General features: G+C 42.2%; 2 protein-coding genes across 2 annotated transcripts; both read left to right on the top strand.

Moving 5' to 3' along the window:
• The first annotated feature begins 5,513 nt into the window (after nucleotides 1–5,513).
• On the top strand, nucleotides 5,514–41,356 carry LOC113893410 (antigen WC1.1-like). The gene is made up of 14 exons (XM_027543412.1): nucleotides 5,514–5,586; nucleotides 9,338–9,658; nucleotides 19,132–19,344; nucleotides 19,531–19,722; nucleotides 26,133–26,225; nucleotides 26,302–26,614; nucleotides 27,736–28,052; nucleotides 34,624–34,665; nucleotides 34,754–35,072; nucleotides 35,326–35,348; nucleotides 35,896–36,033; nucleotides 36,421–36,510; nucleotides 37,378–37,515; nucleotides 41,080–41,356. The coding sequence occupies exons 1-14, from the start codon at nucleotides 5,514–5,516 to the stop codon at nucleotides 41,223–41,225; spliced, it is 2,418 nt and encodes an 805-aa protein (XP_027399213.1). The 3' UTR covers nucleotides 41,226–41,356.
• Nucleotides 41,357–75,176: 33,820 nt separating this feature from the next.
• LOC113892401 (antigen WC1.1-like) lies at nucleotides 75,177–132,700 on the top strand. Its single transcript, XM_027541221.1, has 21 exons — nucleotides 75,177–75,317; nucleotides 75,407–75,525; nucleotides 85,316–85,645; nucleotides 97,587–97,895; nucleotides 97,987–98,304; nucleotides 106,214–106,306; nucleotides 106,403–106,717; nucleotides 107,778–108,092; nucleotides 115,425–115,739; nucleotides 119,097–119,405; nucleotides 119,496–119,813; nucleotides 124,207–124,299; nucleotides 124,377–124,691; nucleotides 125,911–126,225; nucleotides 126,567–126,608; nucleotides 126,696–127,010; nucleotides 127,262–127,294; nucleotides 127,840–127,977; nucleotides 128,365–128,454; nucleotides 129,323–129,460; nucleotides 132,413–132,700. Exons 2-21 carry the CDS (start codon nucleotides 75,453–75,455, stop codon nucleotides 132,556–132,558), a joined length of 4,320 nt encoding a protein of 1,439 aa, XP_027397022.1. The 5' UTR covers nucleotides 75,177–75,317; nucleotides 75,407–75,452; the 3' UTR covers nucleotides 132,559–132,700.
• Nucleotides 132,701–144,179: the final 11,479 nt, after the last annotated feature.

Here is a 144,179-nt window from a genome sequence, read left to right as displayed (position 1 = left end):
TCAGATTCGTGTCTCCCCTGCCCCCACCACCCTCCCCACCCAGTATCACTAAGTGCAGGGTGATTTTCAGCATTTGTTTATGCATTCATTTCTTTATCCGCTATTTGTTCAGCTCTCTCTATGTGTCTTTACTTGACTTCAAAGAGATATTGAAGAGTAAGACACAATACTTCCTCTCAAGAAGCCCCCACTTTAGAGACAGTGAGCAAGGTTTTACAGATTAAATAAACACAGCAGTAATTTTGAGCTGAAGGAATTAGAAAGAGTTCACAGACGTGACAACTTTGTGCTTTTAAAAACAAGAGAAGATTTATGAATTTTCTTTCTGTAATGGGCTTAAAAGTGTGTCCTCTAGAATTGAAATATACATAAATGTAATATTCTCTATTTTTATCACCGATTTCATCTTGTGCACTAGCAAGGGATGTTTGTGTGGACTGAAATTTCCATGAAGTTCACACAGACTCTCCCATTTAAAATTTATCCCTCAACTTAGCTGGGTTCATGGTAATAACTGTCTTGTCATTTCTAGTTCAAGCTCCCTGCTGAGACTGGTTTTCCTCTCTTTCAGGAGGCATCTTCTTGTCTCTCCTCCCACAGGTGGTGCCTGGGGTGGGAGGGCTTCTTTCCAACAGCAGCAGGGAATACCCTTGGTCTGCATGCTCTCCACTTAGAATCTGCTTGTCTTTGATTTCAGCTTTGATCTGCTCTTGTCTCTGGGTATCTGATGTTGCACTATGGAGGAGTGAATGAGGCCAATTCAGTGCCACACTCTTTGTTTGATGGGTACAGACTGTAAAGGGCTGAATAGAGGTGATGGGCTGGACCTCAGCCAGCTCATGACCTTGCTCTCTCCTTCATGCTCTTGTGATGAACTGGTCTTTGGTAAAGGAGTCTTTACTAACCTTGGTCCTGTCCATGCAAGGAACGCAGATGGTGAAGGGGGTCTCCAATGCTTTGGTGTAACAACTCAGTTAATCATTTTCCTTTAGAGTTGTATACCTCTTTTTTAATTAAAAAATATTTTGTATTTTAGTCTGTCTTATTGGTCCTGAGGAAATTTTCCTCAAGCAAGCAGGTTTAATTATTAATTTGCCTAGCAAAGAGATTACTGAACCTCTGACCACCATTTTCTCATGGTGATTTGGGAATAATAATGCTACATATTGTATTGCTTTAGAATCCATAAGGACAAATAGTTAGCCTAAGTAAAAGAACAAGATTCTTTCTGCTCTTTTCTTCTGTACTTCTAATTCAACATGGAAGATGTTTAAATCTTTTTATAACCACATTTCTTCCTGTTACAGTTGTGTGTGGTTTGAATTGAAAATATGCCAAATGATAAATACATAAACATCCTGACCACTTGGCCATATCTGATTAAGACCAGAACAGGAAGCTTCATGGTCTTCACCTGTCAGTGTTCTGTGGTTTGTCTTCTTTATCTTCAGATATACGAAGAAATTTGCAGCATTTTTACGTGTTTAGAACTGGCTGTCTCAGCACTGCTCTTGTACTGGGGCTAGGTTGTTTCTAGTTATTGAAATTTACTGCATTCATTGCAGAAAGGTGTTGAAGTGAACCATATATAGCTCATACCATTTAACAGTATTGAAATATCATTAAAACAAATGATACAGCTTGCATTGTGCTGTTACATCCTCACAAGTTAAATTATTTCTCAAAGGATTTCTTTTTGATTGAAATGATTTGTGTAAAATACCAGGTTGACATTCATTCATTCAGGTATACAAGAGACATCATTACGATTTTTAGTTAGCCAAGCACTGGGGATATGGAGGTGAATTAGACACAAAATGTTTTACCAAGTATATTTGAGTTTATAAAGTAAAATGATTAAGTAAACAACTTAATTCACAAAAGCTCACCAATGGTAAGGTCGAGGTTCTTGAGCAGTTACATGGGGCACAGAGAGAAGGAGTGATGTGTGGAAGACTCACAACTCTGATTGGTACCAATGACAATCACAGCATGTGGTTCCTGGGAGAGTTCTGACAGCCTCAGTCAAGGCTCCAGGTCACAGAATTGAATTCCTGCTCTAGAGTCCTGGGATTCCTTGGATGAGATGGTGGGAGATGCCCTAACACTGCTTCTCTACTACTACTACGTGTGTAAGTATGTGTGCGTGTTAGTCGCTCAGCTGTGACCAACTCATTGTGACTCCGTGGACTGTAGCCCCTCCAGGCTCCTCTGTCCATTGGATTTCCCAGGAAAGAATACCAAAGTGGGTTGTCATTTCCTTCTCCAGAGAATCTTCCTGACCCAGGGATCAAACTCAGATCTCCTGCATTGAAGGCAGACTCTTTATCATCTGAGCCATCAGGAAAGCAAGTTAACAGTAGTACATAATACTACTACTATGCACTACTGCTGTTGCCTGGAAAGTTCCATGGACAGAGGAACCTGGCATGGGTTCGCAAGGTGCTGGCCACGACTGAGCACATCAGCATCAGCACACGTACTACTGTTAACTGGTGTTGTAATATCACACGCTAATGCCAACTCACCTAATCCTCACCAAAATCAGTCATCTTGGTGGGATCATAACCCTCCTTTTACTAATCAGAGAGTGTAAGAACCCTGTTCAAGGCCCACACTTGACGTGTGGCTAAACTGTGAGTCAAGACCAGGCAGTCTGGCTCTCGAGCCTGTTTTCCTGACCCTGTACTGCACTCTCTCATGTTCATTGTGGACACAGGTGGGTTAGTGTCCTCCCTAAAACTTTCCTCCTTCAAATCTTTGATGAGATTGGATACTGAGATTTCTTTATGTGTCAGAAAGATGTAGCTTCATCCAAGGGTGAGTTGGTCCATGTTGATCCTGCACCCCCAGCTCTGGGGTAGAGGGTGCTGTGGGGACAGGCTGCCAGCCCTGAGTTTGCCGCTCCTTATAGCCCATCCCTTTCTATAAAGGGTCTGGAGCTGCTAACAGCATCTTACCTGTGAGATCTCCATCCCAAGTTGAGACCATGTGTACCTGGTTCACTAAACGCATCCCTGTGTCACCCTGTGGGAGGGATGACTGGACCTCAGGAAGCACGTCCTGTGTTCTCGGTGTCTGGCTGGTGGTTTCTGGTGATGGTGTGGACTCCACAACTGGGTGAGGAATGATGACTCTGGGCCCAGAGGGAGTAGAGCATCAATTCTAAGTGACTGAGCAGATCCTGGTCTTACTTCAGCAACTGAGTGTAAATTTTGGTTTTGATATTTATAATAAGTTTTTATCATTAACATGTTAAAGGTCCAGATATAGAAGGAGATGGGGTCAGGTACAGTCATGGGGCTTGAGAGTGACAGGACCAGATGACAAGGAAGTGATTCTTCTATAAATAATGGATATATATTAGCATATTTAGAGGAAGAAAAGCATGTGTTCAACTGTCTTTTCTCCCGTCTCAAGTAGGAAGAACAGGCATGGCGGGACAGAGAAGTTGTGTCTGCTGACTGGGATGAGGGGTCCCTCTGGTGTGGGATGTGGCAGGGCTGTGGACTAACCTGCAGCTGCCCTCAGTGTTGGCCCTACTGAGCCCTTAAGGTGGGCCGTGGGTGGCTCTTGAAGCTGTCTCTGAGCTCCAGTGGGGACCCTGGGGCCTGTGTGTCACAGATGCTTCCTTCCACGTCTGTGCTGAAAAGATGGAGTCAGGGTGAGGGGGCATCAGGGTGGGCTTGTGTGGACCGCAGGGCTTCATCATGGGAATCTTGAGCCCGAGGGGGGCATGAGGAAAGGGGGCAGCACTTTAGTGACCTTGAATTTCGATGGGGGAGCTCTATCTTGCATCACTTATGGCCCTTCTCAGTCTCTCTATTCATCCCTGGGGTACCTTCTAGGGGAGATTCTGGGAGCTTCTGTGATGAGTGGAAACAGAACAAGGCAGCAATGACTACATCGGACATCATCCTTTCTGCTTGGATCTGTCCCCTTAACCCACTGGGATTCCATTCTTGCCACCAACTTTCCTCTTAAATGCAGAACAGAGGAAGTGGGTTCATTGGTGGTTTCAGGCAGCATGAACCCCTTTCTCTTATCTGCTTCACTCACCCCTTCTTTGCCCCCTGCCTGCAGCTATCATGTAGCAGACTTTCTATTTCCCCATCTCTCTGGATCTCCTCCCTTAAATTATATTTTGTGTCTTCTTTAGTTATGGTTTTATAATACAAATGTATTCTGAGTCTTATCAAACCATACTTTCAGCATATAAAGGAGGTACATGTGAAGTTTAGAAAACTTTAGTCTTTCTAAAGTATCATTTTCTTCTTGTTTTCATTGTTTAGTCACTTAGTCGTGCCCAACTCATTTCGACAAATGGACTGTAGCTGCCCAGGCCATTCTGTCCACGGAATTCTCCAGGCAAGAATACTGAAGTGGGTTGCCATTTCCTTCTCCAGGGGATCTTCCTGACACAGGGATCGAATCCACATCTCTTGCTTTGTGCGCGGATCCTTTGTACTGAGCCATCAGTGAAGCCCCATGTTTTCTTCTAGAGATCCCTGCTCCTATTTTGGTGGGCTAGAGTTGAATGAGGACTCCTACTTTCTCTTTGTTTCCTTTAATAGCAATCTCTTTCTTTCTATCAGCATCATTTAGTGACTAGCTGAAAGAGATACTTCACATAAAATGAAATGCAGTAAAGGGAAAGTTATTTAACACATCTGAATGTCCCTATAGGGAACCCACTTGCCAATGCAGGAGAAGCAGATTTGATCCTTGAGTCATAAAGATCCCTTTAGAAGGAAATGGCAACCCCCTCCAGTATTCTTGCCTGGGAAATCCATTGGACAGAGGAGGCTGGCGAGCTACAGTCCATGGGTTGCAAAGAGTCAGACACGACTGAGCATGCAGGCACTTGCTTCAGGACCAAGTCTCCAGTTCATTCTGAGAAGGCGGAAAACCCTGTAATCTCATCCTCCCAACTTGATGGGTCTCACTTCATGCTTTCACAGTCACCTGTGAATTCCTGTACTCCTGGTCCTCATTTTATACTGACCTGATAAATACTCTTGTATTTCGAGACTTCTTGTAATTCTCTGCTTTCACCCTGAGCTCAGTGCCGGGGAAGATCAATGCTCGATTCTACAAAAGTTATTCTCCACGGGTCAACAGATCCCACACCCAGACCCTGTGAGATCTCACAGTCTGCAGATATTGACCAGGGTGATCAGGGGAGAGAAAGGCACTCATGATTTTTGATGAACCGTTTCTACCCCAGTCCCAGTGGTGGGACCCAGCTCTCAGGACTACGGAAGCAGGAGCTCAAAGGACCGTGTTGCTCATATAAGGACATTTTGAAGATTCAGAAGCTCATTGGTGTCTGAGCTTCAGAAAGTGGCAGATGCAGCCTCCAATAGTGCCTGAAATGGTGAAATGTGTTGCTATTGGCTCTCAGGAGGAGAGGGTGTAAAGGGTGGTCTATATAGACCCCGGTCGGCACTCTGATGCCTCCTCACAGGCTGATCCTGTATCTGGGACTGTGACCTTGAGGACATAGGGTCAGGATGGCTCTGGGCAGACACCTCTCCCTGCGGGGACTCTGTGTCCTCCTCCTCGGCACCGTGGTGGGTGGTCAAGGTAAGAGCTGCCCCTCTGTCCTGGGTCCAAACCAGGCAGTGCATGCCTTGGTGAAGGGAAAGGTGTCTGGAGTTCTGGAGCAGAGCCTCAGTGTTTTTGACCAAAAAAGAACCATGCTGATGTGAATACTGGTCCATCTCCTATGGGGGGTCCATTGGTCATAGTGGCAGATTTTACAGAGCAGTGAGGTTTGGTCTGGACCAAGCTGGGTCAGCCTGAGTCCCCTCCACGGTCTCCCTTGTTTTCAGGGAGCTTCTAGGAGTCCCAGTGGCTCCCAGTGTATGGAAGTTCCAGTGACTGACCTCAGCTGGGACTCTGGGCTGTTCCCACACGCTCCACGTGCCTGGTGTGTGAGCACTGCCCCTGGGTCCCTGTGTTTCCTGTGTCTTCGCTCCTGCAGGCTCTGTGATTATGTGTGTGTTATGTGTGTGTATGTGTGTAGGTGAGGAGTGTGTAAGGGTGTGTGTATGTGAGGGTATGAAGAGTATGTGTGTGTGAGTGTGTGAGCGTGTGTATGTATGAGGGTGTATGTGGGTATGAAGAGTGTATGTGTTTGTGGAGTGTGTGAGGAGTGTGCAAATGATGTATTAAGTTGTGTGAGGAGTATATGTGGGTGAGTGAGGAGTGTGTGAGGAGTGTGGGAGGGTGTGTGAGGCTGTGTGAGCCTGTGTGTGTGTGTGTGTGTGTGTGTGTGTGAGGGGAGGTGGAACCTGCCTGTGTGAGAGGAACAGAGTTGCTGAGCAGGGAGTGAGTCCGTTGGTCTGTAAAGCACACGGGGTGTCCACAGGGCTGGTTGTCATGGCCGCTGCATGTAACTGGATCAGAGATAATCATACACCCACCGGCCTCTCTCTGGCTCCTCTCCCCCATCTCTCGGGCTCCCCTCTGCTTGTTGCCATGTCTGTCAAGCACTGGGCTCTGTGAGAGGCTCTGCCTGCTGGTCTTACCTGTTCCCACCAGGTGTCCATTAGGGAGCAGAGAAGCCTGCATCCAGGAGAGGGGACCTCTTGTCTGTTCAGTTCAGTTCAGTTCAGTTGCTCACTGATGTCTGACTCTTTGCGATCCCATGGACCGCAGCATGCCAGGCCTTCCTGTCCACCACCAACTCCCAGAGTCTACCCAAACTCATGTCCATTGAGTCAGTGATGCCATCCAACCATCTCATCGTCTGTTGTCCCCTTCTCCTCCCACCTTCTCTCTTTCCCAGCTTCAGAGTCTTTTCAGATGTGTCAGCTCTTCACATCAGGTGGCCAAAGTATTGGAGTTTCAGCTTCCACATCAGTCCTTCCAATGAACTTGTCCATCTGTTTGTAAAGATCAGTTGATGTGCAGCCCCATGTGTATAAGTTCCCAAGTCCCTGCCCCAGTCCCCGTGACTCATTTCCTGATGTGCTGGGGGCCTGGGATGGTCCTTTCCCCTCCCAGGATCTGCTGTGACTCTGTAGGGAGCACTTTCTCTCGTGCCCTCTCTTGTCCCTCCCTGGGGGCTGCTTTCCACTGAGTGAGGGTGGAGTATGTTACCAGTTGTTCTGTTGTGGTCTGCAAGGTTTCTTTGGACAAATCCGCTGATCTCCTTATGGGAGTTCTCTTGGGTGACAGAATTTTTTTCTTCTCTTTAGACTTTTAGAATTCTCTCTTTCTCTTTGCATTTGAACAGTTTACTCTGTGAGTCTTGGAGATGGTTGTTTTGGGTTGAAATTTTGGGGTGACTTATTAGCTTCGTGAACTTAGGTGTCCAGATCTTTCCCCAGGTTTGGAAATTCGCAGCTTGTCTTTCTTTCTAATTATTTATTTTTGGCTGTGCTAGGTCTCCTTGCTGCATGTGGGCTTTCTCTAGCTGTGGTAAGCAGGGGCTACTCCTCGCTGCAGTGCATGGGCTTCTCACTGCAGTGGCTTCTCTTGCTGGAGACCACAGGCTCTAGGTGCACACGTTTCAGCAGCTGTGGCACACTGGCTTAGTTGCTCTGCGGCATGTGGAATCTTCCTGGACCAGGGATTGAACCCATGTCCCCTACATTGACAGGTGGATTCTTAACCACTACACCACCAGGGAAGTCCTCCTAAGTCCTCCTCAGCCCTTAATTCTTTTCTCCTTCACTTCTTCTGTTATGACTCCAGTCCATACATTGTTTCTCTTTATGGTGTCCACTGGCTTTCTATATTCCTTTCATTCTCTTTTGGCTCCTCTATTTGGATGCTTTCAACTAATCTTTCTTCTAACACATTGATTCCTTTTTCTTTTTATTTCCCTTGGTCAAGTCGGTTGTTGAATCTCTGTGTTGAATTCTTCAGTTTACTCGTTGTATTGTGCATATTATGTCGCCTCAGTCATATCTGACTCTTTGTGACCCTATGGACTGTAGCCCACCAGGCTCCTCTGTCCATAGGATTCTCCAGGCAAGAATACTGAAGTGGGTTGCCATGCACTCCTCCAGGGGATCTTCTGGACCCAGGGATCAAACCCAAGTCTCTTACATTTCCTGCACTTGCAGACAGGTTCTTTACCACTAGTGCCACCTGGGAAGCCCATTCATTTATTATTCAGCTTCAAAATATCTGGTTGAAGAATTGAAGAAGTGAAAGTCACTCAGTCATGTTTGACTCTTTGTGACCCCATGGGTACACAGTCCATGGAATTCTCTAGGCCTTACTGGAGTGGGTAGTCTTTCTCTTCTCCAGGGGGTCTTCCCAACCCAAGGATCAAACCCAGGTCTCCAGCATTGCAGACTGATTCTTTACCAGCTGAGCCACAAGAGAAGACTGGGGTGGGTAGCCTATTCCTTCTCCAGCAGATATTCCTGATGCAGGAATTGAACCGGAGTCTCCTTCATTGCAGATGGATTCTTTACCAACTGAGTTATCAGAGAATCACAAAATATCTGGTTAGTTCTTTTTTTTTTTTTTTTCCTAAATAATCTTCTGATGCTGGGAAAGATTGAAGGTGGTAGGAGAAGGGGACGACAGAGGATGAGATGCTTGCATGGCATCACTGACTGAATGGATATGAGTCTGAGTAAACTTTGGGAGTTGGTGATGGACAGGGAGGCCTGGCGTACTATACTCCATGGGGTCTCAAAGAATCAGACATGACTGAGTGACTGAACTGAACTGAACACTGGGAATGTCTCCATCTATGATGTTCCTACTAATGAACTTCTTTTTATGTGCAGAAACCAGATTCATCTTATGACTTAATTGCTAAAGTGACATCTGATCACTTTCATCAAATTCCATTTGTTAGATGCGTGTTACAGGTATATTGGAGTGTGGAATTACACAAAGACATGAACACCAGATGGCAGGAATAACCAGGACATTTTAGAGCCTGTTGCCCCAGTCCTCTGTTCCTGAGCTGGATTAGATACTTCCTATACACAGGGAAGGAGAGGGAGGATTCCTCCCTGGATCCCGGGCCATGAGCTGCAACTGAGATGGAGAAGCTGGGCCCTAGTAGCCTTGGGCACATCTACAGGGAGGGCAGCATCCAGAGTCTCTGAAGACCTGTCCTCGATGGTGTCCCTGGAGCTGGCTCTACAGGCTCCTGAAAAATACCTGGTGTCTCCCTTCCTGCTCTGTATTCAGTGATGGCACATTGGGGGCTTAGAGTTAGCCACGCTGGGAATGCTTATACCACAGAGGTCAGGAAATACTAAATCCCATGCACTGTTTTGCTCCTCAGAGAGCTAATGTTTTAAATATTATACCACTCTAAGTCTCCTAAAATCTTTCCTGTCGCGTGTCTCTTTTGCAGTACTGGAGCTGAGGCTGAAGGATGGAGCCCACCGCTGTGAGGGGAGAGTGGAAGTGAAGCACCAAGGAGAATGGGGCACAGTGGATGATCTGGAATGGACCTTGAAGGATGCATCTGTAGTGTGCAGACAGCTGGGGTGTGGAGCTGCCATTGGTTTTCCTGGAGGGGCTTATTTTGGACCAGGACTTGGCCCCATTTGGCTTTCGTATACTTCATGTGAAGGGGTAGAGTCAACTGTCAGTGACTGTAGGCATTCTAATATTAAAGACTATCGTAATGCTAGCTATTCGCACGACGAGGATGCTGGAGTAGTCTGCTCAGGTAAGTCCTGTCTGGTTTGTGTGGGGATCTCTAGCAGGAAAAGCCTCTGTCTTATTACCATATTTGAGATTATGGATACAGTCTTTAGAAGATACTTGGGTGAAGGGTCTTTGTGATGTGTCACAGGAGGCAGCTAAGTTGCTTCAGTCGTGTCCGACTCTGTGCGACCCCACAGACGGCAGCCCACCAGGCTCCACCACCCCTGGGATTCTCCAGGCAAGAACACTGAAGGGGGTTGCCATTTCCTTCTCCAATGCATGAAAGTGAAAAGTGAAAGTGAAGTCGCTGAGCCGTGTCCAACTCTTCGCGACCTCATGGACTGCAGCCCACCAGGCTCCTCCGTCCATGGGATTTTCGAGGCTAGAGTACTGGAGGGGGTGCCATTTTCTTCTCCAATGCATGAAAATGAAAAGTGAAAGTGAAGTCACTCAGTCGTGTCCGACTCTTCGAGACCTCATGGACTGCAGCCCACCAGGCTCCTCCGTCCGTGGGATTTTCCAGGCCAGAGTACTGGAGTGGGGTGCCATCGCCTTCTCTGACAGGAGGCAGAGGTGATGTCAAAAGTTTCATACAGATTTAGCTTCTGGATTTGACCTCTGTGACACAGTCTCAGCATGGTAATTGTTCTGTATTCTTTGACATAATGGTCAGTAGGGTGTGGCTACATTGATGGGAGGGTGGTGTCATAGGAGAGTTGTAGGCAACAAGGTTTATTATCCTCATTGGTCCTAAAAGTCAGAGTCACCATACTCCATCAGGTTGATATGTGGGTGATGTGCCAATAGAACAGGCTCAACCAAGCAATGGTGACCCCAAAAGGGCATGTGAAGACCCATGGACAAGTCACCATACCCGAAGTCATGGTGCAGTTACACAAGGAAAAGCTGTGAGAGAATTCAGTGGTGCATTTAAATGTCCCTAGGTCACAGTCAGAGGAGGCCAGAAGTGGGACTTGTGGCAGGGAAAATCTCATCACAATGGTGTACCTGATGAATTGAGTGGGGAGCTCACACCACATTTGCAGGGATGTTGAGGGAGCAGGAAAATCAAGTCTTTTAGTTTACTACACAGTAGCTGAAGCGCACCACATATAAGAGGCAGTGAAGCTAAGAGTTCATGGGGTTCTCAAGGCAAGAATACTGAAGTGGTTTGCCTTTCCTTCTCCAGTGGACCACATCTTGTCAGAACTGTCCACTAAGACCCGTCTGTCTTGGGTGGCCCTACATGGCATTGCTCATAGTTTCATTGAGTTAGACAAGGCTGTGGCCCATGCACTGTGAACTTCCAGATGTTCAAGCTGGATTTAGAAAAAACAGGAACCAGAGGTCAAATTGCCAACATCTGTTTGATCACTGAAAATGCAAGACAGTTCAGGAAAAACATCTACTTCTACTTTACTGACTATGACAAAGCCTTTAACTGTGTGGATCACAACAAACTGGAAAATTCTTCAAGAGATGGGAATACCAGACCATCTGACCTGCATCCTGAGAAATCTGTATGTAGGTCAAGAAGCAACAGCTAGAACTGGACATGGAACAAAAGACTGGTTCCAAATTGGGGAAGGAGTACGTCAAGGCTGTATATTGTCACCCTGCTTATTTAACTTATATGCAGAGTACATCATGGGAAATGTTGGACTGGATGAAGCACAAGTTGGAATCAAGATTGTCAGGAGAAATATCAATAACCTTAGATGCAGATTACATCACACTTATGGCCGAAAGCAAAGAACTAAAGACCCTCTTGATGATAGTGAAAGAGGAGAGTGAAAAAGTTGGCTTAAAACTCAACATTCAGAAACTAAGATCATAGCATCTGGTCCCATCACTTCCTGGCAAATGGGGAAACAGTGGAAATGGTGAAAGACTTTTTTTTTTTGGCTCCAAAATTACTGCAGATGGTGACTGCAGCCATGAAATTAAAAGACGCTTGATCCTTGTAAGAAAAGCTATGACCAACCTAGACAGCATATTAAAAAGCAGAGACATTTCTTTGCCAAAAAAGACTGGTCTAGTCAAAGCTATGGTTTTTCCAGTAGTCCTATATAGATGTGAGAGTTGGACTATAAAGAAAGCTGAGCACTGAAGAATTGATGCTTTTGAACTGTGGTGTTGGAGAAGACTCTTGAGAGTCCCTTGGACTGCAAGGAGATCCAACCAGTCCATCCTAAAGGAAACCAGCCCTGGGTGTTCATTGGAAGGACTGATGCTGAAGCTGAACCTCCAGTACTTTGGCCACCTCATGCGAAGAACCGACTCATTGGAAAAGACCCTGATGCTGGGAAAGATTGAAGGTGGGAGGATAAAGGGATGACAGAGGATGAGGTGGTTGGATGGCATCACCGACTGAATGGACATGAAATAGAGTAAACCCCAGGAGTTGGTGGTGGACAGGGAAACCTGGCATGCTGCAGTCCATGGTGTTGCAAAGAGTCAGACATGAATGAGGAACTGAACTGAACTGAATTGAAGCTAAGAGGACCTGATGTGACTCCTAAGAAGTACTCAGTGCTATCTAAGTGTGTTTGACCTATGCCAAGGTGGATGCAGGAAAGAAGTGAAACCAGGGCGTGAATGGGTGCTCACAGTATTTGGCAGAGATGCTTCTAGTTGTTATCACAATTGCAGATTGGATGTCCAGGTTATTAATCACATCAGAACAACTGGACTGGAGGAAGATATTGTCAGTTTTCACAGTGAATTCCCTAAGGTAGAAGGCTGGTCTTAGGATAGTACCACCCCATCTAATGGGATGGTGGGACAGGGGAGCCCTGAAGACATCTGCAGTAGGTCCTTAACAGCCACAGCCAATTAGCTGTTGGGTATTTATGTACAGGAAGATCATTGGAAAAGTGATCTTTTCTAATCTCACCTTCAGCAGATTTTTGATGATTCTAGTTGATGCCCTTAAGGAAACAATTCTTTTCCTTTTTAAAAAGTACTTTATTGAGGTATGTCTGACATACAAAACTGCTTGATAAGTATGCATTTGTGAAACCACTACAGCACTTATGTCATAAATCTATTCATCTCTTCAAAATGTTTTCTTCCATTCTCTTTATCATTCTCATTAAAAATAATTATTTTCAAGGTGAATTTGAATTTTAGTTAGAAACTTTTGTTTTAAACAAACCTGTTTTCTGGCATCTCAAGCAACCTTCCTCATTGTCACAATGTCATAATCATGGTTCCAACTGAAGATAAATTTGTGGAAATACTACAGGTGTCACTAACATATTTTGATAAATCAGCATCTGAGTGAAAATAGAGTGTGTGATGTTCAAACTTAGTGTTAAATTAGAACTCCCAATGTTATCCTAAGAAAACTGATGTCTTGTTATTAATTCCAGTTAAGATATACTTAGAAGTAGAGAATTGGAAGTGCTCTGATATTTAACAAAGGTCTGTCTAGTTAAGGCTATGGTTTTCCAGTGGTTATGTATGGATGCGAGAGTTGGACTGTGAAGAAAGCTGAGCACCAAAGAATTGATGCTTTTGAACTGTGGTGTTAGAGAAGACTCTTGAGAGTCCCTTGGAGATCCAACCAGTCCATTCTGAAGGAGATCAGTCCTGGGTGTTCATTGGAAGGACTGATGCTAAAGCTGAAACTCCAATACTTTGGCCACCTCATGTGAAGAGTTGACTCATTGGAAAAGACTCTGATGCTGGGAGGGATTGGGAGCAGGAGGAGAAGGGGATGACAGAGGATGAGATGGCTGGATGGCATGACCGACTCGATGGACATGAGTTTGAATGAACTCCGGGAGTTGGTGATGGACAGGGAGGCCTGGCGTGCTGCGATTCATGGGTTCACAAGGAGTCGGACACGACTGAGCAACTGAACTGAACTGAACTAATATTTAAACCCTGATTGTGGTTTGTACACCCTGACTACCATTGCTCTAACTTAGACTCTCACATTTTTATGAATGGTTCTGGGTTCCTTCTATTTCTCTTTTTGTCACTAGTTTCCTCCTCCTGGTCTGTTCTTTCTGTATTTTCAGACATATTTTAATGATGTGAAGATAAGTCAAAATGGTGGTGATATAGCAGAAATAAGATTAGAATAGCATGTGTTTTGATTATCTTAATCAAAACTCTTGGAGTTTCTTCTGCTCAACCTTAGCAGTCAGGTATGGAAGAGAAATTCCAGCTTCAGTAGTGGATTGCTGGAAGTGAAGTACCGTGTTTAGGAGAAATCTAGAGTGGAAACAAAGACCAGAGGAGAATGTAGAGAAGCTTGTTTGGAAAAATGAGATTTCATGGAGTTCAGGTGGAAGATCTGGGAGGGAACACACAAATTGTGAAGGACTGTGGTGCAAGCGTTCCAAGTTCCTTCAGTCCTGTCCTACTCTTTGTGACCCGATGGACCATAGGATTCTCCAGGCACAAATACTGGAGTGGGTGGCCATTTCCTTCTCCAGGGGATCTTCCTCACCCAGGGATCAAACCTGGGTTTCCCACATTGGAGGCAGAGTCTTGATTATCTTCTAAGCCACCAGAGACTACAGTACTGAAGTGCAAAATGGTGAGGGGATGAAGATGCAAGGATTGCAGGAGGGGAGGGTTGGAAAGATGCAGGTCAATTCATACATTCACCACAGCCTCTGTGCTACACTTCCTTCCTGCCCTCATTCCTTCCCTCCTTCTCTTCCTTTATCCTGTTGTGGGAGTCATTTCTCAGCTCTGTGGAAGTACTAGCATTTGTAGCTGGCAGTTTTCTTAGTGGAAAATTTTTATAATATGGATTCTGTTTATTTAACAAATAAGTTTACTCATATTTTTCTCTTTTTTTGTATCAGATTTTGGTGAGTTGTGTTTCACAAGTAATGTGTTTTAAAGGACTTGGCCCATTTTACAAAAAATTTTCAAATTAGTGACACTGGTTCATATCTCATATCTTTACACGTTGGGAAGATCTACAATGATATTTCTCCTTTTGCTACTGGTGCTGTTAATGTGTTCCTCTTTTTTCTTAATTGGTTTGCTAGAAGATTATCAGTGTTAATGTTCTTTTTAAGAGAATCACTAATGGACTGTATTGATTTTCTTGATCGTGTATTTGCTTTCTTCTTAATTGATTTCTATGCTCAGTTTTCATTCCTCTTTTTCAGTTATGATTGTGGTTGCTTTTGTAGATTCTTAAGGTGGAGTCTTGGATCATTTTCTTCTGTTTCTATTTTTATTCTAATGTAATCATCAAAGAAGCATCAAGGTTCTAAATTTTCTTCTAAGCATCACTTTATTTTTAACCCACCAGTTTCAATACTATATAATTTCTTTTGTATTTTATTATCATAAAATGTTTCTTTTTCTCTGAATGAATTCTCTGTCTTATAGTCTGACTTTGTATGATATTAATTTAGATATTATATAGAGTTTTCTCTGATTTGTGTTTGCATGGTATGTAATTTTTACCTCTTTAATATGTTTCTATGTTTATATTTAAACACATATAAGTTTGTAGACAGTATATTGTTTTGTCTTATTTTATGTGGTCTGATTATCTTGTTTTTTATTTGGAGTACTTAAGTTATTTATTTAATGTAATTATTGATATAATTGGGTTTAAGTGTACTTGCCTGCTATTTGTCAGAGAAGGCAATGGCAACCCACTCCAGTACTCTTGCCTGGAAAATCCCATGGACGGAGGAGCCTGCTAGGCTGCAGTCCATCGGGTCGCTAAGAGTCGGACACGACTGAGCGACTTCACTTTCACTTTTCACTTTTCACTTTTATACATTGGAGAAGGAAATGGCAACCCACTCCAGTGTTCTTGCCTTGAGAATTCCAGGGACAGGGGAGCCTGGTGGGCTGCCGTCTATGGGGTCTCACAGAGTCGGACATGACTGAAGTGACTTTGCAGCAGTAGCAGCAGCAGCTGCTGCTATATTTTATATCTTTGTTCTTATTTTAATCTTCGAGTATATTTTATCATTTTAATTTAAATACTGTATTGGTTTATTAATTGTATAAGAGTTTTAGGTGATTATAATGTTTAATTTTATTAATTTTTGAAGTAATTTTTATTTTTTGCTGGCTGGGTCTTCATTGCTGCATGGGCTTTTCTCTAGTTGTGGAGATCAGAGGCTACTCTTTAGTTGCAGGCATGAGTTTCTCATTGCAGTGGCCTCTCTTGCTGTAGTGCACAGACTCTATGGTGCACAAGCTTCAGTAGTCGTGGCCCCTGGGCTCTAGAGTACAGGCTCACTAGTTGTGGTGCACAGGCTTAGTGGCTCCGTGGTATGTGGGATTTTCCTAGACCACGGATTGAACCCACATCTCCTGCATTGTCAGGTGGAGTCTTCACCACTGAACCACCGGGAAAGCCCAATGTTGAATTATTAATCTTCAATTACATTTTACCTTGAAATGATATTATGTCACAATTTGCAATGTCAGTCACTATACTTTTCTTCCACTTTCCTGTTCCTGTCTTTGGTGCTGTCATTGTCATACATTCTATTTATAAATTTATTATGAATCTTATAGTTTGTTGCTAATATTTTTGCCTTAAATCTTCTAATAGAGGATCAACATTTACCACAGTCTCTATAGCTTTGAGAGGATCCATGTTTTCATCTGCTGTCATCTCCCTTTAGCTTGAAGAACTTTCTGAGGCAGTTTTGTGTAGTGTGTGTCTGGTGGCCTCCAATTCTATCATCTCTCATTTACTTGAAATCATTTTAATTTTCATTCAGTTTTGAAAAGTATTTTCATAGCTGATTCAATTTTAGTGTAACAAATGCCCAATCCCAATACTTTAAATATGTATTACATTGTCATCTGACTTTCATTGCCTTCAACAAAATGTCAGTAAATAATACTTATCCTTTTGTTCCCTGTATATAATGTGTCAAACTTCCCTGGCTGCTCTTAACATATTTTTGTTTGTTTGTTTACCACTGAATTTCAGTAATTACATTGTCAAGTTTTCTGAGAATGGTTTCATTATCTTATTTGGGGTTTGTTTAGTTTTTTTGATCAATGGGTTTACAGTTTTCAATAACTTTGGGAAAATGTCATTTATCTTTTCTTAATATTTTTCTGCACATCCATTATTCTGAATCTCCAAATACACATATTTTATATATTTTGATATTATCCCACATGCCATTGAGTTTCCATTCTTATTTTTCTGCCTTTTTACTCTCTTTGGTTCAATTTAAATAGTTTCTACTACTGTGTTTTACTTCCCAGTTCTTTTATTCTGCAACGTCTAGTCTCTTGTGTAATTAATCCAGATGATTGTTCATTCCAATACTATATTTTTCAGTTTCAGAAGTCTCATTTGTTTATTTTTCCTAGTTTTCCTCCCTGTTTATTTTTACTGTTCATTAAGCATATTGATATTAGGGGTTTAAGGAGCTCTTCAGCCAATTCAATCATTTCTGTAATTTCTGAACCTGCTTTAAATGATTGTTTTTAAAAAATGTGTTATGGGTTACGTTTCTCTCTTTTGGAAATTCTAATAATTTTTTGGTTGGATGTTGGGCATCACTAAGCAATCCTTTACCAGGAAGATCTTCAGAAGTAAATAATCAGAACACACCCAGAAATCAGGGAATTGTACTTGATGAATTAAATAAAATTTTTTCATTGGGTTATCTTCATTCAGTTCAAAATGTGTTCCTTTGATGACCAAATGATGAACTTTTATTTTGGTTTTCCTCCTTTACTTTCAAAACTTCCTTGATCCCACCTTGCCTGCCATATGCCCCAGCTACATCCTACTTCTTCAGCAGTAGCTATCCTTTCTGATTTTCTTTTCCATCCATCTGTATCTTTTAAAATGGTGTTTGCTTGTCTGAAGTGGGAGAAGTGAGAAAGGATAACAGTTTAGGTGGTAGATGGGAGGAGCAAGGGGTGATGTAGTATGCTAACAACCTATTCAAGGAGTGTTTCCCACAAATATTTGCATATTTATCCATACTGAGGCTTTTTCAACTTGGAACTCTCCAAATTATGGCTTGTTTGCTCATTTCCTCCTCCTTCTCCTTCTTCTTCCTTTTTTATGGCAATATGCCATCTTCTTTTAGAATTGTAAAACATTCATGAAAGAAATTAAAGATAATATCATCAATGGAAAGTCATTCTGTGTTTCTGGCCTGAAAGAATTAGTATTGTTAAAATGCCTGTACTTCTCAAAGTGATCTATAGATTTAATGCAATTCCTATCTAAATAGCATTCTTTATAGAAATAGGAAAACAATGTTAAAATATGAATGTGTGTTTTAATTTTTATATATTCATGAATTCCTGTTTTGTGATCATTATTGAATTTTAGTTCCATTCTATTATGGTCATGTAAGATACTTGGAATTATTTTAATATTTTTGAATGTGTTAAGGCTTATTTGTAACCTAGCCTGGAGACTATTCCATGTGTGCTTGAGAAGAATGCATATATTTCTATGGTTAGAATTTTACAATGATAGTATTAAAATAAATTCTTATCAGCCCTTAGCATTTTCTATGAGTCCTGTTTGAGAAGAAAAACCTTTAATAGGAGACGATGTGGAAACTCAGCTGTCTGGTGAACTCCCACTGAGAGCACACTCTCCCCCAGATTCTTTGACAAATCCTAGGATTTCAAGAGAGATGGCTGAGACTCTCTCTCTATGACTCTCTGAGTTTTCTTAACTCATTTTCCTTCCCACTGAGGTCACTGAAGGAATTCATGGAATTTTTTGGCATCAAAAAGTATCAGAAAGACAAGATGTGATCACATAAATGTGAATTAATGATAGTGTCCATATTTCTTCTCTGGAGCCATCGCCCATCTACAGGTTGGCTATGCCCTCATCAATCCAGCCTCAGGATTTTCCTTAACCTAAGTCACTTGAGGACTAGCTTCTGGGAGAGAAAACTGGTCAGAATATTAGCCCCACAAGTCAGCTTGTCTAGATGCTAGGTCTCTAATCTCATAGCCTATGTCCCTTTGGGTGGCTTCTGGTCTGCATGTCTCTATGTTCAAGTTTAAGTGCCTGAATATTATACAGTGTCCTTGGACCTGTATATAGGTCCTAGGCTGCTAAATGAGAAATTCACTTCTCCAACCAATGCTAAAAGATGTGTTTCCAGTATTCAGCCATTCCAATGATCTGAATTGGGCTCTGTAGTTTCCAGGCTCCTAGACCAAGGAATTCACATTTTTTTATAAAAATTTTATTTTTAAACTTTACAATATTGTATTAGTTTTGCCAAATATTGAAATGAATTCACATTTTTAACCAGTCCCAAAGTGTATGTTCTTGGGATTCAATCATTCCAAACTGACCTTGTAATACTCCTGGATTTCTCTTTAGAAACCTGCTCATGAAAATTCAATTATGACGCTAACTGTCAAAGACTCTCTACATGCTCCACTCCTAAAACGAAAAACTTTCACTCCACTGCCTGTGACGTGTGGTTTCCAGTAGCCAAGTCAGTACCATGAACACTCACTGATCTTGTTGTTGTTTCCTCTTAGGATTTGTGCGTCTGGCTGGAGGGGATGCACCCTGCTCAGGGCGAGTAGAAGTGTATTCTGGAGAAGCCTGGATCCCAGTGTCTGATGGGAATTTCACACTCCCCACTGCCCAGGTCATCTGTGCAGAGCTGGGGTGTGGCAAGGCTGTGTCTGTCCAGGGACATGAGCTCTTCAGAGAGTCCAGTGCCTGGGTCTGGGCTGAAGAGTTCAGGTGTGAGGGGGAGGAGCCTGAGCTCTGGGTCTGCCTCAGAGTGCCCTGTCCAGGGGGCACCTGTCACCACAGTGGATCTGCTCAGGTTGTCTGTTCAGGTGAGATGCAGATCAGGCCTTTCACCTCTGTGAACACCCTGGTCAGGTGAGAAAGTCATGTAATTTTGCTGAAACTTCTTCTTCTACCAGCATACTCAGAAGTCCGGCTCATGACAAATGGCTCCTCTCAGTGTGAGGGGCAGGTGGAGATGAACATTTCTGGACGATGGAGAGTGCTCTGTGCCTCCCACTGGAGTCTGGCCAATGCCAATGTTGTCTGTCATCAGCTCGGCTGTGGAGTTGCCATCTCCACCCCTGGAGGACCACACTTGGTGGAAGGAGGTGATCAGATCCTAACAGCCCGATTTCACTGCTCAGGGGCAGAGTCCTTCCTGTGGAGTTGTCCTGTGACTGCCCTGGGTGGGCCTGACTGTTCCCATGGCAACACAGCCTCTGTGATCTGCTCAGGTAAGAGAGAGGGACAAGGGCTACTGGTATACAGGATGCTCCTGGAGTGAAATGTCTCCAAGAGCAGAGAGTGAGGTTAAACGGGCTTCAAAGTCAGAGATTTTGTGGTGAAATATGGATCTTCTCATTGTTCATTCATTTTTCAAATCAGGGCAGGAAGTGTGAAGGGGAATAATATATTTTTAAGCAGCATCGTTGCTTACATAAAATCATAGAAAACAATATAGGAGCAGTAAATATAGACCTAAGTATGAACCCCAACCCAGAGCAACAAAGAGAATGTCCCCAGCACCACAGTCACTGTCATCCCCAGTATCTGTGTCTTCCCTCCTCGATGGGGAAAAGCGCTTACCTAACTTCTACTAACATAGAGAGTTTTATCAATGTTTGAACTTTATATAAAATGATGCAGTATGTTTCATCGTTTTATCTAAGTTTGTAGACTGAAAATTATGTTTGGGATTCACACATGATGTTGTATATTTTAGCACTTTATTTTTTTTTATTACAGTAGAGTACGCTTTGAATGATCACATGGCCATGTACTGATCCATTCTACTGACAGTATAAATCTGAGTTATTTCCAGTTCTTGACTATTACAAATACAATGGTGCAAATTACCATAATGATGACTTTTGGCAAAAGTATTTATTATGATTTTTGTGTGTTTAATTCTTGGTCTTATATTTTTATTTTCTTAATGGTATGCTGTACTTCAATGAGCCAAGTTACTCATCTTAGGTTTGACTTATCAACTTTTTTTCTGTACATGTAGTGCTCTTGCAGTCAGTCAGTTCAGTTCAATCGCTCAGTCATGTCTGACTCTCTGCAACCCCATGGACTGCAGCATGCCAAGCTTTCCTGTCCTTCACCATCTCCTGGAGCTTGCTCAAGCTCATATGCATTGAGTCGGTGAAACCATCCAGTCATCTGATTCTCTGTCATCCCCTTCTCCTCCTGCCTTCAATCTTTCTCAGCTTCAGGGTCTTTTCCAATGAGTCAGTTCTTCCCATCATGTGACCAAAGTATTGGAGCTTCAGCATCAGTTTTTCCAATAAATATTCAGGACTGATTTCCTTTAGGATTGACTGATTGGACCTCCTTGCCATCCAAGGGACTGTCAAGAGTCTTCTCCAACACCACAGTTCAAAAGTATCAATTATTCAGCATTCAGCTTTCTTTATGGTCCAACTCTCACATCCATACATGATTACTGGAAAAGTCATAGCTTAGACTAGATGGGTCTTTGTCAGTAATGTCTCTGCTTTTTAATATGTTGACTAGGTTGGTCATAGCTTTTCTTCCAAGCAACAAGCATCTTTTAATTTCATGGCTGTAGACATAATCTGCAGTGATTTTGGAGCCCAAGAAAATAAAGTCTGTCCCTGTTTCCCCATCTTTTTGCCATAAAATGATGGGACCAGATGCCATGATATTAGTTTTTTGAATGTTGAGTTTTAAGCCAACATTTTCACTCTCCTCTTTCAATTTCATCAAGAGGCTCTTTAATTTCTCCTCACTTTCTGCCATAAAGGTAGTGTCATTTGCATATCTGAGGTTATTGATATTTCTCCCAGCAATCTTGACTCCAGTTTGTGCTTCATCCAGCCCAGCATTTTGCATGATGTACTCTGCATATAAATTAAATAAGCAGAGTGACAATATATAGCCTTGATGTACTTCTATCTCAGTTTTGAACTAGTCCATTGATCCAGTCCCTAGAACTCCTTATATTCTTCTTAAATGAACTTTGTCTATTCCAAAATTACAAAAATGTTCTCTGAGAGTACCTCACAGAAGTGTAATTACTTTTTTTCCCCCCATATAATTGTACATTGCTTCTAGGATTGACATCTGTGTAGGATAAGGGTCAAGTATCCTGTTTTCATATGGGTATCTATTTGACTCAAAATCTTTTTCTGAAAAGACTATTCCCCACTGCAGTGCCACCTTTGTGATAAGCGAAAGGGCACATATGTCTGAATACATTGTTTATACTCTCTATTCTGTTTCACTGTATCCTTTGTCTCTCCTTGCACCTGTACCACATTTTCTTAATTATTGTAATTTTATAGTAAGTCTTGAACCTTCCCTGGTGTCTCAGAGAGTAAAGAATCTGCCTGCAAGGCTGGAGACCTGGGTTTGATCCCTGGGTTGGGAAGATCCCCTGGAGAAGGGCATGACAACCCACTCCAGTATTCTTGCCTGGAGAATCCCCGTGGACAGAGGAGCCTGGCGGGCTGTAGTCTATTGGGTCACAGAGAGTTCGACATGACTGATTGACTAAGCACACATAGTAAGTCTGGGTAACTTTAATTTAAAGAAGTTATGTTGTTGCTTTTCTTGCCAACTGCTTTGGTCAGTCTTGGTTTTTGTATTTTGTATATATTTTTGAGCTGAAGCTCCAATACTTTGGCCACCTGATGCGAAGAGCTACTCATTAGAAAAGACCCTGATGCTAGGAAAGACTGAAGGCAGGAGGAGAAGGGGATGACACAGGATGAGATGGTTGGATGGCATCACTGACTAAAAGGACATGAGTTTGAGCAAGCTCCAGGAGTTGGTGATGGACAGGGAAGCCTGGTGTGCTGCAGTCCTTGGGGTCACAAAGAGTCAGACACGACTAAGTGACTGAACAACAGCAACAGAAATTTGGAATCAGCTTGTCATGTTTCAGACAAACAAAAGCACAAGGGAATTTGATTGAGGTTAGATTTAATCTGTATATAAATTTGAGAATGACTGACTTTGACAACATTGAGTTTCCCAATTCACTGACAAAATATATCCCTTCATTCAGTTAGGTCTTGAATTTCTCTCAGATGTTTTGCACATCTTTAACTAGGTTTTCTCCTAGGCATTTTATGGGTTTGATGTTATTAGTATTTCCTTTAGTGAAGGTTTTCTAGGAATGAATTCTCTCTGAATTTTACCTGGATTCCCCAAATGTTAGATTAGTATTTTGCTTTAATCCTTGCTCTAGCTTTCCCTTTCTCTCCTTATTTGTTCCCCTCCTGCCCTGTTTTTCCCTGAGTATGTAAAATCCTTCTGGATTAGGTTGCAGACATGATGCTCCTTTATCCTCCATCCCAACAACAACAAAAGTACTTCTGGGAATTTCCTTACACAACCACAGTTCAGTCAAACCTTTAGAGATGTCAGTCCCAGATGACATCTAAATGCAACCACATGAGAAACCCCAAAGATAGAACTGCCAAGTTGAGTCTTTCCCAAATTACTGACCCGGGAAATCATGAACAAAATTAAAAATAAATTCCTTCAACTACTAAGTTTGGCGGAAATTTTGTTATATAGCATTATTAACCAGGCACTTACCATAGGACCAGCATTTCTGAATAGAGGAATATTTATCCTCTGATTTTCCATTTTACTATTTTTACTTTATGTTGATCTAATGTACTGATACACTCATTCTCTAGTTTTTAATTTCAGCTGTTAACTTTTTCAGCTGTAGAATTTTCATTTGTTTTTGTTATCATTTCTCTGCCAAGTTACACATCATGTTAATTAATGGAAAAGGCAATGGCACCCCACTCCAGTACTCTTGCCTGGAAAATCCCATGGACAGAGGAGCCTTGTAGGCTGCAGTCCATGGGGTCGCTAAGAGTCAGACACGACCGAGCGACTTCACTTTGACTTTTCACTTTCATGCATTGGAGGAGGAAATGGCAACCCACTCCAGTGTTCTTGCCTAGAGAATCCCATGGACAGAGGAGCCTGGTGGGCTGCCATCTATGGGGTCGCACAGAGTCGGACACGACTGAAGTGACTTAGCAGCAGCAGCAGCAGCACTTTAATCATGGCTATTTAAATTCTCTGTCAGACTATAAAACTCCTAGAGGAAAACATAGGCAGAACATTCTTTGATATAAGTTGCAACAAGAACTTTTTTGATCAACCTCCTAAAGAAAATAAAAACAAAAATAAAAAAAATAGGACTTAATTAAACTTAAAAGCTTTTCCATATCAAAGGAAACCATAAACAGAACAAAAAGACAACTCCCAGAATGGGAGAAAATATTTGCAAATGAAGTATTTAACAAGGAATTAATCTTCAAAATACACAAACAGCTCAGTATCAACAAACCAAACAATCCAATGAAAATATGGGAAAAAGACCTAAATAGACATTTTTTCCAGACATACAGATGGCTAACAAATACAACATCACTAACTATTAGAGAGATGCAAGTCAAAACTACAGGCAGGTAATACTTCACACCAGTTAGATTGTCTATCATTTAAAAAATCCACAAATAAATCCTGGAGAGGATGTGCAGAAAAGGGAATGCTCCTACATATAAGTATGTAAATTGGTACAACTACTGTGGGTTGCCATGCCCTCCTGCAGGGGACATTCCAACCCAAGGATCAAAGCCAGGTCTCCCGCATGGATTCTTTACTGTCTGAGCCACCAGACTCAGAAGCCCTACACTATTGATACTAAGTACAAAATAGATATTGCCTGGAGAATCTCATAGACATGGAGCCTGATGGGCTACAATCCAGAGTCAGACACTACTGACAGAGTCAGACACTACTGAGGTGTCTTAGCACGCATGCACACATAAATAGATACATAATAACTTTTTATAGCACAGGGAACTCTACTCAGTGTTCTGTGGTGACCTAAATAGGAAGTAAATCCAAGAAAGAGGGGCTATGATAGATAGATAGATAGATAGATAGAGTTGTTGTTGTTTAGTCACTGAGTTGTGTCTGACTCTTTTGTGACCTCATGGACTGCCATGCTCCTTTGTCCATAGGATTTCTCAGGCAAGAATACTGGAGTGGATTGCCATTTTTTTCTCCAAAGGCTCTTCCCAACCCAGGGATGGAACCCCAGTCTCCTGTTTGGCAGGCAGATTCTTTACCACTGAGTCACCTGGTAAGCCCATATGTATATGTATAACTTACTAAATTTGCTGTACTCAGAAGCTACCACAACATTGTAAAGCAATTATACTCAAAAATTAATAAATGAAATAAAATAAATTCTTTGTCAGGTAACTTTAAGAGCCAAATACTCTGGGAAATTTTTTAATGTTTCTTTTTGCTCTGGTTTTCCATGAGATCTCTTTTATATAAGTATTTTTTAAATCACAAACATTGTAGATAAATAATTGTACAACTCCTTCAGAAAGGCTTTTGTTTTGCTTCTTCTATTTAGGGGTAGATTAAGCTCAACATTCATAAAACGAAGATCATGGCATCTGGTCCCATCACTTCATGGGAAATAGATGTGGAAACAGTGGAAACAGTGTCAGAGTTTATTTTTGGGGGCTCAAAAAAATAAATCACCAAGGCAGATGGTGATTACAGCCATGAAATTAAAAGACGCTTACTCCTTGGAAGGAGGGTTATGACCAACCTAGACAGCATATTCAAAAGCAGAGACATTACTTTGCCAAAAAAGGTTCATCTAGTCAAGACTATGGTTTTTCCAGTAGTCATGTATGGGTGTGAGAGTTGGACTGTGAAGCAAACTGAGCGCTAAAGAATTGATGCTTTTGAACTGTGGTGTTGGAGAAGACTCTTGAGAGTCCCTTGGACTGCAAGGAGATCCAACCAGTCCATTCTTAAGGAGATCAGTTCTGGGTGTTCTTTGGAAGGAATGATGCTAAAGCTGAAACTCCAATACTTTGGCCACCTCATGCAAAGAGTTGACTCATTGGAAAAGACTCTGATGCTGGGAGGGATTGGGGGCAGGAGGAAAAGGGGACGACAGAGGATGAGATGGCTGGATGGCATCACTGACTCGATGGACGTGAGTTTGAGTGAACTCCGGGAGTTGGTGATGGACAGGGAGGCCTGGCGTGCTGCAATTCATGGGGTCTCAAAGAGTCGGACATGACTGAGCGACTGAACTGAACTGAACTGAAGGATAGAACAACTTGTTTAACTCATTCTTAAGGCAAAGCTTGGCTTAAAACAGGAATCATGCCATTGTCAGGACCAGGGCTCTTCAGGGAGAAAGGGAACACGAAGATTATGGTAACTTTACCAGTATGTTCCAGCTTTCATCTCAGTTCCATCACTAGGTCATTATTTATTTTTTTTCTTGTGAACTTTTTACTTTGTATTGGGGTATAGCCGACAAACAAAGTTGTTATAATTTCAGGTGAACAGCCAGGGACTGGGCCATACACATACATGTATCCTTTTTCCCCCAAACTTCCCTCCCCTCTTAAAAATTATTTAGTTTAACTGACTTTTCTGTGCTTTAACCCTCCCAACCCTCTAATCATCGCTGTTTCTTCAGGAAACCAGACCCAGGTGCTGCCCCAGTGCGACCACTTTGTGTCTGAACCAGCAGGATCTGCGGCCTCAGAGGACAGCGCCCCCTACTGCTCAGGTAAGGGTCCCACAGGACCGAAGACCCTTCTCATTCCCCAGGTCAACGCTGCATTGTCCCGTTTCTCTCTCCTCAGACAGCAGACAGCTCCGCCTGGTGGACGGGGGCGGTCCCTGCGCCGGGAGAGTGGAGATCCTTGACCAGGGCTCTTGGGGCACCATCTGTGATGACGGCTGGGATCTGGACGATGCCCGCGTGGTGTGCAGACAGCTGGGCTGTGGAGTAGCCCTTAATGCCACGGGGTCTGCTCACTTTGCGGCAGGATCAGGGCCCATCTGGCTGGACGACCTGAACTGCACAGGAAAGGAGTCCCACGTGTGGACGTGCCCTTCCCGGGGCTGGGGGCGGCACGATTGCAGACACAAGGAGGACGCCGGGGTCATCTGCTCAGATCTGCGCTGCACACTGTCCACAGGCTAGGGGAAGGGAGGGCCCAGGAGGACGGGGGGTCTTGAGCCCTGAGGGAGAGATGCTGAAAGGACCAGAGAAGGAGGCTTCCTCCCATGAAGCCAGTGTTTCCAGCAGATGTGAAGAGGAGGTGCTTTCACTGCCTCCTGCAGCAGCTATGATTCTGGTCCTTTCTTCTCATTAGTGTTTCCTGGCAGAGCCTTTTCTCACAGTTTTTCTTGAAATCAGGGCTCACCCTTCTGGTACATATAGTAGAGAAGTCTTAAAGCCACTGTGCTAGTTTTTGTTTGTTCTGTAACAAATTGCTACATTGTTAATGGTTTAAAACAACATATTAATTTCCTTACACTTCTGTAGCTTAGATGTCCAGCAGGATCTCACTGGATTGTGATAAAAGTTTCAGCAGGGCCACATCAATTCTGAGCCTCTGGGAAACAATCTGTTTCCTGTCTTTTCAAGCTTCTAGAAACCGCCTGCCTTCGTTCACTCATAACCCCCTTCTGTTCATCATCAGACCAGCAACGTTCCGCCTCTCTAACCATTATCCATATTCACATCTCCCTCTAACCAGACCAAGGAAAAGGATTCCACTTTAAAGGATAGTGAGTCTAAGAATGTGATTAGACCATGCTCAGGTGGTTAATCCACCATATTTCAGGTTACTCTTACCATCCCAAGGACCATACCTTAATCACACATGTAAAGTCCCTTTTGCCAGATAAGGAAACATAGACACAGGTTCCATGCAGACATCTGTGGGTCCATTATTCCATCTGCCTCCACACTGTCCACATCACATCCCTTTCATACACTCTTTTAGATGTTTTGTCAGGAAGCAGGAGTCAGCTCCCTCTCCCTGCAGGTGTCCAGGTTGGTCTTCCTCTCAGTTCATATCCACTACATCATGGTGGTAGAAATATTTAGAAAGACAGACACAAATGGACAAAGTCAAGTGAAAAGGAGACAAGTTTCACTCTGGTCATCTAATGGATTTGCTTCCTCAGCTGGGTCACAGATAAATGTTCACAATTTTGGGGAGAGAGGAAAACCCAGAGCACTGAGTGGGGTGCTCACTGTGTCCTGTCTCCTCTCTTTCGACCTTAGAGTTCCTGGCCCTCAGGATGGTGAGCGAGGACCAGCCGTGTGCTGGGTGGCTGGAAGTTTTCTACAACGGGACCTGGGGCAGTGTCTGCCGCAGCCCCATGGATGATGTCACCGTGTCCATCATCTGCAGACAGCTTGGCTGTGGGGACAGTGGAAGTCTCAACACCTCTGTTGGTCTCAGGGAAGGTTCTAGACCCCGGTGGGTAGATTTAATTCAGTGTCGGAAAATGGATACCTCTCTCTGGCACTGTCCTTCTGGCCCATGGAAATACAGTTCATGCTCTCCAAAGGAGGAAGCCTACGTCTCATGTGCAGGTGACTTATGTCTGTTTCTGTGTCTTTCCCAACCCTGTAGGATGTTGTTAGTGAGATTTGATATATTAAAATCTAAGTGATGGGTTTAAGTTGAGTTTATAAAATGAAGTTTGGATGGAGCTAATTTAATCTACGTGTTCCAAACTTGCTTTATTAAAATTTTTTAATTGATACAACATTATATTTTTCCTGTGTACAACATAATGCTTATATGTTTGTGTGTATTGATAAATGATCACTACAGTAAGTCTAGTTATATCTGTATATATGGATCCATATATATAGATCCATATATATAGTTAAAAATTTTTCTTAAATGATGAGAATGTTTAAGATGTATTTTCTTGCCATCTTTCAAATAGACAATGCAGTATTCACTATAGCACCATGCTGTATGTTATATCTCTTCACCTATTAATTTTATAATTCAAATTTATACCTTTTGATTACCTTTGCCCACACCAAATCCCCCACCTCTGGCAACCACCAACTACTCAGCATCTCTGAACTTGCTTTTTGTTTTATTACACATATAAATGAGATTATATGGTATTTTTCTTTCTCTGTCTGATTTGTTTCACTTAGCATAATGCCCTCGAGGTCCATCCATGTTGTTGAAACTGGCAAGATTTTCTTCTTTTTTTATGGGTGGATATAAGTCTATATTACATTTTCTTTATCCATTCATCAGTGAAGACTTACATTGTTTGACTCATATATATTGCTATAAAATACTAAAAGGTAATACTGTTAAAGTGTTGCAGTCAATACATCAGCAAATTTGGAAGATTCATCAGTGGCCACAGGACTGGAGAAGGTCAGTTTTCATTTCAATCTCAAAGAAGGGCAATGTCAATGAATGGTCAAACTACCTCGCAATTGTGCTCATTTCACATGCTAGCAAGGTTATGCTCAAAGTCTTTCAAGCTAGGCTTCAGCAGTAAGTGGACTGAGAACTTCTGAGATGTGCAAGCTGGGTTTAGAAAAGGCAGAGAAACCAGAGATCAAATTGCCAACATTTGTTGGATCATAGAGTAAGCCAGAGAATTCCAGAAAAACATCTGCTTCATTGACTACATAAAGCCTTTGACCATGTTGATCACAATGAACTGTGGAAAATTCTTAAAGAGATGAGAATACTAGGGCACCTTACCTGCCTCCTGAGAAACCTGTATGCAGATCAAAAAGCAGCAGTTGAAACTGGACATGAAACAACCGACTGGTTCCAAATTGGGAAAAGAGTTCATGAAGGCTGTATATTGTCACTCTGTTTATTTAACTTATATGCAGAGAACATCATAGGAAATGCCAGGCTGGATGAATCACAAGCTGGAATAAAGATTGCTGTGAGAAATATCAACAACTTCAGATACGCCGATGATACCACTCTAATGCAGGAAGCGAAGAGGAACTAAAGAACCTTTCACTGAGGGTGAAAGAGGAGAGTGAAAACATTGGCTTACAGGTCAACATTCTAAAACCTAAAATCATCAGCACTTCATGGCAAATAAAAGGGGAGAAAGTGGTAACAGTGACAGATTTTCTTTTCTTGGACTCCCAAATCACTGCTGATGGTGACTGCAGCCATGGATTAAAAGAGGCTTGCTCCTCTGTGACAAACCTAGACAGAGTATTAAAAAGCAGAGACATCACTTTGCTGACAAAGGTCCATATGGTCAAAGCTATGTTTTTTTCAGTAGTCAAATCTGGACGTGAGAGCTGGCTTATAGAAGAAGCTAAAAAGAGTCGATTCTTTTGAATTGTGGTGCTTGGATGCCACAGTTGAATTGAAAGTCCTTTGGGCAGCAAGGAGATCAAACCAATCAATCCTAAAGGAAATCAACCCTGAATAGTCATTGGAAGGACTGATGCTGAACCTGAAGCTCCAATACTTTGGCCATGTGATGAGAAAAGCTGACTCACTGGAAAAGACCCTGATGCTGGGAAAGACTGAAGGCAAAAGAAGAAGGGGGCCACAGAGGATGAGATAGTTAGATAGCATCACCAGTTCAGTGGACATGAATTTGAGCAAACTTTGGGAGTTAGTGAAGGACAGAGGAGCTTGGCATGCTGCAGTCCATGGGGTTGCAAAGAGTCAGACACAACCTAGCAACTGAACATATGTTGCTGCAGTAAACACTGGGTTTTCAAGTTAGTGTTTTTGTTTCCTTCAGATAAATACCCCAAAGTGAAATTCCTAAATTATATGGCAGTCCTATTTTTAATTTTTGATGCACCTCAATACTGTTTCCATAGAGGCTGCATCAACTTACATTCCCTCTAACTGTGCAAAAGCTTTCCTGTCTCTTCACATTCTCCTGAACTCCTGTTATTTCTTCTTTTTGATAAAAGCCTTTCTAGAGGATATGAGGTGATATCTCATTGTGGTTTTGATTTGTATTTTCTGATGATTAATAGTGTTGAGCACGTTTTCATGTACCTATTGGCAAGTTGCATGGATTCTTTAAAAAAATGTCTATTCAGGTTCTCTGCCCATTAAAAAAAAATCAGATTGTTTTTTGATACTGAATTGTATGAGTTCCTTGTGTATTTTGGATAATAATCCTTACCAGAAATATAATATGCAAATATTTTCTCCAATTCCACAGGTTGCTTTTTCACTTTGTTGATGGTGTCCTCAATTGGGCAGAAGCTTTTTAGCCTTATGTCATCACAACTGCTTGTTTTTACTCTTGTTCCCTTTGCTTTTGGTGTCAAATCCAAAAAGTCATCACAAAGGCTGGTGTCAAGGATTTTATTTTCTGTTTTTTCCTGTAGAAATTTTATGGCTTCAGGACTTGTGATCAAGTCTTTAATCTATTTTGACTTAATTTTTGTGAATGGTGTAAGACAGTGGTCCAGTTTCATTTTTTGCATGTGGCTGTCCAGTTTTCCCAATGCATTTACTGAAAAAAACTGTCCTTTTCCCACTGTATATTCTTGGCTTCTTTGTCAAAAATTAATTGACCATAGAAATGTGGGCTTATTTATGGACTCTCTATTCTGTTCCATTGATCTCTGCGTTCATTTTTATACCAACGACATACTGTTTTGATTAATTTAGCTTTGTAACATAGTTTGAAATCAGGAAGCATGACACCTCTAGCTTTGTTATTCTTTCTCAAGATTGCTTTGGTATTGAGCATCTTTTGTGGTTCCATGCAAATTTTAGGATTGTTTCTTCTGTATCTGTGAAAATTTCCATTGGAATTTTGATAAGGATTGCAGTGAATCTGTAGATTCTTTGGGTAGTATGGGCATATTAATAATATTAGATCTTCCAGTCCATGAGCACAGAATATCTTTCCACTTATCTGAGTCATCTTCAGTATCTTTCATCAATGTCTTTTAGTTTTCAGTGTACATGTCTTTCACCTCCTTGGTTAAATTTCTTCTTAGACATTTTATTCATTTTCATGCAAATGTAAATAGAATTGTTTTCTCAGTTTCTCTTATAGCAGTTTGTTGTTAGTGTAAAGAAATGCATATGATTTTTGTATACAGATTTTTCTTCTACAACTTCACTGAGTGTATTAGTTCTCATATTTTTGCTGAAGTCTTTAGTGTTTTCTACATATAATATCATGTAAGGGGGTTTCTTTCCTCATGACTCTGATGGTAAAGAATCTGTCTGCAATGCAAGAGACCTGGGTTCAGTCCCTGAGTCAGGAAGATCCCCTGGAGGAGGGAATGGCAGGCCACTCCAGTATTCTTGCCTGGAGAATCCCAATGGACAGAGGAGCCTGGCAGGCTGCAGTCCTTGGGGTTGTAAAGAGTCAGACACAACTGAGTGACTAACACTTTCACTTTTCAATCTGCAAATAGTGACAGTTTTGCCTCTTCCTTTCAGATTTGGATATCTTGAGTTTCTTTTTATTGCCTGATGGATCTGGATAGGACTACCAAAACTAAGTTGAATAAAAGCTTTTGGTTTTTTACAGTCAAGTATGATGTTAGCTGTGTACTTTTCATATGGTCTTAATTATGTTGAGATGCAATCCTTCTATACCTACTTTGTAAAAGAGTTTTTACTGTAAGTGGATGTTGAGTTTGTCAAACACTTTTTCTGCATCCTTTGAGGATATGATTTTTACCTTCATTTTGTTTATTTGGTGTATCACATTGATTAATTTGTGAATGTCAAACTATCCTTGTATCCTTGGAACAAATATCACTTGGTCATGGTGTATGATTCTTTTAGTGTATTGTCAAATTCAGTTTTCTAATATTTTGTTGACGATTTTTGCACCTGTATTTATCAGAGTATTAGCCCGTAATTTTCTTTTCTCATGGTGTCCTTATCTGGCTTTGGTATCAGACTAATGTTGGCTTCATGAAATGAATTTGGAAATGTTCTTTTCTTCTGTTTTTGGAAGAGTTTGAGAAGACTCCACCACTAAATACTGTTACACTGGGAACTGAGATTTCAGCAATAAATTTTGAATGAGATAAATAAATGTTGGTGAAGGCGACAAATAGTCAAACCATAGCACATTATTCCTTCAACATTTCTCTCTCTGTTTCTCTTTCTCCTTCCCTCCCCCTCCACATACACACACACACACACACCCCATTCAGGTGCACCTTGAAGGGTATGCTGGATGTTGCCTGAAACCCATAGCTAAGAGAATGTGGGATCAGATACTTCAAAAGCAGAGGCTCACTCCCTTCCTTGCCTCTCTTTGCTCATCTCTTTGTCTTTTTCATTGGAAGACCAAAGAGGTATTAAACTATGAGACCTTTTATTGATGATATTTTTCCTACAATTAAACCCTGTGAATTGAGAGGTGGTAAAGTCTTTGACCATCAAAATGAGCAATCTGCTCACAGAGGTCCTGCCATCGTTTTCTCAGAGGATCTCTGCATAGAGTGGGTAGGAGTTTTGATAGGATGATCTGGAAAGAATATATAAATATTGATACTTTATGACAGGTACTATTTACCCTTCTGTTTTTTTGAATTTATATTTCTCTCAACTTCAATTCTTTTATATATATTTTCAGTCTTTTGTTTATTATTTCTGCATCTTCTCAATACAAATTTTTCTCAGTAGGCTTTTCTTCCGTCCCCCATCACTTTTCCCCTGTAGTTTTTTTTTTCAAGATGATAATATATTTTTATTTTTTAAGATATAAATTTATTTATTTTAATCGGAGGTTAAGTACTTTACAATATTGTATTGGTTTTGCCATACATCAACATGAATCTGCCACAGGTATATCAGTAGGCTTTTTTTAACCAATGCAAAAATTTCTGGCTTACTTAGTGTGTACATATATGTGTCCATATATCTTCTCAGAATTCTACTAAGTCTTTCCTGTATACGTCCTTTTTAAGAAATTCCTAACCAACACTATGGGCTTTTCTGGTGGCTCAGACAGCAAAGAAACTGCCTGCAGTGCAGGAGACCTGGATTTGATCCCCCACTCCAGTACTCTTGCCTGGAAAATCGCATGGACGGAGGAGCCTGGTAGGCTGCAGTCCGTGGGGCCGCTAAGAGTCGGACATGACTGAACGACTTCACTTTCACTTTTCACTTTCATGCACTGGAGAAGGAAATGGCAACCCACTCCAGTGTTCTTTCCTGGAGAATCCCAGGGATGGGGCAACCTGGTGGGCTGCCGTCTATGGGGTCACACAGAGTCGGACACGACTGAGGTGACTTAGCAGCAGCAGCAGCAGCAGCAGCAGGGAGGATCCAGTGGAGAAGTGAATAGCAATCCACTCCAGTATGTTTGTCTGGAAAATCCTATGGACAGAGGAGCCTGGTGGGCTGCAGTCCTTAGGGTCACAAAGAGTTGGACATGACTGAGCGACTAACACACACACACACATAACCAACACTACATTGTGGAGCAATTATCTTCCAATTAAAAATAAATTTAGAAAAGAGAGTTTCCTTATACAACAGTAGTCTTCACTTGCCCACTGTCACACTGAATAATAGGTAAGAGTAGTTTATAATCTATCTAATAACTTTCCATTAAAATTATGTATATGAGATTTTGAATATAAATTGACTCTGTGCTTCTGGACTGATTATTTTTAATATGAACTATTATCATAGACTGTTACCATTAATTTATATTTGGTTTACTATTTCACTGATTAGTATGAATTAAAAAAAAAGAAATTTTATTTCACTGAATTTGTCTATTCATTCATTTAATATATATTTATCAAGCCCCTATCTAGGTATTTAGAAATGGTTTTCCATAGATATTTGTTGAATGAATGCATACAATGTGCAGGCACTGTCCTAATAGAAGAAACACAGCACATATAAGATATACAAGGTCCTTCTTCTAATGGAACTTTCATTCAGAGGAGTGTGTGTACATTCGTAGATGTCTGTGTTTATATTTGCTGTGGGGTGTGAAGACTGATAAACAAGTAAATATTTAAAGTAATTTCAGCTGGTGATCAGATGCAGTGAATGTTTCAGCCCAGTATATAATGAGCCTGTGTTTTCACATGTCATTTGCACTGAGCCATGGACCTTAGATAATCTTATGTGGGGACAGGAACACCCTCAGCTGTTCCTGATCCACTATTTCCCTGTTGTGTGCAGGAAGAAGACCCAAGAGCTGTCCAACTGCTGCCTCCTGCACAGGTACGTCAGCCCCGCCCCCTCCCCTGTGGCTCCCAGGGGCTCCTTCCTCCCACCAGGGGAGTCACAGGAGGGGCTGCTGCCTTTTCAGACAGAGAGAAGCTTCGGCTCAGGGGAGGAGACAGCGAGTGCTCAGGGCGGGTGGAGGTCTGGCACAGCGGCTCCTGGGGCACCGTGTGTGATGACTCCTGGAGCCTGGCAGAGGCTGAGGTGGTGTGTCAGCAGCTGGGCTGTGGCCAGGCCCTAGAAGCCGTGCAGGCTGCGGGGTTTGGCCCTGGAAATGGGAGCATCTGGCTGGACGAGGTGTGGTGCAGGGGCCGGGAGTCCTCCCTGTGGGACTGTGCTGAGGAGCCCTGGGAGCAGAGCGACTGCAAGCATGAGGAGGATGCTGGTATGAGGTGCTCTGGTGAGTGAGGGGCTCGGGGTCCACCCTGGGTGAGCTGGGGCAGCGCAGGGGCAGTGGGCTGGGCCGTGCGTGGTGGGGAGTGTGTGTTCAGACATCCCGGGTGCTGGGGATCTGATCTAGGATGAGGGAGCTGGGAGGACTGGACACTGATGTTGTGGAGACTGAGGGGTGATTTCAGGCTCAGGAGGGAAAAGGTTTGCCCTGCATTCTGGCCAATTCTTCTTCCCCACACTACTGTTTTTCTCTTTATGTGAAAGGACATTGCCCACGACCACAGCAGGTAGTGTGATCCATCCACAGGCAGGAGAGAATACTCAAATACTGGGGACCTGTTCTGTGGGCTCTCTGACAACTCAGAAGAGGAAAGAGTTGAGGAGCCATGGCTGTTGGGGAGCAGCCAGGGCATTACACTGGGGAAATCCCCTGCCTTGATGTCCAGGGTCAAATGTTCTCATGCCCGGGGTCCAAGGAAGTCTAGTTTCCATGTCGTAGAATCTAAGGAACTCCCACCTGACCTTGAGTGTTTCTCCTCATCAGAGAGGTGCAAGTCCCTGGACTGTTTGATGCTCTTTCTCCTGAAGCCCAAGGAGAAGGGATGAGCTGGGTCCTCAGAGGCTGTCTCGGCAGGGCAGCTCCCTGACAATCCCCATCTCTGCCTCGGGGCAACACTGGCCAGAGTGGAGTTGACTTGTCTCAGGATGAGACCCGGGGGAGCCCTGACACTGTCTGAGGCTGAGCTGCCATTGTCCGGAGCTCCTGAAAATGCTGACACAGGAGATTTCTTTATGCCCAAGACTATCTCCAGCCCTTTTTCCTGTTCTCCTTAGGGACCAGAACAACCTCAAATTCTCTCCCTGGCATCTTCTCCCTGCCTGGGGTCCTCTGCCTCTTCCTGGGGTCCCTTCTCTTCCTGGTCCTCATCATCCTGGTGACTCAGCTACTCAGATGGAGAGCAGAGCACAGAGGTGGGCTGCAGGGGGAACTGGGGACCAGGGAGAGTGTGTGGAGGCAGGAGATGGGGCAGGTGTGAGGAGGGGAACTTGGGCCAGGTACTGTTCTGAGTTGCAGACTCCATGTGCTCCATGCTGAGCTCTAAGGGCTGAGTAGACAGAGGTTCTTAGGACTGGGGTGTGAACTCTCATAAGTCATGGCCTCTTCTGTGAGACCAGACAGAGTTGGCGCTGAGCTGTAATCAGGGTTAGACGAGGGGAGAAGGTGCTGACATGGTGCACGGGGTAGGAGATGATGCTGAGGTCCTGGCAGCCCCCATGTGAGCACCAGGGTGATGAAGGTGGGCTGGCTGGATTGGGGTATCTGGGGAAGTGTCTCTGACCTGCTGGGGGATCTCTCAGCCTTATCCAGCTATGAAGATGCTCTTGCTGAAGCTGTGTATGAGGAGCTTGATTACCTTCTGACACAGAAGGAAGGTCTGGGCAGCCCAGGTGAGTGTCTCTGTCTGCCCTCCTGGGATCTCTGGTTGTCACCACCCACTGGCTGTGCACATCTTCTCAGCATCTGCAGACCCCATGTGTACCCCAGGCTCACAGAGACGGCTCCTCCAAAGAGGCAGGATGGCCTCTCAGAGCCCCATGACCTCCCATCCTCTGTCTACACTGCAGAAGCCAGGCCTGTCCCTTCTCAGCCTTAACACAGGTCCCGTGGGTGTGGGGAGGAAAAATTCTGTGTGTTGTGTGATGTTTGTCTCCACATGAGGCTTCCCGTCAGATTTCTCACTGACTAAACTGCCGTATTACACCAGGGATGGTGAGGACAACAGTGATTACAGATCTGCTCCAGGAAATAGAGGTGGACCTGCCTTGGCTGGGCTCTGGGGAGGAGAGTTTCCCTCATAGAGAGGAGATTTAAGGGGAATGGTTTTCCGTTGATGGACCAGAGGCATCCCTTGTGTCCAGATGGGGCTCGTCCTTCTCTGGCTGTTCTGTGATGTGTCACGTTGGGACTGGTCTCTGTGTCCAGAATCACAACAGGCACACAATGTTTTTTAAAAAAATAACATCTGTAAAGCACAATTTGTCAAAGTACTTTTGCAATGCTCAGTGGTGGAAGAGTTGCTTTGAGATATGTAGTTTCCACCAGAAAATATTGAGATATGTAATATCATGTTTTGGCTATGGACACATCAAAATGAAACATGGTCTTAGAGAAAAAAGTCTTTTGAAACAAGGAGTGACTGCTGCCTCTATTCAGAAACTCAGAAACTCTGGGTCAGAAGGTATCTTAGGTATTCTCCAGACCAACCCACTTACTGTGGTTTCATACACTCCCTTGTCTGCTCTTGGAACCCCCAGATCAGAGGACTGATGTCCCTGCTGAAAATTACGATAATGCTGAAGAAGTACCAGTGCCTGGAACTCCTTCTACCTCTCAGGGGAATGAGGAGGAAGTGCCCCCAGAGAAGGAGGATGGGGTGAGGTCCTCTCAGACAGGTGAGTGGGGTCAGTTGATCTCCTGCAATCTTTCTATCTGAAAAGAGTGAATTTGTGCTCCTCAACGCCCAGCCTCCCTAGAGATTCAAAATATAGGTAATCTCATATGTTTGGTAGCATCATCTTGACCATATGCCATATTTAATGCTATCAGACTCCTTGCAAGGAGTGAGGAATCACTCTGCTTTTGGCATTTATGTCTCCATAATGTGACATAAACTTATCACTTTGTATGTGATATACTTGCATAAAAGTTTATAGATTATGGAATTTCCTGGTGGTCCAGAGGTTTGGATTCCTCACTTTCACTGCTAGGGCCTAGGTTCAACCCTGGTCAAGGAACTAAGATCCCACAAGCATTGTGTCAATGCCGAAAGAGAAACTTATCGATTAATTGAGCATATGTAAAAGAAAGCTAAGCACTGAAGAATTGATGTTTTTGAACTGTAGTGTTGGAGAAGACTCTTTAGAGACCCTTGGATGGCAAGGAGATCAACCCAGTCAATGTAAAGGAAATCACTCTTGAATATTCATTGGTAGGACTGAGCTAAAGTAGAAGCTCCAATACCTTGGCCACCTGATGTGAAGAACTGACTCCTTAGAAAAGACCCTGATGCTGGGAAAGATTGAAGGCAGGAGGAGAAGGAGATGACAGAGGATGAGGTGGTTGGATGGTATCACCAACTCGATGGATATGAGTTTGAGCAAGCTCTGGGAGTTGGTGATAGACAGGGAAGCCTGGTGTGCTGCAGTCCATGGTTCACAGAGAGTCAGGCATGACTGAGTGACTGAACTGAACTAAAGCAAATTCAAAGGTGGAACAAGTGTTTTAATAATATCTTTGCATGGTCACATACATGAAGGCAAACCATTCAATATCACAGTAATCCAGGTCTATGCCAAATCAGTAATGCTGAAGAAGCTGAAGTTGCCGTTCTATGAAGACCTACATGACCTTTGGGAACTATCAGCTAAAAAAGAGGTCCTTTCTATTCAAGTGACTGGAATGCAAAAGTAGGAAGTCAAGAGATACCTGGAGTAACAGCCAAATTTGGCCATGGAGTACAAAATGAGGCAAGGCAAAGGCTAATAGAGTTTTGCCAAGAGAACACACTGGTCATAACAAACACCCTCTTCCAACAACACAAGAGAGGACTCTACACGTGGACATCATCAGATGGTCAGTACTGAAATCAGATTAATTATATTCTTTGCAGCCAAAGATGGAGATGCTCTATACAGTCAGCAAAAACAAGACTGGGAGCTGACTGTAGCTCAGATCATGAACTCCTTATTGTCAAATTCAGACTTAAATTGAAGAAAGTAGAGAAACCCACTAGACCATTCAGGTATGACCTAAATCAAATTCCTTATGATTATACAGTGGAAGTGAGAAATAGATTCAGGGGATTACGTCTGATAGGCAGAGTGCCTGATGAATTATGGTCGGAGGTTTGTGACATTGTACAGGAGGCAGGGATCAAGACCATCCCCAAGAAAAAGAAATGCAAAAAGGCAAAATGGTTGTCTGAGGAGGCCTTACAAATAGCTGAGAAAAGACGAAAAGTGAAAGCAAAGGAGAAAAGGAAAGAGATATCCATTTGAATACAGAGTCCAAAGAATAGCAAGGAGATATAAGAAAGCCTTCCTCACTGATCAATGCAAAGAAACAGAGGAAAACAATGGAATGGGAAAGACTAGAGACCTGGTCAAGAAAATTACAGATACCAAGGGAATATTTGATGCAAAGATGGATACAATAAAGGACAGAAATATTATGGACCTAACAGAGGCAGAAGATATTAAGAAGAGGTGGCAAGAAGACACAGAAGAACTATACAAAAAAAATCTTCATGACCCAGATAATCAGATGGTGTGATCACTCATCTAGAGCCAGATATTTTGGAATGTGAAGTCAAGTGGGCCATAGGAAGCATCACTATGAACAAAGCTAGTGGAGGTGATGGAATACCAGTTGAGTTCTTTCAAATCCTAAAAGATGATGCTGTGAAAGTGCTGCACACAATATGCCAACAAATTTGGAAAACTTAGCAGTTTTAATAATATCTTTCCAGGCCATAAGACTGGAAAAGGTCAGTCAATGCCAAAGAATGTTCAAACTACCGCACAATTGCACTCATCTCACACTCTAGCAAGATCAGATCAGATCAGTTGCTCAGTCGTGTCCGACTCTTTGTGACCCCATGAATCTCAGCACGCCAGGCCTCCCTGTCCATCACCAACTCCCAGAGTTGACTGAGACAAACGTCCATTGAGTCAGTGATGCCATCCAGCCATCTCATCCTCTGTCGTCCCCTTCTCCTCTTGCCCCCAATCCCTCCCAGCATCAGAGTCTTTTCCTATGAGACAACTCTTCACATGAGTTGGCCAAAGTACTGGAGTTTCAGCTTTAGCATCATTCCTTCCAAAGAAATCCCAGGGCTGATCTCCTTCAGAATGGACTGGTTGGATCTCCTTGCAGTCCAAGGGACTCTCAAGAGTCTTCTCCAACACCACAGTTCAAAAGCATCAATTCTTCAGCGCTCAGCCTTCTTGACAATCCAACTCTCACATCCATACATGACCACAGGAAAAACCATAGTCTTGACTAGACGAACCTTTGTTGGCAAAGTAATGTCTCTGCTTTTGAATATGCTATCTAAGTTGGTCATAACTTTCCTTCCAAGGATTAAGCGTCTTTTAATTTCATGGCTGCAGTCACCATCTGCAGTGATTTTGGAGCCCAGAAAAATAAAGCCTGACACTCTAGCAAAGTAATGCTCAAAATTCTCCAGGCCAGGCTTCAACAGGGCATGAACCATGAAATTCTCAATGTTCAAGCTGGACTTATAAAAGGCAAAGAACCAGAGATCAAATTGCCAAAATTCGCTGAATCATCAAAAAAGCAAGAGAGTTCCAGAGAAGCATCTATTTCTGCTTTAATAACTATGCCAAAGCCTTTGACTGTGTGTATCACAATAAACTGATATTTCAGTAGCTGCAAGAAGACCCTCATTCTCTAGAAAAGAGTATTTCTCCATCTGAGGTCCTGTGTAGTTTCTGGGGAGGAGATATCTGTGGCTGCACCTGTGATACTATTTGTGGACATTTGGGGACAGGAGTCAAGTCAACTAAGAGCAGACTTGGGTTGTGAGTGAGGAATTCAGATTTTTCCTGTCTCCAGTCTCCCTCTTTTTGTGAATTTGCATCTATCACCTGTGAAAGGAGAACATTTAAATTCCTTTTTATGATTCTTACCGTTGCTGGGCATCTCCTTGGTATTGTGTTGCCTGGAAGCAGGTCTCCCAGAGCTCCTGAGCACAGGTCTCCTGTGATGCAGGATTTCCCCATGCACTGAGGCCCAGGAGACCACATGCACTGGATCTGAGAGGACAGCTGGGATCCATCCTCACTGGAACTCATGTGAAATAGTCTGAGCCTCCCTCCCCACATCTGGGCCCCAGGGATGCTTTGTTATAACCACGTGCTTGTCTCCCTCCCACCAGAGGCTTCTGTCCCATCCTCGTGTCTCAGTTCTAATCAAACTTCTTTTTTCTACTTCAGGCTCTTGTCTGAACTTCTCCAGAGAGGCAGCTGATCCTGGGGAAGGAGAAGAGAGCTTCTGGCTGCTCCAGGGGAAGAAAGGGGATGCTGGGTATGATGATGTTGAACTCAGTGCCCTGGGAACATCCCCAGTGACTTTCTCGTGATGCTGTATTAACTAGGAGATGAAGCCTCAGATATTCTAATTGCCTGTATTTCAATAGAGTAATGCTGACCTGTAATTTTGTCATATGAAAATTGCTCAAAATGAAATATTCTGAATAAATTAACTTTTTGCTGTGCTATTAATTTACCAAGCTCCATGTCAAATGCTTTTAGGGGATTGGTCCTCAAATAACATCTTCCTCAAAGGAAATGAAAGATGAGTGAGCTGACCTGCTTTCTCACGTCTTAGAGGCTAATGAGGGCATGCTCACAAGTGCTCCAGGTCACTCTTAAGGATATAAACTTGATCTATATTCACACACTCCTTCCTAACAAGATGAACTCATGGAAAAACAAAACAAAACAAAATAGTTCTAAACACCTCTGAGATGTCACATCACCAGTTTGTAACTTGTTCTTGGACACCAGACTGGGTATGAGTTTCAAAGTGGGAGGTTGGCTGGTGGGAGAGAATGGATACAGCTTTCCTTATCCTGCCTCAATATTCACAGGCCAATTAAAACTCTAACTGTACATAACTACCTCTTCCTTTTTCATCTCTCATTTATTCCTTTAGTGGATACAAACACGTCTTTGCTCATCTCCCATGTGTATTTGATTTTCCAATCCTTATAAATCCATTCTTTCTTTTCCATCTCTTCCTACCATTTCTTTAGGATGCTGCTATTTCTTGTCTCTCCAAGGATCTCTCCTTCTAAATGAATTATATCAGTTCATATATATCTTCAAGTTGATGGAAGGCAAATTGGTGCTCACCCACACCCTGTATTCAGATGGGACAAGAGGGCAAGAAAGTGGAGACCTAGGCAGAGGGGATCCAGAAGAATAGATGTAGATATAAAGATCAAGAACATTTGGCTATTTATGTTTCAGAAATATGGATGGAGGCATCTGACATGATTGATCTCTTAGAGGAAGAATTTCAGACCAAGGGGCTTCTCTGAAAACATCTATTTTTCAGATGTTTCAAGATTGTTTAAAGATTGCTTAAATAGTGTCAGACTTTATTTTTTGGGGCTCCAAAATCACTGCAGGTGGTGACTGCAGCCATGAAATTAAAAGACGCTTACTCCTTGGAAGGAAAGTTATAACCAACCTAGACAGCATATTCAAAAGCAGAGACATTACTTTGCCAACAAAGGACCATCTAGTCAAGGCTATGGTTTTGAACTGTGGTGTTGGAGAAGACTCTTGAGAGTCCCTTGGACTGCAAGGAGATCCAACCAGTCCATCGTAAGGAGATCAGTCCTGGGTGTTCATTGGAAGGACTGATGCTGAAGCTGAAACTCCAATATTTTGGCCACCTCATGGGAAGAGTTGACTCACTGGGAAAGATCCTGATGCTGGGATTGATTGGGGGCAGGAGGAGAAGGGGACAACAGAGAATGAGATGGCTGGATGACATCACCGACTTGATGGACATGAGTTTGGGTGAACTCCAGGAATTGATGATGGACAGGGAGGCCTGGCGTGCTGTGATTCATGGGGTCACAAAGAGTGGGACACGACTGAGCAACTGAACTGAACTGAACTGAATTGAAAATGTAATTGTGATCCTGCTGTGACTCCTCAGTGTAGAGAGAGCTGTCATGAAGAAGTGACAAAGTAAAGATTACGTTTACACAGCACTACCCCTGCAACCCTCCCTGCCCCCCACCCCCACCCCTGGCCAATTCCATTGTGGACATGTGGAGAAGCTGCTGAACTAATATAAAACCTGAGAGTGCTGGCCTGGTTGTGAGCTGGACCCACCCAGTTACTTGGTTAATGACTCTGGATGGTTTCTAGGACTCCAATCTACACTCACGCTTGCAGTCTTCATAGTTCTAGGCTGTGCTTGGGGATGGGAAGATGCCCAGGGCTTCTTCCAGGGCAGCTCACATGGCTATTCACTTGGGAAGTGATGAAATAGAAGACATATGATGAAATAAGGCAGACACACAAAGAAGCTCAGTGAACTCCAAAAAACACAGATAAACAATTAAATTCAGGAAGACAATATATGAAGAAAATAAGATTTAAAAAAATTTCTCATCATTATTATTGTTTTTAATTTTCGGTTGCATGAGTCTTTGTTGCTGCACATGGGCTTTCTCCAAATGCAGCAAGCAGGCACTACTCTTTTTTGTGGGCAGCAGGTTTCTCTATGCGTGGGCTTCTCTTATTGTGAACAGGTTCTAGGCACCCAGGCTTCAGGGGTTGCAGCATCACCTCCTATTTGTGATTTGTGGGTCCTAGAGCTCAGGCTCAGTAATTATTGAGCTAGGGCTCAGTAATTGTTGAGCTAGGGTGTTACTTCACATAATAAATTCAGACTTTTTTAAATAGAGATAGAAATCATAAAAAAAGGAAGTAAACAGGGAGTTTGCTGATGGTTTAGTGGTTAGGATTTGATGCATTTGCTGCTGTTGTCTGTCTTCAGTCCCAGTAGGGGAACTGAGGTCCCTCAAGCTTTGCAGTGAGGCAAAGAGAATAACAGAAGGAACAAAACAGAAAAATGAACCAAACAGAGAATCAGTTGCTTAAGATTCAGTTCAGTTCAGTGGTTCAGTCATGTCCGACTCTTTGCGACCCCATGGACCGCAGCATGCCAGGCTTCCCTGTCCATCACCAACTCCTAGAGCTTGCCCAAACTCATGTCCATTGAGTCGGTGATGCTATCATCAAACTGTTTCATCTCCTGTCGTTCCCTTTTCCTCCTGCCCCCAATCTTTCACAACCTTAGGATCTTTCCTAATGAGTCAGTTCTTCGCATCAGGTTGTCAAAATATTGGAGTTTCAGCTTAAGCATCAGTCTTTCCAATGAATATTCAGGACTGTTTTCCTTTAGGATGGACTGGTTAGATCAGTTGCTTAAGACTACAATGAATGAAATGCAACAAAATGAAAAATGCTACCTAGAGCATCAACAACAGCAGAAGACTCTGTAACTTAGAACGCATGACCATTGAGATTACCCAGCCAGGGGACAAAGAAAAAGGAATGAAAAAGAGTGAAAGAACCTGTGTGAACTATGGGGTAACTTTCACAGAAACAACCTGCACATTATTGGAGTCCCAGAAGGAGAAGAGAGGGAGAAAGGGACACAGATTATACTTAAAGAAATAATACCAGATAAGTCCCAAATCTGATGAGATTTAGACATCCAAGTTCATGTAGCTAATAGCTCACTCCTCAGAGTTCATTCAAAATGATTACCCCCAAGACACATTGCTTGTAATCAAGAAAAAGAGAGAATTTTATAAGCAGCAAGAGAAAAGTAAATGCTCACAAAAAAGAAATTCCCTTAAAAATATCAGTGGACTTTTTAGTAGAAACCTGACTGTCCAGGAGAGAAAGGATGATATATTCAAACTTTAGAAAGAAAAAAAAATAGCCTACCAACCACGAATACTTTTCTCAGCAAGGTTGTTTTTCATAAATGAAAACGATATAAAGACTTCCTAAACAAACAACAGTTGAGGGAATTCACCAACATTAGGCTTGTCTTACAAGATTGCTGAGGGGAGTTCCTCAAACTAAATGAAGGATGCTAATTTTTATATGAAAGAAGTGAAAATATGCAACAGACTTGTAAGTGTAAATACTGAATCCAATTCAGCATACTCTGACACTGTCATATGGTAGTGTGCTAATCAGGTAGCTTTAGTCTAAAGAAAGTATTAAAATAGCTATAGAGAGAAATATTTTGTTAGTGGATATACAATATAGAGAGAGGTAAATTGTGACATCCAAAACAAAATGCGTAGAAGGGGATAAAAAGGTAGAGCTTTTGCATGTCATTGGAATTAATTTGTCATCAGTGTAGTATTTACTGTTGTCCCTCTAAGATGTTTTATGTAAGCCACGTGGCAACAAAAATGCAAAAACCTACAGTAGATTCACAAAAAGTAACAAGAAGGGACTCAAAGAGCAACATTATCCAAAATTATCAGTTCACAGTTCTAACTGTTGTGCAGAACAGTTGAGTTGTCCTGGTCTCCACATCATCTTTCAAGATCAGCCGAAGAGGACTCTCCTTCTAAAGTGAAAGACTAATTGAGCTGTCTGTTATTTTAAGCCAAAGATATCTTTTGGCACCTCATCTCCTTCCTTATGTCATATTGATGGTGCAGCTGTACTTTTTTAATCGCAAATTTTCTTCTTGTGATATTGCTGTGTGGTTTTAATGAAAAAAAAACTGCCAATGATAAATCATATGAATATCCTGTCTCCTCAGTTGGGTTTGATTAAGACTTATTAAGAAGCCACATGTAGGTATTTTGTGGTTTGTCTTGAGTATCCTTAGAGATAGAGATTTGCAGTATTCGTTGTGACATATTTGTTGGTGATAGCTGCTTGTTTTTGAAAATCAAATTTTGCCTTGCTAATTGCCAGAAACATTTGCCTTTAAAACAAAAATATTAGCTAAATGATGTTCTCAGAAACATTTCTTTATATTTAAGATAATTTATCTTCAATATTTAGTACAGTGCCATTCAGCCATTCAATAAATGTTAGCTGAGCATCTGTGAGTTACAGAGAGGGGAAATATAGAGCTTTACACAGGCACAGGCCTCACTCCAATCCTGGGCCCTGGCAAGGCCTCAGACAATGCCTGCAGACTGCAGGAGCCTTGGTTAGCATGCCCAGATTGGGAAGCACTCGATGACAAGGAAAAGAGATCTGTTCACAGAGTCTTTGATGTTAAAGGAGGAACACATTTTGCTGTATTTCCAGTGTTCTGAGGCTGGTCTGCGGGCAGGACTCAGCTGCACCAAAGCTCCATGTGCAATAGAGCCTCAGTTCATAGACTTTGAGTCTGAGCAATCACTCAGGCTTTGAACTCTGAGTGCCACCCCAGAGGCACTAACCTTAGGTTGCAGTGGTTTAAGAATCACCACCCACAAGAACTCAATAGCTCTGCAGTTGGTAATTACATCAGCTCTGAGCAGAGGTGGGTTAATCATGAAGTTAATGAAACATGTTTTTCAGAGCCTCTCCTTGCACCAGCCCCTTCCAAGTCCCAAGGGGGTCCCTAGGGTTGTGGTTGAAGCAGAGAGGACTCTATGATTCTTGTCCCCTCACCGTGTCTTCTGCCTGCCTTTTGCCTGTGGAAAACTTTAGTCAAAGAATATGTTTAATTGGAGAAGCGAGAAATGTGGAAACAAAGGAAAACACTCAGAGGAGACTAAATAATAATAATGTAGTCATTAAGCACAGTAAGGACCTTTAGTTCTTTCTCAAGGGTTATAGATGATATTCTGAGCCATGTCCTGTGAGCTGTCTTATAGATACAAAACACCAGGCGAAGCAGTGAACTACATGATGACCACACTGTACCCAGGACTTGAGCATCCACAATTCTGAGTACTGACCACAAAGACAGGGGACAAGTATACCCGAGCACTAAAGATTAACTGTACTTAAAACAACCAATGGATGTTTTGGATGGCATCACCGACTCAATGGACATGAGTTTGAGCAAGCTCCAGGAGTTGGTGATGGACAAGTAAGCCTGGCGTGCTGTAGTCCATGGGGTAGCAAAGAGTTTGACATGACTGAGCGACTGAACTGAATTGAAAGTAACCAAGATGACACTAGTTAGACCACTCATGACCAATTTGAAGATGACTGTACTATTTCTGCATGTAACCCCTCTCCCACTTTGTCTATAAAACTCTCACCACCTGCTTGTCATGGGGGGTGAACGTTGGCCTTTGAACAGATGTCTGCCACTGCCCATGCCAGTTGCCAGCATATGAAATAAAGCAAACTTTCTTTTCCACCAGTCTGCCCTGTATACTGGCTTTTAAGCAGTGAGCAGCCAGGCCCCACACACCTACCTTTCAGTAACATGGTCACAAGGAGATAGGCTTTGAATGTGCCATTTTCTTCAGTTGAGAGGGAAAAAATTCAGCAAAATTATTTCTTACCCAAAGATGAATAAATTAATTAACTACATAGAGCACTCCATCCAGGAATCAGATTTGTTCAGGAAATCAAGAAGAAACTGAAGAGGTTTAGAAAGTACATGCTGTCTTTTCATTAGTACAGGATTGGTGGAAAGTAAAAATATGATGAACTGACTAACTCAGAGCAAAGGAGAGCTGTTTAAGGATGAAGGTCGAGATGCTAAGAGACAAATTTGGGAAACTGAGCCTATCAGCACAGAGTGATGTAAAGGGAGCAGGAGATGCACCAGGGGTGGGTGCTCTTAAACAGGACTTAGATCTAGTTGTTGGTCAATCAGAAATGGTGACTGAGAACCAACCAGGCCCAACAGAGGATGCAAGCTGACCACCTGAGGGAGTAGCTTGGAATGAAGACCCAGAAGGAAGAGGAGATCCAGGAAAGTACCTGATTCATGTGACAGATTCTGTCTTTTTTTCGTCTTCCTTCCCCTTTGGATCTGTCAGAATAGACTCTGTTCTGCTACTGGAACAACTGACCCCCAAATCTCAGAGGCAACACATACATGCATACACAATTCATTACCAACCTACAAATGTACTGTGGTCAGTGAAGCATCTTCAGCTCACATGTGCACCATTTGGAACACACAACTTCTGGGGCAGAAAAGAGAGAGACTAGAGAGTCACATGGGATTTTCATGTCTCCACTTGGAAGAGACACATGTGACACCACCCACATTTCATTGGCCAGAATGAGTCACTGGGAGCTAGAAAAACAGCTATTTGATGAGTATTATTGTCGATGCCACATCCTTGATAGCAATGCTGACAGTTTTTTTCTTGCCTTGGTAAAGTTTCTGAGCTATAGCTTTGTGCAGAAATTAAATGTGATTGGACTCTCCCCAGAGTGAGATTTGAAAAAGGCATTTTCTATCTGGTTCCTTTGTCTGGTGTGTCTCTGACTCCTTACTCCACTTCAGTCTATGCCAAGTGGGATTAGTCAGATTTGTGTCTCCCCTATCCTTTTCTCGCTCAGTATCATTAACTCTGGGTGATTTTCAGCATTTGTTCATGCATTCATTTCTTTATCCACTATTTGTTAAGCTCTCTCTATGTGTCTTTACTTGACTTTAAAGAGATATTGAAGAGTAAGACACAATACTTCCTCTCAAGAAGCCCCCACTTTAAAGACAGTGGGCAAGATTTTATAGATTAAATAGACACAGTGGTAATTTTGAGCTGGAGAAATTAGAAAGAGTTCACAGAGGTGACAACTCTGTGCATTTAAAAATGAGAAGATTTATGAGTTTTCTTTCTGTAGTGGGCTTAAAAATGTGTCCTCTAGAATTCAAATATACATAAATGTAATATACTCTATTTTTATCACTGATTTCATCTTGTGCACTAGCAAGGGATGTTTGTGTGCATTGAAAGTTCCATAATATTAACACAGACTCTCCTATTTAAAATTTGTCCCTCAACTTAGCTTGGGTTCATGGTATAACTGTCTTGTCATTTCTAGTTCAAGCTCCCTGCTGAGACTGGTTTTCCCCTATTTCAGGAGGCATCTTCTTGTGTCTCCTCCCACTGATGGTGTCTGGGGTGGGAGGGCTTCTTTCCAACAGCAGCAGGGAAGACCCTTTTTCTGCATGCTCTCCACTTAGAATCTGCTTGTCTTTGATTTCTTAGCTTTGATCTGCTCTTGTCTCAGGGTATCTGATGTTGCACTATGGAGGAGTGAATGAGGCCAATTCAGGGCCACACTCTTTGTTTGATGTTTCTGGTTATAGACTATAAAGGGCTGAACAGAGGTGATGGGCTGGACATCACCAGCTCATAACCTCGCTTTCCTTCATGCCCTGGTGATGAAGTGGTCTTTGGTAAAGGAGTCTTTATGAACCTTGGTCCCATCCATGCAAAGAACACAGATGGTGAGGCAGGTCTCCAATGCTTTGGTATAACAACTCAGTTAATAATTTTCTGTTAGAGTTGTATGCCTCTTTATATTTTGTATTTTAGTCTCTCTGATTGATCCTGAGGAAATTTTCCTCAAGCAAAAAGGTTTAATTATTAACTTTCCTAGCAAAGAGATTACTGAACCTCTGAAACCACCATATTCTCATGGTGATTTGGGAATAATAATGCTACACATTGTATTTCTTTACAATCCATAAGGACAAATAGTTAGCCTAAGTAAAAGAACAAGATTTTTTCTGCTCTTTGCTTCTGCACTTCTAATTCAACACAGAAGCTGTTCACATTTTTTATAACAAAATTGCTTCCTGTTACAGTTGTGTGTGGTTTGAATTGAAAAAGTGCCAAATAATAAATACGTAAACATCCTGACCACTTGGCCATATCTGATTAAGACCAGAACAGGAGGCCTCATGGTCTTCACCTGTCAGTGCACTGTGGTTTGTCTTCTTTAATCTTCAGATATTCAAAGAAATTTGTAGCATTTACACGTATTTAGAACTGGCTGTCTCAGCACTGCTCTTGTACTGGAGCTAGGTTGTTTCTGCTGCTGTTTCTGCTAAGTCGCTTCAGTCGTATCCGACTCTGTGCGACCCCATAGACAGAAGCCCACCAGATTCCCCCATCCCTAGGATTCTCCAGGCAATAACACTGGAGTGGATTGCCATTTCCTTCTCCAATTCGTGAAAGTGAAAAGTGAAAGGGAAGTTGCTCAGTCGTGTCTGACTCTTCATGACCCCATGGACTGCAGCCTACCAGGTTCCTCTGTCCATGGAATTTTCCAGGCAAGAGTACTGGAGTGGGGTGCCATTGCCTTCTCCAAGGTTGTTTCTAGTTATTGCAATTTACTGCATTCATTGCAGAAAGGTGTTGAAGTGAACCATATATAGCTCATAATATTTAACAGTATTGAAATATCATTAAAACAAATGATGCAGCTTGCATTGTGCTGTTACATCCTCATAACAAGTTAAATTATTTCTCAAAAGATTTCTTTTTGATTGAAATGATTTGTGTAAAATATCAGGCTGACATTCATTCACACAGGTACACAAAAGACATCATTTAGAATTTTTAATTAGCCAGGCATTGGGGATATGAAGGGGAATTAGATGCAAAATGTTTTGCCAAGTACATTTGAGTTTATAAAGTAAAATGATTAAGTAAACAACTTAATTCACAAAAGCTCTCTGATGTAAGATTGAGGTTCTTGAGCAGTTGCATGGGGCACAGAGAGAAGGGGTGATGTGTAGAAGACTCACAACTCTGATTGTCACCAATCACCATCACAGCCTATAGTTCCTGAGAGAGTTCCAAGAGCCACAGTCAAGGTAACAGACTGAACTCCTGTTCCAGAGTCCTGGGATTCCTGCAACGAGATGGTGGGAGATGCCCTAACTCTGCTTCTTTACTACTACTGTGTGTGTGTGTGTGTGTGTGTGTGTGTTAACCACTCAGTAATGACTAACTCTTTGCGACACCATGGAAGGGCTCCTCTGTCCATGGGATTTCCCAGGCAAGAATATTGAAGTGGGTTGCCATTTCCTTCTCCAGAGGATCTTCCTGACCCAGGGATCGAACTCAGATCTTCTGCATTGCAGGCAGATTCTTTACCATCTGAGTCATCAAAAAGGCAAGTTAACAGTAGTACATACATACTACTACTATGTACTACTGTTATTGTCTGGAAAATTCCATGGACAGAGGTACCTGGTGGGCTACAGTCCATGGGGTCACAGAGTCGGCCATGACTGATCACATCAGCATCAGCACATGTCCTACTGTGAACTAGTGTTGTAATATAACATGCTAATGCCAACTCACTTAATCCTCACCAAAACTCAGTAATCTAGGCACGATCACAACCCTCCTTTTACTAATCAGAGAGTGTAAGAACCCTGTTCAAGGCCCACACATGGCATGCAGCTAAACTGTGAGTCAAGACCAGGCAGTCTGGCTCCTGAGTCTGTTCTCCTGACCCCTGCCTTCCACTCTCTCAAGTTCACTGTGGACACAGCTGGGTTAGGGTCCTCTCTAAAACTTTCCTTCTCAAATCTTGAATGAGATTGGACACTGAGATTTTCTTACGTGTCAGAGAAGAAGTAACTTCTTCCGAGGGTGAGTTGGTTCATGTTGACCCTGCACCCCCAGCTCTGGGGTAGAGGGTGCTGCCTGGGGACAGCCTGCCAGCCCTGAGTTAGCCCCTCCTTTCCAGCCCCTCCTTCCCTACAACAAAATCTGGAACCCTCAACAGTGTCTTACCTGTGAGATCTCAATCCCAAGGTGAGTGAGACCGTGTGTACCTTGTTCACTAAATGCATCTGTGTGTCATCCCGTGGGAGGGATACTCGACCCCAGAAAGCACGTCTTGTGTTCTAGGTATCTTTCTGGCGGCTTCTGGTGGTGATGTGGAGTCCATAACTGGGTAAGGAATGGTGACTTTGGGCCCAGAGGGAGTAGAGAATCAATTCTAAGCGACTAAGCAGATCTTGGTCCTTCTCCAGCCCCTAAATTTAAATTTTGGTTTTGATATTTATAATCAGTTTTTATCATTAATGAGTTAAAGGTCCAGATATAGAAGGAGATGGGGCTCAGGTACAGTCATGGAGTTTGAGAGTGAGAGGACCAGATGACAAGGAAGTGAATCTTGTATAAATAATGGGTAAATATTAGCATATTTAGAGGGAGGAAAGCTTGTGTTCAATTGTCTTTTCTCCTGAGTCTCAAGAAGGAAGGATGGGTATGGCAGGACAGAGAAGCTGTGTCTGTGGACCAGGATGAGGGTCCTTCTGGTGTGGGATGTGGCAGGGCTGTTAAATGGCCAGCAGCTGCCCTGGATGTTGGCCAGGCTGAGACATTAAGGTGGGCATGTGTGTGTGGCTCATGAAGCTGTCTCTGAGCTCTGGTGGGGTCCCTGGGGCCTGTTTGCACAGATGCTTCCTTCCACATCTGTGCTGAAAAGACAGAGTCAGGATGAGGGGGCCTCAGTCTGGGGTTGTTTGGACCACAGGGCTGCATCATGGGAATCTTGAGCCTGAGGGGGCATGAGGAAAGGGGGCAGCACATTAGTGACCTTGAATTTTGATGGGGGAGCTCTCTCTTGCATCCCTTATGGTCCTTCTCTGTTCTATACTCATCCCAGGATTACTTTCTGGGAAGCATCTGAGAGCTTCTCTGATCAGTGGAAACCGAACAAGGCATCAATGGCTATACTGGACATCAGTCCCTTCTGCTTGTATTTGTCCCATCAACCCACCTGGGATTCCATTCTTGCCGCCACCTTTTTTCTTAAATGCAAAACTGAGGAGGTGGGGTCAACTGATGGTTCCAGGAAGCATGAACCCCTTCTATTCTCTGCTTCACTCACCCCTTCTTTCCCCATCACATGCAGCTATCATGTATAAGAAGACTTTCTATTTCCCCTTCTGTCTGGAGCTGTTGCCTTAAATTACATTTTGCATTGTCTTTAGTTATGGTTTATAATACAAAAGTATTCTGAATCTTATCAACCCATACTCTCAGCTTATGAGGGGGATAAATGTGAAGTTTAGAAAACTTTAGTCTTTCTAAACTGTAATTTTCTTGTTGTTGTTTAGTTCCTTAGTTGTGTCTGACTTTCTTCAATGCGATGGACTGCATTGGACATGAAAGGACCACCAGGCCCTTCTGTCCACAGAATTCTCCAGGCAAGAACACTGGAGTGGGTTGCCATTTCCTTATCCAGGGGATCTTCCTGACCCAGGGATCAAACCCACATCTCCTGCTTTGCGGGCGGATTCTTTACTGCTGAGCCATCAGGGAAGCTCCGTGCTTTCTTCTAGAGATCCCTGCTACAATTTTGGAAGACTAGAGTTGAATGATGATTCCTCCTCTCTTTGTTTCCTTTAATAGCAATCTCTTTCTCTCTGTCAGCATCATTTAGTGACTAGCTGAAAGAGATACTTCACATAAAATGAAATGCAATAAAGGGAAAGGGATTTAACATGTCTGAACGTCCCTATAGGGAACCCGCCTGCCAATGCAGGAGACATAGGTAACACGATTTTGATCCTTGAATCAGAAAGATCCCTTTAGAAGGAAATAACCACCGACTCCAGTATTCTTGCCTGGGAAATCCATTGGACAGAGGAGGCTGGCGAGCTACAGTGCAGGGGTTGCAAAGAGTCAGACACGACTGAACATGCAGGCACGTGCTCCAGGACTCAATCTCCAGATCATTCTGAGAAGGGTGAAAAGACCTGCAATCTCATCCCCCCAACTTGATGGGTCTCACTTCATGCCTCCACAGTCACCTGTGAATTCATGTACTCCTGGCCCTCATTTTCTGCTGACCTGATAAATATTATCGTATTTCAAGACTTCTTGTAGGTCTCTGCTTCCACCCTGAGCTCAGTGCTGGGGAAAATCATTACTTGATTGTACAAAGGTATTCTCCACAGGTCAACAGATCCCACACCCAGACCATGTGAGATCTCATAGTCTGCAGATGTCAACCAGGGTGATTAGGAGAGAGAGGCACTCATGGTTTTTGATGCATGAGTCCCAGTCCTGGTCATGGGACCCGGCTCTCAGGACCACAGAAGCAGGAGGTCAAAGGACCGTATTGCTCATATAAGGAGATGTGGAAAATTCAGAAGCTCATTGGTGTTCAGCAAGGGGCAGATGCAGCCTCTGATAGTGCCTGAAATGGTGAAAGGTGTTGCTATTGGCTCTCAGGAGGGAGGGTGTAAGGGGTGGTCTATATAGGCCCAGTCAGCAGCCTGACGCTCCTCACAGGCTGATCCTGCAGCTGGGACTGTGACTTTGAGGACGTGGGGTCAGGATGACTCTGGGTACACACCTTTCCCTGAGGGGACTCTGTCCTCCTCCTTGGCACCGTGGTGGGTGGTTAAGGTAAGGGCTGCCCCTTTGTTCTGGGTCCGCAGCAGGGAGTGGACACTGTGGTGAAAGGAAAGGTGTCTGGATCTGTGGAGCCACGGTCTCAGTATTTTTGACCAAAAAGGAGCTACGCTGACTGTGAATACTGGTCCGTCTCCTGTGGGGGGTCCACTGGTCATAGCGGCAGATTTTACAGAGCAGTGAGGTTTGGTCTAGACTGAGCTGGGTCAGCCTGAGTCCCTCCACTGTCTCCCTTGTTCTCAGGGAGCTTCTAGGAGTCCCAGTGGCTCCCAGTGTGTGGAAGGTCCAGCAACTGACCTCAGCTGGGACTCTGGGCTGTTCCCACACACTCCATGTGCCTGGTGTGTGAGCACTCCTGCTGGGTCCCCATGTTTCCTATGTCCGTGCTCCTGTAGGCTCTGTATGTATGTGTGTGTGAAGGTAAGGAGTATGTGAGGGTGTGTGTTTGTAAGGGCATGAGGAATATGTCTGTGAGTATGTGAGGAATGTGTGAGGGTGTGTGTATGTGAAGGTGTGTGTGTATGTGAAGGTGTGTGTGTATGTGAATAGAATGTGTGAGTGAGGGTGTGAAGACTGTGTGTGTTTGTGGACTGTGTGAGGAGTGTGTGAGGGTGTGTGATGTTGTGTGTGTGTGTGAGGGTGTGTGTGTGTGCGTTTGTGTGTGTGCACATGTGTGTAAGGGGCGGTATAGCCTGTCTGTATGACAGGAATGGGGCTGCTGAGAGAGGCTGAGTCCGTTGGACTGTGAAGCACACAGGGTGTCCACAGGGCTGGGTGTCATGCCGCTGCATGTGACCAGAACAGAGATAATGGCACACCTGCCTGCCTCTCTCTGGCTCCTCTCCCCCATCCCCCGGGCTCCCCTCTGCTTGTTGCCCTGTCTGCCCAGCACTGGGCTCTAAAGTGAGAGGCTCTGCTTGCTAGCCTCACCTGTTCCCACCAGGTGTTCATTGTGGAGCAGAGGAGCCTGCAGTCAGGAGAGGGAACCTTTCGTCTGTAGAGATCAGTTGAAGCACAGCCTCAGGCATATAAGTTCCCAAGTCCCTGCCCTGGCCCCTTTGATGTTTCCTGATGTGCTGGGGGCCTGGGACGGTCCTTTCCCCTCCCAGGATCTGCTGTGACTCTGTAGGGAGCACTTTCTCTCGTGCCCTCTCCTGTCCCTCTCTGGAGCTGCTTTCCACTGAGTGAGGGTGGAGTATGTTATCAATCTTTCTTCATGGTCTGCAAGGTTTCCTTGGACAAATCCGCTGATCTCCTTATGGGAGTCCTCTTGGGTCACAGAATTTTTTCTTCTCTTTAGACCTTTAGAATTCTTTGTCTTTGCATTTGAACAGTTAACTCTGAGTCTTAGAAAAGGTTTCTTTGGATTGAAATTTTGGGGTGACTTATTAGCTTCTTGAACTTAGATGTCCAGATCTTTCGCTAGGTTTGGGAAATTCTCAGCCTGTGTTTTCTCCTTTCTTTTTTATTTTTTAACTTTACAATATTGTATTGGTTTTGCCATACATCAAAATGAATCAGCCACAGGTATACATGTGTTCTCCATCCTGAACCCTCCTCCCTCCTCCCTCCCCATACTATCCCCCCGGGTCGTCCCAGTGCACCAGCCCCAAGCATCCAGTATCGTGCATCAAACCTGGACTGGTGACTCGTTTCATATATGATATGATACATGTTTCAATGACATTCTCCCAAATCATCCCACCCTCTCCCTCTCCCACAGAGTCCAAAAGACTGTTCTATACATCAATGTCTCTTTTGATGTCTGGTATACAGGGTTTATTTGTTTTTAGCTGCACTAGGTCTCCTTCCTTGCATACAGGATTTCTCTAGTTGTGGTAAGCAGGGGCTACTCTTCGCTGCAGTGCACAGACTTCTCACTGCAGTGGCTTCTCTTGCTGTAGACCACAGGCTCTAGGTGCACAGGTTTCAGTAGTTGTGGCACACTGGCTTAGTTGCCCCGCGGCATGTGGAATCTTCCTGGACCAGGGATTGAACTGATGTCCCCTGCACTGGCAGGTGGACTCTTATCCACTGCACCACCAGGAGGTCCTCAGCCCTTAATTCTTTTCTCCCTCACTTCTCCTGCCCTGACTCCATTGCATACATTGTTCCTCTTTATGGTGTCCATAGTTCCCACTGGCTTTCTATATTCCTTTCATTCTCTTTTTGCTTCTTTACGTGGATACTTTCAACTGATCTTTCTTCTAACTCATTGTTCTTTTTTCTTTTTCTTTCCCTTAGTCAAGTCTGTTGTTGAATCTCTGTATTGAATTTTTCAGATTATTCATTATATTGTGTGGATGCTAAGTCGCCTCAGTCATGTCTGACTCTTTGTGACCCTATGGATTGTAGACTCTTCTGTCCATGGGATTCTTCAGGCAAGAACACTGGAGTGGGTTGCCATACCCTCCTCCAGGGGATCTTCTGGACCCAGGAATTGAACCCGAGTCTCTTATATCTCCTGCATTTGCAGGTGGCTTCTTTACCACTAGTTCCAACTGGGAAGTCCATTCATTTATTATTCAGTTTCAAAATATCTGGTTAGTTCTTTTTTTAAAAAAATATTTTATATACCTTTATTATTCTTATTTTATTTGCATTGTTTTATTGGTATCATTAAATATTTGAGTTATCTTGTAACACTCTGATCATCTTTTGAAGTATTATTTTGAATTCTTTGTTGGGCAATTCCTGGATCTGCATTACTTTGAGCCAGTTACAGGAGGGTTTTTTTTTTTTTTAATAGTTCTATTATTTTTTTCTTTTTATTTTATTTCATTTTTTAACTTTACAATATTGTATTGGTTTTGCCATATCAACATGAATCCACCACAGGTATACACGTGTTCCCCATCCTGAACCCTCCTCCCTCCTCCCTCCCCATACCATCCCTCTGAGTTGTCCCAGTGCACCAGCCTCAAGCATCCAGTATCATTCATCGAACCTGGACTGGTGACTCATTTCATATATGATATTATTCATGTTTCAATGCCATTCTCCCAAATCATCCCACCCTCTCCCTCTCCCACAGAGTCCACAAGACTGTTCTATACATCAATGTCTCTTTTGCTGTCTCGTATACAGGGTTATTGTTACCATCTTGCTAAATTCCATATATATGTGTTAGTATACTGTATTGGTGTTTTTCTTTCTGGCTTACTTCACTCTGTAATAGGCTCCAGTTTCATCTACCTCATTAGAACTGATTCAAATGTATTCTTTTTAATGGCTGAGTAATATTGCATTGTGTATATGTACCACAGCTTTCTTATCCATTCATCTGCTGATGGACATCTAGGTTGCTTCCATGTCCTGGCTATTATAAACAGTGCTGCGATGAACATTGGGGTACACATGTCTCTTTTAATTCTGGTTTCCTCAGTGTGTATGCCCAGCAATGGGATTGCTGGATCATAAGGCAGTTCTATTTCCAGTTTTTTAAGGAATCTCCACACTGTTCTCCATAGTGGCTGTACTAGTTTGCATTCCCACCAACAGTGTAAGAGGGTTCCCTTTTCTCCACAACCTCTCCAGCATTTATTGCTTGTAGACTTTTGGATTGCAGCCATTCTGACTGGCATGAAATGGTACCTCACAGTGGTTTTCATTTGCATCTCTCTGATAATGAATGATGTTGAGCATCTTTTCATGTGTTTGTTAGCCATCTGTATGTCTTCTTTGGAGAAATGTCTATTTAGTTCTTTGGCCCATTTTTTGATTGGGTCATTTATTTATCTGGAATTGAGCTGCAGGAGTTGCTTGTATATTTTTCAGATTAGTTGTTTGTCAGTTGCTTCATTTGCTATTATTTTCTCCCATTCTGAAGGCTGTCTTTTCACCTTGCTTATAGTTTCCTTTGTTGTGCAGAAGCTTTTAAGTTTAATTAGGTCCCATTTGTTTATTTTTGCTTTTATTTCCAATATTCTGGGAGGTGGGTCATAGAGAATCCTGCTGTGATGTATGTCAGAGAGTGTTTTGCCTATGTTCTCCTCTAGGAGTTTTATAGTTTCTGGTCTAACGTTTAGATCTTTAATCCATTTTGAGTTTATTTTTGTGTATGGTGTTAGAAAGTGTTCTAGTTTCATTCTTTTACAAGTGGTTGACCAGTTTTCCCAGCACCACTTGTTAAAGAGATTGTCTTTAATCCATTGTATATTCTTGCCTCCTTTGTCAAAGATAAGGTGTCCATAGGTGCGTGGATTTATCTCTGGGCTTTCTATTTTCTTCCATTGATCTATATTTCTGTCTTTGTATCAGTACCATACTGTCTTGATGACTGTGGCTTTGTTGTAGAGCCTAAAGTCAGGCAGGTTGATTCCTCCAGTTCCATTCTTCTTTCTCAAGATTGCTTTGGCTATTCGAGGTTTTTTGTATTTCCATACAAATTGTGAAATTATTTGTTCTAGTTCTGTGGAGAATACTGTTGGTAGCTTGATAGGGATTGCATTGAATCTATAAATTGCTTTGGGTAGTATACTCATTTTCACTATATTGATTCTTCCAATCCATGAACATGGTATATTTCTCCATCTATTAGTGTCCTCTTTGATTTCTTTCACCAGTGTTTTATAGTTTTCTATATATAAGTATTTAGTTTCTTTAGGTAGATATATTCCTAAGTATTTTATTCTTTTTGTTGCAATGGTGAATGGAATTGTTTCCTTAATTTCTCTTTCTACTTTCTTATTATTAGTGTATAGGAATGCAAGGGATTTCTGTGTGTTGATTTTATATCCTGCAACTTTACTATATTCATTGATGAGCTCTAGTAATTTTCTGGTGGAGTCTTTAGGGTTTTCTATGTAGAGGATCATGTCATCTGCAAACAGTGAGAGTTTTACTTCTTCTTTTCCAATTTGGATTCCTTTTATTTCTTTTTCTGCTCTGACTGCTGTGGCCCAAACTTCCAAAACTATGTTGAATAGTAGTGGTGAGGGTGGGCACCCTTGTCTTGTTCCTGATTTTAGGGGAAATGCTTTCAATTTTCACCATTGAGGATAATGTTCGCTGTGGGTTTATCATATATAGCTTTTATTATGTTGAGGTATGTTCCTTCTATTCCTGCTTTCTGGAGAGTTTTTATCAGAAACGGATGTTGAATTTTGTCAAAGGCTTTCTCTGCATCTATTGAGATAATCATATGGTTTTTATTTTTCAATTTGTTAATGTGGTGTATTACATTGATTGATTTGCAGATATTGAAGAATCCTTGCATCCCTGGGATAAAGCCCACTTGGTCATGGTGTATGATCTTTTTAATGTGTTGTTGAATTCTGATTGCTAGAATTTTGTTAAGGATTTTTGCATCTATGTTCATCAGTGATATTGGTCTGTAGTTTTCTTTTTTTGTGGGATCTTTGTCAGGTTTTGGGGTTAGGGTGATGGTGGCCTCATAGAATGAGTTTGGAAGTTTATCTTCCTCTGCAATTTTCTGGAAGAGTTTGAGTAGGATAGGTGTTCACTCTTTTCTAAATTTTTGGTAGAATTCAGCTGTGAAGCCGTCTAGACCTGGGCTTTTGTTTGCTGGACGATTTCTGATTACAGTTTCAATTTCCGTGCTTGTGATGGGTCTGTTAAGATTTTCTATTTCTTCCTGGTCCAGTTTTGGAAAGTTGTACTTTTCTAAAAATTTGTCTATTTCTTCCACGTTGTCCATTTTATTGGCATATAATTGCTGATAGTAGTCTCTTATTGGAGAAGGAAATGGCAACCCACTCCAGTATTCTTGCCTGGAGAATCCCACGGACGGGGGAGCCTGATGGGCTGCCATCTCAGGGGTCACACAGAGTCGGACACGGCTGAAGCAACTTAGCAGTAGCAGCAGCAGTCTCTTATGATCCTTTGCATTTCTGTGTTGTCTGTTGTGATCTCTCCATTTTCATTTCTAATTTTATTGATTTGGTTTTTCTCCCTTTTTTTCTTGATGAGTCTGGCTAATGGTTTGTCAATTTTATTTATCCTTTCAAAGAACCAGCTTTTGGCTTTGTTGATTTTTGCTATGGTCTCTTTTGTTTCTTTTGCATTTATTTCTGCCCTAATTTTTAAGATTTCTTTCCTCTACTAATCCTGGGGTTCTTAATTTCTTCCTTTTCTAGTTGCTTTAGGTGTAGAGTTAGGTTATTTATTTGACTTTTTTCTTGTTTCTTGAGGTATGCCTGTATTGCTATGAACTTTCCCCTTAGGACTGCTTTTACAGTGTCCCACAGGTTTTGGATTGTTGTGTTTTCATTTTCATTCATTTCTATGCAAATTTTGATTTCTTTTTTGATTTTTTCTGTAATATGTTGGTTATTCAGCAGCGTGTTGTTCAGCCTCCATATGTTGGAATTTTTAATAGTTTTTCTCCTGTAATTGAGATCTAATCTTACTGTATTGTGGTCAGAAAAGATGCTTGGAATGATTTCAATTTTTTTGAATTTACCAAGGCTAGCTTTATGGCCCAGGATGTGATCTATCCTGGAGAAGGTTCCGTGTGCGCTTGAGAAAAAGGTGAAATTCATTGTTTTGGGGTGAAATGTCCTATAGATATCAATTAGGTCTAACTGGTCTATTGTATCATTTAAAATTTGTGTTTCCTTGTTAATTTTCTGTTTAGTTGATCTATCCATAGGTGTGAGTGGGGTATTAAAGTCTCCCACTATTATTGTGTTATTGTTAATTTCCTGTTTCATACTTGTTAGTATTTGTCTTACATATTGTGATGCTCCTATGTTGGGTGCATGTATATTTATAATTGTTATATCTTCTTCTTGGATTGATCCTTTGATCATTATGTAATGACCTTCTTTGTCTCTTTTCACAGCCTTTGTTTTATTTTTTTTTTCTAATTTTATTTTTAAACTTTACATAATTGTATTAGTTTTGCCAAATATCAAAATGAATCCGCCACAGGTATACATGTGTTCCCCATCCTGAACCCTCCTCCCTCCTCCCTCCCCATACCATCCTCTGGGTCGTCCCAGTGCACTAGCCCCAAGCATCCAGTATCGTACAGCCTTTGTTTTAAAGTCTATTTTATCTGATATGAGTATTGCTACTCCTGCTTTCTTTTGGTCTCTATTTGCATGGAAAATCTTTTTCCAGTCCTTCACTTTCAGTCTGTATGTGTCCCCTGTTTTGAGGTGGGTCTCTTGTAGACAACAAATATAGGGGTCTTGCTTTTGTATCCATTAGCCAGTCTTTGTCTTTGGGTTGGGGCATTCAACCCATTTACGTTTAAGGTAATTATCGATAAGTATGATCCTGTTGCCATTTACTTTATTGTTTTGGGTTCGAGTTTATCCACCCTTTTTGTGTTTCCTGTCTAGAGAATATCCTTTAGTATTTGCTGGAGAGCTGGCTTGGTGGTGCTGAATTCTCTCAGCTTTTACTTGTCTGTGAAGCTTTTGATTTCTCCTTCATATTTGAATGAGATCCTTGCTGGGTACAGTAATCTGGGCTGTAGGTTATTTTCTTTCATCACTTTAAGTATGTCTTGCCATTTCCTCCTGGCTTGAAGAGTTTCTATTGAAAGATCAGCTGTTATCCTTATGGGGATTCCCTTGTGTGTTATTTGTTGTTTTTCCCTTGCTGCTTTTAATATTTGTTCTTTGTGTTTGATCTTTGTTAATTTGATTAATATGTGTCTTGGGGTGTTTTGCCTTGGGTTTATCCTGTTTTGGGACTCTCTGGGTTTCTTGGACATGGGTGATTATTTCCTTCCCCATTTCAGGGAAGTTTTCAACTATTAGCTCTTCAAGTATTTTCTCATGGTCTTTCTTTTTGTCTTCTTCTTCTGGGACTCCTATGATTCGAATGTTGTAGCATTTAATATTGTCCTGGAGGTCTCTGAGATTGTCCTCATTTCTTTTAATTCATTTTTCTTTTTTCCTCTCTGATTAATTTATTTCTACCATTCTATCTTCTAATTCACTAATCCTATCTTTTGCCTCTGTTATTCTAATGTTTGTTGCCTCCAGAGTGTTTTTGATCTCATTTATTGCATTATTCATTATATATTGACTCTTTTTTATTTCTTCTAGGTCCTTGTTAAACCTTTCTTGCATCTTCTCAATCATTGTCTCCAGGCTATTTATCTGTGATTCCATTTTGCTTTCAAGATTTTGGATCATTTTCACTATCATTATTCGGAATTCTTAGTCAGGTAGATTCCCTATCTCTTCCTCTTTTGTTTGGTTTGGTGGGCATTTATCCTGTTCCTTTACCTGTGGGGTATTCCTCTGTCTCTTCATCTTGTTTATATTGCTGAGTTTGGGGTGTCCTTTCTGTATTCTGGCAGTTTGTGGAGTTCTCTTCATTGTGGCGTTTCCTCGCTGTGTGTGGGTTTGTACAGGTGGCTTGTCAAGGTTTCTTGGTTAGGGAAGCTTGTGTCGGTGTTCTGGTGGGTGGAGCTGGATTTCTTCTCTCTGTAGTGCAATGAAGTGTCCAGTAATGAGTTATGAGATGTCTATGGTTTTGTAGTAACTTTGCGCAGCCTGTATATTGGAGCTCAGGGCTGTGCTCCTGTGTTGCTGGAGCATTTGCGTGGTATGTCTTGCTCTGGAACTTGTTGGCCCTTGTGTGGTGCTTGGTTTCAGTGTTGGTATGGAGGAGTTTGATGAGCTCCTGTCAATTAATGTTCCCTGGAGTCAGGAGTTCCTTGGAGTCAGGGTTTGGACTTAAGCTTCCTGCTTCCGATTTTCAGTCTTATTTTTCCAGTAGTCTCAAAACTTCTCGTTCTATACAACATCATTGATAAAACATCTACCTTAAAGATGCAAAGTTTTTCCACAGTGAGGGACACCCAGAGAGGTTCACAGAGTTACATGGAGAAGAGAAGAGAAGAGGAAGGAGGGAGTTAGAGGTGACCCAAATGAGATGAGGTGGAATCAATAGAGGAGAGAGCAGGCTAACCAATAAACACTTCTTTATGTGCACTCCAGAACTGGACTGCTCAGAGATGTTCATGGAGTTATACAGAGAAGAGAAGAGAAGAGAAGAGAAGAGAAGAGAAGAGAAGTGAAGAGAAGAGAAGAGGGAGGAAGGAGACAGAGGTGGCCAGGCAGATAAAAGGGGGGAATGAAAAGGAGAGAGACAGATCCAGCCAGTAATCAGTTCCCTAAGTGTTCTCCACCATCTGGAACACACAGAAATTCACAGAGTTGGATACAGCAGAGAAGGGTTAGGGAAGAGACACAGGCGACCTGGTGGAGAAAAAGGAGAGTCCAAAGGGGGAGAGAGCAGTCAAGCCAGTAATCTCACTCCCAAGTAAAAATGGGTACTGAAGATTGGGTTCTTAAAGGTACAAAATTGATAACAAATACCAAAAAGCAAAAATTAAAAATCTCCTTTCGAAGACAATGGGCTACTTTTCTGGGTGCCTGATGTCCTCTGCCAGCATTCAGAAGTTGTTTTGTGGAATTACTCGGTGTTTAAATGTTCTTTTGATGGATTTGTGGGGGAGAAAGTGGTCTCCCCGTCCTATTCCTCTGCATCCCAGAACAAGTTTCCCAGGAGGTTTACTGTTTTCCTTTGGTGGGATTTTGCTTCCCTGATTCTTCTTGATGTCTTATTCTCTTGTAGATGCCTGCACATTTAAAATAGCAGTCATCTGTACCAGAATCTATATTATGATTTCAGTAGGGAAAGCCTTTCACCTCTGGGTAGGGGAACACTGGAATGTTCACCAGGGTGCCAAAAGCAGAGGCATAAGGTGGCATTGGGTCTGGTAGGACATGAGATCCATTTGGCTCAGGCTGCTGATGTCCACAGCATTGAAAACTGCGTGGTGTTTTGCAAGTGTTGCAGGGGGCTTGCTGTCACTGGAATGGTTGTTGGTATCCTCAACAGTGCCTCTGGTTCCAAAGCCTAGAAATCATGACCAGCAGTGGTGGTGGCCAGAGCCAATGGTGTGCACACATTAGGCTTTAGGGGCCTGTCGCGGGTGCCTCTGTGGGGGGAGATTATGGTTGCAGGTGCTCAGGTTGTGGGAAGGCCTAGGAATGCAGCAAAGACTGAGACCAACAATGGTTCATTGCTCAAACTCATGTCCATTTAGTTGGTGATGCTATCTAACCATCTGATCCTGTGCTGCTCTTCTCCTTGTCCTTCAGTCTTTCCCAGCATCAGGGTCTTTTCCAACGAGTCAGCTCTTTGTACCAGGTGGCCAAAGTATTGGACCTTCAGCCTCAGCATCCATCCTTTCAATCAATATTCAGGGTTGATTCCCTTTATGATTGACTGGGTTGATCTCCTTGCTGTCCAAAGAACTCTCAAGAGTCTTCTCTAGCACCACAGTTCGAAAGCATCCATTCTTCGGTGCTCAGCCTTATTTATGGTCCAACTCTCACATCCATACATGACTGACTACTGGAAACAATCATCTGTGCTGTTATTAATTCTTTCAGGGGTAAAATCTGCTGCATCTGTCTGCAGAGAAGGTCATTGTGAAGTGTGATTTCTCCTGCCATGTGGTTGCTATTGGTCCTTTGCTCTTCTTTCTTATGCCTAGCCATCTCTATAAGACTGGCTCAGCTTTGCAGGTCTGCATGAACTGAACCTGAAGCAGGACTTTCATATGGTGCCCCCAAAGGCTAGGGACACTGCTTACTCAGCCTGCTCTTACTCTCCTGGTGAGAGAAACTCTGAGTAATGCTGGTTTGAAGGATGGAATGATGCCACCAAAATGACAGTGTCTTGGCATGGTCAAACATCTTAGAGTATTCCAGATCTTTCTGGAGCTGTTTTTATTACTGATCACTGTCTACCCTTTGGTCTTATTTTTAAGAGGATGGAGGCTGTTGTCTCCTACCTCAGCATTTTGGTAATGGCACGTTTGAGGTCTTTATTCCTTGAGAGACTGGTTTTGAGTGTAGAATTTTAGACTGGTAACTATTTTTTTCCTTTTGATAAATTAAAAGTTTCAATCTACTCTACCCTGGCATCTCTTTTTGTTCTTGGGGATTTAGATGTTAGTATAGGTGTTTCTCAATTTTATATACCTAATCTTTATCTCAGTGTTTTTCTTTTTGTCAATGTTCTTCAGTTATTGTCCATTTTAGTAAAAGTAAGCTAGGTTCAGGTCAGTTCAATTCAGTCACTCAGTCATGTCCAACTCTTTGTGACCCCATGAATTGCAGCACGCCAGGCCTCCCTGTCCATCACCATCTCCCGGAGTTCACTCAAACTCACGTCCATCGAGTGGGTGATTCCGTCCAACCATCTCATCCTCTGTCATCCCCTTTTCCTCCTGCCCCCAATCCCTTCCAAGATCAAAGTCTTTTCCAATGAGTCAACTCTTCGCATGAGGTGGCCAAAGTACTGGAGTTTCAGTTTTAGAATCTTTCCTTCCAAAGAACACCCAGGGCTGATCTTCTTTAGAATGGACTGCTTGGAGCTCCTTGCAGTCCAAGGGACTCTCAAGAGTCTACTCCAACACCACAGTTCAAAAGCATCAGTTCTTTGGCACTCAGCTTTCTTCACGGTCCAACTCTCGCATCCATACATGACCACTGGAAAAACCATAGCCTTGACTAGACAGACCTTTGTTGGCAAAGGAATGTCTCTGCTTTTCAATATGCTATCTGGGTCGGTCATAACTTTTCTTCCAAGGAATAAGTGTCTTTTAATTTCATGGCTGCAGTCACCATCTGCAGTGATTTTGGAGTCCCCAAAAATAAAGTCTGACACTGTTTCCACTGTTTCCCCATCTATTTCCCATGAGGTGATGGGACCAGATGCCATGATTTTCGTTTTCTGAATGTTGAGCTTTAAGCCAACTTTTTCACTCTCCTCTTTCACTTTCATCAAGAGGCTTTTTAGTTCCTCTTCGCTTTCTGCCATAAGGGTGGTGTCATCTGCATATCTGAGGTAATTGATATTTCTCCCGGCAATCTTGATTCCAGCTTGTGCCTTTTCCAGCCCAGCGTTTCTCATGATGTACTCTGCATATAAGTTAAGCTAGGTATATTGTAGTAAAAAAAAAAAAAAAAAAAAAAGCCCAAAATTTATCCTTGTATGACAAGTTCTGTTCACTTTGGCAGGACTTCTGCTATCATAATTCTTCAAGCACTCAGGCTGTTGAATGCTCCACAATTTCATTATGCTACCACTGCAACACAAGGCTTCAGTATTTGCTGTGGTAGAAAAATATACTGGCTGTTTCTGTGTGGAACTGACATCATTTGTTCTTGACTTCATTGAATGATCCAGATCACAGGGTTATGCTTAACTTCAAACAGGCAAGGAAGTATTACTATTTCCATATGTTCATACAGTGTTGCTGAACACTAGTAATGTCTCCATCTATGATGTTCTTACAAATGAACTCCTTTTTATATGCAGAAACCAGAGTTGTCTAACTTAATTGCTAAAGTGACATCTGATCACTTTTGTCAAATTCCATTTGTTAGATGCATGTTACTAGGTACATTCGAGTGTGGATTACACAAGGACATGAACACCAGATGGCAGGAATAGCCAGGACATTTTAGAGCCTGTTTCCACAGCCCTCTGTTTCTAAGCTGGATGAGATGCTCCCTATGGACAGGGAAGTAGAGGGAGGATTCCTCCCTGGATCCCAGGCCATGAGCTGTAACTAAGATGAGAAGGTGGGGCCTAGTAGCCTTGGGCACATCTACAGGGAGGACAGCATCCAGTGTCTCTGAAGGCCTATCCTTGGAGGTATCTGTAGAGCTGATTCTACAGGCTCATGAGAAACACCTGGTGCCTCCCTTCTTGCTCCATGTTCAGTGATGGCACAGTGGGAGTTGTGCCACAGTGCGAATATTTATACCACAGAAGTCAACAAATACTATATACCACGCACTTTCTTGCTCTGCAGAGAGCTAATATTTTAAATACTTATATCACTGCAAATCTCCTAAAATCTTTCCTGTGTCCTGTGTCCTGTATCCTGTGTCTGTGTCTCTTTTGCAGCTCTGGAGCTGAGGTTGAAGGATGGAGCCCACCGCTGTAAGGGGAGAGTGGAAGTGAAGCACCAAGGAGAATGGGGCACAGTGGATGATCACAACTGGAGCTTGAAGGATGCATCTGTAGTGTGCAGACAGCTGGGGTGTGGAGCTGCCATTGGTTTTCCTGGAGGGGCTTATTTTGGAACAGGACTTGGCCCCATTTGGCTTTTGTATACATGTAAAGGGGTGGAGTCAACTGTCAGTGACTGTAAGCATTCTAATATTAAAGACCATTGTAATGATAGCTATACCCATGATTGGGATACTGGAGTAGTCTGCTCAGGTAAGTCCTGTCTGGTCTGTGTGGGGATCTCTAACAGGAAAAGCCTCTGTCTTATTACCAGAATGACTCGAGATTATGGATACAGCCTTTAGAACATACTTGGGTGAAGGATCTTTGTGATGTGTCACAGGAGGCAGAGAGGTGAGGTCAAAAGTTTCATACAGATCCAGCTTCTGGGTTCGACTTCTGTGACATAGTCTCATCATGGTAATTGTTCCATTTTCTTTGATGTAGTGGTCACTAGGGTGTGGCTACATGGTGGGGGGGGGGGGTCATAGAAGAGTTGTGGGCAACAAAGTTTATCATACTCATAGGGTCTAAATGTCAGAGTCACACACTCCATCATGATGGTATGTGGAGGATGTGACAATAGAATTGGCTCAACCAAGCAATGGTGATCCCAAATGGCATGTGAAGACCCATGGACAAATGACCATACTGGGGGTCAAGATGCAGTTACACAAGGAAAAGATGTGAAAGGATTTCACTGGTGCATTTAAATGTCCCTAGGTCACAGTCGGAGGAAGCCAGAAGTGGGACTTGTGGCAGGGAACAGTCTCAGCACACTGGTGCACCTAATCAACTGAGTGGGGAGCTCATATCATATTTGTAGGGATATTGAGGGAGCAGGAAAATGAAGTCTTGAAGTTTACGACACAGTAGCTGAAGCACATCACGTATATGAGGTAGTGAAACTAAGAGGACCTGAAGTGACTCCTAAGAAGTGTTCAGTGCTATCTAAGTGTGTTAGGTATGACCTAAATCAAATCCCTTATGATTATACAGTGGAAGTGAGAAATAGATTTAAGGGACTAGATCTGATAGATAGAGTGCCTGATGAACTATGGATGGAGATTTGTGACATTGTACAGGAGATAACGATCAAGATCATCCCCATGGAAAAGAAATGCAAAAAAGCAAAATGGCTGTCTTGGGAGGCCATACAAATAGCTGTGAAAAGAAGAGAAGTGAAAAGCAAAAGAGAAAAGGAGAGATATAAGCATTTGAATGTAGAGTTCCAAAGAATAGCAAGAAGAGATATGAAAGCCTTCCTCAGTGATCAATGCAAAGAAATAGAGGAAAACAACAGAATGGGAAAGACTAGAGATGTCTTCAAGAAAATTAGAGATACCAAGGGAACATTTCATGCAAAGGTGGGCTTAATAAAGGACACAAATTGTATGGACCTAACAGAAGCAGAAGATATTAAGAAGAGGTGGCAAGAATACACAGAAGAACTGTACAAAAAAGATCTTCATGACCCAGATAATCACGATGGTGTGATCACTCACCTAGAGCCAGACATCCTGGAATGTGAAGTCAAGTGGGCCTTAGAAAGCATCACTATGAACAAAGCTAGTGGAGGTGATGGAATTCCAGTTGAGCTATTTCAAATCCTGAAAGATGATGCTGTGAAAGTGCTGCACTCAATATGCCAGCAAATTTGGAAAACTCAGCAGTGGCCACAGGACTGGAAATGGTCAGTTTTCTTTCCAGTCCTAAAGAAAGGCAATGCCAAAGGGTGCTCAAACTACCACACAATTACACTCATCTCACATGCTAGTAAAGTGATGCTTAAAATTCTCCAAGCCAGGCTTCAGCAGTATGTGAACCATGAAATTCGAGATGTTCAGGCTGGTTTTAGAAAAGGCAGAGGAACCAGAGATCAAATTGCTAACATCCGCTGGATCATCGAAAAAGCAAGAGAGTTCCAGAAAAACATCTATTTCTGCTTTATTAACTATGCCAAAGCCTTTGACTATGTGGATCACAATAAACTGTGGAAAATTCTGAAAGAGATGGGAATACCCGAACACCTGACCTGCCTCTTGAGAAACCTATATGCAGGTCAGGAAGCAACAGTTGGAACTGGACATGGAACAACAGACTGGTTCCAAATAGGAAAAGGAGTATGCCAAGGCTGTATATTGTTACCCTGCTTATTTAACTTACATGCAGAGTACATCATGAGAAACCCTGGGCTGGAAGAAGCACATGCTGGAATCAAGATTGCTGGAAGAAATATCAATAACCTCAGATATGCAGATGACACCACCCTTATGGCAAAAAGAAGAACTAAAAAAAAGAGGAACTAAAAAGCCTCTTGATGAAAGTGAAAGAGGAGAGTGAAAAAGTTGACTTAAAGCTCAACATTCAGAAAATGAAGATCATGGTATCTTGTCCCATCACTTCATGGCAAATAGATAAGGAAACAGTGGAAACAGTGTCATACTTTATTTTTTGGGGACTCCAAAATCACTGCATATGGTGATTGCAGCCATGAAATTAAAAGGCACTTACTCCTTGGAAGAAAATTTATGACCAGCCTGGATAGCATATTGAAAAGCAGAGACGTTACTTTGCCAACAAAGGTCTGTCTAGTCAAGGCTGTGTTTTTTCCAGTGGTCATGTATGGATGTGAGAGTTGGACCATGAAGAAAGCTGAATGCCAAAGAATTGATGCTTTTGAACTGTGGTGTTGGAGTAGACTCTTGAGAGTCCCTTGGACTGCAAGGAGATCCAACCAGTCCATTCTGAAGGAGATCAGCCCTGGGTGTTCTTTGGAAGGAATGATGCTGAAGGTGAAACTCCAGTACTTTGGCCACCTTATGCAAAGAGTTGACTCATTGGAAAAGACTCTGATGCTGGGAGGGATTGGGGGCAGGAGGAAAAGGGGAAGACAGAGGATGAGATGGCTGGATGGCATCACAGACTCGGTGGACGTGAGTTTGAGTGAACTCTGGGAGATGGTGATGGACAGGGAGGCCTGGCGTGCTGCAATTCATGGGGTCACAAAGAGTCAGACGTGACTGAGTGACTGAAATGAACTGAACTGAAGTGTGTTTGACCTGTGCCAAGGTGGATGCAGTAAAGACAACAGTGAAACTATGGTGTGAGTGGATAATCACAGTATTTGGCATGGGCTTCTAGTTGTTATCCCAATTGCAGATTGGATCTCCAGGATATTAATCCCATCAGAGCAGCTGGGCTGGAGGAAGATTTGTGTCTCCCCTGCCCTTCTCCCTTCCCCACTCAGTATCACTAACTGCAGGGTGAATGTTCAGCATTTGTTCGTGCATTGATTTCTTATCTGATATTTGCTAAGCTCTTTCTATGTGTCTTTACTTGACTTTATGGAGGCATTGAAGAACAAGACACAATACTTGCTCTCAAAAAACACCACTTTAGAGGCAAAAAGAGAATTTTTACAGATTAAATAGACACAGCAGTAATTCTGAACTGGAAGAGTTAGAAAGCGTTCACAGAGGTGACAACTCTGTGCTTTTAAAAATAAAGGAAGTTATACATATTTTCTTTCTGTAGTGGGCTTGACAATGTGTCCTCTAGATTCAAATATGCATATATGTAATACTCACTATTTTTATAACTGATTTCATCTTGTGCAGTAGCAAGGGGTGTTTATATGGACTGAAAGTTCCATGAAGTTAATTAACATAGACTCTCCCATTTAAAATTTGTCCCCCAAGTTAGCTTGGATTTATGTTGATAATTATCTTGTCAAATCCAGTTCAAGCTCCCTGCTAAGACTGGTTTTCCTCTATTTCAGGAAGCATCTTCTTGTCTCTTCTCCCACAGATGGTGTCTGGGGTGGGAGGGCTTCTTCCTTTCCAACAGCAGCAGGGAAGGGCCCTTGGTCTGCTTGCTCACCACTTAGAATATGCTTGTCTTTAATTTAGTAGCTTTGATCTGCTCTGGTCTCTGGGTATTTGATGTTGCACTATGGAGGAATGAATGAGGCCAATTCAGTGCCATACTCTTTGTTTGATGTTGCCAGTCATATACTGTAAAGGGTTGAACAGAGATGATGGGTTGGACCTCAGTCAGCTCATGACCAGCTCATGACCAAGCTCATCACATGCCCTTGTGATGAAGTTGTCTTTAGTAAAGAAGCCTTTACAAATCTTGGTCCAGCCATGCAAGGAACACAGATGGTAAGGTGGGTCTCCAGTACTTTTGTGTAACAACTCAATTAATTGTTTTCTTTTAAAGTCATATAGTTCTTTTTTAATTCAAAAATATTTTGTATATTATTCCCTCTGATTGGTCCCAAAAATGTCCCTCTACCAAGGATATTTAATTATTAACTTTCCTAGCAAAGAGATTCAGAGAAGGCAATGGTACCTCATTCCAGTACACTTGCCTGGAAAATCCCATGGACGGAGGAGCCTGGTGGACTGCAGTCCATGGGGTCGCTAAGAGTCGGACACTACTGAGCGACTTCCCTTTCACTTTTCACTTTCATGCATTGGAGAAGGAAATGGCAACCCACTCCAGTGTTCTTGCCTGGAGAATCCCAGGGACGGGGGAGCCTGGTGGGCTTCCGTCTATGGGGTTGCACAGAGTCGGACACGACTGAAGCTACTTAGCAGCAGCAGCAGCAGCAAAGAGATTACTGAACCTCTGAAACCTCCATATTTTCATGGTGAGTTGGGAATAATAATGCTACATATTGTATTGCTTTACAGTCCATAAGACTGAACAAACATTCTAAGTTAGAGAACAGGATTGTTCCTGCTCTTTACTTCTGCACTTCAAATTCAATACAGAAGCTGTTAAACTAAAATTTTTATAACAAAATTTCTTCCTGTTACAGTTATTTGTGGTTTGAGCTGAAAATATGCCAAATGATAAATATATAAACATCCGAACCACATGGCCATATCTGATTAAGACCAGAACAGGAGGCTTCATGGTGTTCACCTGTCAGTGTGCTGAGGTTTGTCTTCTTTATCTTCAGATACACAAAGACGCAGTGTTTATACATGTTTAGAACTGGCTCTCTCAGCACTGCTCTTGGAATGGGGCTAGCCTTGTTTCTGGTATTTCAATTTATTGCATTCATTGCAGAAAAGTGTAGAAGTTAACCAATACATAGCTTATACCATTTAATCATATTGAAATATCATTACAACAAGTGACATAACTTGCACTGTGCTGTTAAGTCCTCACATCAAGTTAAATTATATCTCAAAAGATTTCTTTTGATTGAAATGATTTGTGTAAAATATCTGGCTGACATTCATTCATTCAGGTATACAATAGACATCATTTAGGATTTTTAATTAACGGCATCGGGGATAAGGAGGTGAATTAGACACAGAACTTTACCAAGTCCATTTATAAAGTAAAATTAGCAAGTAAACAACTTAATTCATGAGGTTCACAGTTGATAAGGTAGAGGTTTATGAGCAGTAGAACCTCTCTCTGGGGCACAGAGAGAAGGGGTGATGTGTGGAAGACTCACAACTCTGGCCCCAATCACCGTCACAGCATGTGGTTCCTGGGAGAGCTCTGACAGCTCCAGTCAAGGCTCCAGGTAACAGAATTGAATTCCTGTTCTAGAGTCCTGGGATTCCTGGGATGGGATGGACAGAGGGGCCCTAATATTGCTTCTCCGCCAAGATGATGTACTACTGTTGACTAGTTATCTCTTACTAATGCCAACTCATTTAATTCTAACCAAAACTCTGTCATCTATACACAAGTATAACTCTTCTTTTACAGACAAAGCCACTATACAGAGAATGTAAGGATCCTGTTCAAGGTCACACACATGATATGTGGCTGAGCTCTGAGTCAGGCCAGGCAGACTGGTTCCTGAGCCTGATCTCCTGACCCCTGAAGTTCACATGGACACAGCTGGGTTAGTGTCCTCCCTAAAGCTTCCCTCCTTGAAATCTTGGATGAGATGGGACACTGAGATTTCCTTATGTGTCAGAGAAGATAAACCTTCATCAGAGGGTGAGTTGGTCCGTGTTGACCTGCATCCCCAGCTCTGGGGTAGAGGGTGCTGCCTGGACACAGCCTGCCGGCCCTGGGTTAACCCCTCCTTCCAGCCCACTCCATCCTTATAGCAGGGTATGGAGTCCATAACAGTATTTCACTTGTGAGATCTCAATCCCGAGGTGAGACCATGTGTACCTGGTTCACTAAACACATCCCTGTGTCATCCTGTGGGAGGAATGACTGGACTCTAGGAAGCATGTCCTATGTTCTAGGTGTTTGTCTGGTGGTTTCTGGTGATGGTGCAGAGTCCATAACTGGGTAAGGAATGGTGAATCTGGGACCCAGGGGGAGTACAGCATTGACTGTAGTAACTGAGCAGATCCTGTTCCTACTCCAGTCCCTGAGTTTATATTCTGGTTTTGATATTTATAATCAGTTATTATCACTACTGTTTTAAGCATCCAGAGGAGATGGGGTTCATGTACAGATGGAGGCTTGCAAGTCAGAGGAACACAGGGCAAATAAGTGACTATTGTAAAATAATGGATTAATATTAGCATATTTAGAGGGAGAAAAGCATATGCTCAATTGACCTTTCTCCCTTTTCATTTACCTGAGTCTCAAGGACAGAGAAGCTGTGTCTGCTGACCAGGATGAGGTGTTCTTCTGGTGGGGATGTGACAAGGCTGTGGACTGGTCCACAGCTGCCCTCAGGTGTGGAAGGGGGAAGGCGTGAAGCCATTTCTGAGCTCTGGTGGGGACTCTGGGGCATGTGTGTCACAGGTGGGTCCTTCCCACATTTGTGCTGAAATGATGAGAGTCAGGGTGACGGGGCCTCAGGGTGGGTTTGTGTGGACCACAGAGGGGCATCACGGGAATCTTGAGCCTGAGGGAGTATGAGGAATGAAGGCAGTATGTTAGTGACCTTGAATTTCAATGGGGGAGCTCTATCTTGCATCACTTATGGCCGTCATCACTCCGTCTCTATACTCATCCCCGGGCTACTTTCTGGAGAGCATCTGGGAGCTTCTCTGATCAGTGGAAACAGAACAAGGCAGCAATGACCACATTGGACATCAGTCCCTTCTGCTTGGCTCTGTGCCCTCAATCTACCTGGGCTTCCATTCTTGCTGCCACCTTTCCTCTTAGACTAGAATGAATGAACCCTCTTCTGTTTTCTGCTTCACTTGCCTCTTCTTTGCCCCTTGCATGCAGCCACTGTGCAGCAGAATACTTTCTATTTATCCTTCTGTCTGGGGGCAGTTGTTTTAAATTATACTTTACATCTTTTTTAGTTATGGCTTATAATACAAGGGTGTTCTGAATCCTATAAAACCAAACTCTCAATATGCAAAGAGGGACAATGTGAAGTTTTTGTCTTTCTAAGTTATCTTTCTAAGTTATTTGTTTTCTTCTCTTAGATCCCCAAATCCTATTTTGGCAGGCTAGAGTTGAATGATAACTCCTACTTTCTCTTTGTTTCCTGTAACAGCAATCTCTTTCTCTCTTGAAGCATATTTGTTGACTAGCTGAAAGGGATATTTCACATAAAATTAATGCAATAAAGGGAAAGGGACTTAGCATGTCTGAAAATCCCTTATAGAGCTTCCCAGGTGGCTCAGCAATAAAGAACCTGCCTGCCAATGCAGGAGATGCAGGAGATGTTGGTTCGATGCCTGCGTCGAGACAATCCCCTCAAGAAGTAAATGGCAACCCATTCCAGTATTCTTGCCTAGGAAATCCTGTGGACAGAGGAGCCTGGCGGGTTACAGTCCAGGGGTCACAAAAAGTAGGACACAACTGAGCATACATGCACCTTTTTGGGACCCAGTCTCCAGATCATTCTGCGAGGAGAAGACCTGCAATCTCATCCACTCAACTTAATGGTTCCCTCCCCACCTTCTCCATGGTCACCTGTGAATTTCTGAAATCCTTGTCCTCATTTTCTGCTGGCCCGAGAAATGTTCTTGTGTTTGAAGCCTTCTTGTAGTACTCTGCTTGATCCTGAGCTCAGTGCTGGGGAAGATCAATGCTTGATAACACCAAAGTTATTCTCCGTGGTCCAGTGAATTCCACAACCTGACCCTGCAAGATCTTACAGTTCTTGGGGATTGGCCAAGGTAATCAGAGGAAAGAATGGTACACATAGTTTTTGATGTGACTTTTCTACTCCAGCCCTGGTCAGGGGGCCCGGCTCTCAGGACCACGGAAGCAGGTTAAAGGACCGTGCTGCTCATATAAGGAGATGTTGAAGATTCAGAAGCTCATTGGTGTCTGAGCTGCAGAAAGTGGCAGATGCAGCCTTCGATAGTGCCTGAAATGGTGAGAGGTGTCGCTATTGGCTCCCAGGAGGGAGGGTGCAAGGGGTGGTCTATATAGACCCCGGTCGGCACCCTGACTCCTCCTCACAGGCTGATCCTGCAGCTGGGACTGTGACCTTGAGGACGTGGGATCAGGATGGCTCTGGGCAGACACGTCTCCCTGCGGGGACTCTGTGTCCTCCTCCTTGGCATCGTGGTGGGTGGTCAAGGTAAGAGCTGCCCCTCTGTCCTGGGTCCACACCAGGCAGTGCATGCCTTGGTGAAGGGAAAGGTGTCTGTAGCTGTGGAGCTGAGCCTCAGTGTTTTTGACCAAAAAGGAGCCACGCTGACTGTGAATACTTGTCTGTATCCTGTGGGGGGTCCACTGCCAGTTGTGGCAGATTTTACAGAGCAGTGAGGTTTGCTCTGGACTGAGCTGGGTCAGCCTGAGTCCCCTCCACTCCCTCAGGGAGCTTCTAGGGTCCCAGTGGCTCCCAGTGTGTGGAAGCTCCAGCGACTGACCTCAGCTGGAACTCTGGGCTGTTCCCACAGGCTCCACGTGCTTGGTGTGTGAGCACTGCCACTGGGTCCCCATGTTTCCTGTGTGTATGCTCCTGTAGGCTCTGTGTTTGTGTGTGGGAGGGTGAGGAGTGTGTGTGTGTGTGTGTGTGTGTGAGTGGGTGAGTGAGGAGTGTGTGAGGTTGTGTGTGTGTGGAGTGTGTGTGTGTGTGATTGTGAGGCATGTGTGAGGGTGTGTGAGGAGTGTGTGAGGGTATGTGGGTGTGGAGTGTGTGTGAGACTGTGTGTATGTGAGGAGTGAGTGAGGAATTTGTGTGTGTGTGTGTGGAGTCAGAGTGTATGAGGAGTTTGTTTGTATGTGTGTGTGTGAGGAGTGTGTGGATCCTGTCTCTGTGAAAGGAATGGAGCTGCTGAGCAGGGACTGAGTCCATTGGTCTGTGAAGCACACAGTGTCCCACAGGGCTGGGTATCCTGGCCACTGCATGTAACCAGATCAGAGATAATGGTGCACCTGTCTGCCTCTTTCTGGCTCCTCTCTCCCCATCCCCCAGGCTCCCCTTTGCTTGTTGCCCTGTTTGCCCAGCACTGTGCTCTGTGAGAGGCTCTGCCTGCTTACCTCACTTGTCCCCACCAGGTGTCCATTACAGAGCAGAAGCCCACAGCCAGGAGAGGGGACCTCTTGTCTGTAGAGATCAGTTGATGTTCAGCCACAGGTGTCTAAGTTCCCTAGTCTCTGCCCTGGTCCCTGTGACATTTCTTATGTGGTGGGGCCCTGGGATGGTCCTTTCCCCTAGCAGGATCTGCTGTGACTCTGTAGGGAGCACTTTCTGCCTCATGCCCTCTCCTGTTCCTCTCTGGAGCTGGTTTCCCCTGAGTGAGAGGACGGCGGGCGTCAGGGCTGGGGCTGTGGAGAATCTCGTCTCCAGCCTGGAGAAAGCAGCTTTCTCAGATGTGGGTTCTGATCTGGCTGAGACTCCATGCAGCCCTGTCTTGTCTCAGAGCTCACTGTCATCCCCTAGACCTCAGCCTTGAGTCCACAGCTCGCCTTGGGAAGTCCCCTCCCTCCTCATCTCTGCTCCTTGAGTGCTGGGCAGGTGCTGGCGAAATGTCTCCTTCTGAGGGCTCTGGAGGTCAGAGGTGGGTTTTGGTCACACAAGGGGGAGATGATGGGTGTTTTGATGCATGGCCCCCTCCTCTTACAAGAAAAATTGTAGGAAATTTCATCAGTTGTTTTTTAAGAAGCAAGAATATTTCACCAAAGCAAGCACTATTTTCATTTTCTTTGAAACAACACTATTCAGAGTTATCCTATAACATTTTATTCTTCTACTTCATGTTACAGTAGACTTGCTCCTTGTAGAATAATAGTCTTGGCCTTTCTGAGCACCTGATGATTTCTCACATGTTACAGGAATTTCCACCTTGAAATTCATGATGGGCATTGGCATAAAACTCTCTCTCAAATGCAATTGATGCCATTAGACACAAAAACATAGATCCTCAGGATTAGATAATCTGGCATATATTGTTTTGTATCCTGTTTTTACAATCCAGAATATATTTTGGGCATTTTTCTATATCATTAACTATTCTTTTACACACTAAAGCATTTTATTGTAGAATTAAAAAATACAGGCTATCACAGGGATAGTACTGAATTTTTTAACTGCCTCCAGCTATTTCACTATATGCAGAAATGCAATATGCTCACTTGACCATCTGTATTGAGCATTTAGTTGTTTTCAACATTTTTTGCTATTATGAAAATGTTACTCTGAACTTCCCTGTGTTTAAATGTAGGACCATCCATGACTGCTTCTCTTAATCATATTCTAAAGGTGAGGTTTCCAGGAATTCCCTGGTGGTCCAGTAACTAAGACTCCCTGCTCCTAGTGCAGGGTCCTAGATTCGATCCCTGGTCAGGGAACTAGATTCCACATGTGGCAACTGAGAGTTCGCATGCTGCAGCTAAAGATCCTGCATATGGCAACTAAGACCTAGGTGGTCAAATAAATAGATAAATAAACAAATATTTAAATGTTGGAAAAAAAAGTGGAGTTGCTGCTTTATAGGCTGAGTATCTCTAAGGCTTTAAGGCTTTGTACCTATACCTTTACGGTTTTTGGTACATAGAGATTAATGTTTGCCAGAAATAGCTGCACTGAACTTTAGTTCTACAAACGGTGAATGAGAATGTTAGTTTCCACATAGCTTCACCAACTTTGTCTTCTTATGAGTTTCTAAAATCTTAGCCAGTTTGGTAGGCAAATACTGGCATATATTAGCTAATTTAATCCTTCGTTTGTGAATTACTTTGCTCATTACATTTGTCCTTTTTACCTTGTGATGGCTATCGTTTTTGTCATGATTTGTATTGAAGCTCTTTATACTACTACTATCATCTACTGCAACAACCTACAGTGCACTTACTTATATGAACTCGTTTGAGCACACAACAGTCCAACAAGCAGAATATATTTTTTATCCACCAAACAGATCACTGAGGCAAAGCAAAGTCACTTGCCCAAGATGAGTCAGTTGTAAGACACAGAGGTAAGACTTGAAACCAGGCAGTTTGGGTGCAAGTCCCTGTCCTATTGAATTACATTATTTATAGACCGAATATGCTTCCTTCAGTTTACTGTTTGATTTTTTTGGCTGTACAAAACCAGACCAGGAATCAAGCCTGTGGTACCTGCATTGGAAGTGCAGAGCCCTAATTGTTGGACCACCAGGGAAGTCCCTCACGGAAGTTTCTAATAATATTAATTGCCTGTTAAAATTTCCCATTTTTGTTTCCACTTTCAGAGCCTTGTCAAGCATGTTCTTCCCCACTTCAAATTTAAATAAATTATTTTTATCTGTAATAATTTTATGAATATATTTAAATGTGTAAATACTAAATAATTGTGTAAGTTATTTTATATATGACATAATATTCTACCAAATTTTATTTTTCCAATGTCATTCCTGAATTATTTCTTTTTCTTTTCTTACTGATTTGAATGCCATAAATGTGCTAAATTATATCATTTCCATACCTTCTTTTCAGAATTTATCTAGACTTTCATTCCACAAATGTTTATTGATTTAAAGATCAGTTTGTGGGGCATTCAATCCATACCCTTTGCAATTCACCAGATGCTGAGGCCCTAATGATGGTGAATAAAGCTCCCTAGTCCATATTAACTGATAGTCTAGTGAAGCTGGACACTAAAACTAGAAATTATAATAAACTCAGATAGGTGTCATCAGTGAGGACACCAGTAGGGTTTTTTTTTTTTTCCCAATGAGTTGGCTCTTCACATCAAGTGGCCAAGTATTGGAGCTTCAACTTCAGTATCAGTCCTTCCAATGAATATTCAGGGTTGATTTCCTTTAGGATTGACTGGTGGGATTTCCTGACAGGGCAAGGCACTCTCAAGAATCTTCTCCAACACCACAGTTCAAAAGCATCAAATCTTTGGTGCTGCTTCCCGGGTGGTGCTATTGGTAAAGGACCTGCCTGCCAATGCAGGAGACATAAGAGATGCAGTTTAAGTCCCTGGGTTGGGAAGGTCCTCTGGAGAAGGAAATGACAATCCACTCCAGTATTCTTGCCTGGGGAATCCCATGGATAGAGAAACCTGGCAGGCTGTGGTCCATAGGGTCGCAAAGAGTTGGACACTACTGAAACGACTTAGCACGCATGCACGCAGCTTTCTTTATGGTTTAACTCTCACATCCATACTTGACCACAGGAAAAAACACAGCTTTGACTATATGGACTTTTGTTGGCAAAGTGATGTCTCTGTTTTTTAATACGCTGACTAGGTTTGTTATGACTTTTCTTCCAAAGAGCAAGTGTCTTTTAATTTCGTGGCTGCAGTCATTGTCCACAGGGATTTTGGAACCCAAGAAAATAAAATCTGTCACTACTTCCAATTTTTCCCCATTGGATTTAGTTCAGATGACCATTTCAAGTATTAAAAGCTGAGAGATATATTTCAAGCTCCCGTTATTATTATTCCTATCTTTTTTTCCCTTGCATTTGCAAAAGTTTTTTTCTCTATGTATAGTTTTCTTATCTATTGTTTCCAGCTTTATTGGAAGGTAATCACCAAGTAATAGGATGTAAGTGAAAGGTGTACAGTATGATGACTTGAAATACATATGTATATATTCTCCAGTGAAGACATACAGGTGTCCAAAAAACACATGAAAAGATGCTGAACATCACTAATTAACAGAGAAATGCAAATCAAAAGTACAATGAGGCATCACCTCACAACAGTCAGAATTGGCTATCATCAAAAATTCTACAAACGATAAATGCTGGGGATGGTGTGGAAAAAAAGGGACTCAACCAAGAGCAGACTCATTGGAGATGCTGGGAAATATTGAAGACAAGAGGAGAAGGAGGTGGCAGAGGAGGAGATGGTTAGATAGCATCACCAACTCGATAAACATGAATTTGAGCAAGCTTCAGGAGGTAGTGGAGGACAGGTGAGCCTGGAGTGTGTCAGTCCATGCATTTATAAAGAGTTAGACATGACTTAACAACTGAACAACAACAAATAACTGATTCACTTTGCTGTACAGAGGAAATATGACATTGTAAAGCAACTATACTCCAATAAAAATTAATTTTAAAAAGATACAAATGAACTTATTTACAAAACAGAAGCAGACTTACAGATATCCAAAACAACTTATGGTTACACAAGGGGAAATGTTGGGTGTTGGGTAGAGGGATGAATCAGGAATTTGAAATTAACACCTTACTATATATATGATAAATAATCGACATGGACCTACTGTATAGCACAGGGAAGTCTAATCAGTATTCTGTGATAAGCTATAAGAGAAAAGAATCTAAAAATGAAAGTTTATATGTATTAAAACATATAACCAAGTCACTTTACTGTACACCTGAAACTAACACAACATTGTAAATCAACTATACTCCAAAAATTAAAGTATTAAAAAAGAAATACATATATATTTTGAAACTATTAGCATAATTAAGTTAGTTAACACATTTATTACATCACATAGTTGCTGTGTGTATGTTATGAGACCTTTTAAGATTGACTTTATTCAGTTCAGTTCAGTTCAGTCGCTCAGTCATGTCCAACTCTTTGCAACCCCATGAATCGCAGCACACCAGGCCTCCCTGTCCATCACCAACTCCCGGAGTTCACCCAGACTCACGTCCATCGAGTAAGTGATGCCATCCAGCCATCTCATCCTCTGTCGCCCCCTTCTCATCCTGCCCCCAAACCCTCCCAGCATCAGAGTCTTTTCCAATGAGTCAACTCTTCGCATGAGGTGGCCAAAGTACTGGAGTTTCAGCTTTAGCATCATTCCTTCCAAAGAAATCCCAGGGCTGATCTCCTTCAGAGTGGACTGGTTGGATCTCCTTGCAGTCCAAGGGACTTTCAAGAGTCTTCTCCAACACTACAGTTCAAAAGCATCAATTCTTTGGCACTCAGCTTTCTTCACAGTCCAACTCTTACATCCATACATGACCACTGGAAAAACCATAGCCTTGACTAGACGGACCTTTGTTGGCAAAGTAATATATCTGCTTTTCAATATGCTATCTGCTGCTGCTGCTGCTAAGTCGTTTCAGTCGTGTCTCACTCTATGCAACCCCATAGACTGGACTATGCAGCCCACCAGGCTCCCCCATCCCTGAGATTCTCCAGGCTAGAACACTGGAGTGGGTTGCCATTTCCTTCTCCAATACATCAAAGTGAAAAGTGAAAGTGAAGTTGCTCAGTCATGTCCAACTCTTAACGACCCCATGGACTGCAGCACACCAGGCTCCTCGGTCCATGAGATTTTCCAGGCAAGAGTACTGGAGTGGGGTGCCATTGCCTACTCCAATATGCTATCTAGGTTGGTCATAACTGTTCTTCCAAGGAGTAAGCGTCTTTTAATTTCATGGCTGCAGTCACCATCTGCAGTGATTTGGGAGCCCCCCAAAATAAAGTCTGATACTGTTTCCACTGTTTCCCCATCTATTTCCCATGAAGTGATGGGACCAAATGCCATGATCTTCATTTTTTAAATATTGAGTTTTAAGCCAACTTTTTCACTCTCCTCTTTCACCTTCATCAAGAGGCTTTTTAGTTCCTCTTCACTTTCTGCCATAAGGGTGATGTCATCTGCATATCTGAGGTTATTGATATTCCTCCCGGCAATCTTGATTCCAGCTTGTGCTTCTTCCACCCAGCACTTCTCATGATGTACTCTGCATATAAGTTAAATAAACAGGGTGCAATATACAGCCTTGACGTACTCCTTTTCCTATTTGGAACCAGTCTGTTGTTCCATGTCCTGTTCTAACTGTTGCTTCCTGACTTTATTAATAATGATCAAATATACAATCCAGTATTGTCAACTAAGATCATGACAACTGGTTCCATCATTTCTTGGCAAAAAGACAGGGGAAAAGTGGAAACAGTGACAGATTTTATTTTCTTGGGCTCCAAAATCACTGTAGATGGTGACTGAAGCTATGAAATCAAAAGATGTTTGCTCCTTGGAAGAAAAGCTATGGCAAATCTAGACAACATATTAAAAAACAGAGAGATCACTTTACCAACAAAGGTCTCTATAATAAAATCTATGGCTTTTCCAGTAGTCATGTATAGTTGTGAGAGATGGACCATAAAGAAAGTTGAGCACCGAAGAAGTGATGCTTTCAAACTGTGGTGCTGGAGAATACTCTTGAGAGTCCCTTGGACAGCAAGGAGATCAAATCTGTCAATCCTAAAGGATATCAATCCTGAATATTCATTGGAAGACTGATGTTGAAGCTCCAATACTTTGGTCACCTGATATGAAGAGCCAATTCACTGCAAAAGACCCTGATGTTGGAAAAGACTGAGGGCAGGAGAAGAAAGGAGTGACAGAGGATGAGATAGTTTGATGGCATCACCAACTCAATGGACATGAGTTTGAGCAAACTCCAGGAAATAGTGAAGGACAGGGAAGCCTGATGTGCTGAAGTTCATGGGCTTGCAGAGAGTAGGACATGACTTGGTGACTAAATAACAATTGTCAATTACAGTCACATGTACATTCCATCCCCAGGGCTTATCTATGTTCTAAGTAGAAGTTTGTACCACCATCATCCTTTCCTCTCACTCCCACCCCTACCCAGGAAACCACCAATTTACTCTCCTTATTTATGAATTTTTTTTTTTTTAGATTTCACATATAAATGAGATCAAACAGTATTTGTTTTTCTCTGTCTTACTTCTTTCACTTAGCATAATGCCTTCCTACATTAGTTATGTGTTGCTGTGCTACAAATTACTGCAAAGCTTGGCATCTTAGCCCTCGTGATTAGAGCCCGTGCTCAGCAACAAGAGAAGCCACTGGCATGAGAGGCTCATACACCACAATGAAGAGTAGCCTCCACTCTGTAACTAGAGAAGTGACTGTAACTGTGAGTGGCAACAAAAACCCAGCACAGCCAAAAATAAATAAACAAAACAAAACAACAGCTTAAAGCAGCAAACATCTAGCACCTCATAATTTCCATGGGCTAGGAATCGGCAAGGATTACCAGGGTCCTCTGACTTGTGTTGTCTCACTGGTTCAATCATCTGAAGGTTCAACGAGGGGTGGGTACCACTCAAACCCACCTGGTTGTTGGCAGCATTCAGACTCTAGGAGACTGTTTAACTGAGAGCCTCAGTCTCTTGCTGGCTGTTGCCAAGAGGCCTTCCTTCGTTCCTTGTCATGAGGGTTTCTCCATACACAGCTCACAACGTGGCAGCTGGCTTCATTAGAGCAAGAGAGAGAGTAAGTTCAGTTCAGTTCAGTCGCTCAGTCGTGTCCAATTCTTTGAGACCGCATGAATTGCACCATGCCACACCTCCCTGTCCATCACCAACTCCCAGAGTCTACCCAAACCCATGTCCATCGAGTCAGTGATGCCATCCAGCCATCTCGTCCTGTCGTCCCCTTCCTCTCATACCCCAAATCCTTCCCAGTGTTAGGGTCTCTTCGGATGAGTCAACTCTTTGCATGAGGTGGTCAAAGTATTGGAGTTTCAGCTTCAACATCAGTCCTTCCAATGAACACCCAGGACTGATCTCCTTTAGGATGGACTGGTTGGATCTTCTTGCAGTCCAAGGGACTCTCAAGAGTCTTCTCCAGCACAACAGTTCAAAAGCATCAGGTCTATAGATTACTTTGAGCAGTACAGACATTTTAGCAATATTAATTCTAAATTAATTAGACCTTTGTTGGCAAAGTAATGTCTCTGCTTTTAAATATGCCATCTAGGTTGGTCATAACTGTCTTTCCAAGGAGCAGACATCTTTTAATTTCATGGCTTCAATCACCATCTGCAGTGGTTTTAGAGCCCCCCCAAAATAAAGTCTGACACTTTCCACTGTTTCCCCATCTATTTGCCATGAAGTGATGGGACCAGATGCCATGATCTTAGTTTTCTGAATGTTCTGAATGTTGAGCTTTAAGTCAACTTTTTCACTGTCCTCTTTCACTTTCATCAAGAGGCTTTTTAGTTCCTCTTCACTTTCTGCCATAAGGGTGGTGTTGTCTGCATATCTGAGGTTATTGATATTTCTCCCGGCAAATTTGATTCCACCTTGTGCTTCTTCCAGCCCAGTGTTTCTCATGATGTACTCTGCATATAAGTTAAATAAGCAGGGTGACAATATACAGCCTTGACGTACTCCTTTTCCTATTTGAAACCAGTCTGTTGTTCCATGTTGAGTTCTAACTGTTGCTTCCTGACCTGCATACATGTTTCTCAAGAGACAGGTCAGATGGTCTGGTGTTCCCATCTCTTTAACAATTTTCCACAGTTTATTGTGAGCCACACGGTCAAAGGCTTTGGCATAGTCAATAAAGCAGAAATAAAAGAGAAAGAGATAGGTCACCAAAGGAAAACCAGAGTCATCTTGAAACCTAATCTCTTAAGTGACATCTCATCACTTTTGCCAAATTCCATTTGTTATGTACGTGTTACTAGATACATTCAAGTGTGGGGATTACACAAGGATATGAACACCAGGTGACAGGAACGATCAGGACACTGTAGAACCTGTTGCCTGAGCCCTCTATTCCTGAGCTGGAAGAGATGCTCCCTATGGACAGGGAAGGAGAGGGAGGATTCCTCCCTGGATCCCGGGCCATGAGCTGTAACTGAGACAGGGATGCTGGGCCCTAGGAGCCTTGGGCGCATTTACAGGGAGGGCAGCATCCAGAGTCTCTGGAGGCCTGTCCTCGGTGGTGTCCCTGGAGCTGGTTCTACAGGCTCCTGAGAAACACCTGGTGCCTCCCTTCCTGCTCCAGGTTCAGTGATGGCACATTGGGGGCTTTGAGCTGGCCATGGTGGGAATATTTATACCATAAAAGTCATCGAATGCAGGGATTTTTTTTCCCTCAGAGAGATTTTTTTTTTAATACTTACCAGCACACCACTGCACTTTCTCTTAAAATCTCTCCTCTGTTCTGTGTCTGTCTCTCTTGCAGTTTTGGAGCTGAGGCTGAAGGATGGAGCCCACCGCTGTGAGGGGAGAGTGGAAATGAAGTACAAAGGAGAATGGGGCACAGTGTATTCTGAGAACTGGCTCATAGAATCTGTAGAAGACGTGTGCAGACGACTGGAATGTGGAGTTGCCATTGATGCTCCCAGAGGGTCTTATTTTGGACCAAGACTTGGCCCCATTTGGTTTTTATATGTTTCTTGTGAGAGTAGAGAGGTTGAATCAACTTTGAGTCTCTCTGAGTGTGTTCATATTGATTTTAAAAACTATAATGACACCTTCTCTCATGACCAGGATATTGGAGCAGTCTGCTCAGGTAAGGCCTGTCTGATCTGGGAGGGGTTCCCAGTAGGAAACACCTCTGTCTCATTCACAGAATGACCATGGGGAAACCAGATCATATGCTTTAGAGCACCCTTCGGGGAAGACTCTGGTCACACTTGATTCTTAGAGCATTAGGTTCTCAAAGTGATTAAGGGTTTGCTTGGCCCTGCACAGTAAAAACTTCAGACTTGTGGACAGCTGGACTCTTCAGATCTCTGTGATGTGTCACAAGAGGCGGGGAGGTGACGTCAAATTCCTAATGTAGGTAGTTGAGTCTTTCAAAATGGTCAGCCATCTGGTGGGTGAGACAGGGGGAGACCTGAGAATATTTGCAGTACATTTCTAGCAGCTCATGGCTAATCAGCTGTTTTGGGGAAGATCACCAGAAAAGTGACTTTTCCAGTCTCACCCTCAGAAGATCTTTGATGATACTAGTTGAGATCCCTAAGAAAAGAATTACTTTCATTTTAAGCTACTTTATTGAGGTATGACTGACATACAAAAAGCTGTATATATTTAATGAATACAACTTAGAACTTTGGGAGGTAAGTGTACATCTGTGAAATCATTACCATGATCTATGCAAAAACATATTCATCACTGCAAATGTTTTCTTCTGTTATTATTATTATTAAAAATAATTAGTTTCAAGGGGCATTTGAGTTTCAGATAGGAATTTTTTGTTTTAAGAAAATTTGTTTTCTGGCATATCAAGTAACATTTCTATTGTCACCATGCCCTAATCATGGTTTCAACTGCAGATAAACTTGTGGAAACACTACATGGGTTTCCACCTTATTTTGATAAATCAGCATCTGAGTAAAAATGCAGTGTGTGGTGCTGTGAGTTTATGTGATGTTGGAGCTCCTAATGTTACTGTTTTGAGAAAATCAATGTTTCAATATTAATTTCAGTTAGGATACACTTAAAAATTAATAGGGTGCTATGGCATTTTAAACTTGATTATGGTTTTTACTCCCTAACGCTGCTCTAATTTAGACTTTCATATGTTTATGAACTGTTTCAGTTTTTTTGTACTAATCTCTTTGCCAGTTTCTTCCCTCTGGTCAATCCCTTCTATATTTTCAGAAACATGTCTTAGTGAAGGCAGGTCAAAGTGGTGACACAGGAGAAGTAAGAAGAGAATAGCATGTCTGTTCCAATTCTCTAATTGAAATTGAAGTTTTTTTTTCAGTTTTAGGAAAGTGGTGTGAAAGAGAATTTCACCCTCTTTATGAGATTGTTGAAAGTGAAGTACTGTTTTTAGGATAAATCCAGAGTGGAAATCATTTCTGAGCTCTGTGGAAGAGCTGACATTGGAGGACTGCAATTTTCTTAATGGGAAGTTTTTAAGAAACTTCAGTTTTTTTCAGATTTTCCATTTTTTGTGCTTTCAAATATTGGTAGTTGTATTTTCAAGGAAAGACATGGCAAGGACCTAACAGACATGCTGCTGCTGCTGCTGCTGCTAAGTCGCTTCAGTCGTGTCCAACTCTGTGCGACCCCATAGATGGCAGCCCACCAGGCTCCCCGATCCCTGGGATTCTCCAGGCAAGAACTCTGGAGTGGGTTGCCATTTCCTTCTCCAATACATGAAAGTGAAAAGTGAAAGTGAAGCCACTCAGTCATGTCCAACTCTTCGAGACATCATGGGCTGCAGCCTACCAGGCTCCTCCGCCCATGGGATTTTCCAGGCAAGGGTACTGGAGTGGGGTGCCATCGCCTTCTCCACTAACAGACGTAAAAGAGATCAAAAAGAGTCAGCAGGAATACACAGAAGAACTACACAAGAAAGGTCTTATTGACCCAGATAACAATGATGATGTGGTGACTCACCTAGAGCCAGATATCCTGGAGTCTGAAGTCAAGTGGGCCTTACTACTACTACTAGTAAGTCACTTCAGTCGTGTCTGACTCTGTGCAACCCATAGACGGCAGCCCATCGGGCTCCCCCGTCCCTGGGATTCTCCAGGCAAGAACACTGGAGCGGGTTGCCATTTCCTTCTCCAATGCATGAAAGTGAAAAGTGAAAGTGAAGTCGCTCAGTCGTGTCTGACTCTTAGCGACCCCATGGATTGCAGCCTACCAGGCTCCTCCATCCATGGGATTTGCCAGGCAAGTATATTGGAGTGGGGTGCCATTGCCTTCTCCGAAGTGGGCCTTAGGAAGCATTAAGATGAAAAAAGCTAGTGAAGGTGATGGAATTCCAGCTGAGCTAGTTCAAATCCTAAAAGATGACGCTGTTAGAGTGCTGCACTCAATATGCCAGCAAATTTGGAAAACTCAGCAATGGAGTTCCACAGGACTGGAAAAGATCAGGTTGTTTTAATTTCAATCCCAAAGATGGACAATGCCAAAGAAAGTTTAAAGTTCCACACAACTGCACTCATTTCATATGCTAGCAAGGTAGTGCTCAAAATCCCTCAAGCTAGGCTTCAACTGTACACGAACTGAGAACTTCCAGATGTACACGCTGGATTTAGAAAAGGAAGAGGAACCAGAGATCAGATTGCCAACGTCTGTTGGATCATAGAAAAAGCAATTTAATTCCAGAAAAAATATCTACTTCTGCTTTATTGTCTATGGTAAATCTTTTGATGTTGTGTGCATCACAACAAACTGTAGAAAATTCTTAAAAAGGTGGGAATATCAGACTACCGTACCTGTCAAGAAGTAGCAGTTAGAACAAAACATGGAACAATGGACTGGTTCAACACAGGAAAAGGAGTATGACAAGGCTGTATGTTGTCACCCTGCTTATTTAATTTATATGCAGAGTACATCATGTGAGATGCTGGACTGGATGAAGCACAAGCTGGAATCAAGATTTTCAGGAGAAATATCAACAACCTCAGATATGCAGATGTTATTGCTCTAGTGACAGAAAGTGAAGAGGAACTAAAGAACCTCTTGATGAAGGTGAAAGGAGAGTGAGAAAGCTGACTTAAAACACAACATTCAAAAACTAAGATCAGTCTATGGTCACATCACCCTGAACATGCCCGATATTGTTAAAAACTAAGATCATGGCATCCAGTCCCATCACTTCATGGCAAATGTGCAGTGCTAAGTCACTTCAGTTGTGTCCAACTCTGTGCAACCGTATGGACTGTAGCCTGCCAGGCTCATCTGTTCATGGGATTTTCCAGGCAAGAATACTGAAGTGGGTTTCCATTTCCTCCTCCAGGGAATCTTCCCAGGATGGAAGGTAATCGAACCCACATCTCTTATGTCTACCTGCATTGGTAGGAAGGTTCTTTACCACTAGCATCACTTGGGAAACAAATATATGGGGGAGAAATGGAAATGGTGGCAGATTTTATTTTCTTGGGCTCCAAAAGCACTGCAGACGGTGACTTCAACCATGAAATTAAAAGATGCTTACTCCTTGGAAGAAAAGCTATGATAAACCTAGACAGAAGTGGTGCTGGGAAATCTGGTCAACCACTTGTAAAAGAATGAAACTAGACCACTTTCTAACACCATACACAAAAATAAACTCAAAATGGATTAAAGATCTAAATGTAAGACCAGAAACTATAAAACTCCTAGAGAAGAACATAGGCAAAACACTCTCTGACATACATCACAGCAGGATCCTCTATGACCCACCTCCCAGAATATTGGAAATAAAAGCAAAAATAAACAAATGGGACCTAATTAACCTTAAAAGCTTCTGCACATCAAAGGAAACTATTAGCAAGGTGAAAAGACAGCCTTCAGAATGGGAGAAAATAATAGCAAATGAAGCAACTGACAAACAACTAATCTCAAAAATATACAAGCAACTCCTACAGCTCAACTCCAGAAAAATAAACGACCCAATCAAAAAATGGGCCAAAGAACTAAATAGACATTTCTCCAAAGAAGACATACAGATGGCTAACAAACACATGAAAAGATGCTCAACATCACTCATTATCAAAGAAATGCAAATCAAAACCACTATGAGGTACCATTTCACACCAGTCAGAATGGCTGCGATCCAAAAGTCTACAAATAATAAATGCTGGAGAGGGTGTGGAGAAAAGGGAACCCTCTTACACTGTTGGTGGGAATGCAGACTAGTACAGCCACTATGGAGAACAGTGTGGAGATTCCTTAAAAAACTGGAAATGGAACTGCCTTATGATCCAGCAATCCCACTGCTGGGCATACACACTGAGGAAACCAGAAGGGAAAGAGACACGTGTACCCCAATGTTCATCGCAGCACTGTTTATAATAGCCAAGACATGGAAGCAACCTAGATGTCCATCAGCAGATGAATGGATAAGAAAGCTGTGGTACATATACACAATGGAGTATTACTCAGCCATTAAAAAGAATACATTTGAATCAGTTCTAATGAGGTGGATGAAACTGGAGCCTATTATACAGAGTGAAGTAAGCCAGAAGGAAAAACATAAACACAGTATACTAACGCATATATATGGAATTTAGAAAGATGGTAACAATAACCCGGTGTACGAGACAGCAAAAGAGACACTGATGTATAGAACAGTCTTATGGACTCTGTGGGAGAGGGAGAGGGTGGGAAGATTTGGGAGAATGACATTGAAACATGTGAAATATCATGTAAGAAACGAGTTGCCAGTCCAGGTTCGATGCACGACACTGGATGCTTGGGGCTAGTGCACTGGGACGGCCCAGAGGGATGGTATGGGGAGGGAGGAGGGAGGAGGGTTCAGGATGGGGAACACATGTATACCTGTGGCGGATTCATTTTGATATTTGGCAAAACTAATACAATTATGTAAAGTTTAAAAATAAAATAAAATTAAAAAAATAAAAAAAAATAAAAAAAATATAAAGCAGAAACATCACTTTGCTGACAAAGGTCAAAGTTATGTTTTTTCCAGTAGTCCAGTATGGATGTGCGAGTTGGACCATAAAGAAGACTGAGCACCAAATAACTGATGTTATTGAACTGTGGTGCTGGAGAAGACTTTTGAGAATCCCTTGGACAACAAGGAGATCAAACCAGTCAATCCTAAAGGAAATCAACCTTGAATATTCATTGAAAGGATTGATGCTGAAGCTGAAGTTGCAATACTTTGACCACCTGATATGAAGAGCCAACGCACTGGACTAGACCCTGATGCTGGGAAAGATTGAGAGCAGGAGGAGAAGAGGGGCGACAGAGGATGAGATGGTTGGATGGCATCACTGACTCAATGGATATAAATCTGAGCAAACTCCAGAAGATAGTGAAAGACAGGGAAGCCATGAGTGCTGCAGTCCACAGGGTCGGAGGTCCCAGAATTGGATATGACTTAGCGACTGAACAACAATGTATCTTTTAAATATTGGTAAGATCTAAAGTGATAACCTCCCTTTCATTCTTTGCCGGGGTCCAGCCCCGGTGGATCCAAGGAATTCGAAGGGGAGATGGCATTGGCGAGGATCAGGAAACAATTGCTTAATTAAACGTTAATTAAGGATATAAAGAGTGGTTAAATAAGGATAGCTCAGTGAGGAAATTCAGTGGAGAAAAGAGGCTGAATAATTCAACCAGAAGGTGAGAGAAAGAACGACATGGGGAGACCAAGCTTCGGTGAACAAGGCCCGCACTTTATTTTCCAAAGTAGTTTTTATACCTTAAGTTATGCATAGAGGATAATGGGGGGAAGGGGTAGAGTCATGCAGTAAGCCAGGCTTTCTTCCTGCAAACTTATCATATGCAAAAGTTTAGGTGATTTGCATCATCTTCTGGCCCGGAGGCCTGTTAACATTTTAAGACCCTTTCTCCAGAAAACTTATTTTTCTCTAAAGGTGATTAGTCAGGCGCCACCCTCCAAAAGCATTAAAGTTGCATTCCTATAGGGCAAAGGTGTGGTGGACTATAACAAGAAAAAGAATTAACTCAAGGGTCCAAGGTTACAAACATTAAAGCTACTACTTACACCAATTATATTAATCAATACACTGCCAGGGACACAGCAGGTAAGGGATATGGAGACATAGCAGCAAACATTGGCCCAAGAAGTGAAAAACCCTTCACCAATACAATTTCTAATCAATCTTTTACCTGCTCAAAGGACTCTGTATTTAGACAGTTTAGAACATCTCATGCCTCTCACAGTTGGGAGGCTCTGAGCAATCACATGTGGCTGGAAAAACCTATTCAGGCAGGCTAGAGGACTTCCAAAAGAGTTTGTAGGTTGAAACACTGTCACACCCAGGAACTTTATTAACTGGAGCTGTAAGTTAACTCTTTTTTTCAGAGAGAGGTAGTGGGGGACAGCCCCCCATAAAGTCAGAGGTGTAGGTGAGAGCACAAAGCAGAAAGTAGACAGACTCTGGTTTTGGGGGTAGATGCTCGAGAATTTCCAGGGGGACTCCTGAGGCTCGATCCCGCCTTTGCGTATGCTGAGCGCCTTGCTCATGACCTTTGCCACGGGTGGAGCTCCTGCTCTCAGCAATTCTTGGTGTCGTTAAATTTGTGTTCTCTTAGTTTTTCTTGATTGAATTTTCTGCTAGAGGATTATCAGTTTCATTAGCCTTTCAAAAAGAATTACCAGTTTACTTTATTGATTTTCTTTATTGTGTATGTTTCCTATTTCATTGATTTCTATTAGTTTTTGTTCTTCTCGTTTGGTTTTGATTTGCTGTATTTTTATAGATTTTTGAGGTGGAATCTTGGATCATTTGCTCTCAGTTTTCTTTTCTTTTCTAATGTAAGCCTCAAGGAAGCATTAGTGCTGTAAATTTTCCTCTAAACACCAGTTCAGTTGCTTCACGCTGATTTTGAAACTACATAATTTCTTTTGTATTTTATCATCACAAAATGTTCTTTTCTCTCTGAATATATTCTTTATCCTATAGGCTTACTTTGTATAATATTAATATATATAATACAGCTTTCTCTGATCAGTGTTTGCATGGTATATCTTTGTGACCCTATGTTTCTGTGTTTATACAGTGTTTGATTTTGTCTTACTTAACATAATTATTTATATACTTGTGTTCAAGTTTACTAGCTTGCTGTTTGTTTTATGCTTTTTTGTTCCTATTTTAATCTTTAATTGAGCATTTTAATACTCTATTTTATGTACTCTATTGGTTTATTGGTTATATCTCTTTTTGCAGAGCTTATCATAATGTTGAAAATATTACTCTTTAATCATATTTTTCTTTAGATATCATGTTACTTAATAGATAATGTAAGACCTTATTACAGTATACTTCTATTTCCCTATTCTTGTTATTTATGTTACTATTGTCATATATTCTACTAATAAATATGAATTTTGTAATAACAAAATAACAAATTGTTATTTTTGTCTTAAATATTGTAGTATTTTTAAAATGAGAATAAGTTTTAAAAATATTTACTTGCAGAATTATCATTTAACACAGTTCTTATAGCTTTGGGTAGATCCAAGCTTTCGTTGATTATCTTTCCTTTAACTTTTAGACCTTTAGATAACATTTTTGTGTAGTGTATGTCTGATAGCCTCACATTCTGTCATCTGTTATTCATCTGAAAACACTTTAATTTTCTTTCAGGTTTGAGTTATTTTCAAAAGTGTCTGAATTATCTGGCTTGCATTACTTCAAACAAGAAGTCAGTAATACTTAACATTGTTCCCCTATATTTAGTGTGTCAAAATTTCCTGGCTGCTCTTAAGAGTTATTTTTGTTTATGAATGGATTTCAGCAATATATTTTCAAGTGCCCTAGGTGGTTTTATTTAGTTTATCTTGTTTGAGGTTTGTTTAGCCTCTTGGATCAGTGGGTTTATATCTTCATTAAATTTGGAAAAATTCCATCTATCATTTTAAAATATTTTTTTCTACTCATCCCTTATTCTGAATCTCCAAATAACATATTTTACATGGTTTGATATTATCCTTAATGATACTAATTTCCACTCATATTTTTCTCTACTTCTATTTGGATAGTCAATTGCTATGTGTTGAATTTCCAATTGTTTTATTCTGCAATGTCTACTCTCTTGTTAAGTTAATCCAGACAATTTTTCATTCAAGATATTGTATTTTAGTTTTAGAAGCTCCATTTGCTTATTTTTTCTCTACTTTGTTTGTATGCCTCAGTAGGTATATTTACATTAGAGGTTTAAAGACCTTATCAGCCAATTAAATCACCTCTGTAATTTCTGAATTTGCTTTTAATGATTATTTATTTAAAAAATTTTTTATGGATTATATTTTTCTTCTTTGGAAGTCTAGTTTTTTGACTGGATTCAGGCATTACTAGGTAGTCTTTTACCAGGAAGAACTCTAGCGATAAATAATCAGAATGTACTCAGAAACAAGGGAATTTTAAAAATTAAGCAATTGATTCCCATTTATCCTTTTCAAAATATGTTCCTTGGATGACCAATGATACATTATTATTTTGGTTTCCCTCCTTAGCTTCAAAACTTTTTATAATATCACCTTACTTGCCACAAACCCCACCTGTATACCTACCCTTCACTTCTATAGCAGTTGCTTCCCTTTTCAACAAACCCATCTTTAAATCAATAAACATTTGTATATTTAAGATCATGTTTACTTGTGTGAAATGGGAGAAATGACAAAATCCAGAGTTAGGTGATAGATAGGAGGAGCAGAGAGTGATGAAATATGCTAAAAATGGATTCAACTAATATTTTCCCCCAGTACTTATGTGCCTTATCAGTATTGAGGCTTATGCAACTTCAGTTCAGTCGCTCAGTAATGTCTGACTCTGCGACCCCATGGACTGTAGCGTGCCAGACTTTCCTGTCCATCATCTACTCCCAGAGCTTACTCAAACTCATGGCCACTGAGTTGGTGATGACATCCAACCATCTCATCCTATGTCATCCCCTTCTCCTCTAACCTTCAATTTTTCCCAGCATCAGGGTCTTTTCCAATGAGTCAGTTCTTTACAACATGTGGCCAAAGTATTGGAGTTTCAGCTTCAGCATCAGTCCTTCCAATGAATATTCAAGACTGGTTTCCTATAGGATGGACTGGTTGGATCTCCTTGCAGTCCAAGGGACTCTCAAGAGTCTTCTCCAACACCACAGTTCAAAAGCATCAATTCTTTGGTGCTCAGCTTTCTTTCTAGTCCAACTCTCACATCCATACATGACTACTGGATAAACCATAGCTTTGACTAGATGGAACTTTGTTAGCAAAGTAATGTTTCTGCTTTTGAATATGCTGTCTAGATTGGTCATAGCTTTTCTCCCAAGGAGCAAACATCTTTTAGTTTCATGGCTGCAGTCATCATCTGTAGTGATTTTGGATCCCCCCAAAATAAGGTCTGTCACTGTTTTCATTGTTTTCCCATCTATTTGCCATGAAGTGATGGGAACAGATGCCATGATCTTAGTTTTCTCCAACTGGGAGCTCTCCAAATAATGGGTTGCTTGCTTTTTATTTTCATCTTCTACCGTTTTAAAAAAATGTCAATTTCTTTTAAAATTATAAAATGTTTGATACATTAAACCTGCATGAAGGCAAATTAAAAAGATACTAATAATTGGAAAATCATTCTTTTAATAGATTGAAAGAATTAATATTGCTAAAATGTCTATACTGCTCAAAGTAATCTATAGACTTGATGCAATCCCTATCAAAATCTCAATAGCATTCTTTATATAAATAGAGAAAAGCCTCAAAATATGCATGTGTCATTTCGTTTTCACGTATTTATGAATTTTTCCTGTTTTCTTTCATTCTTGATTTCTAGCTACCATTGTGGTCAGCAAAGACACTTGGATGTGTGTTTCGATATTTTGATATTCTTAAATTTTCTGAAACTTGTTTGTGATCTAGCATGTCCTGGAGAATATTTCATGTGTGACTGAGAATAATGTGTATTTTTCTGTACGTTGGGTAAACATGTGCTCTATGGGTCAGTGTATTGGGTGAATGGGCACTATGTGTCTGGTAATGCCATTTAGCCTATAGTGTTGCTCAGTTCTGTTGTTTTCTTATCGATTTTCTGTCTGAATGATCCATCCATTATAAACAGTGGGATATTTTTGTATTGCTTTTGTTTCTTCTTAAAATCTGTCAATGTTGGCTTTGTTTATTTACATTTTTTGATGTTGGGGGCATATATTGAATATATATGTATTTACATGGTTTATCGATTCTTGTTGAACTGACTTATCATTATGTCTTCTGTGATGGTTTTGACTTAACTTCTCTTTTGCCTGACTTTGCTTTCTTTTGATTACTGTTAGCATGGAATCTCTGTCTCTATCTCTTCACTTTCATCCTGTATGTGTCATGAAATCTAAAGTATGTAGCTGGATCTTGTTTTTTAATCTACTCAGGCCACTCACCATTTTTCAATTGGAAGGTTTAATATGTTTACATTTAAAGTCATTATTGAAAGGTCAGGACTTACTGTTATTACTTTGTTTATTGTTTTCTGTCTGTTTTGTAGTTTTCTTGTTCTTCTCTTCCGTTGCTTTCTTTGTGAAGTGATTTTTCATAGTGGTATGCTCTGACTCTTTTCTCCTTATCTTGTTATCCACTATACTTTTAAGGTTACCTGGGAACTTGCATCAAGCAATTGATAGCTATAATAGCCTATAACTGAAGTTAAGTACAATTAAGGTAACAAATTAAATTTACTAGCAAACGGAAGCTCTATATTTTATTAGCTCTACAATACTTTATATCATTGATGTCAGATTTTATTTCTTTACATATTATTTTTCCACCAGCAAATTTCTGTGGTTATAGTTATTCTTGCTGTGTTTGACTTTTGATTTACAAAACATGGGTAAAATCACATGCTGAGATTACAATATATCAGTATTCTGTACTTCTCTTCATATTTATCTTTACTAATGAGAGGCAAGACAAGATTAGTGGTGATGAAACCCCTCAGTTTTTGCTTTTTAAAATTAAAAAAATCTCTCTTCATTTTTAAAAGACAGTTTGCTAGATAAAGAGTTGATTGTTGGCAGATTTTTTTCACTAAGTGCTTTGTATACGTTACCCTGCTCTCTCTGGTCAGCAAGGTTTCTGCTGAGAAATCTGCTTTATAACAGAAACTCCCTTATATGTAACAAGTCACTTTTCTTTTAATGCTTTCAAAATTATCTTTGTGTTTGGATTTTGATAATTTAATTATAGAAAGTCTTGCTTCTACCTACCTATGAATTTTTGGGCTTTATAAATCAAGTTGTCCTTTTTCTCTCTGAGCTTACTTAACAGAACAGACTCATCTTTTTCCCCATTTAGGTCATCTAAGAAATTCTTGGAATATTGTGTCATAAAAAATTATCAGAAAAATAAAATTTGTTACTTTAAAAGTGGATTAGTTATTATGTAAATATTTCTTCTCTTGAGCCATTATCTGTCTACAGGTTGGCATGCACTAATGGATCCAGCCTATACAATTTTCTGTATGCCAAGCCACTTGAGGAGTGGCTCATGGGGGAAAAATCTGATCAGACTAGTAGCAGAAAGTCTCAGAAAAACTTTCTAACTTTGTCTAAAGGATAGATCTCTACACTCTCATAGCCATTTTGCTCTGGTTTGGTTCTGCTCTTCATGTCTCTATACTCAAGTTTGAGTGACACATATTACGCGTTATTTTCTTGGGCTCTGTAGATCCCAGGCTCCTAAATGAGAAACTTCTCCAACCAAAATAAAATATATGTTCCTGGTATTCAGCCATTACAGATTATCTGTCTTGGTCCCTGTAGTTTCCTTGACCTTAGATAAGGAATTCACATTTCTAACCAACCTCAAAGTACACCTTGCTGGGATCCAGTCATTCCAAATTGACCCTGCTTCTGGGTTTCTCTTTAGAAACTTGGTCATGAAAATGCAACTCTGACACTAGCTGTTAAATTCTCAGTTTGTGCTCAACTCCGGGAAAGTTTTTACACCATTGCCTGTGACATATTGTTTTCAATTTGCAAGCAAGGAAAATGAAAGCTCACTGTGTTTGTCATTATTTTTGTCTTAGGATCTGTGCGTCTGTTTGGAGGGGATAGACCCTGCTCAGGGCGTGTAGAAGTACATTCTGGAAAAGCCTGGATCCCAGTGTCTGATGGGAATTTCACACTCCCCACTGCCCAGGTCATCTGTGCAGAGCTGGGATGCGGCAAGGCTGTGTCTGTCCTGAAACACATGCCCTTCAGAGAGTCTGATGGCCAGGTCTGGGCTGAGGAGTTCAGGTGTGAGGGGGAGGAGCCTGAGCTCCGGGTCTGCCCCAGAGTGCTCTGTCCAGGGGGCATGTGTCACCACAGTGGAGCTGCTCAGGTTGCCTGTTCAGGTGAGATGTGGATCAGGACTAACCTCCCTGCACTCTGTGTTGGGGTAAGAAAATCATGAGATTTTGCTGAAATCCTGTCTTCTTCTACCAGCGTACTTGGAAGTCCGGCTCATGACAAATGGCTCCTCTCAGTGTGAGGGGCAGGTGGAGATGAAGATTTCTGGACGATGGAGAGCTCTCTGTGCCTCCCACTGGAGTCTGGCCAATGCCAATGTTGTCTGTCGTCAGCTTGGCTGTGGAGTCGCCATCTCCACCCCCAGAGGACCACACTTGGTGGGCAGAGATGACCAGATCTCAACAGTCCGATTTCACTGTTTGGGGGCTGAGTCTTTCCTGTGGAGTTGCCCTGTGACTGCCCTGGGTGGTTCCGGCTGTTCTCATGGCAACATGGCCTCTGTGATCTGCTCAGGTAAGAGAGAGGGAAGGGCTATTGATACTCAGGATGCTCTTGGAGTGATATGTCTCCAAGAGCAGAGAGGGAGGGAAAATTGACTTCAAAAGTTAGATATTTCATGATGAAATATGGGTTTTGTCATTATTCATTCATGTTTCAGATCAGGGAAAGAAGCATAAAGGAGAATACATATTTTAAGTAAACATAGCTATTTAAGTATAATCATAGTGAACAATTTATAAGCAAAAAGGGTATACCTCAGTCAGGGATTTTCCCCCACTGAACCATGTGAGAATTTCTATACCCATCAGATTCGTTTACCTGATAACCTCAGTATGTATTTCTTAAGACATTCATCCAAATTCAGGAAATTTCAATTTCACACAACATTATTAACAATTTTGAAATACATCTGAACTTGAAATTGTTTTGTTTTGAAGTTATAGTAGAAAGGTTTAACTAAAAATTCAGTATTTTTAATAAATCAGAATTATTCAGATTTTCTATTCATCCTTAGGTCATTTCAAATGGAACTATTCAAAGAATTTCTCTACTCAGCTAATTGTGTAAAAGTTTTGGCAAAGAGGGAGTGATGTCAGCATCATGGTGGTTTGCTTCCTTCCTATTTGCTTCTCTTTTTAACAACTAATTAACCATACGTCCATGATTAAAAGTGCCTCTGTGAAAGTTGTTGGATCCCATAACTTATATCAAAGAACCAGGAAGATGGTCACTCACCTGGGCATCCAGTAATAGGCAGGTAGACATTGGTACAGACTGGAGCCAGCAGGAGTAGTGAAGCTGTCCCAGCCCCCTGGGCCATGGTCAGGGAAAACATGGAGAAATGTGATGAGTGCTCATTTGGTCAAATACCTATAGAAATTGTTAAAAGTCCAGGATTCCTGAAGGGAGATTTCATTACTCTGTTGGAGGCAAAAAAAAGTTAAGTTTGAATTATTGGGGAGGATTAAAGGATTTTGCCAGTGCTGCTCCTTACTCCAAAGTGACACAGCATAAATTTGAACTAGCCAGTGGGGCCTCTCTCATGGGTGAAAAGGAAAGCAGTGAGCTAGTGCCCACTTGATCTTGCTGGGGAAACCAATTTCTCTCCAGCAGCACCCAGAGTTCTAGGGCTGAACCTCCATGACTGAGGGGAGAGAGGAAATATGAAAGATCATTAAGAAGGTCAAAAAGTGTAAAAGGGATGCAATTCCTGTGACTACACTCAGGGCTTCAGCAGGAAGCCCATCCATAAGTCTCTAGGAAAATGTCACCCAAAGATCTCTCTCCCTGGGCCCATAGGTACTCCAGGTCCCTGAGGGTACTAAATCTTTAGTAAATCATCTTTACTGCCACCTTTCTGACAGCTGCTTTTATGTGTTTCCAAGTATGTGAAAGCAAACTCGAATAAATGGAGTGATATCCAAAAACAGACTAGGGTCTGTGGGCAAGGAGGTAACCACACGCTTCAGCTGTAGTACACCATTCTGCAAAACAAAAGAGAGGTTTTCAGCAACCTGCTGAGTTTTAAGGACCAAAGAAGACATAAAAACTTAAGGTATTTCTTTAAGAGGAAGCAAGAAATGTAGAGCGGCTCTATACAAGGTCAGAGAATAGTATATACCACCTGAAGGTAATCAGTAAAGATTTAATGTGGTGTCTGCTACATCTAAAGCAAAAGCAGCAATGCAAAATTTCAAGAAACTTGAAGAATTAAAGAAAGTAGTCATCACCAAAGAGTAACAGTAACTTTTCAAAACTGACAAAGACACATGTCAATGACATGGATCTTTGTAATCTAGCTTATAAAGAATCCAACACAGCTGTTTTGAGGAAACTGAATGAGCTGTAAGAAAAGACAGAAAGGCAATTCAATGAAATCAGGGAAACAATAGATGAAAAAATGAGAAGTTTAACAAAGAGAAGTCCTAAAAAGAACCAAACAGAAATTCTGGTGCTGAAGAGTTTAATAAATGAAATGGGGAAAATTGCAACTAAGAGCATCTACAACAGAGTAGATCAAATTAAAGATAGAATCAGTGGTTAAAAATGAGTAAAAAAGGAAGAATATATCCTATGTGATTTATGCGTCTACACTAACATAAAAATATCTAGGAGAAGAGAGAAGAAGGTGGGAAAAGGTGTATTTAAATGAATAATTTCTAACTTGGGGAGAGGCTTGAAAATTCAAGCTGATAAAACTAATAGGTCACCTTATAACCCTAATGTAAAAGACCTTTTCTCAGAAACATTATAGTTAAACTGTAAAAAATCAATAAAATAGCAGAAAAAATATTGAATAAAGTGGAATAACTAAATGATTATTTAGTGTGCTGTTTAAAATTTGAAACTGCTGGTCAGATGCAGGACCAGCATTCTCACATTGCTTAGGGTTGCAGATTGATGACTTACATATAGTTCATCCATGTGGACAGACTGTCTTCACTAGTGACCAGTGAAGCATAAATCAGATATAAGTGGTGCTTCTTTATACTAGAAAAATCTAGGGGAAAATCCCATTTGTTATAGTATGAAAACTATTAAATATGTAGGAAGAAACTTAAAATATCTAAAGGGCTTGCATTGAAAGTCACAGAGCATCTAAAAAAATAAAGACATAATACCATGTTCATGGATTAGAAAACTTAATAGGCTGTCAACTCTCTTCCCTTAACATACAAACTAAATCTAATCCTAATAAAAAGCCAAGCAATATTTTTGTAGAAATTTACAAGCAAATTCTAAACATTTATTTAAATGTGAAAGAAGTGGACTGGACAAAACAATTTTGAAAAAGAAGGGCCAAAAAGAAGTAAGCTAACTTCAAGTTTCCTACTACATATCCACAGCAACATGGCCATGAATAAGAATAGCTAAATAGATCAACAGAGCACAATAAAGTTTAGCAACAGACCCAAACCCATGTATGTGTTGAAATTCTAGAAAAGCATAGAGATATTTCAAAGGGGAAAATACATTCTCTTCAAAAAATGATCTGCTAATTGAATATCTGCATGGGGGGAAAAATGAACTGTGATCCTTATTTCACATCATAAGCGCCATTACCCCATCCTCACCCTGAAGGAAAACCCCAGTCCATCAGGGTAGCTCAAATAAATGGTTACTCCCATATAAAATTTAATTATAAAACTGGTAGAAGAAAATGTAAGAAAAATTATTATGATTGGTGGAGTGGGCAAACATTTCCTAAGATATGTCTTATCTAACTTAGGAAATGTTTGCCCAGTCCACAATCATAATAATTTTTCTTACATTTTCTTCTACCAGTTTTATAGTTAAATTTTATATGGGAATAACCATTTATTTGAGCTACCCTGATGGACTGGCCCCACCTCAGCAATCTGACCTGAAACCTCAGTGTGAATTTGGGGGATTTTTCAGTGGATCCCCCCTTGCCCAGTGGCCACCAGCCCCGGCCCGTTTTCTGCCAATTTGATTATTTTTAAAAAAGGAAAAAAAAAAAAAAGAAAGTCAGGGGTGGTGGGGATAAAGCAGGGAAAATTAAAGTCCTGGAAACTTCAGGAAGTGCTGTCTGTTAATATCTGTGAGTTCTGAGGATGCTGGCGATGAGGACAGCCAGGGAGGGCCCTGTGTTCCTCCGAAAGGAGCCTCTTCCTCTCCCAGGAGGGGCGACTGCTTCCCTGAAGACACAGGGCACTAACAGAAAAAACTGGTGCCAACCTGTTTTTGTTGTTGTCTGTGATACTCACAAGGATAAAAATTAAGGAGCACTTAGGTTCCAGTGGCTGTTGGGGGGTTCCAATATTAAAAAACCTGTTTTCATCTAAAAAAAAATAATGAGATGTGATTTTCATTAAAATTAATACTTTTTGCTTTTTGAAAAAAAAATAAGAAAATGAAAAGGCATTCAACTGATAGGGAGAAATTAATTGCAATACATATATCTAACAAAGGATTTGTAACAAGAATAAGTGAAAAATTTATAACAGAAAAATAAGAAAAGAACTATCCAGTTTAAGCATGGGCAAAATATTAAGAAAGACACTTTCCCAAAGATTATATACAAATGGTCAATAAGTAAATGAAAAGATACCAAATATCATTAGTTATTAAAGAAATTCAAATTAAAGTATGAGATATAAATTCACAAATTAGACTGGCTAGAATTAAGGAGACTGACAAATCGAAGTTTGGAGAAGATTATTGATCCACAAGAACCTTTATACATTGCTGATGATAACATACAGGAAAAAATTCTTAGCAACTCTATGTCACCCAAAATTTCTGTTACCCAAGAGGGATGAAAAGATATCCACAAAAAATTTAGGCCGAAAAATCAGACATGTTTATTTAAAAGAATAAAAAAGTATAAGCCACTCTAATTTTCTTTAATGAAAGAAAGGAAAACTTTCTTTGGCATATTCATACATGTAAGACTTTAACAATAGAAAAAGCTACTCATAAATCCAACTACACAGAAAATCTCAAAGTATGCTAAGTGAAAGAAACAATCTAAAAGGGATTACATACTCTATGATTTTATTAAATTCTCAAAAAACACAACTAATCTATTTATGATAAAAGACAAATCAGTATTTGCCTGGTTCTGGCAGGCAAGAGCCCCTGGTTGTGGGGCTTTTATTGGTTGCAAGAGGCATACAGGAACTTTGTGAATAATGCTATATATTCTGAATTTTAACTGTGGTAACGGTTATGCTGGCACATGCAACTGTCAAAACTTATGAAAACATACTCAAAATATGTGTATTTTAATGCATGAAAATTATACCTCCCTACAGAAGGTTTTTGGAGAAGGAAATGGCAACCCACTCCAGTATTCTTGGCTGGGAAATCCCATGGATAGAGGAGACTGATGAGCTACAGTCCTGGAGGCTGCAAAAGAGTCAGACATGACTTAGCTACTAAACAAACAATGGAAGATTTTACAATTTGTCTTTTGTTTTTAGCTTAATTCTACTTTAATAAAAAAACATATAGTTTTAATTATTTTACCCTTTGAAAATTTTTTGGATCTCACTTATGTATAATATATGATCAGCCTTGGAAAATGACCTGTAAGTGCTTGGAATAAGGTGTATTCTCTAGTTTTGAGAGGTATGTTTGTTAAATCACCTCACTCAAATGTTCTAAATATTTAGTGACTGGCTTTGCTTGTTTTGGTCTATAGTTACTGAGACTGAAGAAAGGTGTTTCTGGTTACTGTTGCCTGGTAACAAAGTACTTCAAAATCTAGTCACTTATGGCAACCATTTTATTTTGCATAAATATCACCATATATTTTTGCTTCAGCCGCAACTGTATTTCTTCACTTCCTTTCAATCTTCATTGACAGCATTGCCCAAGCCCATCAGGCTTCTGCTAATAACCTCCTCCACTCCTTCTAGCTTCTGCCTGTTACTTTGTTCTAAAAGCAATGTCACATGTTTTAGGTGGTATCCCAAATTTGGGCCATTATGGATAAAGATGCTATGCATATGCATACACAAATTTATATGATTTGTATAGTGGCCTCATTTGTATGTGGCCATTTGTATTTGTATGTGGCCTCATTCCTTGGTATATATGCATATACAAATTTGCATATACAAATATATGCATATAAAACACATATACTTTTCTTCTGAAAACAAACACTTCATTTGTCTTCAGTAAATAGTTAGTAGTATGGTAATTATAAGTGTTTGGTTACTATTGCTGCATAACCAAATTTCCCACAAAACTTAACATCTTAAAACCCCTTTTTACTTTTGCTCATGATTTCCTGGAGTTTGGGAAGGAATTTGGAAAGTGTTCTGATTTGTATTGTCTTGGAGTCTTATCAGGTTGCAGCCCAGTATCAGCTGGGGCTGACATCATCTGAGGACACAACTGGGCTGGGGATCCAGGATGGTTCATGAGGACAAGCCTGGCAACTGGAAGGTCAGCTGGGTTGAACTGAGTGACCAGAGACCTGCATATGATAGTCTCCACAGGACGAGAGTCTCAACAGGACAGATTTGCCCTAAAGCAAAAGTCCTCAGTGATTTCACAGGAAGTTGCAAGAGTTTTCAGACCTAGTGCTAAGAGTCAAGCAAATTTAAGTTCAGTTCTGTTCAGTTCAGTCGCTCAGTCATGTCCGACTCTTTGCGACCCCATGAATCACAGCACATCAGGCCTCCCTGTCCATCACCAACACCTGGAGTTCACTCAGACTCATGTCCATCGAGTCAGTGATGCCATCCAGCCATCTCATCCTCTGTCGTCCCCTTCTCCTCCTGCCCCCAATCCCTTCCAGCATCAGTCTTTTCCAATGAGTCAACACTTCGCATGAGGTGGCCAAAGTACTGGAGTTTCAGCTTTAGCATCATTCCTTCCAAAGAAATCCCAGGGCTGATCTCCTTCAGAATGGACTGGTTGGATCTCCTTGCAGTCCAAGGGACTCTCAGGAGTTTTCTCCAACACCACAGTTCAAAAGCATCAATTCTTCGGCGCTCAGCTTTCTTCACAGTCCAACTCTCACATCCATACATGACCACTGGAAATACCATAGCCTTGACTAGACGGACCTTTGTTGGCAAAGTAATGTCTCTTCTTTTTAATATGCTATCTAGGTTGGTCATAACTTTCCTTCTAAGGAGTAAGCATCTTTTAATTTCATGGCTGAAATCACCATCTGCAGTGATTTTGGAGCCCCCCAAAATAAAGTCTGACACTGTTTCCACTGTTTCCCCATCTATTTCCCATGAAGTGATGGGACCAGATGCCATGATATTTGTTTTCTGAATGTTGAGCTTTAAGCCAACTTTTTCACTCTCCTCTTTCACTTTCATCAAGAGGCTTTTTAGTTCCTTTTCACTCTCTGCCATAAGGGTGGTGTCATCTGCATATCTGAGGTGATTGATATTTCTCACAGCAATCTTGATTTCAGCTTGTGCTTCTTCCAGCCCAGCATTTCTCGTGATGTACTCTGAATACAAGTTAAATAAGCAGGGTGACAATATACAACCTTGACGTACTCCTTTTCCTATTTGGAACCAGTCTGTTGTTCCATGTCCAGTTCTAACTGTTGCTTCCTGACCTGCATATAGGTTTCTCAAGAGACAGGTCAGGTGGTCTGGTATTCCCATCTCTTTCAGAATTTTCCACAGTTTACTGTGATCCACACAGTCAAAGGCTTTGGCATAGTCAATAAAGCAGAAATAGATGTTTTTTTGGAACTCTCTTGCTTTTTCGATGATCCAGCGGATGTTGGTAATTTGATCTCTGGTTCCTCTGCCTTTTCTAAAACCTGTGGTGGATTCATTTTGATATTTGGCAAAACTAATACAGTTATGTAAAGTTTAAAAAAAAAAAAACCAGCTTGAACATCAGGAAGTTCACGGTTCACGTATTGCTGAAGCCTGGCTTGGAGAACTCCCTTCTATTACTACAGAGTCGGACATGACTGGGGTGGCTTCGCATGCATGCATGCATTGGAGAAGGAAATGGCAACCCACTCCAGTATTCTTCACTGGAGAATCCCAGGGACAGAAAAGCCTGGTGGGCTGCCGTCTATGGGGTCACACAGAGTCGGACACGACTGAAGCGACTTAGCAGCAGCAGCATTACTTACTAGAAATTCACGAAGGTCAGCAGAACTTTAAGGGAAGGAGGCACAGACCTCACTTCTCAGTGAAATGTAACAGCAAAGATTATGTGCTGCTGTTCAGTCGCTTTCCTGCTGCTGCTGCTAAGTCGCTTCAGTCGTGTCTGACTTCTGTGTGAACCCATAGACGGCAGCCCACCAGGCTCCCCCGTCCCTGGGATTCTCCAGGCAAGAACACTCAGTCGTGTCTAATTCTTTTCGATCCCCTGGAGTGCAGCACGTCAGGCTTCTCTATCCTTCACTATCTCCCGGAGTTTGCTTTAACTCATGTCCCTTTGATCATTGCTATTTCTGCAGGAAACCAGACCCAGGTGCTACCCCAGTGCAGCGACTCCCTCTCTGAACCAACAGGTTCTGCAGCCTCAGAGAACAGCGCCCCCTACTGCTCAGGTGAGGGTCCTACACGATAGAAGGCGCTTATCTGCCGCCCGCCACCCCGTCCACCCGCCCGGTCACCACCTCATTGTCCGATTTCTCTCTCCTCAGACAGCAGACAGCTCCGCCTGGTGGATGGGGGTGGTCACTGCGCCGGGAGAGTGGAGATCCTTGACCAGGGCTCCTGGGGCACCATCTGTGATGATGGCTGGGACCTGGATGATGCCCACGTGGTGTGCAGGCAGCTGGGCTGTGGACAAGCCCTCAATGCCACGAGGTCTGCTCACTTCGGGGCAGGATCAGGACCCATCTGGCTGGATGACCTGAACTGCACAGGAAAGGAGTCCCATGTGTGGAGGTGCCCTTCCCGGGGCTGGGGGCAGCACGACTGCAGACACAAGCAGGACGCGGGGGTCATCTGCTCAGGTCTGGGCTGCACACTGTCCACAGTTTGGGGGAGGGGTGGGGCACTGGAAGATGGGGGTCTGAGCCCTGAGGGAGAGATGCTGAAAGGACCAGAGAAGAAGGCTTCCTCCCATGGAGCCTGTGTTTCCAGCAGACGTGAAGACTAAGTGCTTTCACTTTCTTCTGCAGCAGCTGAGAGTCTGGTCCTTTGTTCTCAGCAGTGTTTCCTGGTAGAGCCATTTCTTACGGTTTCCACATGAAAGCAGGGCTCTCCTTCATTTCCCTGTGGTAGTGCAGTCTGGTGATCTTGTTGACTTTGGAATGAAAGCACAGATTTACTCTGTTCAGTTCTATACGCTAGGAGTCTGACAAGGGATCTGACCAGACCAACACCCCAGTGTCCACAGGGCTGCTTTCTTCCTGGAGGCCCTGGGGAGAACTCCTTTGCCAGTCTTTTCTGCTTCCCATGTGGCCTCATTCCTTGGCTTGGAGCCCATCTTCTTCTTCAGACAACATTCCCTCCCCTGACCATTCTTCAGTGTCTCACCTTCCTCTAACCACACTCAGGAAGAGTATTCCAATTTTAGGGATAATTAGATTGGGTTTATATGGTTAATTCATAATATTGCAGGTTAGTTTCACCATCCCAAGCTCCTAAGTTTCTTGTCTTAATAATGTGTGTAAAATCCCTTTTGAAATATAAGGCAACATTCACAGGATTGAAACACTGGACATAGACATTTGTGGGTTCACTGTTCTGCCTGTTTCTCCACTACCCACATCCCTTTCACATGCTCTTTTACAGGTTTTATCAGGAAACAAGGCTCAGGGCCCTTCCCTGCAGGTGCCTATGTTGGTCTTTCTCTCTGTTCGTATTCACTACATCATTGTGGTAGAAATAGAAAGACAGACATTAATGGACAAAGTCAAGTAAAAGGGAGACAGATTTCAGTCTTGTCACCTAGTGGGTATCTCCTCAGCTGGGTCAGGGGTGAGTGTTCACGATTTCTGGGAAAGAGGAAAACCCAGAGCACTGAGTGGAAAGCTCACTGTGTCCTGTCTCCTCCCCTTTCAACCTTAGAGTTCCTGGCCCTCAGGATGGTGAGCGAGGACCAGCAGTGTGCTGGGTGGCTGGAAGTTTTCTACAACGGGACCTGGGGCAGTGTCTGCCGCAGCCCCATGGAAGACATCACTGTGTCCATGATCTGCAGACAGCTTGGCTGTGGGGAGAGTGGAACCCTCAACTCTTCTGTTGGTCTCAGGGAAGGTTCTAGACCCCAGTGGGTGGATGGAATCCGGTGTCAGAAAACTGACACCTCTCTCTGGCAGTGTCCTTCTGACCCTTGGAATTACACTTCCTGCTCTCCCAAGGAGGAAGCCTACATCTTGTGTGAAGGTGACTTACTCTCTGTTTCTGTGTGTCTGTCCCAATCCTGTAGGATGTCAGTAGTGAGATTTTATATTTTAAAAGTCTAAGTCATGAGTTTAAGTTGGGTCCACAAAATGACGTTAGGATGGAGCTAATTTAATCCACATTTCAACCTTGTTATTTAGAGTTTTAATTTGGCTATAATTCACATAACATTGTATTAGTTTCAGGTGTTAAATGCAAAGCTTATATATTTCTGTATATTGGTAAATGATCACCACAGTGAGTCTAGTAATATCCATCACCATGTATCATTACAATTTTTTGATTATGAGGAGAATTTTTCTTACCAACTTTTAAGTATATAATACAGATTCATTGTAGTCACCATGCTGTACATTACATCTTCATGGAATTCACTTTAGAACTGCAAGTTTGTACCTTTAGACTACCTCCACTTGTTTTGCCCACATCAATCCACATCTTGCCACCACCAAACTGTACTCTGCATCTCTGAACCCCACCTTTTTTTGTATTTGATTTAACATTCCACATATAAATTAGCATAATGCCCTCAAGGTTCATCTATGTTGCTACACATGGCAGGATTTTCTTCTTTTTGTTGGCTGGACATACGTACATATCACCATTTATCCATCAGTGAAGACTTACGTTGTTTGGCTATTGTAAATAATGCTGCAATGATCATTTGGTTGCACAGTTTTTTCAAGTTGGTATTTTGTTTCTTTCAGATAAATACCCAGAAGTGAAATTGATGAACCATATGACAGTTTTATTTTTAATTTTTGGAGAGCCTCAATACTGTTCTCCATAGGGGCTGCATCAACTCACATTCCTCCCTCCCCGCCCCACCCAACTGTGCACAAGGTTTGCCTTCTCTCCGCGTTTTCACCAAGTCCTGTTATTTCTTGTCTTTTGGATAAAAGCCATTCTAACAGATGTGAGATGTTACCCCATTATAGTTTGATTTGCATTTTTCTGATGACATAACATTGTGCGCCTTTTCATGTACCTTTTGGCCCTCTTTATGTCTTCTTTGAAAAAAAAAATGTCTATTCAGGTCTTCTGCCCGTTTTTTAATGATTGTCTGTTGGTTTGCTTTTGCTATTGAGATGTATGAATTCGTTAAGTATTTTGGATATTAACCCTTGTCAGAAATGTAATTTGCAAATATTTTCTCCAACTCCATAAATTACCTTTTCATTTTGTTGACCTTTTCCCTTTGTTGTGCAGAAGTTTTTTAGCTTTCTGTAGTTTCAATGCTTATTTTTGCTCTTGTTGCTTTTGCTTTTGGCATCAAACCCAAAATATCCTCATGATGATTGATGTCAGGACCTTTTCATCCTAATTTTTCTTCTAGGATTTTTAAAATAATTTTAAAAATTTATTTATTTTTGGCTGTGCTGGGTCTTTGTTGCTGCATGGGCTTTCCTCTAATTGCAGTGAGCAGGGGCTACTCTTCATTGCATTGCACAGGCTTCTTATTGCAGTGGCTTCTTTTGTTGAGGAGAACAGGCTGGAGGGCACCGAGCTTCAGGAGTTGTGGCACGTGGGCTCAATAGTTGCTGTTCCCGGGCTCTAAAGCACAGGCTTAACAGTTGTGGCGAATGGGCTGAGTTGCTCCGTGGCATCTGGGATCTTCCTGGATCAAGGATCACACTTGAGTCTCCTGCATTGGTGGGTGGATTCTTTACCACAGCCACAAGGAAGCCCCTCTTCTAGGATTTTTATGGCTTCAGGACTTATGATCAAGTCTTTAATTCATTTTGAGTTAGTTTTTGTGAATGGTGTAAGAGTTTTTCAGTTTCATTCTTTTGCATGTAACCGTCCAGCTTTCACAACACCATTTTTGAAGAGACAGTCCTTTCCTGATGCTATAATCTCTACTTTTTTGTCATAAATTGATTGACCACATATATTTGGGTTTATTTCTGGCATCTCTATTCTGTTCCAGTGATTTTTGTGTCCATTTTTATAGCAATACCATACTGTTTGATTAATACAGCTTTGTAATATAGTTTGAAATCAGGAAGCATGACCCTTCTGTCATTCTTTCTCAAGATTTCTTTGGCTATTCACTCTCTTTTATGGTTCCACACAAATTTCAGAACTCTTTGTTCCATATTTGTGAAAATTTTCATTGAAAAATTTGGATAAGGGTGGTAGTGAATCTGTAGGTTGCTTTATGTAGTGTGATCATTTTAACAATATTAGGTCTTCCAATCCATGAGCACAGAATATCTTTCAATTTATTTGTGCCTTCTTTAATGTCTTTCACAATGTCTTAAAGTTTTCAATAGTGTCTCAGTTTTGACTCTTCCTTTCAGATTTGAGTGTTCTTATTTTCTTTTCCTTGCTTGATGATTCTGACTAGAACTACCAAAACTGTGTTGAATAAAAGTGATGAGAGTAGGTATTTTTGCCTTGTGTTTGATCTCAGAAGAAAAGCTTTCAGCTTTTTACAGTTGAGTAGGATGTTTGCTGAGGGTTTGTCATGATATTTATTTTGTTGAGGTATAATCCCTTTATATCTACTTTGTAAAGATCTTTTGTATCATAAACGGCTGTTGAATTTTGTCACATATCTGTTCTTCATCTGTTGAAAGGGTATGATTTTTGCCTTTATTTTATTTGGTGTATCACATTAATTAATTTGTGAATATTGAACCATCCTTGCATCCTTGGAACAAATCTCTGTTGATCTTGGTGTTGTTATTATTGTTGTTGTTTAGTCACTAAGTTATGCCTGATACTTTGTGGTCCAATGGACTATAGCTAGCGAGGCTCCTCCGTCTTAGATTTCCCAGGCAAGAATACTGGAGTGGGTTGTCCAGTATTCTCTTCATGCATTGTTGAATTTGGTTTTCTAATATTTGGTTGAAGATTTTGCATCTGTATTTTTTTGGGTTATTAGCCAGTATTTTCTTTTCTTGTGGTGTCCTTGTCTGGTTTTGGTATCAGGATAATTTCAGCTTCATAAAATGGCTTTGGGAGTGTTCCTTTCATCCTTTTTGGAGGAGTTTGAGAAGGCTCCACCACTTCATACCATTACACTGGAAATTGGAATTAAAAAAAAATGTTGGTGGGGTGACAAATAGTCAAACCATAGCACCTTACTTCCTTCAACATTTCTCTCTCTTATTCCCCACCTTCCACACACACCCCATTCAGGTATACCTTGAATGATATGTTGGACATTGCCTGAAATCTACAAATGAGAGAATGAAATAGATTAAAGTAAATGAGATAGATATTTCAAAAGCAGAGATTTGTCCCTTTCCTTGCCTCTGTTTCTTCATTTCTTTGTCTTTTCATTCAAAGGCCAAAGTAGTGTTAAACTATTGGACTTTTATTTATTATACCTTTTTGACAATAAAGCACCATAAAATGGATTGTGGTGAACTCTCTGACCCTGAAAGTGAGCAATCACCTCACAGAGGCCCTGCCATCATTTTTTCAGTGGTTCTCTGCTTGAAGTGGGTAGCAAGTTTGGTAGGATGATGTGGAGAGAATACACAAGTTCTCATATTTTATGACAAGAACCATTTACACTTCCATTTTCTTGTGTTTTTTGAACTTACGTGTATTTCTTTCACTTACAATTCTTTTGTGTCTTTTTTTGGTTAATTTTGCTTCCTCTAAATACAAATCTTTCTTAGAAAATTTATTTGAGTCTACTGCACACATTTCTGCCTTACTAGGTAGCTATTTTTTTTTTCTGACTTTTTCTATATATTCCCTTTTTAAAGAGTTTTCTCTCTTTACAGCAATCTTTGCTTGACCAATGTCATACTGACTAACACATAACAGTAGCTTAGAATTCATTTAATAATTGTCCATTGAAAATTGCATAAGTGGGGCTTCCTGGGTGGTCCAGTGGTTAAAATCCACTTGTCAATGCAGAAGACATGAATCTGATCTCCCATCCAGGAAGCAGTAAAGAATCTGCCTGCCAGTGCAGAAGATATAAGAGATGCAGGTTTGATCCCTGGGTCTGGAAGATTCTCTGGAGGAGGGCATGGGAACTCACTCCAGTATTCATGCCTGGGGAATCCCATGAACAGGTGAGCCTGGCAGGCTACAGTCCATTGGGTCACAGGAGTTGGACACGACTGAAGAAACAGCACACACATGCGCACACACCAGGAAGATTTCATATGCCATGGAAAAACTAAGCCTGTGCACCACAACTAGAGAAAGCCCACGTGCAGCGCCAAGACCCAGTACAGCCAAAAATAAATTTAAGACAAGCTTTTTAAAAATCACATAAGTGGAAATTTGAATATAAATTAATTCTGTGCTTATGCACTAATTATTTTTTATATGCACCATTTATTATCAGAAAACATTACCATTAATTTATATTTGCTTTACTATTTTGCTGATTACCGTGAACTTAAAGAAATTCTATTTCACTGAATTTTATTCATCTACATATTCATTCAGTAAATATTTATCAAGCCCCATCATGGTATTTAGAAAAGCTTCTCCATGCATTCTTGTTGAATGGTGAATGTGCAGTCACGATCCTAATAGCAGAACATGGGGTAAATAAGATATGCAAGGTCCTTCCTCTAGTGGAACCTTCATTCAGGGGTATATATGTGTGTGTATTTGTCGTGGAATGTGGACATGATAAACAAGTAAATACTCAAAGGTATTTCAGATATCTTTAAGATATCTTCCATCATCGTTTATATTTTTTCTCTAAAATGTTTAAAATTTCATTTATTTATAGGAACTCTCTACAAATTAACACCACTTACTGCTTTTCTTAAATGCTACTGAAAGTATTTACCGCATTTTTTGCATATGTCTTTAGGGTTGTGTATGTGGGGTGGTTATATGATCAAATATACTATGTTTTACTTTTATGAATTCTGCCTTTAATGCAGTGTTTCAGATGCCATTCTTCATCTCAAAATAGCTTTTAATCATTTCATTTTCTTCAAATAACTTTATAATTTGAGTAAAGAATATTTATAACTGTACTGAATCTGAATTTATTTTACTGTGTGTGATATTGTAATATCATCAACGGATACAAATTACATTTTAGATACCTGATAATTTATTTCCTCACCAAATAAATATACATTATTTCATGATTTCATGGATATGACACCAAAAGAACAGGCAAAAATAGACAATTTGCAAAATATATAAGGAAATCCTACAACTCAAGGGCAAAACAACAACAAGAAAAAAAAGCATAATAACCCAATTAAAAAATTAACCAGAGACTTGAATGGACATTTCTCCAAAGACGATATAGAAATAGCCGATACGTATAGGAAAATATGCTCAATATTATTACTCATCAGAGAAATGTAAATCAAAACCATAAAAGATATCATCTCACACCTCTCAAAATGGCTATGATTAAAAAAAAAATAAGTGTTGGCAAGGTTGTGGAGAAATTGAAAATCTTCTGAGTATTCATCCACATTAGATATGTAAATTTAATCTCAATAAAACTATGACCAAAATATTTGTATGATTTATAGTGACATTTCTTCATTCTTGGTATTGTTAAGTTCATTTTCTCTTTGTTCTTGTTTGGTATTGCTCGGTGGTTATCAATTTTCAAGGAGCCATGTTTGAAAGGTTTTCCTCTGTTTTCTCTATCATGCTTACCTTGGGCTTCCCTGGTGGCTCAGCAGTAAAGAATTCGCTTGCAATGCAGGAGACCACCTACAATGCAGGAGACGCAGGTTGAATCTCTGGGTTAAGAAGATCCCGTGGAGAAGGAAACAGCAACCCACTCCAATATTCTTGCCTAAAATCCCATGGACAGAGGAGCCTGGTGGGCCACAGTCCATGGAGTCGCAAGAGTAGGACTTGACTTAGGGGCTAAACCACCATCACTACCACCATGCTTACCTTCTTTTTTAAAATTAATTTTTGTTCTTTTCTTTGTTAATCCCAACTTCTGTATCCTTTAGGCTTTATTTTCTCTTCTCCTGGTTTCTTAAATAGAAGCTTACATGTTTTTTCATTTTCAGCCTTTCTTCTTTTCTAAATCTAAGGTATAAATTTCCCTTAAGCACTACTTTAGTTGCATTAGAAGAATTTAGTTATATCATATCTTTGCAATCACTATTTCACAATATTTTCTAATGTTTAAATTTATTCCCAGACCCAGGTACTTCTTCGGAAGGATGTTGCTTAATTTCTCCAAATAAGGATGGCTAACTGTATTTTCTTATTAATTCTTAATTTAATCACACTGTGGTCAGAGTAAATACTCTGTATAAATTCAATTATCTGAAGGTTTTTGTCCTACCATATGGTCATTTTTGATAAATGTTCCTAGTGCATTTACAATAATGTGAATTCTTTCATTATTGGGTGCATTGCTCTTTATATATTATTTAGCTAAATGTGTTGATTGTGGTGTTTTACATCTTCTATAGTCTTTCTTCTTTTTTGTATGCCTGGTCTGCATGGTATTGAAAAAGATTTGTTAAAGTTCCCCTAGGTTGATTGTTATTTTGTCTATTTCTTCTTTTCATTCTGTCAAGTATTATTCTGTATTTCAAAGCTGTGTTTCGATATCTTCCCTGGATTCTGATATCTGTAATATCTTTATTAAGGGCGTACCACTGTATGATCATGAAAATATCCTCTTTAACTAAATTAGCACATCTTCCCTTAAAGTCTCCTTTCTGTGACCTTGCTATAGCTACTGCAGCTTTCTTATAGTTAGTATTCACATGTATGTGAGCTTGCTAAGTCAAAACTCTTTGCTAAGGACTGTAGCCAGCCAGGCTCCTCTGTCCATGGGATTCTCCAGGCAAGAATACTGGAGTCCATTTTGCTTTTCAATTCTGCATGACTGTACTAAGGAGAATGATTCTAATGATAGAGGATTCATGGCTGCTACCTGAGGCTTCTGATGAGGCCGGTTCCTGACTCCATTTCCTTTCATCTAATCCCTTTAACTCTAAGGTCAAGGGCACCAACACATGTGTTGTTTATAAGGAATCCATCCAGCAGCCAGCCCATACCTGTGACTCTGAACTCATTCAACTGCTCCGGGTAGAGAGACTAACATTTCTGGTAAATCTTTCTCAGATGCTGTGCAGAACTCTACAAATCAGAGGTTAACACTTCTGTCATATTTCCTGGTTTTGCCCATTTTCAATGTTATTATTCTCTTATAACTGCTGTAAGAAACCAGACTCAGGTGCTGCCCCAGTGCAGTGACTCCATGTCAGAACCAGGGGACTCTGAAGCCTCAGAGGAGAGCGCCCTCTACTGCTCAGGTGAAGGTCCCACAGGAGAAGACCCTTACCCCCTTGTCAATGCCCGGTTGTCCCATTTCTCTCTCCTCAGACAGCAGACAGCTCCGGGTGGTGGACGGAAGAGGTCCCTGCGCCGGGAGAGTGGAGATCCTTGACCAGGGCTCCTGGGGCACCATCTGTGATAACGGCTGGGACTTGGACGATGCCCGCGTGGTGTGCAGGCAGCTGGGCTGTGGAGATGCCCTCAGTGCCATGGGGTCTGCTCATTTTGGGGCAGGATCAGGGCGCATCTTGCTGAACACATTGGACTGCAGAGGAAAGGAATCCCACGTGTGGAAGTGCCCTTCCCAGGGCTGGAGAGTGCACAACTGCAGTCATGAGAACGATGCAGGAGTCGTCTGCTCAGGTATGATCAATGTATTGCCCAGTGATGGCAGAATGAAAAGTGCCATGGAAGCTGGTGTCTGATCACTGGGGCAATAGGATATAGATGGGCTAGAGAGGACTGAGACAGACCCATCCTCCCTGAATGCACAAAGCTTCTGTGGGTGATGTGCTTCATATAGTTTTCTGCTGTAAGTCTCTGCTATTTCTTCTCCAGTGATCTTACCTGACATAATAGATTAAACTATTCCAATGAATATTGATCTTCATAATGAAGATGAAGATCAATCACATGAGACATTTTCAAATCGACACACAAATCCCTTTGCACAGTTAGCCTATGGGAAGGGAGGGCTAGAATGAGGACACAGCTTCGTGGATGGAGTTGTTTCTGTATGTACAGGGTGAGACATTATTTTACACTAGGTTAGTAGGAGTGGAGGCACAGAGGATGTCATGAAACAGATCAGACAGGAATTGATGGATTTGTGCCAAATTGCAAATCTCTTTTGAAATTTTAGATGTAAATATTCATAGGCCTTTGCAGGTAAGACCAGAGAACTTTGGATGAAGTGCTCTGAGTCACAGGTTCTCCTTTGATTGTTACTATCAGAGATTCTCTGCCCATTTGTTTCTTTAAAGACGTCTGTATAGGACAAAACTTTGGAAGAACACTTAGCCATACACTAACAAGTCAAAAGTGGAAACAATACAATTTCTGTGTTCTATGGTAAGAAATTATATAGTTTATACCTGATGACTTCCATGATTTAAGAAAATTGAATTTGGGGGTTTATTTGATATGAATAGGAGTGATGGGACAAATGTAATTTTTGAAGAAGGTAGAAGAGAGTTATAGCAGCTGGGAGGGAGAGGGATTGTAATAGGAACTGAAAAAGGCACATGTGGGGTGTTCTGAGCAGCACTGATGGTCCAGGAGTGGTGTGGAGGATGCTGTGTGTGCCTAAGGATGCAGGATGTCTGTACAGCAAGAGACCAGAGAAGGATATATTTTTATTATATTTAGTATCCTTATCCACTGACATCAGCCTTCTATCCCACAAACTTTCTTACAGTTTTCACACACATAATCTTCCACATAAAATTTAAATTCAAATAGAAAACAAAAAAGAAGTCTTAATTTGTCTCAGAAGAGTCTATCCTTATGTGTATAAGACTTTATTGATTATTCAGTGTATATTCAAGCATTTAACATGTATCAGGGTACATAAAACAGCATATAACAAATATTTCTTTCGTGTTCTGCCTAACCTGTAATCTTATGGGGTTAATATAGCAACTAAAAAGTGTTGACTAAAAATTCTTTAATTAAAATGTGTTGCCTATGAGCAAACTCCCAACCAGACCAGACTAGGAGTTCTAACCTGTGTCTCTCTGGGGAAATGAAAGTGATAAATAATAAAAGGCAAGCAGACCATCTTCTCTCTCACCATTGTATAAGTGGTCAAGCTGATCCTTCAAGTCTTTAATTTCTTTTAGGTCTTTCCTGTTTTCTGCAGTAGATTTTTATTTTGTTAGAATATTCTTTCTGAACCATCAAAGTTCACATATTTATATAATCAGAATCCTTTACCGGATGGAATTTCACCATGTACATAAATTATCATGAGCATACTTCGAAACCAGACAAGTGTGTTAAAGAAAGTGTTTTATGTTGTGGGTTTCTTTTTTATTTGGATTACCTTCCTCTGCCCAAAATATGGTCCCTGAAGCTCAAACCATGATCATGAGTTTTTTTCTTTGGTCTCTCCCTCAGTTTCATACCCCATCCACTCCCCATTTAACCTACCACACACCCTACCTCACTCCACTCCTACAGAAGTTCTTCCCATTCAGAATTTCCTTTGCACCCATTTGTGGTTCTTAAGATTGTTTTCTCTTGTCTGCAGTGGGAGAAATGGGAAAGGTGGCAGGGTGAAGTGGTTGATGGGAGGAGCACAGGGGACAAAATGTGTCAAAAACTTGTTGGACAAATATTTACCCCAAACATTCTATCTTTCATCCATATTGAGATTTTTGCAATTTGAAAATTTCTAAATTATGTATGGCCTATTCACTCTCTGGGCTTCCCTCATAGCTCAGTTGGCAAAAAATCCACCTCCAGGGCAGGAGACCCCAGTTAGACCCCTGGATTGGGAAGATCCACTGGAGAAGGGATAGGCTATCCACTCCAGTATTCTTGGGCTTTCCTTGTAGCTCAGTTGGTAAAGAATCTGCCTGCAATGTGGGAGACCTGGGTTCGATCCCTGGGTTGGGAAGATCCCCTGGAAAAGGGAAAGGATATCCACTCCAGTATTCTGGCCTGGAGAATTCTATGGACTGTATAGTCCATGGGGTTGCAGAGAGTCAGACATAACTGACTGACTTTTACTTCACTTCACTATTTGCCCTCTGCTCTCTTCCTCTTACTCTCTTTCTTTACAGCACAGTAGCTATTTCTCAAGAACCCAAATAGGAAAGGAACAAACAGCATCTGGACAGGATTAAAATTCTTTAACTCATCTTCACTCTTTAGCATTTCCTAAAGTTCACATGTCTAGTATGAAGTAATTAAAAACCTCACCTGTTTTGCATGCTCCCACTGAGAACTCACTCTCTCCCAGGTTCTTTGATAAATTCTAAGCTTTCAAGAAAGGATGGCTATGACCAGCCCCTTCTCCTATGACTCTGAGCTTTCTTCCTATCCAAACTGATCTCTGGACGACTTTCCAAAATCAGGTCACCTAAGAAATTCTTGGAATTTTTCACTGTGAAAAATTATAAGAAACATGTGTGAAATCTTGTTATGATGTCTAGCTTTCCTCCTGTTAAACCAGAAGTCTGTCTACTGTCAGCGAGCACTCACAGATCCAGCCTGTGTGATTTTCCTTATCTTCAGAGACTCAAGTGTTGGTTCCTGAGAGAAAACTGGCCAGTATTCTGGCCCCAGAAATCTCAGGATGGCCCTCTAACCTTGTGTGGCTCTTAGTCGTCTAACCTCTTGAGGCCCATGGATCTTCTTCACTCTGGGTTAGTACAGCTCTGAACCTGAGCCTGGTGCCCACTACAGAGCAGTATCCTTGGGCTCTGTAGTTTCCAGGCCTCTAGATGAGAAATTCACATTCCTAATTAACCTCAAAATGCATGTTTTTGGAAATCAGCCATTTCAAACTGACCCTGAAAATCCTTCAGGGTTTCTTTTCAGAAACTTGGTCTTGAAAATACTTGCTCATGAAATTCTGAGAATAACTGTCCAATTCTCTTTCCAGGCACCACTCCTGGAAAAGAAAAATTTTCACATTATTGCCTGTGACATTGTTTCCAATTGCCAAACCAGGTCTATGGGCACTCACTGGATTTCTTGTTGTTGTTTTCTTAGGATTTGTGCGTCTGGTTGGAGATGATGGACCCTGCTCAGGACGAGTAGAAGTACGTCCTGGAGAAGACTGGACCCCAGTGTCTGATGGAAACTTCACACTCCCCACTGCCCAGGTCATCTGTGCAGAGCTGGGGTGCGGCGAGGCTGTGTCTGTTCTGGGACACGAGCTCTTCAGAGAGTCTGATGGCCAGGTCTGGGCTGAAGAGTTCAGGTGTGAAGGGGAGGAACGTAAGCTCTCGTGGTGCCCCAGAGTGCCTTGTCCAGGGGGCACTTGTCACCACAGTGGAGCTGCTCAGGTTGTTTGTTCAGGTGAGATGCAGGTCAGGACTAACCTCCCTGCACACACTGTTCAGGTGAGAAATCATGAGATTTTTCTGAATTTCTGTCTTCTTCTACCAGCATACTCAGAAGTCCGACTGATGACAAATGGCTCCTCTCAATGTGAGGGGCAGGTGGAGATGAAGATTTCTGGACGATGGAGAGCACTCTGTGCCTCCCACTGGAGTCTGGCCAATGCCAATGTTGTCTGTCGTCAGCTCGGCTGTGGAGTCGCCATCTCCACCTCCAGAGGACCACACTTGGTGGAGAGAGGTGGCCAGATCTCAACAGTCCGATTTCACTGCTCGGGGGCAGAGTCCTTCCTATGGAGTTGCCCTGTGACTGTCTTGGGTGGTCCTGACTGTTCCCATGGCAACACGGCCTCTGTGACCTGCTCAGGTAAGACAGGAAAGGGCTATTGGTACTTAGGATGCTCCTGGAGTGAAATGTCCTGAAGAGCAGAAAGTGAGGGAAAACTGGCTTTGGAAGATATTTCATGATGAAATATGGTGCTTCTCATTGTTCACTCATTTTTCAGATTAGGGCAAGAAGTGTGAAGGGGAATAATATATTTTAAAGCAACATTGACACATGATCATAGAAGACAGTGTATAAGCAATACATGTAGACTTCAGTCATGTACCCAGAGCAGCAAAGAGAACATTCCCAGCCCCAAGAGTCACTGTTGCCTCCAATAACTGGCCTCCCTCCTCTCCAGGGAAAGCTGCTTATCTAATTTCTACTACCATAGAGTGTTTTATCAGTTTTTGAACTTTATATAAAATCATGCAGTGTGTTTTCTTTTGTGTGTGACTTCTTCGACTCAACATTATGTTTAGGATTCACTCATGATGTTGTTTATAGCAGTACTTTATTCATTTTTATTACTGTAGAATATTGCTTTCATTGATACCATGGCCATTGATCCATTCAACTGATGTTAGAGATTTGAGTTGTTTCCTGCTCTTGACTATTATAAATATGATGCTAGAATGTAGCATGACAATGACTTGGGGCGCAAATATATGTTACTTATTTTGTGTGTTTAACATTTGGTATTTTCTTTTTCTAAATGGTACAGTATCCTTTGATGAAGCAAGTTTTTAATTTGAAGGAAATATTAATATAACTTACCAACTTTTCCTGGTATATTTAATACTTCTTGTATCCCTTTAAAAAGAACTTTCCCTTCTCCAAGATCATGAAAATATTCTCTTAGAGTATCTTACAAAAGTTTCTTTTTCTCTTGCATGTAATTGTACGTTCCTTCTGGGATTGATATCTGTGTAAGATAAGTCATGTTTCACATGGACATCCAATTCACTCAGAATCTTTTTCTGGAGAGACTTTTCCCCCCCCTGCAGTGCTACCTTTATCTTAAGCAGAAGAGCACATATGTCTGAGTCCTTTTAAAGACTCTGTATTCTGTTCCACTGTATCATTTGTCTATCTTTGCACCAATACTGCATTTTCTTAATCACTATAACTTTATAATAAGTCTAGATAATTTTAATTTACAGGGGTTACTTTATACTAACTCCTTTAACTTTGTTCCTTTTCTTACCGACTGTGTTGGTCATTCTTGGTGTTTTGTATTTTGTCTAAATTTTGGGATCTGCTTGTTATTTTTCACACTCCCTAAAAAATTAGCATAAGAGTATTTTGATTAAGATTAGATTTAATCTACACAGGAATTTGAGAATGACTGACTTTGACAATTTTGGATCTCTCAATTCATTGACATAATTTTTATTGTTGTTTAGTCACAAACTTGCATCCAACTGTTTTGTGACCCATGGACTGCAGTCTGCCAGGCTCCTTTGTCCATGGGATTTCCCAGGCAAGAATACTGGAGTGGGTTGCCATGTCCTCCTCCAGGGCTTCTTCCTGACTCAGATATTGAACCCACTTCTGCACTGGCAGGCACATTCTTTACTACTGAGCCATCTGGGAAGCTATTGACATAATATATCCCTCCATTTAGCTAGGTCTTGAATTTCTCTCAGAAGTTTTGTCCACCTTCTTCTACATTTTTCCTAAGCATTTTATTTATTTTTTTAATGTTATTAATAAGTATTTCTTTTATGGGCGATATCCTAGGAATGAATTATCTCTGACTTGTTTTCACCTTTTAACATTTTTTAAAAATTTTCATGTAATTTGAGACTTACTGAAAAGTTAGAAGAATAATATAAACATTTCCAGATGACCTTTAACTGGAATCCCTCAATGCTAGTTTTTGGTTCATTCTGTCTCATTTCTCTCTGAACATATAAAATCTTTCTGGATTAGGTTGCTGTCATGATGTCCCTTTACCACTAAAATACTATGAGGAATTTCCTTATGTAACCACAGGTTCAGTCCAGTTCTCAGCTGATTGCAGCCCCAGATGATACCTAAGTGCAAGCACTGAAAGACCCCAAGACAGAACTGTTGAGTCTTTCCTAAATTGCTGACTCAGGAAGTCTTAAGCAAAATGAAGTATATATTTTTTCCTCCAGTGGCTAAATTTTGGGGGGAAATTTGTTACTCAGCAGTATAACCAGGACACTTACCATGTGACCTGCAGTTATGTTGGTGCAAAAGTAATTGCTGTTTTGCATTATTGAAATTTGCCATTTGATATTGGAATGTATTCTTAAATAAATGTGGTTATGTTACACATCATTTAATGTGTATTTCTTGCTTTTTATTTTGCTATGGTTTATTACTTGCTGCTTATTTCATATGTATTTTAGATTATAGACATGATGTTAGACACAGAGCAATTTCAAGTGATTTTCTTATTCGAGTTCAAAATGGGTCGTAAAGCAGCAGAGACAACTTGCAACATCAACAATGCATTTGGTCCAGGAACTGCTAATGAACATATAGTTCAGTGGTTGTTCAAGAAGATTTGCAGGGCTTCCCTGGTGGCTCTGCAGTAAAGAATCCGCCTGCCAATGCGGGAGATACTGGTTCAATCCCTAGTCCAGGAAGACGCCACATGCTGCAGAGCAGCTAAGCCTGTGCATCACAACTATTGAGCCTGTGCTCTAGAGCCTGGGAACCACAACTACTGAAGCCCAGAAGCCCTAGAGATTGTTCTCCGTAACATGAGAAGCACCACAGTGAGAAGCCTGTGCACTGTAACAAAGACTAGTCCCCACTCGCCACAACTAGAGAAAAGCCTGAGCAGCAGCAAAGACCCTGCAAAGCCAAAAATAAATAAATAATAAAGAATTTTATTTAAATGAAGTTTTGCAAAGGAGATGAGAACCTTGAAGATGAGGAGTGCAATGGCCTGCCATTGGAAGTTGACAGCAACCAATTAGAGCAATCATCAAAGCTGATCCTCTTACAATTACATGAGAAGTTGCCTAAGAACTGAATGTTGACCTTTCTACAGTCGTTTGGCATTTGAAGCAAATGCCGAAAGGTGAAAACACTTGATAAGTGGGTGCCTCATGAGCTGACCACAAATCAAAAAACTTGTCATTTTGAAGCATCATCTTCTCTTATTTTACACAACAACAATGAACCATTTCTCAATTGAATTGTGACCTGTGATGAAAAGTGGATTTTATATGACAACTGGCGATGACCAGCTCAGTGGTGGGACTGAGAAGCTGCAAAGCACTTCCCAAGGCCAAACTTGCTGCCAGTCTGATCCACTACAGCTTTCTGAATCCCAGCAAAACCATTACATCTGGGAAGTATGCTCAGCAAATCACTGAGATGCACTAAAAACTGCAACACCTGCAGTCAGCATTGGTCAACAGAAAGGTGCCAATTCTTCCCCGTGGCAACGCCTGGCCACACATCACACAACCAACGCTTCAGAAGTTTAATGAGTTGGGCTACGAAGTTTTGCCTCATCTGCCATATTCACCTGACCTCCCGTCAACTGAATACCACTTCTTCAAGCATCTTGACAACTTTTTGCAGAGAAAATGCTTCCACAACCAACAGGAGGCAGAAAATGCTTTCCAAGAGTTCCTCAAATCCCAAAGCACAGCTTTACACTACAGGAAAAAACAAACTAATTTCTCATTGGCAAAAATGTGTTTATTGTAATGGTTCCTATTTTGATTAATACAGATATGTCTGAGCCTAATTATAATGATTTAAAATTCGTGATCTGAAACCGCAGTGATGTTTGCACCAACCTATTTATTGCAACAAATAATAGAATATTTGTCCTCTGATCTTCTGTATTAATAACTGCCTTATGCTGATCTAATGCGCTTATACATTCATTCTTTAGTTCTTAAATTCAAATATTAAGTTTCTTAGCTCTAGAACTTTTATTTCTTTTTTGTTAAAATTTCTCTGCCAAGAAAAACATCTTTTCAATTAATCTTAAGAGCACTTTAATCAGGGCTATTCAAATTCTCTGTCAGGTAACTCTAATAGTTGAATATTTGGGGAAATTTTTGGGAATGTCTTCTTTTTCCTTTTGGTTTTCCATTTGATGTCTTTTATATAAGTTTTTTCCCTTCTGTTAGTGACAGACATGGAAGATGAAAACTTTTAGAAATCTTTCAGAAAAGATTTTGTTTTGTTTCTTCTGTTTTGATATAGATTTAGGTATAGAACCCACTATTTAACTCGTTCTCAGTGTAAAGCCTGGCTTAAACAAAAATTGTGGCACTGTCAGAGGCAGACCTCTCCATGGAGAAACTGAACTCTATAATAACTTCACTACTGTTACAGCTTTCATCTCAAACTCCATCACTAGGTTATTATTTAGTTTAATTCAGTTTCCTGTTCTTCAGCCCAACCAGACCCCAGATCATTGCTGTTTCTACAGGAAACCAGACCCAGGTGCTGCCCCAGTGCAACGACGCTGTGTCTGAACCAGCAGGCTCTGTGGCCTCAGAGGAGAGCGCCCCCTACTGCTCAGGTGAGGGTCCCACAGGACAGAAGATGCTACTCAACCCCTGAGGTCACCACCCCATCGTCCCATTTCTCTCTCCTCAGACAGCAGACAGCTCCGCCTGGTGGACGGGGGTGGTCCCTGTGCTGGGAGAGTGGAGATCCTTGACCAGGGCTCCTGGGGCACCATCTGTGATGACGGCTGGGACCTGGATGATGCCCACGTGGTGTGCAGGCAGCTGGGCTGTGGACAAGCCCTCAATGCCACGAGGTCAGCTCACTTTGGGGAAGGGTCAGGGCCCATCTGGCTGGACGACCTGAACTGTACAGGAAAGGAGTCCCACGTGTGGAGGTGCCCTTCCCGGGGCTGGGGGCGGCACGACTGCAGACACAAGGAGGACGCAGGCGTCATCTGCTCAGGTCTGTGCTGCACACTGTCCACAGGCAGGGGGAGGAGTGGGGCCCTGGAGGACAGGGGTCTGAGCCCTGATGGAGAGATGCTGAAAGGACCAGAGAAGGAGGCTTCCTCCCATGGAGCCTGTCTTTCCAACAGACATGAAGACTGGGTGCTTAAACTTCCTCCTGAGGCAGCTGAGATTCTGGTCCTTTATTCTCAGTAGTGTTTCCTGACAGAGCTGTTTCTTACAGTTAACACTTGAAAGCAGGGCTCACTCTGCAGTTATCTGTGGGAGTAACACCTGGAAATCCTAGGTTTCCCAGGTTGTGCTAGTGGTAAAGAACCTGCCTGCCATTGCACGAGATGTAAAAGATGTGGGTTCAGTCCTTGGGTTAGGAAGATCCCCTGGAGAAGGGCATGGCAACCATTCCAGTATTCTTGCCTGAGAATCCCATGGACAGAGGAGCCTGACATAGTGAAAACTCATATTTTTCCTTTACGGTTCTGTTTGCTAGGAGTCTGAAGAGAGTCTCCGTGGGCCAACATCCCAGTGTCCACAGGGCTGTGTTCTTCCTGGAGTCTCTGGGCAGAAGTCTTTTCCCAGCTTTCTCTGGTTTCCCATGTGGCCTCATTTCTTGGCTCAGAGCCCTCTTTATTCTTCTTCTTCAGACAACAGTGCCTTTCCAGCCGTTCTCCCTCACTCACATTTCTCTCTGACTGGAGCTGGGAAAGATGATGCATTTCTCAGAATAGCGGGTTTAAAGATGTGTAAGGCTGGGCTCACATGGTTAATCCACAATATTTGAGCTTTATGTCTCCATCCCAAGGTCCTTATTAATCACGTCTGTAAAATCTCTTTTGAAATGTAAGGTAACTGTCACACATTCGGGTATTAGGCTGTGGACATCTCTGGGGGTCCATTATTCTGTCAACCACCTCACTGTCCACATCATTTTCTGTTCTTTTAGAAGTTTTGTCAGGAATCAGGATTCAGCTCCCATCACTGCAGCTGCCCAGTTTGGTCTTCCCTTCTGTTCATATCTACATTGTTGTGGTAGAAATAGGTATACAGACATTAATGGACAAAGTCAGGTGAAAGGGAGGTAAAAGTCAGTCTTGTCACCCAGTGGGCATCTCCTCCGCTGGGTCAGGGGTGTATGGTCACTATTTCTGGGGGAGAGGAAAACCCAGAGCTCTGAAGGGGGTGCTCATTGTGTCCTGTCTCCTCCCTTTCAATCTTAGAGTTCCTGGCCCTCAGGATGGTCAGCGGGGACCAGGAGTGTGCTGGGTGGCTGGAAGTTTTCTACAACGGGACCTGGGGCAGTGTCTGCCGCAGCCCCATGGATGATGTCACCGTGTCCATCCTCTGCAGTCAGCTTGGCTGTGGGGACAGTGGAAGTCTCAACACCTCTGTTGGTCTCAGGGAAGGTTCTAGACCCCACTGGGTAGATGGAATCCAGTGCCAGAGAACTGACGCCTCTCTCTGGCAGTGTCCTTCTGACCCTTGGAATTACAACTCATGCTCTCCAAAGGAGGAAGCCTACATCTCGTGTGCAGGTGACTCACTGTCTGTTTCTGTGTCACTGCCAACCATGTAGGATGTCGTTAGTATGATTTCATATTTCCAAATCTAACTGATGGGTTTTGGTTGAGGCTACAAAATGTAGGTGTATGTTTGTATTTGTCTCTGTGTCTGTTTGCTGTTGTTATGGTAAACAACTAATTAGATAAAGTAATTTCAGCTGCTGATAACATACAGTGAACCTCTCAGCCAAGTAGATGATGAAGCTTCTGTGGTCTCTTGTCATTTGACTGTGACAAAAAACCTTAGATACTCATGTTTGGCGACAACACTTCCCCCAGCTATTGCTGATCCACTGTATCCCTGTTGTTTGCAGTAAGAAGACCCAAGAGCTGTCCAACTGCTGCCCCCTGCACAGGTATATCAGCCCACTGCCTCCCCTGTGGCTCCCAGGGGCTCCTTCCTCCCACCAGGGCAGTCACAAGAGGGGCTGCTGCCTTTTCAGACAGAGAGAAGCTCCGGCTCAGAGGAGGAGACAGCGAGTGCTCAGGGCGGGTGGAGGTCTGGCACAGCGGCTCCTGGGGCACTGTGTGTGATGACTCCTGGAGCCTGGAAGAGGCTGAGGTGGTGTGTCAGCAGCTAGGCTGTGGCCAGGCCTTGGAAGCCGTGAGGGCTGCGACATTCGGCCCTGGAAATGGGAGCATCTGGCTGGATGAGGTGCGGTGTGGGGGCCGGGAGTCCTCCTTGTGGGAGTGTGCTGCGGAGCCCTGGGGGCAGAGCGACTGCAAGCACGAGGAGGATGCTGGTGTGAGGTGCTCTGGTGAGTGAGGGGCTCAGGGTCCACCCTGGGTGAGCCGGGCAGCACAGGGGCACTGGGCTGGACCAGGCGTGGTGGGGAGTTTGTATTCAGACAGTGTCCAGGTCCTGGGGCCCTGATCTATGATGCAGAAGCTGGGAGGACTGGACACTGATATTGTGGAGACTGAGGAGTGATTTCAGGCTCAGGAGGGAAAAGGTTTGCCCTGTGTTCTGGCCAATTCTTCTTCCCCATACTACTGTTTTTCTCTTTAGGTGTAAGGACAACACTGCCCACGACTACAGCAGGTACTGTGATCCATCCACGGGCAAGGGAGAATACTCAGTACTGGGGACATGTTCTGTGGGCTCTCTGACAACTCAGAAGAGGAAAGAGTCTGAGGAGCCATGGCTGTTGGGGAGCAGCCAGGGCATTACACTGGGGAAATCCCCTGCCTTGATGTCCAGGGTCTAATGTTCTCATGCCCGGGGTCCAAGGAAGTCTGGTTTCCATGTTGTAGAATCTAAGGATCTCCCACCTGCCTTGAGTGTTGCTCCTCATCACAGAGGTGCAGGTCCCTGGACTGTTTGATGTTCTATTTCCTGAAGCCCAAGGAGAAGGGATGAGCTGGGTCCTCAGAGGCTGTCTCGGCAGGGCAGCTCCCTGACAATCCCCATCTCTGCCTCAGGGCCACACTGGCCAGAGTGGAGTTGACTTGTCTCAGGACGAGACCCGGGGGAACCCTGACACTGTCTGAGGCTGAGACGCCATTGTCCGGAGCTCCTGAAAATGCTGACACAGAGATTTCTCTGTGCCCAAGACTATCTTCAGCCCTTTTTCCTGTTCTCCTTAGGGACCAGAACAACCTCAAATCCTCTCCCTGGCATCTTCTCCCTGCCTGGGATCCTCTGCCTCATCCTAGGGGCCCTTCTCTTCCTGGTCCTCATCATCTTGGTGACTCAGCTACTCAGATGGAGAGCAGAGCGCAGAGGTGGGCTGCAGGGGGAACTGGGGACCAGGCAGAGTGTGTGGAGGCAGGAGATAGGGCAGGTGTGAGGAGGGGAACCTGGGCCAGGTACTGTTCTGAGTTGCAGACTCCATGTGCTCCATGCTGAGCTCTAAGGGCTGAGTAGACAGAGGTTCTTAGGACTGGGGTGTGAACTCTCATAAGTCATGGCCTGTCCTGTGAGACCAGACAGAGTTGGCGCTGAGCTGTAATCAGGGTCAGACAAAGGGAGAAGGTAGTGACATTGTGCATGGGGTAGGAGACGATGCTGAGGTCCTGGCAGCCCCCATGTGAGCACCAGGGAGATGAAGGTGGGCTGGCTGGATCGGGGTATCTGGGGAAGCTTCTCTGACCTGCTGGGGGATCTCTCAGCCTTATCTAGCTATGAAGATGCTCTTGCTGAAGCTGTGTATGAGGAGCTCGATTACCTTCTGACCCAGAAGGAAGGTCTGGGCAGCCCAGGTGAGTGTCTCTGTCTGCCCTCCTGGGATCTCTGGTTGTCACCACCCACTGGCTGTGCACATCTTCTCAGCATCTGCAGACCCCATGTGTGCCCCAGGCTCACAGAGACGGCTCCTCCAAAGAGGCAGGATGGCCTCTCAGAGCCCCGTGACCTCCCAGCCTCTGTCTACACTGCAGAAGCCAGGCTTGTCCCTTCTCAGCCTTAACACAGGTCCTGTGGGTGTGGGGAGGAAAAATTCTGTGTGTTGTGTGATGTTTGTCTCCACATGAGGCTTCCCGTCAGATTTCTCACTGACTAAACTGCCGTATTACACCAGGGATGGTGAGGACAACAGTGACTACAGATCCACTCCAGGAAATAGAGGTGGACCTGCCTTGGCTGGGCTCTGGGGAGGAGAGTTTCCCTCATAGAGAGGAGATTTAAGGGGAATGGTTTTCCGTTGATGGACCAGAGGCATCCCTTGTGTCCAGATGGGGTTCGTCCTTCTCTGGCTGTTCTGTGATGTCTCATGTCGGGGCTGGTCTCTCTGTGTCCAGAATCACCACAGCCACACAATGTTTTTAAAAAATAACATCTGTAAAGCACAATTTGTCAAAATACTTTAGCAATGCTCAGTGGTGAAAGAGTTGCTTTGAGATATGTAGTTTCCCCCAGAAAATATTAAGATATGTAAAATTGTGTTTTGGCTTATGGACACATCAAAATGAAACATGCTCTTAGAGAAAAAAGTCTTTTGAAACAAGGAGTGACTGGTGCCTCTATTCAGAAACTCAGAAACTCTGGGTCAGAAGGTATCTTAGGTATTCCCCAGACCAACCCACTTACTGTGGTTTCATCCACTCCCTTGTCTGCTCTTGGAACCCCCAGATCAGAGGACTGATGTCCCTGCTGAAAATTACGATGATGCTGAAGAAGTACCAGTGCCTGGAACTCCTTCTGCCTCTCAGGGGAGTGAGGAGGAAGTGCCCCCAGAGAAGGAGGATGGGGTGAGGTCTTCTCAGACAGGTGAGTGGGGTCAGTTCATCCCCTGCAATCTTTCTATCTGAAAAGAGTGAATTTTTGCTCCTCAATGCCCAGCCTCCCTAGAGATTCAAAATACAGGTAATCTCATACATTTGGTAGCATCATCTTGACCATATGCCATATTTAATGCTGTCAGACTCCTTGCAAGGAGTGATGAATCACTCTGCTTTTGGCATTTATGTCTCCATAATGTGACATAAACTTATCACTTTGTATGTGATATACTTGCATGAAGATTTATAGATTACGGAATTTCCTGGTGGTCCAGAGGTTAGGATTCTGCACTTTCACTGCTAGGGCCTAGGTTCAACCGTGGTCAAGGAAGTAAGATCCCACAAGCATTGTGTCATGACTGAAAGAGAAACTTATCAATTAATTCAACATTTTGAAAAGAAAGCTAAGCACTGAAGAATTGATGCTTTTGAACTGTAGTGTTGGAGAAGACTCTTCAGAGACCCCTGGATGGCCAGGAGATCAACCCAGTCAATTTAAAGGAAATCAATCTTGAATATTCATTGGTAGGACTCAGCTGAAGTAGAAGCTCCAATACCTTGGCCACCTGATGTCAAGAACTGACTCCTTAGAAAAGACCCTGATACTGGGAAAGATTGAAGGCAGGAGGAGAAGGAGATGACAGAGAATGAGATGGTTGGATGGCATCACCGACTCAATGGATATGAGTTCGAGCAGGCTCTGGGAGTTGGTGATAGACAGGGAAGCCTGGTGTGCTGCAGTCCATGAGGTCACAGAGAGTCAGGCATGACTGATTGACTGAACTGAACTGAACCAAATTCAAAGGTGGAACAAGTGTTTTAATAATATCTTTGCACGGTCACATACATGAAGGCAAACCATTCAATATCACAGTAATCCAGGTCTATGCCAAATCAGTAATGCTGAAGAAGCTGAAGTTGCCATTCTGTGAAGACCTACATGACCTTTTAGAACAATCACCTAAAAAAGATGTCCTTTTGATTATAAGGGACTGGAATGCAAAAGTAGGAAGTCAAGAGATACCTGGAGTAACAGCCAAATTTGGCCTTGGAGTACAAAATGAGGCAAGGCAAAGGCTAATAGAGTTTTGCCAAGAGAACACACTGGTCATAACAAACACCCTCTTCCAACAACACAAGAGAGGACTCTACACGTGGACATCGTCAGATGGTCAGTACCGCAATCAGATTAATTATATTCTTTGCAACCAAAGATGGAGACGCTCTGTACTGTCAGCAAAAACAAGATCAGGAGCTGACTGTGGCTCAGATCATGAACTCCTTATGTCAAATTCAGACTTAAATTGAAGAAAGTAGAGAAACCCACTAGACCATTCAGGTATGACCTAAATCAAATTCCTTATGATTATACAGTAGAAGTGACAAATGGATTCAGGGGATTACGTCTGATAGGCAGAGTGCCTGATGAATTATGGATGGAGGTTCGTGACATTGTACAGGACGCAGGGATCAAGACCATCCACAAGAAAAAGAAATGCAAAAAGGCAAAATGGTTGTCTGAGGAGGCCTTACAAATAGCTGAGAAAAGACGAAAAGTGAAACCAAAGGAGAAAAGGAAAGAGATATCCATTTGAATACAGAGTTCCAAAGAATAGCAAGGAGAGATAAGAAAGCCTTCCTCACTGATCAATGCAAAGAAGCAGGAAAACAATGGAATGGGAAAGACTAGAGATCTGGTCAAGAAAATTACAGATACCAAGGGAATATTTCATGCAAAGATGGGTACAATAAAGGACAGAAATGTTATGAACCTAACAGAAGCAGAAGATATTAAGAAGAGGTGGCAAGATCACACAGAAGAACTATACAAAAAAATCTTCATGACCCAGATAATCATGATGGTGTGATCACTCACCTAGAGCCAGATATCCTGGAATGTGAAGTCAAGTGGGCCTTAGGAAGCATCACTCTGAACAAAGCTAGTGGAGGTGATGGAATACCAGTTGAGTTCTTTCAAATCCTAAAAGATGATGCTGTGAAAGTACTGCACTCAATATGCCAGCAAATTTGGAAAACTTAGCAGTGGCCATAGGACTGGAAAAGGTCAGTTTTCATTCCAATCCCAAAGAAAGGCAATGCCAAAGAGTGTTCAAACCACCACACAATTGCACTCATATCACACGCTAGCAAAGTAATGCTCAAAATTCTCCAAGCCAGGCTTTAGCAGGACATGAACCATGAAATTCTAGATGTTCAAGCTGGACTTAGAAAAGGCAAAGGAACCAGAGATCAAATTGCCAAAATTCGCTGGATCATCAAAAAAGCAAGAGAGTTCCAGAGAAAGATCTATTTCTGCTTTATTAACTGTGCCAAAGTCTTTGACTCTGTGTCACAGTAAACTGATATTTCAGTAGCTGCGAGAAGACACTCATTCTCTAGAAAAGAGTATTTCTCCATCTGAGGGCCTGTGTAGTTTCTGGGGAGGAGATATCTGTGGCTGCACCTGTGATACTATTTGTGGACATTTGGGGACAGGAGTCAAGTCAACTAAGAGCAGACTTGGGTTGTGAGTGAGGAATTCAGATTTTTCCTGTCTCCAGTCTACCTCTTATTGTGAATTTGCATCTATCACCTGTGAAAGGAGAACATTTAAATTCCTTTTTATGATTCTTACCGTTGCTGGGCATCTCCTTGGTATTGTGTTGCCTGGAAGCAGGTCTCCCAGAGCTCCTGAGCACAGGTCTCCTGTGATGCAGGATTTCCCCATGCACTGAGGCCCAGGAGACGACATGCACTGGATCTGAGAGGACAGCTGGGATCCATCCTCACTGGAACTCATGTGAAATAGTCTGAGCCTCCCTCCCCACACCTGGGTCCCAGGGATGCTTTGTCATAAGCACTTGCTTGACTCCCTTCCACCAGAGTGTTCTGTCCCATCCTCGTGTCTCAGTTCTAATCAAACTTCTCTTTTCTACTTCAGGCTCTTGTCTGAACTTCTCCAGAGAGGCAGCTGATCCTGGGGAAGGAGAAGAGAGCTTCTGGCTGCTCCAGGGGAAGAAAGGGGATGCTGGGTATGATGATGTTGAACTCAGTGCCCTGGGAACATCCCCAGTGACTTTCTCGTGATGCTGTATTAACTAGGAGATGAAGCCTCAGATATTCTAATTGCCTGTATTTCAATAGAGTAATGCTGACCTGGAATTGTGTCATATGAAAATTGCTCAAAATGAAATATTCTGAATAAATTAACTTTTTGCTGTGCTGTTAATTTAGCAAGCTCCATGTCAAATGCTTTTAGAGGATTGGTCCTCAAATGCCATCTTTCTCAAAGGAAATGCAAGATTAGTTGGCTGACCTGCTTTCTCACTTGTCTTAGAGGCTAAAGAGGGCATTCTCACAAGTGCTCCAGGTCACTTTTATTTAGAAAAGAATGTAAACTTGGTCTACATTCTCACACTCCTTCCTAACAAGATGAACTCATGGAAAAACAAAACAAAACAAAACAGTTCTAAACACCTCTGAGATGTCACATCACTAGTTTGTAACTTGTTCTTGGACACCAGCCTGGTATGAGTTTCAGAGCGGAAGGTTGGCTGGTGGAAGAGAATGGATACAGCTTTCCTTATCCTGCCTCAATATTCACAGTGCAATTAATAATCTAACTGTACATAACTACCTCTTCCTTTTTCATCTCTCTTTTATTTCTTTAGTGGATACAGACACCTCTTTGCTCATCTCCCATGTCTATTTGATTATCCAAATTTTATAAATCCATTCTTTCTTCTCTATATCTTCCTACTATTTCTTTAGGATGGTGCTATTTCTTGTCTCTCCAAGGATCTCTCCTTCTAACTGAATTCTATCAGTTCATATATCTCTTCAAGTTGATGGAAGGCAAATTGGTGCTCACCCACACCCTATTTTCAGATGGGACAAGAAGGCAAGAAAGTGCAGACTTAGGCAGAGGGGATCCAAAAGAATGAATGTAGATAGAAAGATCAGGAACATTTGGCTATTTATGTTTCAGAGATATGGATGGAGGCATCTGACATGACTGATCTCTTAGAGGAAGAATTTCAGACCAAGGGGCTTCTTTAAAAACATCTATTTGTCAGATGTTTCAAGATTGTTTCAAGATTGCTTAAACAGTGTCAGACTTTTTTTTTTTTTTTTGGCTTCAAAATCACTGCAGATGGTGACTGCAGCCATGAAATTAAAAGACACTTACTCCTTGGAAGGAAAGTTATGACCAACCTAGATAGCATATTCAAAAGCAGAGATATTACTTTGCCAACAAGGGTCCATCTAGTCAAGGCTATGGTTTTTCTAGTGGTCGTGTATGGATGTGAGAGTTGGACTGTGAAGAAAGCAGAGTGCTGAAGAATTGATGCTTTTGAACTGTGGTGTTGGAGAAGACTCTTGAGAGTCCCTTGGACTTCAGGGAGATCCAACCAGTCCATCCTAAAGGAGATCAGTCCTGGGTTTTCATTGGTGGGACTGATGCTGAAGCTGAAACTGCAATTATTTTGGCCACCTCATGTGAAGACTTGACTCATTGGAAAAGACTCTGATGCTGGGAGGGATTGGGGGCAGGAGGAGAAGGGGACGACAAGGATGAGATGGTTGGATGACATCACTGACTCGATGGACATGAGTTTGGGTCAACTCCGGGAGTTGGTGATGGACATGGAAGCCTGGCATGCTGTGATTCATGGGGTCACAAAGAGTGGGACAGGACTCAGTTACTGAACTGAACTGAAAAAGTAATTGTGATCGTGCTGTGACTCCTCAGTGCAGAGAGAGCTGTCATGAAGAAGTGATAAAGTAAAGATTGCGTTTACACAGCACTATCCCCGCAACCCCCCCTGCCCCCCAACCCCTATCCCCACCCCCGGCCAATTCCATTGTGGACATGTGGACAAGCTGCTGCACTAATATAAAACCTGAGAGTGCTGGCCTGGTTGTGAGCTGGACCCACCCAGTTACTTGGTTGATGACTCTGGATGGTTTCTAGGGCTCCGACCTACACTCACGCTTGCAGTCTTCATAGTTCTAGGCTGTGCTTAGGGATGGTAAGATGCCCAGGGCTTCTTCCAGGGCAGCTCACATGTCTATTCACTTGGGAAGTGATGAAATAGATGACATATGATGAAATAAGGCACACACACAAAGAAGCTCAGTGAACTCCAAGAAAACACAGATAAACAATGAAATTCAGGAAGACAATATATGAAGAAAATAAGATTTAAAAAAATTTCTCATCATTATTATTATCGTTTTCAATTTTTGGTTGCATGAGTCTTTGTTGCTGCTCATGGGCTTTCTCCAAATGCAGCAAGCAGGCACTACTCTTCTCTGTGGACAGCACGTTTCTCCACGCATGGCCTTCTCTTATTGTGAACAGGTTCTAGGCACCCAGGCTTCAGGGGCTGCAGCATCGCTTCCTATTTGTGATTTGCGGGTCCTAGAGCTCAGGCTCAGTAATTATTGAGCTAGGACTCAGTAATTGTTGAGCTAGGGTGTTACTTCACAGAATAAATTCAGAGTTTTTTTTAAAACAGAGATAGAAAGCATAAAAAAGAAGTAAACAGGGAGTTTGCTGATGGTTTAGTGGTTAGGATTCAATGCATTTGCTGCTGTTGTCTGGATTCAGTCCCAGTAGGGGAATTGAGATCCCTTAAGCTTTGCAGTGAGGCAAAGAGAATAACAGAAGAAACAAAACAGAAAAATGAACCAAACAGAGATTCAGTTGCTTAAGATTCAGTTCAGTTCAGTGGTTCAGTAGTGTCCGACTGTTTGCAACCCCATGGACTGCAGCACACCAGTCTTCCCTGTCCATCACCGACTCTTAGAGCTTGCCCAAACTCATGTCCATTGAGTCAGTGATGCCATCATCCAACCGTTTCATCCCCTGTAGTTCCCTTCTCCTCCTGCCCTCAATCTTTCGCAGCATTAGGGTCTTTCCTAATGAGTTAGTTCTTCGCATCAGGTTGTCAAAATATTGGAGTTTCAACTTCAGCATAAGTCCTTCCAATGAATATTCAGGACTGATTTCCTTTAGGATGGACTGGTTAGATCAGTTGCTTAAGACTACAATGAATGAAATGCAACAAAATGAAAAATGCTACCTAGAGCATCAACAACAACAGCAAAAGACTCTGTAACTTAGAAGGCAGGACCATTGAGATTACCCAGCCAGAGGACAAAGAAAAAGAGGAATGAAAAAGAGTGAAAACAACCTGCACATTATTGGAGTCCCAGAAGGACAAGAGAGGGAGAAAGGGACACAGATTGTACTTAAAGAAATAATAACAGATAAGTCCCAAATCTGATGAGATTTAGACATCCAAGTACATGTAGCTAATAGGTCACTCTTCAGAATTCATTCAAAATGATCATCCCCAAGACACATTGCTTGTAATCAAGAAAAAGATTTTACAAGCAGCAAGTGAAAAGTGCTGCTGCTGCTGCTAAGTCGCTTCAGTCGTGTCCGACTCTGTGTGACCCATAGACGGCAGCCCACCAGGCTCCCCCGTCCCTGGGATTCTCCAGGCAAGAACAATGGAGTGGGTTGCCATTTCCTTCTCCAAGAGAAAAGTAAATGCTCACAAAAAAGAAATTCCCTTAAAAATATCAGTGGACTTTTTAGTAGAAACCTGACTGTCCAGGAGAGAAAGGATGGTATATTCAAACTTATGGGGAAAAAAGCCTACCACCCAAGAATATTTTTCTCAGGAAGGTTGTTTTTCATAAATGAAGATGATATAAAGACTTTCCCAAGCAAACAACAGTTGAGGGGATTCACCACACTAGGCTTGTCTTACAAGATTGCTGAGGGGAGTTCCTCAAACTAAATGAAGGATGCTAATTTTTATATGAAAGAAGTGAAAATATGCAACAGACTTGTAAGTGTAAATACTGAATCCAATTCAGCATCCTCTGACACTGTAATATGGTAGTGTGCTAATCAGTTAGCTTTAGTCTAAAGAAAGTATTAAAATAGCTATGGAGAGAAATATTTTGTTAGTGGATATACAATATAGAGAGAGATAAATTGTGACATCCAAAACAAAATGCGTAGAAGGGGATAAAAAGGTAGAGCTTTTGCATGTCATTGGAATTAATTTGTTATCAGTGTAGTATTTACTGTTGTCCCTCTAAGAGGTTTTATGTGAGCCATGTGGTAACAAAAATGTAAAAACCTACAGTAGATTCACAAAAAGTAACAAGAAGGGCCTCAAAGAGCAACATTATCCAAAATTATCAGTTCACAGTTCTAACTGTTGTGCAGAACAGTTGAGTTGTCCTGGTCTCCACATCATCTTTCAAGATCAGCCGAAGAGGACTCTCCTTTGAAAAGTGAAAGACTAATTAAGCTGTCTGTTATTTTAAGCCAAAGAAATCTTTGGGCACCTCATCTGCTTCCTTATGTCATATCGATGGTGCAGCTGTACTTTTTTAATCACAAATTTTCTTCCTGTGATATTGCTGTGTGGTTTTAATCAAAAAAAAAAAAAACTGCCAATGATAAACCATATGAATATCCTGTCTCCTCAGTTGGGTTTGATTAAGACTTATTAAGAAGCCACATGTAGGTACTTTGTGGTTTGTCTTGTGTATCCTTAGAGAGAGAGATTTGCAGTGTTTGTTGTGACATATTTGTTGGTGATAGCTGCTTATTTTTGAAAATCAAATTTTGCCTTGCTAATTTCCAGAAACATTTGCCTTTAAAACAAAAATATTAGCTAAATGATGTTCTCAGAAAGATTTCTTTATATTTAAGACAATTTATCTTCAATATTTAGTACAGTGCCATTCAGCCATTCAATAAATATTAGCTGAGCATCTGTGAAGTTACAGAGAGGGAAAATATAGAGCTTATACACAGGCACAGGCCTCACTCCAATCCTGGGCCCTGGCAAGGCCTCAGACAATGCCTGCAGACTGCAGGAGCCTTGGTTAGCATGCCCAGATTGGGACGCATTCGATGACAAGGAAAAGAGATCTGTTCACAGAGTCTTTCATGTTAAAGGGGGAACACATTGCTGTATTTTCCCGTGTTCTGAAGCTGGTCTGCGGGCAGGACTCAGCTGCACCAAAGCTCCATGTGCAATAGAGCCTCAGTTCATAGACTTTGAATCTGAGCAATCAATCACTCAGGCTTTGAACTCTGAGTGCCACCCCAGAGGCACTAACCTTAGGTTTAAGTGGTTTAAGAATCACCACCTACAAGAACTCAATAGTTCTGCAGTTGGTAATTACATCAGCTCTGAGCAGAGGTGGGTTAATCATGAAGTTAATGAAGCCTGTTCTTCAGAGCCTCTTCTTGCACCAGCCCCTTCCAAGTCCTGAGGGGGGCCCTAGGGCTGCGGTTGAAGCAGAGAGGACTCTATGATCCTTGCCCCCTCACTGTGTCTTCTGCCTGCCTTTTGCCTGTGGAAAACTTTAGTCAAAGAATATGTTTAATTGGAGAAGCGAGAAATGTGGAAACAAAGGAAAACAGTCAGAGACTAAATAATAATAATGTAGTCATTAAGCACAGTCAAGGACCTTTAGTTCTTTCTCAAGGGTTATTCATGATATTCTGAGCCATATCCTGTGAGCTGTCTTATAGACACAAAACACCAGGCGGAGCAGTGAACTACATGATGACCACACTGTACCCAGGACTTGAGCATCCACAATTCTGAGAACTGACCACAAAGACATGGGAACAAGTACACCCAGGCACTAAAGATCAGCTGTACCTAAAACAACCAGTGGATGTTTTGGATGGCATCACCAACTTGATGGACATGAGTATGAGCGAGCTCTGGGAGTTGGTGATGGACAGGAAAGCCTGGTGTGCGGCTGCTCATGGGGTCGCAAAGAGTTGGACTCGACTGAGTGACTGAAATGAACTGAAGACAACCATGATGATGCTAATCAGACCACTGATGACCAATTTGAAGATGACGTTAGAGATGACTGTGCTGTTTCTGCATATAACCTCTCCCAACCCCAGCTCTGCTATAGAAGCTCTCACCCTCTTCTTGTCATGGGGTGGGTGGAGTCGGCCCTTGTACAGATGTCCACCACCCTCCCCGCCAGTTGCTGGCATCTGAAATAAAACAAACTTTTCTTTCCACCAACCTGGCCTGTATACTGGCTTTTGAGCGGTTAGCAGCAGGACCCCTCACACATAACTTTCGGTTACATGGTCACAAGGAGATAGGTTTTGAATGTGCCATTTGCTTCAGTTGAGGGAAAAAAAAATTCAGCAAAATTATTTCTTACCAAAAGGTGAAGAATTTAATGAACTACATGGAGAACTAAATCCAGGAATCAGATTTGTTCCAGAAATCAAGAAGAAACAGAAGAGGTTTGGAAAGTACATACTGCTTTTTCATTAGTACAGGATTGGTGGAATGTAAAAATAAGATCAAAGATGATGAACTGACTAACTCAGAGCAAAGGAGAGCTGTTTAAGGATGAAGGTAAAGATGCTCAGAGACAAAAATGGGGAAATGGAAGCACAACTGTCAGCACAGACTGATGTAAAGGGAGGAGGAGCTGCACCAGGTGTGGATGCTCTTAAGCAGAAGTTTGGATCCAGTTGTTGGTCAATCAGTGATGGTGATTAGGAATCAACCAAGCCCCAAAGAGGAATCAAGTTGAGACCTGAGGGAGCAGCTTGGGATGAAGACACAGAAGGAAGAGGAGATCCAGAAAAGTACCTGCTTCATGTGGCAGATTTTGTCTTCCTTTCACGTCTTCAGAATAGGCTCTGTTCTGATGCTGGAACAACTGACTCCCAAATCTCAGAAGGAACACACACATGCATACACACATTCATTACCAACCTGCAAACGTGCTGTGGTCAGTGAGGCTCCACTCGCTTACACGTGTACCATGTGGAACACGCAGCTTCTGGGGCAGGAAAGAGAGAAACCAGAGAGTCGCATGGGGTTTTCATGCCTCTACTCAGAAGTGACACAGGTGACAACACCCACGTTTCATTGGCCAGAATGAGTCACTGGGAGATAGAAAAACAGCTATTTGATGAATATTACTATTGATGCCACGTCCTTGGTAGCAATGCTGTCAGTTTTTTTTTTTTTTTTCCCTTGCCTTGGGGAAAGGCAATTGAGGTACAATTTTGTGCAGAAATTAAATGTCATTAGACCGTCCCCAGAATGGGATTTGAAGAAGGCCTTCTGTATCTGGTTCCTTCGTCTGGTGTGTCTCTGGCTCCTTACTCCACTTCTGTCTGTGCTGAGTGGGAGTAGTCAGATTCGTGTCTCCCCTGCCCCCACCACCCTCCCCACTCAGCATCACTAACTGCAGGGTGATTTTCAGCATTTGTTTATGCATTCATTTCTTTATTTATCCACTATTTGTTAAGCTTTCTCTACGTGTCTTTACTTGACTTTTAAGAGATATTGAAGAGTAAGACACAATACTTCCTCTCAAGAAGCCCCCACTTTAGAGACAGTCAGCAAGGTTTTACAGATTAAATAAACACAGCAGTAATTTTGAGCTGGAGGAATTAGAAAGAGTTCATAGATGTGACAACTCTGTGCTTTTAAAAACAAGAGAAGATTTATGAATTTTCTTTCTGTAATGGGCTTAAAAATGTGTCCCTAGGCAATGGCACCCCACTCCAGTACTCTTGCCTGGAAAATCCATGGATGGAGGAGGCTGGTGGGCTGCAGTCCATGGGGTTGCTAAGAGTCGGACACGACTGAGCGACTTCACTTTCACTTTTTACTTTCATGCATTGGAGAAGGAAATGGCAACCCACTCCAGTGTTCTTGCCTGGAGAATCCCAGGGACGGGGGAGCCTGGTGGGCTGTCGTCTATGGGGTTGCACAGAGTCGGACACGACTGAAGTGACTTAGCCTTAGCCTAGCCTAGAATTGAAATATATATAAATGTAATATTCTCTATTTTTATCACGGATTTCATCTTGTGCACTAGCAAGGGATGTTGTGTGGATTGAAAGTTCCATAAAGTTAACACAGACTCTCCCATTTAAAATTTATCCCTCAATTTAGCTCGGGTTCATGGTAATAACTGTCTTGTCATTTCTAGTTCAAGCTCCCTGCTGAGACTGGTTTTCCTCTCTTTCAGGAGGCATCTTCTCGTCTCTCCTCCCACAGGTGGTTCCTGGGGTGGGAGGGCTTCTTCCTTTGCAACAGCAGTAGGGAAGGACCCTTTGTCTGCATGCTCTCCACTTAGAATCTGCTTGTCTTTGATTTTTTAGCTTTGATCTGCTCTTGTCTCTGGGTATCTGATGTTGCACTATGGAGGAGTGAATGAGGCCAATTCAGTGCCACACTCTGTTCGATGTTTCTGGTTATAGACTGTAACGGGCTGAACAGAGATGATGGGCTGGACCTAAGCCAGCTCATGACCTTGCTCTTTCCTTCATGCTCTTGTGATAAAGTGGTCTTTGGTAAAGGAGTCTTTACTAACCTTGGTCCCATCCATGCAAGGAAGGCAGATGGTGAAGGGGGTCTCCAACGCTTTGGTGTAACAACTCAGTTAATCATTTTCCTTTAGAGTTGTACACCTCTTTTTTAATTTAAAAATATTTTGTATTTTAGTCTGTCTGATTGGTCCTGAGGAAATTTTCCTCAAGCAAGCAGGTTTAACTATTAACTTGCCTAGCAAAGAGATTACTGAACCTCTGACCACCATTTTCTCATGGTGATTTGGGAATAATAATGCTACATGTTGTATTGCTTCACAATCCATAAGGACAAATAGTTAGCCTAAGTAAAAGAACAAGATTCTGCTCTTTACTTCTGTACTTCTAATTCAACGTGGAAGATGTTTAAATTTTTTTATAACTAAATTTCTTCCTGTGACAGTTGTGTGTGGTTTGAATTGAAAATATGCCAAATGACAAATACATAAACATCCTGACCACTTGGCCATATCTGATTAAGACCAGAACAGGAGGCTTCATGGTCTTCACCTGTCAGTGTTCTGTGGTTTGTCTTCTTTATCTTCAGATATACAAAGAAATTTGCAGCATTTATACATGTTTAGAACTGGCTGTCTCAGCACTGCTTTTGTACTGGGGCTAGGTTGTTTCTAGTTATTGAAATTTACTGCATTCATTGCAGAAAGGTGTTGAAGTGAAGCATATATAGCTCATACCATTTAACAGTATTGAAATATCATTAAAACAAATGATGCAGCTTGTATTGTGCTGGTACATCCTCACAAGTTAAATTATTTCTCAAAAGATTTCTTTTTGATTGAAATGATTTGTGCAAAATACCAGGCTGACATTCATTCATTCAGGTATACAAGAGACATCATTACGATTTTAGTTAGCCAAGCACTGGGGATATGGAGGTGAATTAGACACAAAATGTTTTACCAAGTACATTCGACTTTATAAAGTAAAATGATTAAGTAAACAACTTAATTCACAAAAGCTCACCAGTGGTAAGGTCGAGGTTCTTGAGCAGTTACATGGGGCACAGAGAGAAGGAGTGATGTGTGGAAGACTCACAACTCTGATTGGCACCAGCGACCATCACAGCATGTGGTTCCTGGGAGAGTTCTGACAGCCTCAGTCAAGGCTCCAGGTCACAGAATTGAATTCCTGCTCTAGAGTCCTGGGATTCCTGGGATGAGATGGTGGGAGATGCCCTAACACTGCTTCTCTACTACTGCTATGTGTGTGTATATGTGTGTGTGTTAGTCACTCAGCTGTGACCAACTCATTGTGCCTCCATGGACTGTAGCCCCTCCAGGCTCCTCTGTCCATGGGATTTCCCAGGAAAGAATACTGAAGTGGGTTGTCATTTCCTTCTCCAGAGAATCTTCCTGACCCAGGTATCGAACTCAGATCTCCTGCATTGCAGGCAGATTCTTTATCATCTGAGCCATCAGGAAAGCAAGTTAACAGTAGTACATAATACTACTACTATGTACTACTGCTATTGCCTGGAAAGTTCCATGGACAGAGGAACCTGGCATGGGTTCCCAAGGTGCTGGCCACGACTGGGCACATCAGCATCAGCACATGTACTACTGTTAACTGGTGGTGTAATATCACATGCTAATGCCAACTCACTTAATCCTCACCAAAATCAGTCATCTTGGTGGGATCATCACCCTCCTTTTACTAATCAGAGAGTGTAAGAACACCCTGTTCAAGGCCCGCACTTGGCGTGTGGCTAAACTGTGAGTCAAGACCAGACAGTCTGGCTCCCAAGCCTGTTTTCCTGAACCTGTACTGCACTCTCTCATGTTCATTGTGGACACAGCTGGGTTAGTGTCCTCCCTAAAACTTTCCTCCTTCAAATCTTTGATGAGATTGGATACTGAGATTTCTTTATGTGTCAGAAAGATGTAGCTTCTCCCAAGGGTGAGTTGGTCCATGTTGACCCTGCACCCCCAGCTCTGGGGTAGAGGGTGCTGTGGGGACAGGCTGCCAGCCCTGAGTTTGCCGCTCCTTATAGCCCATCCCTTTCTATAAAGGGTCTGGAGCTGCTAACAGCATCTTACCTGTGAGATCTCCATCCCAAGTTGAGACCATGTGTACCTGGTTCACTAAACGCATCCCTGTGTCACCCTGTGGGAGGGATGACTGGACCTCAGGAAGCACGTCCTGTATTCTCAGTGTCTGGCTGGTGGTTTCTGGTGAGGGTGTGGACTCCACAACTGGGTAAGGAATGATGACTCTGGGCCCAGAGGGAGTAGAGCATCAATTCTAAGTGACTGAGCATATCCTGGTCTTACTTCAGCAACTGAGTGTAAATTTTGGTTTTGATATTTATAATAAGTTTTTATCATTAATGTGTTAAAGTCCAGATATAGAAGGAGACAGGGTCAGGTACAGTCACGGGGCTTGAGAATGAGAGGACCAGATGACAAGGAAGTGATTCTTGCATAAATAATGGATAAATATTAGCATATTTAGAGGAAGAGAAGCATGTGTTCAACTGTCTTTTCTCCCGTCTCAAGTATGAAGGACAGGCATGGCGGGACAGAGAAGCTGTGTCTGCTGACTGGGATGAGGGGTCCCTCTGGTGGGGGATGTGGCAGGGCTGTGGACTAACCTCTAGCTGCCCTCAGTGTTGGCCCTACTGAGACCTTAAGGTGGGCCGTGGGTGGCTCTTGAAGCTGTCTCTGAGCTTCAGTGTGGACCCTGGGGCCTGTGTGTCACAGATGCTTCCTTCCACGTCTGTGCTGAAAAGACGGAATCAGGGTGAGGGGGCCTCAGGGTGGGCTTGTGTGGACCACAGGGCTGCATCATGGGAATCTTGAGCCTGAGGGGGCATGAGGAAAGGGGGCAGCACTTTAGTGACCTTGAATTTCGATGGGGGAGCTCTATCTTGCATCACTTATGGCCCTTCTCAGTCTCTCTATTCATCCCTGGGATACCTTCTGGGGGTGCATCTGGGAGCTTCTCTGATGAGTGGAAACAGAACCAGGCAGCAATGGCTACACTGGACATCATCCCTTCTGCTTGGATCTGTCCCCTCAACCCACCTGGGATTCCATTCTTGCCGTCACCTTTCCTCTTAAATGCAGAACAGAGGAGATGGGTTCATTGGTGGTTTCAGGCAGCATGAACCCCTTTCTCTTCTCTGCTTCAGTCACCCCTTCTTTGCCCCCTGCCTGCAGCTATCATGTAGCAGACTTTCTATTTCCCCATCTCTCTGGAGCTCTTCCCTTAAATTATATTTTGCATCTTCTTTCGTTATGGTTTTATAATACAAATGTATTCTGAATCTTATCAA

This window comes from Bos indicus x Bos taurus, chromosome 5 (assembly GCF_003369695.1).
Source record: "Bos indicus x Bos taurus breed Angus x Brahman F1 hybrid chromosome 5, Bos_hybrid_MaternalHap_v2.0, whole genome shotgun sequence".
NCBI classification, from domain to species: domain Eukaryota; kingdom Metazoa; phylum Chordata; class Mammalia; order Artiodactyla; family Bovidae; genus Bos; species Bos indicus x Bos taurus.
This window is presented reverse-complemented; position numbering and strand designations above follow the sequence as displayed.

What these genes read in the sequence shown, in the direction of transcription:
- LOC113893410 (XM_027543412.1), top strand. Translation starts at nt 5,514, where the DNA reads ATGGCTCTGGGCAGACACCTCTCCCTGCGGGGACTCTGTGTCCTCCTC. An exon ending in CACCGTGGTGGGTGGTCAAG is followed by an intron (nt 5,587 to 9,337) that starts GTAAGAGCTGCC and finishes TCTCTTTTGCAG; the next exon opens with TACTGGAGCTGAGGCTGAAG. An exon ending in TGCTGGAGTAGTCTGCTCAG is followed by an intron (nt 9,659 to 19,131) that starts GTAAGTCCTGTC and finishes GTTTCCTCTTAG; the next exon opens with GATTTGTGCGTCTGGCTGGA.
- LOC113892401 (XM_027541221.1), top strand. Translation starts at nt 75,453, where the DNA reads ATGGCTCTGGGCAGACACGTCTCCCTGCGGGGACTCTGTGTCCTCCTC. An exon ending in GGCCTCTGTGACCTGCTCAG is followed by an intron (nt 119,814 to 124,206) that starts GTAAGACAGGAA and finishes CTGTTTCTACAG; the next exon opens with GAAACCAGACCCAGGTGCTG. An exon ending in GGTGAGGTCTTCTCAGACAG is followed by an intron (nt 129,461 to 132,412) that starts GTGAGTGGGGTC and finishes TTTCTACTTCAG; the next exon opens with GCTCTTGTCTGAACTTCTCC.